General features: G+C 39.1%; 3 protein-coding genes across 7 annotated transcripts; 1 reads left to right on the plus strand and 2 right to left on the minus strand.

Moving 5' to 3' along the window:
• Nucleotides 1-6,121: 6,121 nt before the first annotated feature.
• MAGEB3 (MAGE family member B3) lies at nucleotides 6,122-9,496 on the minus strand. 4 transcript variants are annotated; one of them, XM_082717934.1, is made up of 3 exons: nucleotides 9,427-9,483; nucleotides 8,790-8,871; nucleotides 6,122-7,423 (listed from the first exon to the last, which is right to left on the minus strand). In XM_082717934.1, the coding sequence occupies exon 3, from the start codon at nucleotides 7,368-7,370 to the stop codon at nucleotides 6,330-6,332; it is 1,041 nt and encodes a 346-aa protein (XP_082574060.1). In that variant the 5' UTR covers nucleotides 7,371-7,423; nucleotides 8,790-8,871; nucleotides 9,427-9,483; the 3' UTR covers nucleotides 6,122-6,329. The 4 variants fall into 4 exon arrangements, with proteins under 4 accessions (XP_082574060.1, XP_082574058.1, XP_082574059.1 ...); XM_082717932.1 differs by having other exon boundaries at nucleotides 6,122-7,552; XM_082717933.1 differs by lacking the exon at nucleotides 8,790-8,871 and having other exon boundaries at nucleotides 6,122-7,552; nucleotides 9,427-9,496.
• Nucleotides 9,497-19,576: 10,080 nt separating this feature from the next.
• LOC309856579 (melanoma-associated antigen B4-like) lies at nucleotides 19,577-78,808 on the minus strand. Of its 2 annotated transcripts, XM_082717937.1 has the most exons (3): nucleotides 78,742-78,808; nucleotides 23,765-23,851; nucleotides 19,577-21,106 (listed from the first exon to the last, which is right to left on the minus strand). In XM_082717937.1, exon 3 carries the CDS (start codon nucleotides 21,099-21,101, stop codon nucleotides 20,067-20,069), a length of 1,035 nt encoding a protein of 344 aa, XP_082574063.1. In that variant the 5' UTR covers nucleotides 21,102-21,106; nucleotides 23,765-23,851; nucleotides 78,742-78,808; the 3' UTR covers nucleotides 19,577-20,066. The 2 variants fall into 2 exon arrangements, with proteins under 2 accessions (XP_082574063.1, XP_082574062.1); XM_082717936.1 differs by lacking the exons at nucleotides 23,765-23,851; nucleotides 78,742-78,808 and adding an exon at nucleotides 23,014-23,095.
• A 9,127-nt stretch (nucleotides 78,809-87,935) lies between these two features.
• On the plus strand, nucleotides 87,936-88,496 carry LOC309856092 (eukaryotic translation initiation factor 1-like; the record flags this gene model as incomplete). The annotated part of the gene is made up of 2 exons (XM_082716810.1): nucleotides 87,936-88,060; nucleotides 88,259-88,496. The coding sequence occupies 2 exons, from the start codon at nucleotides 87,936-87,938 to the stop codon at nucleotides 88,485-88,487; spliced, it is 354 nt and encodes a 117-aa protein (XP_082572936.1). The 3' UTR covers nucleotides 88,488-88,496.
• Nucleotides 88,497-144,179: the final 55,683 nt, after the last annotated feature.

Consider the following 144,179-nt stretch of genomic DNA (forward strand, 5'->3'; position numbering starts at 1 on the left):
CCTTAGGCCAAAGGCTAATCCAGAGCAAGGCCCTGACTGTCAATTCTGTGAAGGCTGAGAGAGGTAAGGAAGCTACGTAAGAAAAGTTTGAAGCCAGCAGAAGTTGGTTCATGAAATTTAGGGAAAAAGTTGTTTCTATAACATCGTCATGTGCAGTGAAGCAGCGGGTGCTGATGGAGAAGCTGCAGCAAGTTCTCCAGAAGATCCAGCCAGGATCACTGAGGAAGGGGGCCGTACTCAACTGTATTTTCAGTGTAGACAAAACAGCTTTATACTGGAAGAGGACGCCATCTTGGGCTTTCGTAGATAGAAAGAGAAGTCAATGCCTGGCTTCAGAGCTTCAAAGGATAGTCTGACTCTCTTGTGAGGGGCTAATGCAGCTGGTGCCTGGAAGTTGATGCCAGTGCTCCTTTCCTATCTGCCCAATCCTAAGGCCTTTAAGAATGATGCTAAATCTACTCTGCCTCTGCCTATAGAAAGAACAACATAAGCTTGTATGACAGGATGTCTGTTTACAACATGGTTTTCTGAATATTTTGAGCCTACTCTTGAGACGTGCTCAAAGAAAAGAGTCCTCTCAAAATATGACCACTCACTGACAATGTGCCTGGTCTCCCAAGAGCTCTGCTGGAGACAGACAATGAGATGAGAGTTGTTTTCATGGCTGCTGACACAACATCCACTTGGCAGCCCATAAATCAAGGAGTCATTTTGACTTTCAATTCTTATTGCTTAATAAATATATTTTGAAGGCTATAGCTGCTATAGATAGTGATTTCTTGGATGGAACTGGGCAAAGTCAATTGAAAGTCTCCTCGAAAGGATTCACCATTCTAAATGTCATGAACAACATTTATGATTCGTGGGAGGAGATCAAAATATCAGTATGAATACGAGCTTGAAGGGAGTTGATGCCAACCCTCATTGGTGACCGAGGGATTTAAGCCTTCAGGGAGGAAGCAATGGTAGATGTGGTGGTGGAGAGAGCAAGAGAACTAGAATTTTGAATGGAGCCTGAAGATGGGACTGCATCATTGCAATCTCATGATCAAACTTTAATGGATCAAGAGTTGCTTCCAATGGATAGGCAAAAAAAAAAAAAAAAAAAAAAAAAAAAAATTCTGGGGCGCCTGGGTGGCTCACTCACTTAAGCATCTGCCTTCAGCTCAAGTCATGATCCTGGGGTCCTGGGATCAAGCCCCACATCAGGCTCCTTGCTCAGCAGGGAGCCTGCTCCCTCTCCCTCTGCCTGCTGATCCTCCTGCTTATGTTCCCTATCAAACAAATAAAATCTTAAAAATTTTCCTTAAAAATAAACAGTTTCATATGATAAAAACTGCTCTTGGTGAAAATGCTTTAAAGGTAGTTGGAATGACAACCAAGGGTTTAGAATATTACATAAACCTAGCTGATTCAGCTGCAGCAGAGTTTGAGAGGATTGACCCCAACTTAAAGGAAGCTCTACTATGGGTGAAAACTATCAAACAGCATCGCATGCCACAAATAAATAATTTGTGAGAGGAAGAGTCAATCACTGTGGCAAACTTCAATGTGGCTGTACTTTAAGAAATTGCCACAACCACCCCAACCTTCAGCAACTCCACCCTGATCAGTGGGCAGCCATCACCACCGAGGTAAGACACTCCACCAGCAAAAAGATTATGATTCGCTCAAAGCTCAGAGGATGACTAGCATGTTTTAGCAATAAAGGATTTTTTAATTAAGGTATGCATGGGGCACCTGGGTGGGTCAGTTAACTGTCTGACTCTTGATTTCGGCTCAGGGCATGATCTCAGTGTTGTGAGATTAAGCCTCATGTTGGGCTCTACACTGGGCATGGAGCCTGCTTGTGATTCTCTCTCTCCCTTTGCCCCCGCTCCTCTCTTTGTCTCCTAAATATTTAAAGTACGCACATAGTTTTTTAAGGCACAATACTATAGCACACTTACTAGACCATAGTAGAGTATAAACATAATTTTATATGCACTGGAAAACCAAAAAAATAAAAATTCCTCTGACTTACTATATTGTGATATTCACTTCACTGCTGTGGTCTGGAACCAAACCCACAGTATGTCAGAGGCATGCCTGTATTGTTCAGTGCCAAAAAGAAATGAGCTTATCAGGCCATGGAAAGGCATGGAAGAACCTTAGATATGTATTACTAAGTGAAATAAGCCAATCTGAAAAGGGCTATATGTTGTATGATTCCAACACTCTGACAGTCTGGAAAAGGTAAAAAAACTACAGAAAAAGTACAAAGATCAGTGATTGCCAGGGGTTGTGGGGGAGGGAGGGATGAACAGGCAGACCATAGAGGATTTTATTTTATTTATTTTATTATTATTTATTTATTTGAAAGACAGAGATCACAAGTAGGCAGAGAGAGAGAGGAGGAAGCAGGCTCCCCACTGAGCAGAGAGCCCAATGCGGGACTTGGTCCCAGGACCCTGGGATCACAACCTGAGCCAAAGGCAGAGGCTTTAACCCACTGAGCCACCCAGGCGCCCCAAACCATAGAGGATTTTTTAGAGCAGTGAAATTACTATGTACTCTGTAACATGGGATACATGTCATCAAAGGTTTGCCAAACCGGACAGAATGTAACAACATCAATAATCAACCTAATGTAATTATGAGCTTTATGACCTGTGGCTGGAAGCTGAGAGACTCTAGCCCATGGGCTTCTCTGAGGCAGGATGCGGAGAGTAGGGGCGGCTGTGTGTGCGTGTCAGGGGAGAGGGTACATGGGAACTCTCTGTACTTTCTGCTCAGTTTTGCTGTGAACCTAAAATTGCTGTATAGGATGAAGTCACTTTTTCCAACCAAGTGATGCTGGGGGCACTCAGTCTCATACCCTGCCCCTGGGGCTTTCAGTCTTGAATGCAAGGGCAGAGCCAGACTTTACTTTTCCCATCTATTCAGGGACAGATTGTCCCCTTGGTCCGCACTTAGTTTCCTTGATTTGACTCCTGGCAGGACCTGAGGTTCCCCTCTTTCTTGGTCTGAGAGTATCTCCCCAGAGAAACACTTACACTTCCCTTCCCTGAGATTTAAGAGGAAGAGGCGAGAGCAGCCTTATCTGGCCACACCTGCCAAGATCTCCCACAGGTGACAGCTGTGGCAGGCAGCCTGAGGCCCTATGATGGTGAATCCCACTCGGGGTTTTAATTCAGTACCCTAAATCTGACTTATATGAAGCCCCAAGACTCGTCTCTCTGCTGATCTGGAACCTCCCCACATTTCTATTACCCCCAAGGAGGATATGAGGCCAGCTCTGCCTGACATTTCCGCCAGAAGCTCTCATGGAAGTTGGATGGAGTCTGTGAGTCCCTACCAAGGTAGGTCTGGTGGTTCCTGAACACACTTGAGTACTACCTCTACTGACCTGAGTCAATCAACCTCAGACAAAGACCATCACCCTTTTGACCTGTTAAGTGGAAGTCAGCTTCAGCCACGTCCTTCCAAGGCTGTTTGGGGACTCTGAGGGCTGAGAGCAGGGTCAGGAGCCTATGGGCCACAGTGTTCTGGGTGGCTGCTGTCTTCACTCTTCATTCCAAGTCCTCACATTCGCATGTGTCAGAGACTGTAAGTCCTCCCCCTAGGGACCTAGGCTCCTCCTAAGGCAGGACTCACCTGTTCCCGAGAATCCTGAAGAATAAGAGAGGGGATGCCCAGACTGACAACTTTGTCTGGCATATTGCTCTCCCCAGTCCTACTATAAAGAGATCTTCATTATGGCTCCTCTTCTTGATTGAAGGCTTCCTGGGAAAGGCCACGTCCCTGCAAACTCTTGACCATTATCCCTATTGCAAACCCTTCAGAGACTGGGTCCCTGTCCCAGGAGTGATGTGAGATAGGGGAGCTGTAACACAAGGCAGAGACCCCAGAACACATTCGCTGTCAAAGGACAAAAAATACTTTAATCCATTTCTTCTCTTTAGCTACCAGACTTGGCTTTTAATGTAACTTCTGTTTGAATAGGTGTAACCTTCTTTATGGAAGGGACTATCCAAAATGATTTTGTGAGCCCTGATCGTTTTCTGACTTTGTATATAGATGATTCTATTGTTCACACTTCTCAATTATTTTGATATGGTAATTGCTCTGGTTATGTATTTTAATCCAGTGTCTTGGGCACAGAATCCCTTTTAATACCTGAGACAATTTTGTAGTAGTGAGAAGAAAGGGGAAATAGGAACGTGAAGTCAGCCTCAGGCTGGGAGGAGTAGAAAAGTGAGGGCTTCATACTAATTCAGGCCAGGGGTCTGGTTCCAAACCTGTCACTGAGCAGCTATGAGAAATTGGGCACAACACCAAACTCTGTGAGGCTGTCTTTTCATCTGTGAAGTGGGTTTGATGGACTCTGTCCTGGGGACTGGTAGAGTGTCCAAAATGCACATAAAAGTAAGGGTTGCTGGGGGGAGGGGGGAGGCAGAGGGTGGTTGGGTTATGGACATTGGGGAAGGTAAGTGCAATGGTGAGTGCTGTGAAATGTGTAAACCTGGTGATTCACAGACCTGCACCCCTGGGGCTAATAATACATTATATGTTAATAAAAAATTAAAAAATAGGGGTGCCTGGGTGGCTCAGTGGGTTAGGGCCTCTGCCTTTGGCTCGGGTCATGATCCCAGGGTCCTTGGATCGAGCCCCACATCAAGCTCTCTGCTTGGTGGGGAGCCTGCTTCCTCCTCTCTCTGTCTCTGCCTGCCTCTCTGCCTACTTGTTTGTCAAATCAGTAAATAAAATCTTTAAAAAAAATTAAAAATTAAAAAAAAATTTTTTTTAAGTGCGTGGCACATTGCCTGACCAGGATTACACTTTAAAGGATGCCAGTTCTTACTCTAATTTGTGCCCCGGAGTTTCAACTCACTAGGAAGAGATTTAATTTTTAATCCGGGGATGTCAGGAACTATGCAGTGCTCTAGAACAAAGAAAACTCTATCAGACAAAATAGTGCTTAGCAAGAATGCTAAGTAATAGTTCCCCATTCAAGTATGTCACCCAATGGTCGACATAAGGTCGACTCCCTTAGTGGATGCAACACGAAGCTCCTAAAACACATTTCAAGGCCGCCCAAAGCACCTTCCTCTGAGCTGCCCTTCCTTCCAAACCCCTCTGACTCTCATTCATTCAACCACCAATAGAAAACTAGACCTTGCCTGGAGTTTGCCAAATGGCAAACAAGGTAACCTAATTCGAATGATATGTTAGTGGCGTGGGTCCTGGCTCCCCCAGCCCAGGTCCAAGGGTGCCAGTCCAGTAGATTCTGGGCATCCACTAAAGGAGTACTCCATTATTTCTCAGAAACTCTCCAGAGATGATGTAAATACAACCTTGAATTTGCACACTGCCTTTGCCTGCCCTGGGGCAAGAGCAGAGGACACCTTCCATCCCCTCCCCAGGTGATTTCTCTCTGGCTTTCGCACCATCCCAAAGTAACTGGCAAGGGCAGTTTGCCATTCTGCGCCCTGCTCCAAGCAACCAACTGAGAATTGCCTCCTGCTGAGGGACCTGCAGGCTCCGAAGGCCCAAAGAGGCCCTGCGTCTGGGCACTGACACTCAACTGCTCTTACCTGGAACCACCTCTCCTGTTTTATCTCATCTTTTCGTGAATCCTTTCGGCCTTAGAGTATATATTACCATTTTCCTTTATACGATAGAGGCTTCTCCACTCTGTAACTTTATGCTCAGTGTCTCAGTCTTTCTTTTTCTCAGCTCTCCCAGTGCCAGTATGAATGAAGCCTTCTGAGAGCAGATGCTCAGGCAATGTTTGGGAGATAAATGAGCCTGAAGCATGGCATCGAATTCATGAAGGTTTAATTCTACACTCTTCAGTTAGTCAAGCACATACTGTTATTTAGAACTTTATAAAACACAGAGTAAAGAGGATTAGGAAGTCAAATACCAACCATCTTATGATTTTCCTCTCTATCAATTTCATATATTTTACTACTTTTTTTGTTTCATGTTTTCAAGGGAACGCATGCACCAATGCCATGTTACGTTGTACCAGATTACTAAATAAGATGGAAAATTTCCCAATTTGTTCTATAAAACAGCAATACTCTTAACTCTTAAACCTGATAAACAACAAGTGAGACCAATGTAATTCGTGAATTTAGTTTATAGTGCTATATAAGCCTGCATTTTGAAGTAACATTTGGAAAAAGAGCAAAAAATAAAAATGCTGATGAATCTCCAAATTACCCATACAGAACAGGAGCACGGAGGTATTATACACTGTGTTCCCTCAGTCACACCTTGCCCTCTACTACTTAGAACACTGACTGTTCCCTTCAGCCACAATATGAAGAACCTGCTTCAACTTAATTAGGTGTGGGAGGTGCTGCTAGACATTCCCTGGAACATTCACTGGTCATGGCACCTGTCTCGGCCTGTTGTGTAACCGTGGCTTTGACTCGTGCTTCCTCATCTCGCAGAGCCTCTTCATACCAGAAGTGGAAGGCACTGGGGACGGTATGATTAATCTTGGCCCAAAACTCTAGCACTTTCATCTTGCTGGTCTCAGCATGGGCTCTGGGACCCCATAGGAACTCGTAGCGTGCGGGATCACTGTTGGGCACCTGCCGGTACTCCAGGTACTTAAGCTTCACCAAATCCTGGGTGATGAGCTTCTTGGGTTCCCCAAATATGAAATGTCGCTTCCCTGCGAAGACTCCCATCTTATTCAGGAACTCCCAGATGTTCTCTTCGGTGGCACAGTTGCCCTTCATGAAGATCACACCCAGGAGATTCATCAGAAGGCCGGTCTTGGGAAATCCTCTGCCTGGGCTTATGGTCCCATTGTTAGGGAGGTCCATCTTACTGACCAGGATATAGGAATGCTTGGTAGAATCAACTTCCTTTAAGTCAACACCAAAAACCACTTCTAAGCTGAAAGAGGCTCTTCTGAGGATCTCAAGGAGGCGATTTTTGTACTTTTTATTGACAATCTTCAGCATATTGGCTTTCGTGATGGGCTTTTTCCTTTTGTACATATGCATCAGGAACTGCACCAAAATACTCGTTGCTCTGGTTAAAGGGTCTCCTTGAGAGTGCACAATGGTGAGTGGGGCCTGGGAGGAACTTGGCTTTTTCTCAGTTTTGCGGTTGGCTCCTTTATATGATCTTGTGGGAGAAACGCCTGTAGGCTTGATGGATAGGGCTCTCTGAGACCCCTTGAGAGTGCTACGTGACCTAGCTGCAGGTTTTCTGTGACTAAGAACACCAAAGGGCGGAGGGGCCAAGGAGGGGAAGGCTTTCTCCTTGGCTACAGTGGCCTGAGCACTGCTCTGATGCTGGAGCCCACCTTGGGCTTGGTGGCGTTTCTCATGGGTGTGGAGCTTACTCGTTTGTCCCCGAGGCATGATGACTGTGGCCAGGGACAGCAGGTAGTAGTGTGGGTAGGACAGGAGGTGATCTGGGCATGAGAGAAGAAAAGATGAACGGGAGCACCTTCTACAGGGAGCTGCCTCTGCCGGATTCTGTGAGGGCACGGCTCTGGGAAACCACAGGGCTCCTGTTATGATCAACCCGTACTCTGAGAATCCTGTGGAAATAATTAAAGTGAGCCTCAGGGTGCAGCCTGCCAGCCCTGGTTGGTGCTTACTGGGGCGGAAAGCAGCAGAGGCAGGTCCAGTCCTTGTGAGATCCTCTCTACTCTGGAGTGGGAGGATCCTTTCAGTTCATATTCAGGACCATCACATCAACTTTTGTCAAGGCTCAGGCCCTCTCCTCTGTGCTGCTCTAAATTTACATCTCAAACCCAGGCCCTCAACTTCTTAGGATCCCTCAGGAGGAAAGAAAGGGGCACTTTGGCCCATTACTGTTGCCTCTGGCCACTACTGTCACCAACTGCTGACAGTTCTGTGGGACTCTCTATTTTAGAGTCATTGGGGTTCTTAGTCCTCATTCAATGTCCTCATCTTGGCTCTAGGTAGAGCCTGGGACATCTTCCTCTGCTGGTCTGGTCTCTCCCCTCAAACAAAAGCTCTCACCAACCTGATGCCATCAAAAATAAAGTAGGGCTCACACACCCCTGACTTCCATGCCTGGGCTCCTTAGTGCTGTAGACAAGGGGGGGTGCTCTCTGTTGTCTCTTTTTGGGGGTGAGTACCATCACTCTTCATTCAGGGTCCTCATTCTGATGCCTGTGAAGCCCACAGTCTCTCTCTGCAGAACTGAAGCTGCTCAATTAATCCAACAGCCTTACCTCTCTGGGACTCTCCAGACAGAAATGAGGGGGGTGCCTCAGTCTAAGAAATATCTGTGGTTTTCCCAGGGCTGAGAGAAGGGTCAGAATTTATGAGATATACTTTTTAGAGTTGGTGCTCCCTTTAGTCTTCACTCAGGTCTCTCACCTTAACTATAGGTAGGACTTAGGACTCCTGCCTCCAATACACTGGCAAGACTTGGGCCTCCTGCCTCAGAGCAAATCCCTCAATTCCCAGTCCCTAGAGGGGAAAGTCAGGGTCCTCCACATAGGACTACTCCCACCTAGAGCCTCCAGGAATAAGTACAGGGATGCTGCTTTCCTTAACTGGGGAGAGGCCCCTCGTTAGTATTCAGGGGCCTCACTTTCACTGCAGACAGGTCCTATGTCTCCTCCATCTGCAGGACCCAGCCTACTAGTTTAGACCAAGGCCCTCCCTACCTGAGACTTTCCAGGCAGAAAATCTGATAGCTCTGCTGGGTCCTACCAGAGTCAACAGCAGTACTGATACTTACTGGGGCCCCACGTGTTATGGATCGGGATGCTTCCCCCAGTCCCCACGCAAGGTCCTCACCTTGACTCCAGGCTAGTCCTGAAAATTTACCCTCGGGGGCCAGAGGCCTCACCCACAGACAAATGTCCTCACTTCCTGGAAACTGAATCGGAAGTAAAGATGAGTCATATCCGGCCACAACTGCCCAGGGTCTCTAAGGGCTGAAAGCAGGGGCAGGGCTCTGTGAGACATCACTATTCTGGAGCTGGTGGTCTCGATGTCCTCGCTTAGGGTCTTTATTTTGGTATCTATCAGAGCCTGGGACTCCTCCCTCCACTAAGTTGAGTTTCAAACAAAGCCTTCACTTCCGGGAGCTCTCGGGGAGTGGGGAGTGAGTGGTTGTCAAGGCCTGCCTGGAGCCCCCCAGAACCATATTCAGAACCATAGAGTTTTCTGTTGCCATCTCTACAGGGAAGAGATCCCCTCATTAGCCCTCAGGAACCTCCCCTTGGCTCTCATTAGGGCCTATGTTTCCTTCCTCTGGAGAATCAGGGCTACTCTCTAAGACCAAGGCCTTCTTCCCTAAGACTTCCCAGGCAGAACTCAGCCTAACAGCCGTGTCAGGAGCTTCCATTGCCAACCCAGGGGCAGTATTTTATGGAACCACCTTTGTTATAGGAGGGGAAGTGGTCCCTTCACTTCACATTCAGGTCCTCACCTTGACTTCAGAGAAGTCCTGAGAACCCACCCTCCGCGGAATAAACGCTACGCTCACTGGTCGATGTCCCGATCTCTGAAGCGGAAGTTCAGGTGAATCATATCCGGCTATGGCTGCCTGGGGTTCTGAGGGCTGAAAGCAAGGACGAGGCTCTGTGGGATCACATGATAGATACCAAGGTGAGGATCCTGAGTGAGGACCTAGGGACCACCAACTTCAGAAGACTGCAATCCCACGAACTTGTGACTCCTCCCCCTACTGACCCAAGTCAGCCAGCCCCCAAAGCCAGCCCTCACCTTCCTGAGCCCCTAGTAAGAAGTCAGGATGCACTGCTTCTGCCTACCCTTGCCTCAGGCCCCAGAGACTTGAAAAGAGGGACAGGACTCTGTGAGCCTCCCTCTTTTGGGAAGAGATTATCTCATTAGCACTGTTGGTTCTCACCTTGACTCCAGTTATGGCCAAGACTTCTCTCTATGCAGAAATGGGGCCCATCTTGTTAAGGCACTTCCCTCCCTCAAACTCACCAGGCAGAAACAGAAAGGATTCTCAGGCTTAAAGCTCTGCCTAAAGCCTCCCACTGTTAGGAATGGGGGCGGGGGGGTTGTAAAGCCCCCTCATTTGTGGGTCTAGCAATGTCCTCTTTACTCACTCAGGGACCTGACCTTGCTCCTGGTGGGTTGTGTCACTCCATCCTGACATGAAGTTACTGTACTGAGATCAAGGTCTGCTCCTTCCTGAGACCTCCCAGGTGGAAGAGTGAGCCACATTAGGCCAGGGATGTTTGGGTCCTGAGACGCAGATGGCAGAGTCAAGTCTTTTTGGAACACCACTGTTCTGGAGTTGGTGGTCCCCACATTCATCACCCAGGGACGTCAACTTGTTACCTATCCAACCCAGGATTCTTCCTCTACTGAAGTGTGACCATTCTCCTTAGGCTAAGACTCTGAACTTGCTGAAAACTCGGAGGAGTAGAAGAGGGGATGCCCACTCTGATTGCCCTACCTGAGCCATCTAGGCCTGAGACCAGGCTTAGCAGTTCCTGAATGACCCCCTATAATGTGGGGTGGTTGTCTCTGCAGTCTCTTTCATTGGGGTTCTCTCAGATCAAAGAATTCCTGGGAAATTCCATATCCATGCAAACTGGAGCAGTGTCCCTAATGCAAACCTTGCAGGCTCCTGTCCCTGACTTGATGTGAGATAGAAAAACTGCATCATAAGACAGGGGACCCAAGAGAGAGGTGGACAAAGAAAATGATGCTGATTTATCCTTTTTTATCAGTAGTCAGCCTACCAGGTGATTTCTGGTTCAGTTGATTTACTTCTTAACAGGAAGGAGCTATCCAGGATTGTTTTGTGATTCCCCGATCCTGAAGGTATCTGACACTGCATATGTAGATCATCATCTTGTCACTGAGTATGATCTGTTTCTCCTCTTTGTTCATGCCTTTGGTTTACTGTGGTATTCTTAACTGCTTTGGCTATGCATTCCAATCCAGTTTTCTGCACATAGGATCCTTATTTCCTCCCCTGATGTACATTTTGAAGTATTAAGGAACACAAGGTTGGCTTTAGGCAGAGAAGAGTGGAATGATCATTGTGTGTTCGAGAGATATTCAGGCCAGGAGTCTAGTCCCAGCCCTGTCACTTACTGACCCTGTAAACTCGAGCATATTGCCAAACTCCAAGACAAAGAAATCATAATCAACCACAGTGCTGTTTAGGGATGCCAGTTATGTAATATATCCTCATTGGAGGATATAATATACAGTGTGTTTGTGGGAGAGATTTTCCTAGTTGGATATAACTTAAAGTTCTCAGAATTTTTGTCAATGACCTGTATTTTCCCTAACATCCAGCTGCCCTTCCATCTAAAGCACCATTATTTTCATTCTTTCAATCATCAGGGTAAAGACTGACAGTCCAGTGCATTCTGGAAACCCCACCTCAAAGAAATATCATCCCTATTGCTTAGAAACTCCCTGGTGATGATGTATGTAGAACATCTAGTCCATGCACTGTGTCCTGGGCAAGAGCACAGACACCTACCACTCCTCTACCACGTGGAGATTTTCTCAGTTTAGCCACAGTCCCAAAGAATATGTTAAGGAAAAACTTCTTTTGCAGGCTTAGTTTTTCATCTCTGAGGCCCTCCATGTGAGGGTCTGGCCCCTGCTCACCGCTCCCATAAGCCTCATCTAGCCCACCATGCAATCTTACTTGAAATTCCCCCTTGCTGAAGGGATGCAGTTTCCTAAAGCTGCACACGGCTTTGTCCCTGGACTCTGGTGCCTGACTGCTTTCAATTCAAGTCTCTTCCCCTCTTCAAACCCCTCCCTCTCTTTTACTTGTTCTTTAGGTCACAGAGAGTATATCACCATCTCTATATGATAGCAGCATCCAGATGCTAAATTTCAATGAGCAGGGGCTAGAACTTGTTGCTGTTTTGAGTTGTCTTTGTTTGTTTTTAAGCATGCCCAGTACTAGCCTGAAGCCTTCCAAAGAGCTCATTTTCACTTAAGGATTGGAAATAAATGAGAGTGAGCATGAAGCCTAATTCACCAACATTTCATTTCTCTTATACACCTGAGTAATCTAAGCAAGTCCATGTATGTAACTTCTACTTTTATGGAAGAAACACTAGAAGGAACTAGGCAAACCAAGAATTGACAATCTTTTCCTTATTTATACTTTTTTTTCCTCTTAATGCTTAAATATTTATAAAGTGCCTATAGTGTACTAGGCACTGTGCTGAGGCTACAACCCCAAATAGGACAGAATATCTGCTTCTTTAAAAACTACTTTATTCAGGTATGACTGACATACCAAAAGCTGTACACATCTAATGTCTACAACTTGATGAGCTTGAAGGGAAATATACTCTTGTGAACCACCACCACAACCAATACCATAAACATACCTGTTACTTCCAAAATTTTCTCCTGCCCTTATTATTATTTTTCAGGAGTGTGGTAACAATTAACATAGTATCTGCCCTCTCAGCAAACTTTTAAATAGCCAGTATGACATTGTTATCTGTAGATGCTACACAGTGCATTTCTAGGATTTATTCACCTTATACAACTGAAACTCTGCATTCCTCACCCAGTTCCGCTCCAATACCCCTCCTCTCAGCACCTAGCAGCCACCATATGATTCTGATTCTGTCAGTTTGACTATTTTAGATTCCTTATATAATATGCATTTATCCTTTTGTGTCTGGCTTATTTCACTTAGCATAATGGTTTCCAGGTTAATCTCTGTTGTTGCAAATGGCAAGGTTTCCTTCTTCTTAAGGCTAGATAATACTCCGTTGTATGTATATGCCATGTTTTAAAAATACATTCATCCAACAATGAAAATTTAGGTTGCATCCATGTCTTGGCTATTGTGAAAAATGATGCAATGAACATGAGGTGCAGATATCTCTTCAAGATCCTAATTTCAATTCTTTTCGATATAGACTCAGAAAGAGAATTGCCGGATCATATGATAGCTCTACTTTTAATTTTTTGAGGAACCCCTATACTGCTCCATAGTGGCTCTGCCAATTTACACTCCCATCAACAGTTTAAAAGAGTTGTCTTGCACTAATACTTGCACTTACTCAGCTTACTCTCTACTTGGGAAGAGAGCAAGACAATAAGCTTTTTCACTGTTGTGCTAAGAACACTTAAATGTGAGAACTACACTCTTAACAAATTTTTAAGTGCACAATATTGTTAAATATATGCACATTTTTTTCTAAGCACAGTTTTTTCTTTCTAAAATTTTTTTTAAATTTCATTTAAAATCAATTAATTAACACACAGTGTATTGTTAGTTTCAGAGGTAGGGTTTAGTGATTCGTCACTTAGGCACAATGTTTTACAGCAGATCTCTAGAACCTAGTCACCTTGCATAACTGAAACTATACCAGTTTCACAACGTACCATTTCTCCCTGACCCCCAGCCCCTGGTCACCACTGCTCTACTCTGTGTTTCCATGTGTTTGATTGTTTTGGATACTTTATGTAAGTGGAATCCTGCAGAATTTATCCTTATGTGACTGGCTTATTTCATTTAGAATAATGCCACCCAGAGTCATCCATGTTGTCCTGTGTAAGAGGATTTCCTTTATTTTTGAGGCCAAATGTTTTTAAGGCCACTGTATCTATATACCACATTTTCTTTATCCATTTATCTACCAATGGAGATTTGGCTTGTTTCCATACCTTGGAATTATTTTCAGTAATGGTGTAATGAACACAGGAGTACAAATAACTCTGTAAGATACTGATTTCATTTCCTTCGGGTATACACTCAGAAGTGGGTTCGTTGAATCATGTGGTAGCTCTAATTTTAATTTGCTATGGAACCTCCAAACAGTTTCTCCATAATGGCTAAAAGAATTTACATTCCCACTGGGGCACCTGGGTGGGCTCAGTAGGTTAAAGCCTCTGCCTTTGGCTTGGGTCATGATCCCAGGGTCCTGGGATCGAGCCGCAGTCAGGTTCTCTGCTCGGTGGGGAGCCTGCTTCCTCCTCTCTCTCTCTGCCTGCCTTTCTGCCTACTTGTGATCTCTCTGTTCAAATAAGTAAATAAAATCTTTAAAAAAAAAAGAATTTGCATTCCCACCAATGGTACACCAGTTCCCCTTCTCCACATTCTTACCAACACTTGTTATTTCTTGTCTTTTTGGTAATAGCCATCCTACATAACAAGTTTGAAGTGATATTGTTTGAGGGGTTATGTTTTTTTTTTTCATTGTTTGCTACTGAGCTGTATGAGTTCCTTATATAATTTTGATATTAGTCCCTTAGACATATGATTAGCTAATGATTAGCTAATATTTCCTCCCACTCCACAGATTGCCTTTTTGTTGATTGTTTCCGTTGCTGTACAGATGACTTGGTTTGATGTAGTCCCACTTGTTTGTTTTTGCTTTTCTTGACCATATTTCTGATGTCATATTTAAAAAAATCTCTGCCAAGATCAATGTCAAAGAGATTTTTCCCTGTTTTTTTTTCCCTTCAGAATTTTATGGTTTTGAATGTCATTTTTAAGTCTTTAATCCATTTTTCATTAATCTTTGAGCATGACATAAGTAGCTTCCAATTTAATTCTCTTGCATGTGGACATTCAGTTTCCCAATAGCATTTAACTTGAGACTATCCTTCCAACCACTGCGTATTCCTGGTGGCCTTGTCACTGATTACTTGACCATTTATGCATGGGTTTATTTCTGGACTTTATTCTGTTCTATTGGTCTATGTGTCTGATTTTATACTAGTACAACACTGTTTTGTTATTTGTTTTGTTTTGAGAGAGAGAGAGACTGGGGAGGGGGCGAGCGTGTGCGCTCGGGCCCACGAGCAGGGGGTGGGAGAGGGATAGAGGGAGAAGTAGAGAGAGCATCCTAAGCAGGTTCCACACCCAAGACAGAGCCTGATGTGAGGCTGGATCTCACAATCCTGAGATCATGACCTGAGCCAAAATCAAGAGTTGCTTGCTTAACTGACTGAGCCACCCAGGTGCCCCAATACTGTCTTCATTAATATAGCTTTGTAATAAAGTTTGAACTCAAGAGGTATGATGCCTCCCATCTTTGTTCCTTTTTCTCAACATTACTTTGGTTTCAGGGCCTCTTATGGTTTCATATGAAATTCAGGGTTTTTTTCTATTTCTATGAAAAATTCCATTGGAATTATGATAGTTATTGCACTTAATTTGTAGATCACTTTGAGTAGTATGGTTTTTTAAAAATATTTATTCTTTCCATAAATGAACATGGGATAGCTTTCCTTTTATTTGCGTGTTCTTCAATTTCTTCCATCAAAGTCTTATTGTTTTCGGTGTATAGATCTTTTGCCCCCTTGGTTAAATTGATTCTGATTTTTTGACACTATTTTAAATAGAATTATTTTCCTAATTTCTTTTTCAAATAGTTTGTTGTTAGTATATAGAAACACAACTGATGTTTGCATCCTGCAACTAAATACATTTATTAGCTCTAACAGTATTTTGGGTACATGGCATTACCTCAATCTCTTTCCCCCACACGGAGAGAAGTCACAGTCTTTCTTGGGGCTCAGCTGTGCCAACTTGAGGGAGAGGCTGATGCCAGTGAAGTCTAATTGCGTTCCTACCCATCTCAAGTGTGGCTCATCTCAGTTTTATGCTCACATGTACTATCACATTTTCTTAAATAGATTCTGGACCTTTCATAAAGGAGTTTGTTACTTATATCATAGTTAACTTCTGTGGGCAAATAAGTGCTGGAAATTCTTATTCTACCATCTTGCAGATACCAAAACCTTTTTAAAAACTTCTTGATACCAACAATTCTACCACAAGGTTCATTCCCATTTGCAAGAAAATCCCCATTCATATGACATGTTATTTTGCTCTAGATCACAAAGAGAGATGCAAGGTGGAGTTCTTTCAGTTAAGCATCAGTGGCCCAGTCAGTTAAGCATCTGGCTTTTTATTTCAGCTCAGGTCCAGATCTCAGGGTCCAGAGATTGAGCCCTGCCTTGGGCACTGTGCTGGGTACAGAGCCTGCTTAAAGATTATCGCTCTCCCCTACTCCTCAATCCCAGCTCATGTGCACACTGTCTCTCTCTCTCCGAGAGGGGGAGAGAGAGAGAGAGAGAGAGAGAGAGAGAGAGAGAGAGATGCAAGGATTTTCTATTTGTTGTACAAAATACCAGAACATTTATACTTATACTGATCAATAGCAATATATGGAATACATATTATTCATAAACACAGATACTGAAGTCAAATAAACCGTCTATTTCAAGGAACAGTACTTTAAAAGTACCAAAAAGAAATTCCAAAATAAAAACAGGTAAATCTCCCATTTACTCAAGTAAAGCAAGAACAAAAAGAAGACAATGTGTTCCTTTCAGCTCTACCTAGGTGCTTAACTACTTATGAAAGGATGTTGACCTCTTTTTGCCACAAGATGAAACCCCACCCCCCCCCCCCCCGACTTCACTAGATGTGGGAGTTCCTACTGGTCTTGGCCCTAGCACATTTGCTGGCTATGGCAGCAGAGCCAGGCCTGGCTGCAACTCTGGCTCGGGTTCTCTCACACATCTCAAAGTCTTTTTACACTTCATAATGTGTTGGAATTCAGGACCGCCAAGGGCTGACAGCAGGAACTAGACTCTACGGGCCGCCAGTGTTCTGGCTGGGCGCTTCCTTCATTCTTTTTAAGGGAATTCACATTTACATCTGACAACTTCCTCTTCCGACCTGAGACTGCCTTCCTTAGACCAAAGCTCTCAAGACCCTGACAACTGCTATGAAAAACTGAGGAGATTCTCAGCCTAACAGCTCTGCCTGGAGCCTTCAAGCTTTGAGGAAAGGCAGGGGCTGCTCTGTAACACCCAATATTCTGGGATGTTGCTTTCTCCTTTCTCCAGTTCTGGTTCATGGGTATCCTCTTAAAGGCTCTTGTCACTTCCGTTAAAGGCTTCTTGGGAAATGCCACATCCCTGAAAATTCTTGAGCAGTTTCCCTAACCAGACCTTGCAGAGAATGGGTCCTTGTCCTAGGAGCGGTAAGAGATGCAAAATCAACAACAACACAAATCAGCACAAATCAGGGGGCCCATGTAAGCACGCTGTAAGAAAAATAAAATATGTTGTTCTATTCCTTCTCTTTCCTGGTCAGGCTTTTAAGGTCTCACGTAACCTTGGTTCTAATATGTTTATTTTTTATAAGGAAGTGGTTGAGCCAGATAACTTTTTTGAGTGCCTAATCTTTTAAGGTTATCTGAAATCACATATGTAGATGATTCTATAGCCTGCAAGTATTATCTCTTTTTCCCCCCTTTATTCAAACCTCACATTTATTTTAGTACTATTACTGCTCTGGCAGATCATAATACATCTGCTATAGAGTAGCTGCTTGCCTCATTCCTCATACAGCATTTCTTTTTTAAGATTTATTTACTTATTTTAGAAAGAGTGTGAGCCTGTGAGTACAGGGAGGGAAGAGGGAGAGAATCTTCAAGATGACTCCCTACTGAGTGTTGGAGCCCGACACAGGGCTCGGTCCCACCACCCATGAGATCATGACCTGAGCCAAAACCAAGAGTCAGATGCTTTACCAGTTGAGTCACCCAGGGGTCCCCTCATATAGGACTCTTACCTTGACATCGTCATGGCTGAGATTCCGCTTCTCAACAGCCAGCATGTAAGCCAAAGCCTTCGTTTCCTGAGCCTTTATGCCCAGGTAGAAGTCCTGGGGCACTTCAGACTGCCAGCTCTTGCCTGTGCCTCCCAGGCTAACAGTAGAGAAGGTGTTAGGTGTAGCCCCGTCAGCTGTGGGTTGGGTGATTCCCCAGGTCCACACACAGTGTATTCACTTGGACCCTGCACCCTCCCTGGGACTCTACCCTCTCTGCTTATCTGAAGATAAAGCCTTGGGACAAAGGCCACACCTTCCTGGAACCTGAGTTAAAGTCAGTGTTAGCTACAAGTAGCCAGGACCGTTCTGAACTTACCTAGCTGACAACTGGGTCAGGATTTTTATGGAATCCTACTGTGCTGGCTGGGTCCTTTCATTGCCCTCTTTCAGGTTGATCTCCATGATTTCTGAGACTGATATTCCTTTCTGCCCTTAGAGGAAGGTTTTTATGCCCATGAGAAGCCTTAAGACTAAGTGAGGGTATGTTCAGCTGGACAACTGCATCTGAGACTACCTGTGCTGAAGAACAGATGGGCCTGAAGTTCCTGGTATCGCCTGTATTCTGTGGTGTGGGTCTCCCCAGTCCTTCTACAAGGGGCCCTCACCTTGGTTTCTGTCTCTAGGATTTAAGGCTTCCTGGGAAATTCCAAAGCTCTGCAAACTCTGGAGCAGCTTCTGCCTTGTGAACCTTGCGGAGAATGCGCCACTTTGCTGGGAGGGATGTGAAACAGGGAAGCTGTAGCACAAGGCAGGAATCCCAGGCCCAGTGGTGAGCCGTCAGGGGAAAAAATACACTGATCTCTTCCTTCTGTTCAGCAGCCAGGTGGATTCTCATGTCACGTCTGTTCTGCAAGATTTCCTTTTTACAGGTAACAGACCGTCCAGGCTGATTTGAGAGCCGCTGATCTTTTGAGGTTCTTTAACATTACAAATGTAGATGGTCATATGGTCACCTAATCCTGTCATTTATTTATTTATGCCTCTCAATTATTTTGATATTCTTTTTGCTCCGGCTATATATTCCAATCCAGCAGTTTGGATACAAAGCCATTCTTTTTATCACCTAAGACAGATTTTGAAGTACTGAGGAGAAAACAGAAATAAGAAACCCAGGGTGTGTCTCAGGGTGGGAGGAGTAAAACAGTGTGGGCTCTATAATAATTTAGACCGGGAGGGGTGCCTGGGTGGCTCAGTTGGTTAAGTGACTGCCTTCGGCTCAGGTCATGATCCTGGACGCCCAAGATCAAGTCCCACATTGGGCTCCCTGCTCAGCAGGAAGTCTGCTTCTCCCACTGACCTTTCTTCTCTCATGCGCTGTCTCTCTCTCTCGCTCGCTCGCTCAAATAAATAAATAAAACCTTAAAAAAATAATTTAGACCAGGAGTCCAGTCCCAGCTCTGTCATTTACTAGCCCTATCAATTCTGGTACATTGCCGAACTCTAACTCTAGAAACTTCAGACTCTTCTCTATGAAGTAAGTTTGATAAGCTCTGTCTTGTAGGGCTGATGGAGTGTGTGTAATGTACAGAAAGCATCTGTTGCTGAGCCTGTCTTCTACTGGGACATTAGGGAATGGCAGTTTTTACTATGATTATCTTGACCTCAGACATGACCATCTATGCAGCTGAGTTTTGTTTTGTCTTTTACAACTAAGACATGTCAGAGAATATGCACTGCTCTGGCCAAGAAAAACCTCCCAATCAGCCAAAATTCTGCTTAGGAATGAAAACTAAGTAATACGTTCTCTCCGCCCCCTCTTTACCATGCTTTTCACTTGTTCTTTATGAAGTACTATCTCACCCTCTTCCATAAGGACAGCTGCTCCTAGAATCTATAATTGCATGGGCAGCGGCTGGGTCTTCTTTGACTAAATATCCCCAGTACAAGCATGAAGACTTCCCAAGAACAGATGCTCTATGTCTGTGTAAAATAAGAGACACGAATAAAGAGGTCTGATTCATTATGACTTATATTCTCAAACATTCTTAACAAACATAAACAAACTGAGGTATGCATCTTTCAAATTAGCAAAAAGTAAGACAAACCAAGAATTAACCAATTTTTACTCACTCACTCTATCTATCTACTTATGTACCTTCTGGTGACAACTGTTTTAGTGTGGAACTCTTTTACATTTCCAAGGATATTCCTATCCTAAAGCTATATTAGCTTGTTCTGGATCACAAAAGTGATTTAAGGAGTTGCAATTTGTATTTTAAAAACAAAACAAAACAAAACAAAAACAAAACATAAACTCTTATTCCTAAGCCTGATAGACAGCAATAAATGTGTGATCCATGTTATTCATAAACTTCTATTCTGAATCTAAATAAACATTCTGTTGAAAGGAACACTGCTTGAAAAATGTAAAAAAAAAGTGATAGCTAGTTATTTGTGCATATCAGGAACACTAGTTAACAGGCCTTTCCAATTACAAAGCAAAGAATCTGCCTCAGCCCTCTCTAGGGAGGAGAGGAGAGGCCGGACTTGGCCTGGGAATGTGCACCGGCCCGGGTAGTAGAGGCAGCCACAGCTGTGGCTCTAGCTCGGGCCCGCTCTTCCTCATCTCGCAGAGCCTCTTCGTAATGCGGAGGGAAGGCGCTGGGGACGGTATCATGGATCTTCGCCAAAAACTCCAGGACTCTCATCTTGCTGGTCTCAGCGTGGGCTCTCGGGCCCCACAGGAACTCGTAGCGTGGAGGATCACTGTTGGCCACCTGGCGGTACTCCAGGTACTTTTCCTGCACCAGATCTTGGGTGATGAGCTTCCTGGGCTCCCCGAAGATGAAGTGCCTCCTTCCATCATGGATGCCCAGAATATTCAGGAATTCCCAGATTTCCTCCTCAGAGGTGCGGTTGCCATTCAAGAAGATCACACCCAGGAGAGGCATGAGAAGCCCATTCTTAGGAAAGCCCCAGGCACTGCTCACACGGCCATCGGCGGTGAGGTCTAGGCTGCTGACCAGGGTATAGGAGTGACCGCCGGGCTTGACTTCCTTTAATTCCAGGCCAAAGACCAGCTCCATGCGCTCAGAGGCTTTCCTGAGGATCTCAGGGAAGTGCTCCCTGTACCTTTTGTGGATGATCTTCAGCATGTCTGCCTTTTTAATGGGCTCCTGCAATTTATACTTATACAGCAGGAACTGCACCAGCATCCCCACCTTCTTGGTTAGAGGATCTTTGCGAACACTCTCAATGGAAGTTGAGGCCTGGAAGGAATTTTTCCTCTCCTTAACCTGGCGTTTGGCACCTCCATTAGATCTTGGGCGTGAAACATGTGCAGCAGCACTGGTGGTGGCCAAGCCTTCCTGAGGCTCCTGGGAAGTGCCAGGAACAGGGGAGCCTGAAGAAGCATCCCCAGAAACAGGAGAGGAAGAAGGAGTGGTCTTTTCCCCCTCTCCTGTGGTGGCCTGAGCACTCATAAGACCTTGGGTCTCACCTCTGTTTCGGCGGCGTTTCTCACGAGCACGGAGCTTACTCTTCTGACCACGAGGCATAATGGCTGTAATCAGAGATAGCAGGTAAGGGTGTGAGTCAGTGAACATGTGATTTGAGCCCCTGTAGGAGGGAGAGTAAGATGCTTTTATCACCTTCGACGGGTAGATTTCACTTTGGCTTTATCAAAGGCCACCTGTGCAGGGTCATTCAGGGTACTGCTCTAGGACCCCACAAAGGCTCCTGTTCTTTTGGTCAGCGTGTCCCCTAAGAATCCCAGAGAGGAGCCATGGAATGCTTAGAGTATGTCTTATTGGCATCCTGCTAGCCCTGCCTTGGGTTTACTCAGCTGAGAGCAGGTGTTTGCAGTAAGGTCCCTTGTGTTCTGGCATTCTGGGTCCTCTCAGTTTATCTTAAGTATTATCATGTCAATTCTTGGCAAAGCTAGGGGCACCCTCCCTTCTGCTACTTTGAAGATGATACCTCAAACTCCCTGGGACCCAGGAGAAGGAACTGAAGGGGTGCCTCAGTCTACCTCCCTGCTAGGGAATACCCAGTGCTGGACCTCAGTAAGGTCCTCTCTGTCCTGAGTTCACTGGGCTCCTCAGCTTTCCTTTAAGGTCCTCGTCTTGGCTACTTGAAGGGCTCGGCACCACTTTGCTTTGCTGACTGATGGCTGCACCTTCAGACTAAGACTATCCCAGCCTTGAGACCTGATGTAAAGAAGTGAAGGGGCTGCTCAACCTGACAGCCCTCCCCTGTGATTTCTTGGGCTGAAATCGAAGGGTTAATATGGATGTTTTGACGTCCCCTTTATTCAGGACTGGATGACCCCTTGATTCCTCACTCGGGTTCCTCAAGTTGGCTCCTAGTAGAGAAGCTCCACTTTTTCTCAAATGGATGCCTATGTCCTGGTAAGAGCGAACCTCCTTGAGTCCCAAGAGGAAAAAGTGAACACAACCTTATCTGACCAAACATGGTCCCTCAAGAGTAAAAGCTACTGCAGGCAGGTTTGTGTCCTATGGTAGGTGGTCCCTGACAGGATCCCAATTCAAGCTCTAAATCTGACTCCGATTTCTTCCTCTGCTGACCTAGAACTGCTCCTCTCAGACAAAAGACCCTCACTGTCCTGCTATCGCGGAGTGAGAACTGATAAACACTTCTGCCTGACATCTATCCTTGAGGTCTCCCAGGGCTGGTAACAGGCAGGATTCTTTAGGGCCCCACTGATATGGCATGGGACATGTCCACCGTTCTCAAAGTTTTCACTATGACATGTGGCATAATCTCAAATCCTCCCTCTGCTGGCCTGAGACTGCCACTTTGACCTGGTCCCTCACCTCCCTGAGATGTTCTGGGAAGAAGTAGGTATAAGGCATCATGTCACCATGCCCAAGTTTCCCAGGTGTGAAAACACGGCTTTACATACCCCCTCTTCTTTCTTGGAGGGGTCCTTCCTCCTCCCTGGGTAACAGAACCTCGACTCCTGTTAGGGAATGGGTCTATTTTGCTGAAAGGAGCTTGCTCCATTAGACCAAGGCCCCCCCCTTCAAGACCGCCTCCAGATAAAATGAGGGGGCACCTCAGGCTGCCAGCTCTGCCGGGGGCCTCCTTTGCTGAGTTTGGGAGTTGTCAGGTTGAGCCCCCAATTCCCTTAGTTGCTAGAGGGGAAAGCAGCTCTCTCAACATGTGTCTACCCTTCCTGGAGCCTCCTAGAGCAGAGTACAGGAGGGCTCGCCAGTGTGGCCCCCTCTATTGGGTAAAGGTCTGCTCGAAGCACTCGAGGACCTTATCATGAATCCAGTTAGGATCTAGCTCTCCACCCCGAAAATCGGGCCTACTTCCACAGACCAAGGCCTTCTCTTCGAGACTTTCTAGGCCAAATTTGGCCTGCCAGTCGGCCGGAATCAACTGGGGGGCCAACTTCATTATGTGGGGAGAATAGTCTGTCCAGTTCCCACTCAGGGTCCTCACCTTAACTTTACACCAGTCCGGGAGAACCAAACGCCTAGACGCCGACGAACAAAGGAAAGCCGTGCCAAGTGGTCGAAGTCCCACCCACAACGGAAGTCGGATGATCTGCATCCGGGGGGCTGCGGGGGGGGGGGTCCGGGGGGCGGGATCTCAAGGTTATGAGCAGGGGCGGGGCTCTGTGGGACCCCCAGCGCTTGTGGCTCCTCCCTCTACTGGCCCAGCCTCACTGGCCCCAGGACCTCCTGAGTTCTTAGACGGGAATCTCTGGTCCTGCTGATCCCTCGGGGCTACTCCTTCCTGAGCCGTTTGAGCCTGAAAGTAGGAGCAGGGCTCTGGGAGGCGTTTTGGGTTTGGGGCTTTGTTTGTTTTGTTTTTTTCAGAGGGAGGGGACGGGGTGGGAATGGGGAGAGGGAGAGAGAACATCTTAAACAGGCTTCATTCCCAGGGCAAAGCCCCATGCAGGGCTGGATCTCACTACCCTGAGATCGTGACCGGAGCTGAAGTCAAGAGTCCTAGGCTTAAAGGACTGAGCCACCCACGGGCCCTGGGGAAAGCCTCCTCGCAACTCCTTGCACACTCACTCTGCTTGCTTGAGGCATCTCCCTTCACATCAAGGCCTTCACCTCTCTGAGACCCTTATGAACAAGTCAGGGGACATCTCATATGACAATCCTTGTGTGGGTCCTCCCAGAGTTGACAGCAGGACCCCTCTTTCCTGGGGTGGTTTGCTCACCCCTCACCGATTCCTTACCTGGACTCCTAGCAGAGTATAGAATTCCTCCATCTGCCAAGCTGGGATCACCTCCTTCTGACCAGGGACCTCACTTCCTTGAGTCTCCTGAGGAGAAAACAGCACAAGACAAAGACACACAGGACCTGCTTTGTTTGTCTGCTTTTATATACAGGATGCTTGGCAAACCTACTTGAGGGGAAAGTAAAGGGCCTTGGCTTGATACTCCTCTTGAACCTCCCAGATCTCACAGCAGGGGTGGGGCAGGATTCTGAGGTCCCTCTCCTCTGGAATTATATTATTCTCAGTTCATATGGGAGGTACTCTGCAAAATCATTGTACTCAGATAAAAGCAGGTATGAGGGCCTCCAAGGGACCTCCTGGAAAGGGAATGACAGCAGTGAAGGGTGGAACAGCAGACTGCACCTGCAGGTCTTCCAAGAACTTTGTTACAGGGAATCCAATAGACCCCCCAAATCAAATCCGTGCTGCAATGATATTTGCAACAGCATTCCAAAAATAGGGCCCATGAAATAATATTAGGTGTTATTTAAAAATATATATATTTTAGAGTAAGCTGGCTTAAACAAAGTCGAATAGGTCTTAGTTTCTGGTTTTGTTTTCACCACAGGACTTCCCAGAACTGTTAGTATACCAGTAAGTACTGAGAGACTCCAAGGGGGATAATATAACATAATGAGTTTTCCTAACATATTTGACCATGCTGACCATGGAAAGCATGTCCTCCTGCCATTTTTTCTTTTTCACACTGAATCTCAAGATTTCAACACCGAACATTCTAGAGATTCTGTCTACGGTGTTCTTAGCAGATGCTCGGCTTATTTTCCTGAATGTTTTCGGCAAAAGTACAGTGGTCCTTGGATGGGGGAAGAACACAGTCCAGGAACATTTTCAAAACAAAGTATCTGCTTTAGTGCCTATAAAGATGACATCTAAAGTGCAAGGACATCGCTTTTAGTAAGTGACACAAAATATAAGCTCTTTAGGTATTTTTCCAAAATGTCAACTCAGAATTAACAGGACTCGACCACATTTCACAACTTGCTTGAGATGCCTGATCTCTGGAGATGGTCTAAGGGTTGTGTTAAATATGGGTCACCCTTGAATTTCCCAGGGAATGATACTGTATTAGGGCTACTAAAAGGAAAGCGGATGCGTATTTTCTCAGCCCCCAAACCTTCACAGAGGGAAATGGGCTAGAGCCAGGCAATTGTAGAGAACCTCATCAAAAAAGGTCTAAGTACAGGGCACGTGCTCAGCCTCAGCGGTGAAGGGGAATGTCTGGAAAGCAAAGGTGAAAATCCTCTTATGAAATGGTTTTACACAGTGTGAGTGGAATAGGAATGTGGTAATGTGGAAGCCAAAAATGCATCCAAGTGGTACAGGATTCTGCATCTTTCAAAAGACTTAATTCTGGGCCCCTCTGGATATTGGGACTGAGGTTATTGATATTCTTTCTGCCACTCTGGTAATGATTTGTTCAGAAACCGGAATAAGCCGGGTTCCTGTAGAGGACATACACAGAGGTACCTGGGAAAAACAAAGACAGGGAATGGGTACGGCGGCTCAGAGCAATGACCCAGAGATGCCTGTAGAAGTCTAGATTGCTCCTGCTGAAAACACACATCTACTTTTCTCTTTACAATTCAAATAAATTTTAAAACTAAAGCCATTTCCTGGGCAAGACAGGAAAGCAAACCCAGCCTTTATCTTGTGATTTGGACTTAATACACACAGGTAATTTAGAAGTGTGGTGATTTGATCAAGTTGCTTTCTGAAATGCTGTATTTCGAAGCATTTTCCAGTAAGAGAGACACAAGGTAGTGGCTCAAGATAACTGGCATTTAAAAAACAGCATATGAGTAACAGATTTAGAGCTGTATTCATGGCTTCTCCTGGGTAATTTTAGTATTCATTAGTGCCTTCATCTCCCAGTGGAACAAGTCTCATGAATGCCATTATTATATTGTTTTGGTCATGTACTAGCTAATTAATACAGATATGAAATACAACCGTTTCTGAAACCCATGCCTCCATCTATTTTAGCAATGCGTCTTCAATGGGATTTTAATATTTTAATATTTCCCTTTATGATATTTGGGTAGGTATATGGTTTTAAAATAAAAAATTCTTCATCAGAGAATTGGAGCAGGGCTTTGTGACTTCACAAAAAATCTTTCCAGTTGAAAACACATCCTTCGAGTAGCCACTGATATTGAAAGACTACTTCAAGCTTTATCATTATGTGCTACCACATACCATTCTTACATTGTAGAACAAGAAACCCAGGACAAAATAAAAACATCTTAATATTTAAGCGGGCTATCAGATTTTCAAAGTGCCAGTCTTGTTTTAGAGAATCATTCTTATGTTTCTTCTAACTGGTTTGTACATTTTATCATAAAAGCCTATTCAAAAATATTTGTGTTTAATCTTTAAAATGATCATTGTATAGAGGTAGGAAAATAGGAAAAGCACAGGGAAAACAACAACAATAATATGATCTCCACTACTCAGGGACATCTACTGTTATCAAACTATTTTTTTATTTGTTATTAGGCAATTTTGAAGGACTCTGGAAAAAAAATCTCAACTTGGCAAACACAAACCACCTGGTGAACACTGGCAGAATTCTACCACCTAGTTAGTTCTTTTCAGTTTACAGATGGGTAAAGAAATTCAGCCCCAAGAAAAGAATACTGCTCTTTAAATTATTCCTCCCTACTTTTCTGTATCCAGTGACTATATACTGCTTTGATTACTGCAGGGCTTTGCTTAAGCTGTTGACAATGATTTTCTTTTAAAAAAGAACCCTACGGAGAAAATAGCTTAAAAATTGCATAGGATATTCAGAGAGCAAGAATAAGGGGAGATGAAGAGGCTCTGTCAGTAATTGATGGAGAACACGTAATATAGAAAGTCATTTTCCTCCAAACTTTAGTCCACGAAACACTGAATGACCAAGTGCCCTACATGCCTTATATACTTATTTAATGAGTTGGATTTGATGGGCTATTTGGGACTACAAGCTAGAGGTCTAGATCAAGTATATGTGATCTAGAGAGATAGGGGCTTTAGGTTCCGAATTATATCAACTGTGTTTCCAAGTCCAAATTGGTAGACCTAAAGGCTTCCCTGGCTTTCAGAGACTGAAGATGACCCAGTTCTGCTATCTGGAGAACAAAATGGACTCCCCACTCAGAGCAATCAAGACCATCCTTTAATAACAAAAACCACTAAGTAGTCAAAATCCAGAACAATATCAATGAATCAACAAAAGGTACAAAAGATATTATAATGTAAATTAAGAACTAAATGTAGCTGAACTTAAAAGAGCTCTCTTTAAATCAGAGGAGATCTGAAAAAAAAAAATCAGAGGAGAACTGTATGAAATTCTGAGTGTATTTCCATGTCCGGGGAACATAGCCATGCTGCAGAGAGTCACACAGATGATACAGGGGAAAAGTGGATCTGTGTATGATGGGAGGGAATGCTCTGGGAATTGAAAACCCTGGGAATGGGCAAACATGACTCGGAAGTGGTGGGTTCATTCCAGTCTCACAGTGCTAGGTGAGGGAAAGCAAAGGACAGAAGAACTTGTGCATTCTTAAAAAGCAGTGGGTTCCATTCACCCTGGTACTAAAAATCACCTGGGGACTTTATTTCCAGGCCCACTGCAACCCCTGAATTAAGAGGAGCCTTATAATCTAGACTTTAAAACAAGAAGCCTCAGGTGATTCCGATGAGGAGCTGCATTGGGAACCGCACTGTTACCCACACTAATGTCTGGTTGGCACTTCATTAACAAGTGTTAAACTCTTGGAAAATAAGGCTTTCTGGGAAAACAAAAGAAAGTGTTTTCCATTTAAATTCAAATATACCAATGGAAGTCCATCAATACCCTGGAACTTCCATGAAAATGTGATCTTTTTTTTTTTGGTCCGGTGATCGTTTTATTTTTTGTTTTGGGTTTTTTTTTTTTTTTTCAACTGCTGACTTTTCCTTCAGTAATGAACATTTTTTAGCTGGCTGTGGACATTTATTCAAATATAGGCCTCAAACTGTCCAGATTCTGTCAGGATGGATAAAGTAAGAACAGCTCAAGATATTACTTGAAACCTTACTAAGACACTATTAATATTTCAAAATTTTGGGTAGGTAAGAATAAAAACAGTTTAGGTCACATATAATTTTCTTTCTCCATGCCTTTTAAAGACTTCTCCACATATTTGTTAACTTCTTTTCATTTCTATACGTACAATTTTCTTTATTGCCTTCCACTTGCATTTGAAAGTAACCTTACTTACAGTTCCAAGTCCTGTCTACAGGTTATACGTAGAGGTTACATTTCAGTTGTTAATTAATTGTTCAATAGACATTTTTCTTCTCTCTCAAATGAATTTCCAAGAGGAGGGGCACAGATTCTACTTCTTTAATACCCAGAATATTCAAAGTTATTTCTTAAATGTAGTAGACTCTCAATGTCAACTTACTCAACAGATTTTTTTTTTTTTAAGCACCGAATTTTCTTAATTGAAAAAAAAGTGTACCTACATGTGCTATTCAAAACAGGAGCCACCAGCCACACTTAGTTACTGGAATTTAAATCCAAAGGAATCAGAATTCAACAAAATGAACAACCTAGTTCTTTTGCTGCACCATGCCCTATTTCAAGTGTTCAGCAGTCATATATGGCTCCCACACTGGACTGCACAACACAGATAAAAGACATTTCTGCCAGTATAAAAAAATGCTACTGGACAGTGGTGATCTATACAAATCATTTTACCTTTCTTCCTTCTTTCTTTCCTTCCTCCAATTAATCATCATTTTAAAAAAAGATTTTATTAGAGAGAGAGAGAACGCGCACGTGCACAAGAGAGCACTAGCAGAGGGTGGGACAGAGAGAACAGGGAGGTCGCCAGGGCGCTGGATCCCAGCATCCTGGGATCATGACCTGAGCCCAAGGCACACTCTTAACTGACTGATCCACCCAGGTGCCCCTGACCATTCTTTTAATAAGTATATTTTAGACACCTTCTAATAGGCTAGACCATTTATATTCAAGCTCTACTGGTGGTATCAAGGACAGAATGATCCCTGCTCTCAAGGAGGTGTTGGTCTAGCTAATAAACTACTCAGTGTGCACATAATGCAATGACTGCATAGCTTATTTTTATTAGAAAAACTCGTTCAATAAATGCTTTGAATATATTGACAATTCACATATGTTAACTATTCTAATCTTTTTGATGGGCTATCCAATTACATAAATCCTCAGTTTACAGACAAGAGTATTAAGTTACAGAAAAGTTATACCACACTGACTGGTACATATTTAGGATATCACCCTTAAAAATGTTCTTGTTTATCCATAATATGGAGCACATGAGTTAGGTTTTCTTGTTGTTGTCTTTCTTGTTCATTCAAACATTTATTAAGTTAACATGATATTTTAAAAAACATCTGAGTCCTGTAAGCAAGAAGTTCATAGACTACTGGGGAAATAGAGATACAAATAACAATAACACAACATAATAAATCCTTCATGGCAATTCAGTGGAAGAACGAATGGAAGCATGGAGAGATCTTAGACTGTTCCGAGAAAGTTTCAGTGAGAAGGTGGCACTTAATCTTGGAAACCACTATAATAAGGCCCTTCTGAGAGAAGAGGACAGCGAAGGTAGAAAGAGAGGAAAGACCCTGGTGTATTCTGGAACACGCCACAATATTCTGGAACACACCACAAGTCAAAGACGAATTCTCTCTGCTGGTTACAATGAAGGAGATGAATCAGCTACCAAATCTCTGATCCTGGTTTGCAGCTCCAGTGACTACTCTAGGCATGCACTACCCTCCTCCCCATATGGAAACTATTCTGCATGGATGGATGTATTTACTTTAAATTGAATAGAAAGTACAGAGAGTCTCCATATACCCCATCCCTGCAAGAGTTTACTTTATTATTAACATCTTCCATTGATGTGCCACATTCATTATAATTGATGAATACTAATACATTCTTTTTTATTTAAATTCCATTTAAATTCCATACAGTGTAGTATTAGTTTCAGGGGTAGAATTCAGTGATTCATCCATTGCATATGACACCCAGTGCTCATTACATCACGTGCCTTCCTTACTGCCCACCACCCAGTTATCCCATCTTCCTACTGACCTCCCATCCAGCAACCCTCTGTTTCCTATAGTTACGAGGATCTTATGAATTGTCTCCCTCTCTGTTTTCCTCTTGTTTTCCCTCCCTTTGCCTATGTTCACCTGTTGTTTCTTATAATCCACATATGAGTGAGATCATATGGTATTTGTTTTTCTCTGACTTATTTCATTTAGCATAATACCCTCTAGTTCCATCCACACCATTGCAAACGGCAAGATTTCATTTCTTGATGGCTGAGTAGTATTCCATTGTATATAAATACACATCTTCTTTATCTAGTCGTCTGTTGTTGGACATCTGGGCTCTTTCCATAGTTTGGCTATTGTGGACATTGCTGCTATAAACATTGGTGTGCATGTGCCTCTTCAAATGCCCTGGTTAGTATTTGGATGGGAGATAACTCATTAAGTAAAGTTGATAGTTTACATTAAGGAAAAGTTCTGTGTTGTGTAGTTTCATGGGGCTTGCCAAATGGATAATGTCACAATTACAGTATCAGACAAGAGTTTAACTGCTCCCCAAAATCCTCTATGCTCCACCTATTTGTTGTTTCCCTTTCCCTCAACCCTTGGCAACCACTGATTTTTTTTTACTGTTTCCATGGTTTTTCCTTTTCCAATATATCATACAGAGAATGTAGCCTTTTCCAGATTTACTTCTTTCATGTAGCACTATGCATTTAAATTTCCTCTGTATCTTTTCATGGCTTGGTATCCCATGTCTTGCTATCTCTGAATCATATTCCACTGTATGAGTGTATCACGATTTGTTTACCCACTCACCTATTGAAAGACATATTGATTGCTTCTAGATTTTGACAATTATAAATAAATCTGTTATAAACATCCCTGTGCAGGTTTTTGTATGGACATATGTTTGCAACTCATCTGAAAAAACACTAAAGAGCACAAAAGCTGTATTGTATGATAAGACTATGTTTAGTTTTATAAGAAACTTGCAATTTGTCTTCCAAAGGGGTCACACAATTTTGCATCATCACCAGCAATGAATGAGAGCAGCTATTGCTTCACATCCTCACCAGCATTTGGTGTTGTAAGTCTTTCAGATTTTGGTCAGTCTAATGGCTGGTCAATCTAATAGTATTGGTATCTCCTTGTTTTCATTTGCAATTCCCTAATGACATATGATATGGAGCATCTTTTCCTATGTTTATTTGCCATCTGTATCTTCTTTGGTGAAGTATCTGCTCAGATCTTTTGCCAACATCTTCATTGGGTTGTTCATTTTTTGTTGAGGTCTAAAGGTTCTTTGTATATTTTGGATAACAACACTTTATCAGATGAACAAAGACAGTTTTATTCCCTTCTTCCCAATCTGCATCTAGTGTTCTTGTCTTGTCTCATCTTTAGTGCATTAGATAGGTGTTCCAGTAAAATTTTGTTAGGGAGTGGTGAGAAGGGTCATCCTTGCCTTGTTCCCCAACTTAGGGTGAAAGCATCTAGTTTCCTACCATTAAGAAGGCTGTTAGTTGTAGTATTTTCGTAGATGTTCTTTATCAAGTTGAAGAAACTTCCCCTCTATTTTTAGTTTACCAAGAGTTTATTTTGAGTGAGTGTTGTATCTTGTCAGATGCTTTTTCTATATCTACTGATATGATCATGTGATTATTTTCTTCTTTAGTCTGTTGATATAATGGGTTACGTTAATTGTTTGTCATAGCTTCAACTGCCCTTGCATACCTGAAATAAATTACATTTGGTTGCAGTATATAATCCTTTGCATAGATCATTGGATTTGATTTGCAAATATTTTACTGAGAATTTTCACATCTATGGGTGAGAGGTACTGGATTGTAGTTTTCCTTTCTTATAATGTCTATGTCTTTGTGTACTAGAATAACACTGGCCTCAGAGAATGAATTAATACATATCTACTTAACTTCTACTTTCTGGAACAGACTATAGGAATTGGTGTCCGTTGTTCCTTAGATTCTTGGTAAAAATCACTAATGAAACCATCTGGGCCTAGTGCTTTCTGCTTTAGAAGGTTATGAATTACTGGTTTCAATTTCTTTAATATTATAGGCTTATTCAGATTATTTCTCCCTGTGTGAGTTTTAGTAGATGTGTCTCTCAAAGAATTGGCCCATTTCATCTAAGTTGTCAACTTTGTGGGTATGAAGTTACTCAAAATATCCTTTTATTATTCTTTTAATATCTGTGGCATCAGTAGTGACAGTTCCTCTTTCATGTCTGAAATGATTAATTTGTGTTTTATCTCTTTTTTCTTGGTTAGCCTGACTAGATGTTTTGATATTTTATTTTCATTGACCTTTTGCTTTTGATTTTTTTTTCAATTTGAAGGACTTTTGCTCTTACTTTTATATTGTTTTTGCCTACCTTATATTTAATTTATCCTTATTTTTCTAGTTTTCCTAAGGTGAAAGATACATTATTGATTTTAGATCATCTTTTTTTAATATATGCATTCAATGCTATGAATTTCACTCTAACATTGGGTTTGTCACATCTCACTAATTTTGAGAGTCTTTATTTTCATTTTCATTTAGTTACAATATTTTAATTTTTCTTGAGTTCTTTATCTATTTAGAATTGTATTTCTTACTCTAAATATTTTGTGATTTCCCAGTCATCTATTATTGATTTCTATTTTAATTCCACTGTGGTCTGAGAGCATACTTTCATGGTATCTATTCATGAAATCTATCATCATACTTGTTAAAGTGTGTTTTATGGCCCAGAATGTGGTCTACCTTGGTGAATGTTTCATGTGCACTTGAGAAGAATGTATATTCTACCATTGCTGGACCAAGTGTTTTATAAATGTCAATTAGACCCAGGTGATTGATGGTACTATTCAGTTCAGCTATGTCCTGATTTTCTGCCTGTTGTATCTGTCAACTACTGATAGGTATTGAAGCCTCCAAATATAGTAGTGGATTTATCTATTTTTCCCTGCATTTTATCAGTTTCTGCCTCAGGTATTTTGATGCTCTGTAAGTACAGACACATTAAAGATTGTTATGTTTTATTGGAAAAATATCATTTTATCATTATCATTATGTAACGCACCTCTTTATCAGTGGTAGGTCTCTTTGCTTCAAATGTCTGCTCTACCTAAAATTACTATAGCTACTCCAGCTTTCTTTTGATGGGTGCCGGCCAGGTATGTCTTTCTCCAACCCTTTACACTAAATTCATCTGTCTTTATGTTTAACATGGGTTTCTTGCACACAACATTTAGTTTGGCCTTGTTGTTTGACCATCTAAGCCATTCAGGTGCCCCTTAAAGTCTCTTTTAATTAGTGCATTTAGACCATTCACATTGAAAGTGATTACTGGGGGCACCTGGGTGGCTCAGTGGGTTAAAACCTCTGCCTTCGGCTCAGGTCATGATCCCAGGGTTGTGGGATCAAGCCCCGCATCAGGCTCTCTGCTCAGCGGGGAGCCTGCTTCCCCCCTCTCTCTGTCTCTGCCTGCCTCTCTGCCCACTTGTGATCTCTGTCTGTCAAATAAATAAATTAAAAAAAAAGAAAGTGATTACTGATATATTTGGATTAATATCTACTACATTTGTAATTGTTTTCTATTCATTGCCCTTTTTTGTTTGCTTCTAATTTTGTCTTCCACTCTTTTTCTGCGTTCTCGGGTTTTAACTGAACATTATATATGATTCCATTTTCTCTCCTTAGAGAGAAAATTTAAAACTTTTGAGTAATTGCCCTCCAGTTTGAAATATACATTTACAACTAATCCAAGTCCACATTCAAATAACATAATATGCCCTCACAGGTAGTGCATGTGCCTTAAAACAGAGTATTCTCAATTCCTTCTTCCATCCCTTACTACATAGCTTCATTCATGGTTTCACTATTGAATGGTTTCACATTGAAAACACTGTTGCTAATACTATCTTGAACAAATTATCTGTTAGATCAATTAAAAATAAGAAAAATAAAAGAATTTATTTTACTTTTATTTGTTCCTTCTCTAACAGTCCTTCTTTCTTTGTATAGATCCAAGTTTCTGACCCCCATCATTTTCCTTCTCTCTGAAATTTCTTGCAAGTAGGTCAACTGTTGACAAATTTCCTCAATTTTTGTGTCTGAGAAAATCTTTATTTCTCCTTCACTTTTGAAGGATTTTTTGCTAGATACAGAATTCTAGGTTAGTAGTTTTTTTTTTTTTTCAATACTCTAAATATTTCACTTCATTCTCTTCTTCTTGGCATGGTTTCTGAAAAGAAGTCCCATCTAATTCTGATCCTTGACCTTCTATAGGCAAGCATTTTTCCACTGGCTTATTTTAGGATTTTCTCTTGTTTTTGAGTTTCCTATAGTTTGGATATGCCTAGATGTCGATTTCTCTGGTATTTATCCTACTTCTGGTCTGAGCTTCCTGGACCTGTGGCTTGGTGTCTGTGTTTAATTTTGGAAAATTAGCTACCATTAAAACATATTTCTTCTGTTCCTCTGTCCTCTACTTCTGATACTGATAATATATATATATATATATGTTACACTTTTTGTAATTGTCCTATGGTTCTTGAAAGTGCTATTCAGCCTTTTTCATCCTATTTTTTCTCTTTGTATTTCAGTTTTGGAAGTTTATACTGATATAACTTCAAGCTCACTGATTTTTTCCTTGACCGGTTACAGTCTACACATAAATCCATGAAGGACAGTTTTCATTTCATTTGGTGTTTTTGATTTCTAGAATTTTCTTTTGATTCTTTCTTAGAGTTTCTATTCCTCTGCTTACATTACACATCTTTTCTTGCATTTTGTTCACTTTTCTCATCAGAGACCTTAGCATACTAATCATAATTATTTTAAATTCCCTGTCTGATAATTCCACAATCTCTGCTATATATGAATCTGGTTCTGGTACTTACTTTGCCCATTCAGACTGTGCTTCTTGTCTTTTAGTATGCCTTACAGACTTTTTGTTGAAAGCCAAACATGATATACCAGGTAAAAGGAACTGAGATAGTGAGAGTTTTAGGTTTATCTGCCTAGGAGTTAGACTATGTTTACTGCTTGCTATAATTGTGGTGGCAGAGGCTGTAATTTGCTTCAGTATCCTTCTTGTTTCTTCTCCCTTATTGCCTCTGGGTTTTCCTAGCAACATCTTAAATAGGCATCCAGTTCTTTTAGCTATAATCCTCCTTATTATACATGAGCCCTATTGATATGGTGGTAAGGTGTGGGGAGAGGGGAAGCATTCTATAATCCTGTGGTTAGGTCTTAGCCTTTCAGTGAACCCTTCCACCATATGGAAGGCTAGAGAGAGTTGGCTTGGGTATGTCCCTTTCCCCATGTCAGTTAGGCTTTGGTATAACTCTAGTGATTAAGCTCTAGTAAAATAATTTCCCTTGAGAAAGGGCCTTATTAAGGAGAACAGAGGGCTCTGGGGGTGTTTTAGAAGTGCTACTTTCCTCTCTTTCTCTCCCTAAAGTATGAAGGGATTTTTCTGAGATTTCACTGAGAACCTGGTAGGGCTCCTAGAGGTAAAACTCAGGAAAGGGTGGGAAGGCTCCTAAGAAAAGTCCCCTTTGGAGTTTCTCTCAAACTAGTCTACACTGAGCCTCCAGCAATTCATCAGTTTCTATTATGATGATGATGGTGATGATGATGATGTCACCATACAGTACATCATTAGTTTTTGATGTAGTGTTCCATGACTCATATAACACCCAGTGCTCTATGTAATACGTGCCGTTCTTAATACCCCTCACTGGGCTAACACATCCTTTCCCCTAAAGCCCTCAGTTTGTTTCTTGGAGTCCACAGTCTCTCATGGTTCATTTTCCCCCTCCAATTTCCTAACTCATCAGGTTCAATCTAAAGTTTTCCTACTATTCTGGCTGTAGCTGTGGGCTTCTGCTTACAACCAAGATGTAATGAAGGCCTAAAAGTTCTTGCTTCCATTTGAAATTGCAATGCTCTGACCTTGGCATAAAACAATTATTTTCTAGCCTGGTTTTCTACATCCTATCATGTCTCTAAACAGTTGTGCCACATGTCAAGAGGTCCTAACTATGGACTGATCTGTGCCCTCCAAAAATGCATATGCTGAAGCCCTAATCCCCATGTGACTGTATTGGAGATAAATCCCCTAAGAAGGTAGTTAAGGTCAAATGAGGTCATGAGGGTGGAGCTCTCATCTGACAGATCGGTGTCCTTATAAAAGAGAGAGAAACACCGGGAGGAGGGGCAAGATGACAGAGAAGTAGGGGACATCCTGTTTCAACCAGTCCCCTAAAGTGAGCTAATTATCTACCAGAACACTCTAAACACCCATGAAACCAGCCTGAGATGTGGGATTATACACTTCTGGATCTCTACAGGGGCAGAAGACACCAGTGGAGAGGTAAAGTGGAGTGGGAATGCTCAGACGGATATCGGAGGATAAACAGAACGGGGAGGGAGCCACCAGAACCAACCCATTGGAAAGTAATACCCTAACATGAAAGTACCCTGTGGTTGGGAACCAGCATTAACTTGGAGTCTGGTTAAAAGCACTTAAAAAGAGCTAAAGATCTTAAGGGGCAGCTGGTGGAATTGGGTGGCCACGGGTACAGGCCTAAGCCCACGGACCCACGACAGCCACCACCGGTGACCACCCATGCCAGAGAGAGTGTGACAGAGCTGCCAGTTCCTGGTCCTGGAGTCCCCAGGGTTGCACGGCTTGCACCACCACTCGGCTGGACGCACTCGTGACTCTGCATGAGTGAGTTTGGTGATGGTGCCAGCCCGTGCTCCCTAGAACTTCTGCACTCTGTATACACTGCGCGACTGGGGTCGGACCCACTCCCCACCCATGCCTGAGAAAGCTCCCTGCGGGTGCTAGCTGGCAGTCTCTAGGACCCTCCGAGGGTCTGGACTCTCCCACCCAGGCCTGAAGGGACTCCACCTGATCTCCAGTCAGGATCCCGAGGTGGCAACCTGTGCAACCGTGAGGTCTGGACCCCAGGCAGCAGTCGTGGCAAAGGCAGCCACTGGAAACAGGCTCCCTGGACCAATATCACTTGGGGTTTTAGTGCCATGGGGGTGCAGAGACAAGCGGGCACTTCAGGCAACCCCTGAGACAGTGGTGGGGGATGTGCACCGCCAGTGGGAAGTTGCACAGCTCAGCGGAGTTTGCAGAGGGGGAGTCTGCATGTCTGGACCACCCAGAGGGAAGGCTTCTCTCTGAGATGGAGGTCCTGGAGCCTGCGGGTGCAGTTTGCTTTACACTAAACCTCCGAAAAGCGGCAAAAAGCCCCCAAAGAACAAAACCTCCAAAGAACAAAAGCCTGAAAAACTGGTTTCCACAGAGCCCAGCCCCATGATAGGGTGCAGGAGGACTCAACCCAAGCAAGACTGACTGAAAAACAATGAGGCAGGCCCCTCGCCCAGAAAGCCAGCCAAAAGAAGGAGAAGACAACTACCACAGGGTCCCCATAAAACTGTAAACCCCAACATCAGGAGAAAACAATATATTAAGTTCCCTGTATTGCCCTGTATATATTTCATAGCTACAACTTTTATTTTTAATTTGTTCTCACTATTCTTGTTCTTTTATATATCTTAGCCTACTTACCATTACAACTAGAGGTTTAATCAACATACTCCATAATAACCTTTTAACTTGAAGTTTTTTCATACCTATACCTGTATTTTTCTTCTCTATTTTTAAAAATATACATATAGATATAAGTTTCAAGGTAATCCTCTTTCCTAATCAATACTATCCCTATGTAAAAACCAATTTTAATCTTCCTGTATCTCTGGAAAGTTGAGTCCTTTAACAAAGATATCAAGATACACCCAGGAAGCATGAAAATAACCTTCCTTACCCACATGGAAGATTTATAACCATCCTTCCATCTTTTCCTTCTGTCAGTGTTTCTTTGTATTTGTTTCTGTTCTGGTATTATATAAATCTTATCCTTGGGGTTCATTTTGGCTGGTTATTTTTTTTTTCATCATTTACTTTAGTCGGTCTTTTTATTTGTCTGTTTTTGTATACCTTATAAATCTTACCTTGGGCCCATTCTGGCTGAGTCTTCTCTCTTTTTTTCTCTCTCTTTTTTCTTTTTTCTTTTTGGTGGTGACTTCTGATTGCTCGGAAGCATTCCTGGGTGCACCTTGTCTGGATTGTGGCTGATAAATTCAGCTATACATCCCCTCAATGACCTCTCACCAAAATGACTAGGATGAGGAACACCCAACAGAGGAAAAATTCATAGACTTTGCCCTCTCCATCAGAACTATTGGATATGGACATAAACAGTATGTCAGAAGGGAATTCAGGGTAACAATTATCCAGGCAATGGCTAGGTTGGAGAAAACCATTAGTGACAACATAGAATCTCTAAAGATAGAACTGAAAGCCTCCTGGGAAGAAGTTAAAAATGCTATCAATGAGATCCAATCTATCTAAATACTCTAACAGCTAGGGCAACCAAGGCAGAAGATAGAATTAGTGATTAGAGGACAAACTGATAGAGAAAAAGAATCAGGAGGAGGCATGGAAGAAACAGCTTAGAAACCATGAAAACAGAATTAGGGAAATAAATGATGCCATGAAACATTCCAACGTCAGAATTATTGGGATCCTTGAGGGGGTGGAAACAGAGAGAAGGATAGAAGATATAGTTGAACAAATTCTGGATGAAAATTTCCCAATCTGGGGAATGGAACAAGCGTTCATGCCCTAGAGATAGAAAGTACACCCCCCAAGATGAACGAACCTAAAAAGACCTCAAGACACTTGATTGTGAGACTGATGAATCATAACTGTAGACAAGAGCTTCTGAGGGCAGCTAGGGGGAAGAGATTCCTTATGTATAGAGGAAGGTCCATCAGAATAATGTCAGACCTGTCCACAGAAACCTGGAAAGCCAGAAAGGGCTGGCAAGACATATTCAGGGCAATAAATGAGAAAAATATGCAGCCAAAAACACATTATCCATCAAGGTTGACATTCAAAATGGATGGAGAGATAAAGAGAGTCCAATACCAGCAAGGTTTAAAAGAGTATGTGACCACCAAGCCAGCACTACAAGAAATATTAAGAGGGGGTCTATAAAAGAAGAAAGAACCCAAGAGTGTTATAGAACAGAAATTTACAGAGACAATCTATAGAAACAAGGACATCACAGGCAACATGATGTCAATAAAAACAGATCTTTCAATAATCACTCTCAAGGTGAACAGCCTAAACACTCGTCATAAAATGGCAGGACCAGTCCATATGTTGTCTATAAGAGACCCATTTGGAACCTAAAGATACATCCAGACTGAAAGTGAAAGGATGGAGGAGCATCTTTCATGCCAACGGGCCTCAAAAGAAAGCTGGGATAGTGATTCTCATATCAGATAAATTAGATTTTAAACTATAGACTGTAGTTAAAGAAGGGTACTATATCATTCTTAAAGTGTCTATCCACCAAGATCTAACAATTGTAAATATTTATGCCCCCCATATGGGAGCAGCCAACTACATAAGACAACTGTTAATCAAGATAAAGAGTCATATTGATATGAATACGTTAATAGTAGGGAATCTTAACATGCCACTCAGTAACAGACAGATCATCCAAGCAGAAAATCAATAAAGAAACAAGAGCATTGAATGACACATTGGACCAGATGGACCTCATAGATATATACAGAACATTCCATCCTAAAACAACAGAATACTCACTCTTCTCAAGCATGCACAGAACTTTCTCCAGAATAGACCACATACTGGGTCACAAATTAGGGCTCAACCAATACCAAAAGATTGAGATTATTCCCTACATATTCTCAGACCACAATGCTTTGAAACTGGAACTCAACCACAAGAAAAGGTTTGAAAGGAATTCAAACACTTGGACGCTAAAGACCACCCTGCTTAAGAATGTTTGGATTAACCAGGAAATCAAAGAAGAATGTAAACAATTCATAGAAACCAATGAGAATGAAGACACATTAGTCCAAAACCTATGGGATATGGAAAAGGTGGTCCCAAGGGGGAAATACATAGCCATCCACGCCTCACTCAAAAAAAAAAAAAAAAAAAAAAAAAAAAGAAAAAGAAAGAAAGAAAAAATCCAGAATACAACAGCTCTCTTTACACCTTAAAGAACTGGAAAGTCAACAACAAATTAAGCCAGCCCATCACACAAGAAGGGAAATAATCAAGATTAGAGCAGAGATCAATGAAATAGAAACTAGAGATACAATAGAACACATCAATGAAACCAGAAGCTGTTTTTTTTTTTGAAAGAATCAATAAGATTGATAAACCGTTGGCAAAACTAATCCAAAAGAAAAGAGAAAGGACCCAAATTAATAAAATTATGAATGAAAAGGGAGAGATCATGGGTAACACCAAGGAAATAGAAACAATCATCAGAAACTATTATCAACAGTTACATGCCAATAAATTAAGCAACCTAGAAGAAATGGATGCATTTCTGGAAACCTATAAACTTACAAAACTGAATCAGGAAGAAACTGACAACCTTAATAGACCAACATCTAGTAATGAGATTGACGCAGTAATCAAAAACCTCCCAAAAAACAAGAGCCCAGGACCTGATGGATTCCCCAGAGAATTCTACAAAATGTTCAAAGAAGAAATAATACCTATTCTCCTGAAGCTGTTTGAAAAAAATAAAAACAGAAGGGAAACTTCCAGACTCCTTTTATGAAGACAGCATTACCCTGATCCCCAAACCAAGCAAAGACCCCACCTAAAGAGAATTTCAGATCAATAACCCTGATGAATATGGATGCCAGGATTCTCAACAAGATCCTAGCTAATAGGATCCAACAGTACATTAAAAAGACTACCCACCATGACTAGGTGGGATTTACCCCTGGGATGCAAGGGTGATTCAACATTCACAAATCAATCAATGTGATAGAACAAACTTGTAAGAGAAGAGAGAAGAACCACACAGTCACAGTCCTCTCAATTGATGCAGAAAAAGCATTTGACAAGCTATAACATCCGTTCCTGATTACAATGATTCAAAGTATAGGGATAGAGGAAACATTCCTCAACTTCATAAAATCTATCTATGAAAAACCCACAGCAAATATTATCCTCAACGGGGAAAAGCTGACAGCCTTCCCCTTGAGATCAGGAACACCACAAGGATGTCCACTCTTGCCACTGTTGTTCAACATAGTCCTAGAAGTCCTAGCAACAGCAATCAGACAACAACAACAAAATAAAAGGTTTTCAAATTGGCAAAGTCAAACTCTCTCTCTTCATACATGACATAGTACTATATATGGAAAACCCAAAAGACCCCACCCACAAACTACTAGAACTCATACAGCAATTCAGTAATGTGGCAGCATACAAAGTCAATGTACAGAAATCAGGTGCTTTCTTATACACTATACACTTTCTTATACACTTATACACTACCAATGAAAATACAGAAAGGGAAATTAGAGAATCGACTCCATTTACTATAACACCAAGAACCATAAGATACCTGGTAATAAACCTAACCAAAGAGGTAAAGGATCTGTACTTGAGGAACTACAGAACACTCATGGAAGAAATTGAAGAAGACACAAAAAGATGGAAGAGCTTTCCATGTTCATGGATCAGAAGGATAAACATTGTTAAAATGTCTATATTGCCTAGAGCCATCTATGCTTTCAATGCCATCCTGATCAAAATTCCACCAGCATTTTTCAAAGAGCTAGAACAAACAATCCTAAAATTTGTATGGAACCAGAAGAGCTCCTAAATTCCTAAGGAAATGTTGAAAAAGAAAAACAAAATTGGGGGCATCACGTTGCCTGATTTCAAGCTTTACTACAAAGCTGTGATCACCAAGACAGCATGGTACTGGCACAAAAACAGACACATAGACCCGTGGAACAGATAGAGAGCCCAGATATGGACCTTCAAATCTATGGTCAACTAATCTTTGACAAAGCAGGAAAAAATATCCAGTGGAAAAAAGACCGTCTCTTTAATAAATGATGCTAGGAAAATTGGACAGGTATGTATAGAAGAATGAAACTCAACCAATCTCTTACACCATACACAAAGATAAACTTGAAATGGATAAAAGACCTCAAAGTGAGGCAGGAATTTATCAAAATCCTAGAAGAGAACATAGACAGTAACCCTCTTCAACATCGGCCATAGCAACTTCTTTCAAGACATATCCCCAAAGACAAAGGAAACAAAAGCAAAAATGAACTTTTGGGACTTCATCAAGACTAAAAGTTTCTGCACAGCAAAAGAAACAGTCAACAAAACAAAGAGGCAACCCACGGAATGGGAGAAGATATTTGCAAATGACACTATTCAGACAAAGGGCTGATATCCAAGATCTGTAAAGAACTCCTCAAACTCAACACACAGAAAACAGATAATCATGTCAAAAAATGGGCAGAAGACATGAACTGACACTTCTCCAAAGAAGACATACAGATGGTTAACAGACACATGAAAAAATGTTCATCATCATTAGCCATCAGGGAGATTCAAATCAAAACCACATTGAGATACCACCTTATACCAGTTAGAATGGACAAAATTAACAAGACAGTAAACAACGTGTGTTGGAGAGGATGTGGAGAAAGGGGAACCCTCTTACACTGTTGGTGGGAATGCAAGTTAGTGCAGCCACTTTGGAAAACATTGTGGAGATTCCTTAAGAAATTAAAAAATAGAGCTACCTATGACCCTGCAATTGCACTACTGAGTATTTACCCCATAGATACTGATGTAGTGAAAAGAATGGCCACCTGTACCCCAATGTTCATAGCATCAATGGCCACAGTCGCCAAACTGTGGAAAGAACCAAGATGCCCTTCAACAGACAAATGGGTAAAGAAGATATGGTCCATATATACAAAGGAGTATTATGCCTCCACCAGAAAGTATGAATACCCAACTTTTGTATCAACATAGACAGGACTGGAAGAGATTATGCTGAATAAAATAAGTCAAGCAGACAGAGTCAATTATCACATGGTTTCACTTATTTGTGGAGCATAAGGAATAATATGGAGGACATGGGGAAATGGAGAGGAGAAGGGGGTTGGGGTAAATTGGAGGGAGAGACAAACCATGAGAGACTATGGACTCTGAGAAACAAACTGAGGGTTTTGAAGGAGAGGGGGGTTGGGGAGTTGGGTAAGCCTGGTGGTGGGTATTAAAGAGGGCACATATTACATGGAGCACTGGGTGTGGTGCATAAATAATGAATTTTGGAACACTGAAAAAAAGATAAATTAAGAAAAAAAAAGAGGGAGAAACACCACAGATCCCTTCTCCCCATCCCCGCACCTAACTTTCCCTTTCTCTTCAGTATGTGAAGACTCAGGAATTCCTGATATATCTCAGCATTAACTGAACCCTACTAGAACCTCAATCGAATTTTCCAACATTTAAGACTGTGAGAAAATAAATTTCTGTTATTTAAGTGACCCAATCTTTGGTATTTTTTAATGGCAGCCCTAGCAGAGAATGACAATCCTTTGTTGAATAATGTAACTTGTTTATGGAAAAGTTTGAATTTGTTGGTATCTAAAGTGGCTGCAGTGTTTTCAATTACTGTCTTCTCTTAGGCACCTTCCCTTTCCAGTAGAGCAGTATGATCCCGTAAAGACTCCACAGCTTTATGGACACGTTTAGTTACTAAAATTTAGTTCAAGTTAAAGCATCGATTTCAAAGTTCTTTTAAATCTCATCTTTTTCCCTTATTCTCAGGTGAGGTTTGAGTGGAAGTCCTGACTGTGGGTTTTGAGCTAGGAGGTGTAGGCAGGGTCTGGCTCTGAGATACCTCTGTCCTCAATCTCTTTAAAGCTTAAACCCTGAGGCTAACCTTGCTTCTTTAACGTTGACAGGCTTTAGATGCAATCTGTGTAGCACTGCTCAAATTACTGATCTTTTCATTGGACACACATGTAAATTCTTCATGGGTCTCCAAGAAGCCTCTCTACTATGCTGTTCCCTGACAGGACAGGCCCCCATGTAGCAGAGCATCATAGCCTCTGGTTGATGAGGAGTCCAACCCAGGAGCCAGCCTCCTAGACTGGGATATTAGAAAAATTTCTCTTGCCAGGTAATCTTGGCTGTGATTGCTGAAAATTCATACATATTTTTCACATGCCAAAAGGAGGGAATTCAGACTGTTCTACTGCTTCCCTCTCTCTGCAGTGTCTGTGTGTTTAACCCTGTTCATCCTTCACAGATAAGCACACAGGTGAAATCCTAAACTGTGTTTAAGGACGACAGTTAAGGACAAACTAAGGACCTTGTGAATTTATGTTTGGAAATATTATCTTATCCTCTAATTCTTTAATTGTTATTCAACTTCCCTGGGATGAGTCTTTTGACTTAATTAGTTCGACAACTATTTAGTGTGTACCCAACATATACAAGGCAAAAAAATAAATAAAGTTGTCCATAATTCTCCCTGCCCTCAGATATTTCAGGAGAGCTAAAAGAGATACATAAATACTTTTAATATCAAGGTAAAAGATGACATGTGACATAAGAGAGTGTTCCTAGAATTCAAAAAGGAAGAAATAACTCCATTTTTTATTCACCCCTGAAAGATTTAGAGAACAGGACACTTGGGCTGTGTAGGATTCACATGTCAGAGAAAGAAAAGATACTCTAGATTCTAAAACAACAGCACAGAAATGGAAAAACACTCGAAACTGTTGGGAAAAAGGTATCTTTTTAAGGTATCCCTCCTCTGACGTTAATACTGGAAGGAAAGAGATGTATGGAAAAGAAGAGAGGAATGAGTAGTAAGAACTAATTAAGCAGTCAGGTTTTCTACCTTTAAGCAGATCTGTGCTGCACTTTGCACAATCCTATACTGATAAATCTGTTAAATCCCAATTATGCTTAAACTTCTCATTCTTTTCTACTAAATTAATAGACATTAGAGTAACAAGTCTTGTAAAGCAAATTTCTATCTTTACAATTTTTTTCTTCATTCATCAATCATTCACTATGTATATCTAGCAACCATGAGAAATACTAAAGTTAAAACAATCTCACCCCAACAGGAACCTAAAGTTAATTTTCATTTCCCTGATTTGTTGTTTTTACCCAGATAGGAAAATAACTGATGCCCATGAACCTGATCTGATTATAGTTTATTATTCAACTCCAACCCCCAACACATAGTTCCTGTTCTTTCTACTTCTGTCATTAAGCTAATGTAGGAATAACTTCTGACATAATGTTAACTTAAGCTGTTACTACTTGTTACTACTGGAATAGAATGGTTATATTTTGGCTCTTTGTCATTGAGTGCCGAAAATGAATTTTTTAAATTACTAATTGGCATATTCTTTCTCTGGTATTTCCATGAATTTGAAGTGACTACTTTCATCAAGTACATATGCATTCCTTACACGGATTTTCCAAATGAACTGCCAATCAAACTGCTGTACTCATTTCAAAAATGAATATAACGTAGGTATAAGAAACTAGGTAAAGTAAAGCTCCTTTATTACAGAAATTTTAATTTTAACAAGATCTCTTAAATCAGCTGTTCCACTATGATTCTGCTAATTACCAGAGGCAAATTGTATTTGAATGAATGTAAGGCAGAGAGGCTTTTTAGAAGAAGCCGTTCCTTGAATGATCGTCAGTACATCCTACGTAACAATATACATGCTACCTGTAGATGTCACTATATCCTTATAATTCTTCTCAGTGACCTACACTCTGCACCACACTCCCACAACCATCAGTTACAGGAAGGAGTATTTGAAGGAATGTTGAATTCCTGTTTTCTAAACAGAAAAATGAAAGGCAAGATTTTCTGGAATACAAAATATAAAATTACAAATCAGACAGTAACACACAAACCAGAAGGAGTGCTTTCAAAGGTAGATAATCATATTCACCAACTTTGTTTCATTAGTCAATTTGATCACCTTTCAGGTTAAAAATGAGACCCAAGCAAGAATGTTGCTATTACCTCTCTTTTGTTGTGTATTTATACATGATCTGTAAAATCTTAGGCTAAAATAAATAAAATCACGTTTCAACAACTGTTATCGCATAAGATATTAGAGGAGTTGAATAAAATATATTTCTTTTTTTTAAAAAAAGTGTTAAAATGATGCTTTCTTGTATTAATTAATGGCAGGAGAAATATAAACAAATATGCCTGGTTTTAAGAATAAGTTTTTACTTTGGCAGCCTTTTGCCTGAGAATTGGAATTGGCAAAAGCTCAAAAACTAGGCATGAGTGATTTGTTGTCCTCTCCCCACTCAATTGCGTGACACAGCAGTTAACACATAGGATGGGGTGCTGTATAAAACACTCATGATAGTAGTATAGGAATCTCAGGCAAGCCAAGTGCTCAATGACAATTCGTGAAGTAAACTATGGATGTTGCTAGAGTAAGAAATCACAGGGCATGGGTGCTAAGGTTTCAGTAGTTTTCCTTCTTGCACTGTGCTACAAAACACTGGGCCTAGCTTTTTGTTCATTGCACAGTCATGTCCCTTTCATTAATTGGGACTTAGGGATCACTTTATCACAGCTTGTAACATACCAAAGTGTTCCAGGTGTGAAGCGAAGGACACTCAGAAGTGACTTGGGTGTCTTACAAGGCCTAGAAGGCCATATTTAGTCTAAGTTGCAAAGACAGACCTCCCCCAGGGAGAGAGCAGTAGCAGAAGAGCCAAAGTTGAAGCAGTAAATGATCTCAGCTTTTCAAAGGCAAAGAGAGTTGGAGAAAAGGAGTTCTGGTTAATTAAACACAGCTTTTCAAGTAGGAAAGTGCATGTCTAGGTTATCTTCCAGTTGATGCTGATTCCCAAAGAGCAGGGTTCACCCGAAACTCCACTGGATCAACAGGAGGGTTATGGAATCATCCTTCTACACCATAGGCCCCGAAAAGAGAATAAGAATCAAGTAAGTCATGGAGTTGGAAGGACCATGAGTGAAAAACTAAGAATATGAAGACAAAAATAAAGTAAGGTGTGTAGAATGGAAAAATCTGAAATGAATCCTATATAATAGTATGGATTTGGGCAAGCGTTAATAATGGCAAGGCTCAACTGAGGCATTCTGAAGCCAGGGGTGGCCCCTGCCAATGCGATTAAGGCCTTTTTGTAAATGTTCTTCATAATCCTTCTTAGATAGCAACTTCTTAGGGGGCTAAAACAGAGTCTCATTCATCTTGGTTCCCTCCATAGCATTCAGAAAATCATCTGGCACCTAAAGGATTCTCAAAAACTCATTTTTAAAATAAAATAAACCAATGAAAGTAAAGATACACAGTAGAAAGAAAGGTTCTTGGGGGCTGTCAGTGATAAAGAATGGGAGGTCGAAAAACAGTCTGAACATCTGAATTTGGAGATTGCAAAATCTGGGGCTACTGTTAGACCCATGGAGTATAGAAGCAAGATTCAATTTGTAAACCAGAGATTCAATTCCTCCGAGGATAAATGGAGATGGTCTGTATTTAATGCAAGAGTCTATAATAAATGGGGCTTAAATCTTACTGGTTGGACATATAAGACATTAAGAGGCTAGAAGCGCAGATTGGGGATTCCTTGGTGGAGAGAATACATTTAAATTTTCAGAATTGGGGCACCTGGGTGGCTCAGTAACTAACTCAGTCAGTTAAGCATGACATGACCTTCAGCTCAGGTCATGATCCCAGGGCCAAGGGATCAAGCCCTATATCAGGTTCCCTACTCAGTAGGGAGTCTGCTTCTCCCTCTCCATCTGCCCCGTCCCTCCTTTTCAAGTTCACTCTCTCCCTCAATCTCTCTCTCTCTCTCTAAAAATAAATAAATAAGTTTTAAAAAAATTTCAAAAAGGATGAGCCCCCTGAGAGAATATGTATAACGTATACGAATGTGTGTAACATATATGAAGAAGGTCAGGAACTAAAGATTTGAGGGTATCTGGAATTAACAGGTAGGAGAGGAAGGAGAAGTCAGAGCCTTCTGAAGACAGAACTGTGTTGTAATAGCTGAGAAAAGAAAACTGTGGGAATAACAGGTAACCATGCTACAAAAATGAACAATATATACTAAAGGAACTTAGCTGGATAAATAAAAACAGCAAACAAAAACCCTTTACTATTTTTTTTCCCAGGGGTCTTTAGTTCTCTACAAGAACTGTCTTACTCTGACACAGTACACTTATAAGTTAGACTTCTGTCTGCTCAGGAAGGAGGTGGGGGGGCAGTGAGTGGAATAAGTGGTGAGCACACAGAAACCACATATATGGGCAGAGTATGTAAAAGAAGGTGTATTAACAATCGATTACGTAGGTTCAAGGTGTAGGAAATAATTTTTTTTCACTCCATGGTCCTTTGCCTTCTCCATGGATGGCTGAACTAGAAGTGAAGCTAGACGAACTTCACCTGTGGAGGTATGAGAGAAATAAGGAGGATACAGCATTGAAACATTCATCCATGATTTTTGTATTAAGAGAAAACAAGTATTTATTTTGTTTAAAAGTTATTATACCTTGTTTTTCCGGGTAGAGGGTGTATGGGCTATTATGAGTCTTTTGAAATCTACCCTCCTCACAGAGGAAAATGCACATTCACAGTGAAAGTTACCTGAAATGACAAGAAGTTCTATGAATCTCTTCCAAGGATCCCAGAGTAAGATACCTTAATTTAGCAAAGAGCCTGCAGAATTCATTGACTTGACTCTTTTTTCCCCCCCAAAGATTGATTGATTGATTGATTGATTGATTTGACAGAGATCACAATTAGGCAGAGAGGCAGAGAGAGAGGGGGGAAGCAGGCTCCCCGCCAAGCAGAGAGCCCGAGTCGGGGCTCGATCCCAGGATCCTGGGATCATGACCTGAGCCAAAGGCAGAGGCTTATCCCACGGAGCCACCCAGGCACCCCCATTGACTTGCCTCTTAAAGGGAGAAGAGAGAAGTAGGAGTCAGGAGTCCTAACTCCCAGTTCCACTCCTCCCAGCTCAGCTGGGTCACCATGAAAAGAGAATATTACCTCTTAGAAGACAATTTCCTTCTTTACAAAATGAGGACGTGACTAAATTATCTCATAGGTCCCTTTTAGTGAAACAGATTATGTGTTGTGTTTCTACTCAAAAAGAGAATAGAGCATATCATCACTGAGAAGTTCATCTCCATTTATATGATTATATTTCTTCTTGCAAAAAGCAAAAGGCTGTTTTACGGATTATAAGATACATATTTCAATATATTCCCAGTTGATACTTAAAAGAAAGGCATTAATTATACCTCAGATCCCTGGGTGAACACTAGCTGCTCCTAAATAACTCTTAGTTTCAGCACAACTTTAGGTCTTTCCTTATTGTTATTGTTATTGATACTGTTATTAGTCTTACTAACTTTGACCTCTCTTATAGGAGCTATCCAGCAGCCTGGAATACTGTCACAGCAGGTCACTTCCACCAGGGGAATGATCAAATTCAACTCTTAGAAATGTTAGACCACTGTTACCTTTGAACGATTTGAAGTTCTTCTGCAAAACAAGAACTGAAGAAGTCAAACAAGCTTCTTCACAGAAACCAAGAGCCTGGGAACAGAAAGAGTAGCAGGGTCAAATGGAGGTGCTCAAGATTACAGGGAAAGAGAGAAGAGATGAAGGAACCAGAAGTGAAACGAGATGATGAGCACTGAGTGATGCACAGATTTGTCGAATACTATGTTGTATGCCTAAAACTCATGTAACATTGCCTGTCAACTACAGTAATCAAAGTAAATTTTTTAAAAAAAATTTTAACAAGTGAAAGGAGAATGAGGAGAGGACAGTCTAGCTGAATTTCTACGTCATGTGCTCTATTGTACCATATGAGTTTATCAGGAGTGGTTTCCTACCAAGATGCCCTTCAACAGATGAATGGATAAGGAAGATGTGGTCCATATACACTATGGAGTATTATGCCTCCATCAGAAAGGATGAATACCAACTTTTTGTATCAACATGGACGGGACTGGAAGAGATTATGCTGAGTGAAATAAGTCAAGAGAGAGTCAATTATCATATGGTTTCACTTACTTCTGGAGCATAAGGAATAACACAGAGCACATTGGGAGAAGGAGAAAAGGGAGTTGGGGGAAATTGGAGGGGAAGACAAAGCATGAGAGACTGTGGACTCTGAGAAACAAACTGAAGGATTTGGAAGGGGGGCTGGGGAGTAGGGTGAGCCCGGTGGTGGGTATTATGGAGGGCACATATTGCATGGAGTACTGGGTGTGGTGCATAAACAGTGAATTCTGGAACACTGAAAAGAAATAAAATTTTAAAAAGAGAAATATGTTCAACAACAACAATAACAAAAAGAATCAACTCAAGGCAGGTAGGTCTCCAGCTGAGAGTACTGAACCTCCACACTTTGGGAACCCACATTCTGTCTATATTGGAGGAGAAGGAAAGAAGCATTATCTATTTGGTTGTTCTCAACCTAAGTGACCCCTTTAGAGTCATTAAGCCAAGTTTCAAGAAAGCATCTGTCTTCCAAACTAACACTTTTCTAGAACCCTGTGAAGAGGCATTTGGGGCAAATACAGTTTATGGAACTTAGCGGGATAGTATGATTATCTGTATAGCTAACTTCCGTGATGGGAATACTTAGGTTATTAGAGTTAATTCTAACATGCAGCCAGAATTTTTAGCCTCTATTTCAAAAAAGGGAAAAATATTCGAATACTTAACAGTCAACGAGCAGAACACTCCTAATCTTAAATACTGCTTAGAAAGCCCCTGAGCATCACATAACAATGGATCCAACAATACTAAGGCATGAACTCACACTGTGATAGAGAACCAGGAGAATTGCACCCCTGCACGCACTGCTACTTGATTTCTAAACTTGCTGTAATTGCTTGCAAAGAGCTGAGGCAGCAATCATATAACAGTACTGCAGGGACAGCAAATAATAACCTTCCACATGATTTTTTAAAAACCAAACATTACCAAAATTGGATTCAACTGGTGTTTAAAAGCCCAAGTTGTTGATACAGGAAATATTCCGTTCTTTCCAGTACATCTCACAACGTAAGAGTTGGAAGGTACACTCTGGAAGGTATAACTATTTTCTGACCCCAGGGACCTTTAATTTAACATGGTGAATGTAGACAAGTTTGCCAAATCTGTGGAGTCAGGAACTTAGCACAACACAACTGGGGCCCACAACATGAGGTGATTCTCTCAACTGCACTTAGAGTTTCAGAATTTTAGCTGGACAGTATTTTATATATATATATATATATATATATATATATATATATATATATATATATATTTCAAAGAATTTCAAATTCAAAGAATTTGAAAAATTTGAAAAAATCTTGAAAAAAAAATAATCAACTCAAGGCAGGTAGGTCTCCAGCTGAGAGTACTGAACCTGCACACTTTGGGAACCCACATTCTGTCTATATTGGAGGAGAAGGAAAGAACTGTTATCTATCTGGTTGTTCTCAACCTAAATGACTCAGAAAAATGAATTTGAAATTGAAAAGTTTCAATTTCAAAAATTTCTCTGAAACATATATACATATGTATATTTCAAAGAAATTCTTCCCTCCCTGTTCATTGTTCAGTTTACTCATTAATTTAGTTAATAAACATTTACTGAGGAACCACCATATGTTTACAAAATTAAAATAGACACTTTGGATATAAAGACAATTTGACAATATCACATGTTCCAAAAGCTCACAGTTGAGTCAAGGAGATAGACAAGTAAAGAAATATAGGATTATGTGAGGAATTCTAAGGCAGTCTCAAGCAGCAAGAATCTGACTCAGCCTGGGTGGGGTACGCTCAGTCAAGATCAATCATTAGCTTACTAATTAATCAGAGCATGATGCAAATTCAAGATAAAGTTGGTTACTACAGAAGTTTGGTGTTTTTACTTCTCGCCCTTGCTTTGTTCATGGTAACTTTGGTATTGTATTAGAATTATTCCTTCTATCTGTCTTCCTGGCTGGATTATGGTGCCTTAAAGGCAGTTCTGATTTCTTTATCATCTTATATTTCCAGGGCCCACTCCAGTGGTAAGGGCTCAATAAATACTGTAGAATAAACAACCAACAAAGTAGAAAGAAATTATTGTAACCAATGCTATGAATTATCTACCTACCTACCTACCACCCCTGTCTATCTATGGAAACCTATTTCTGACTAGACAGTCTTGGTTTTTCCTTTGAGTGTTTTTTAAATTATGCAATTAATTTCTATGATGGGACAGTTCTTTTCTTTCTATATACTATCCAGGAAGGTCTCTAATTTTATAAGAGAGAATCATATATAATAGAAAAACTGTCAGTGGATCCTGCATAGTAGTATATGCCAAAACTTTTTTTAAAAATGGACACATTTTATATGAAAATCATGAATTTCAAACACAATTTTTTTCATTTCTGGGATGTTTTCTAACAATAGAAATATTCTATTTATAAGACAGATTCCCACTGTGAAACAGAAGGCATGGGTGACAGATTTTGGGACGCAGAGATACTGATGATGGAACTGCATGCAGAATGGCAGGAACATCAGAAAAGGAGACCAAGCTTTTACAATTTTAATTAGAAAGGACAAAGGCAATTTCTCTTTCCTGAGTGCAGCCACTCGAGTGGAGTGAATATTATGACTTAGGCATGAGTACTAGGCATTTTGAGTCTTCCAATAAAAGATGAGGCAAGTGGCCATCTAAGGGTCTGTGGTTACTAAGGTTGAAGGAAGTCAGAGTTACAACCCAATGTAAGCGACTACGGATCAGAAGAGGCAGTGGTTACCTTCTAATCAGGCACAGAGGTGGGAACGGTGCTGGAGTGGGGCAGGTGAAGTGGCTCCGTGCCGCCCTAAGGACTGGCACGGACTGGCAGTGAGCGTCGGCCATCAGAGCTTCATGCAGGGTGTGGCAACACTGTGCCAGGCTCCAATCAGAAGGCACCCTAGTTACCGCCATACGTTAGAATGCTATTTACGACAGAAAGGGACTTCTGAGGCCAACCTCCCGTGGCCCTGGGCCAGGAACCAAAAGCAAGATGGTGGCAGTATAGGGGGGTGGTGGGGAATTACATCACTAAAATAGTGGGAGTTCGGTAGCCAGTCATGCAGATACTGCGGAATTCCTGGATATCAGTGTCTCTTGTCCACCAGTGATTAGCAAACCATGCCTTGGGGCCATAGGACCGGAGTCGGTTTTTCAAAGGAAAGGCTTATTTGTAAGGGGGGGGCTGCTGTAAATGGGGGCATTCAGCTCATAAAAATGATTGACCCTGATGACAGGATAAAACACAATTGTAGGAGTTCATTAAGGACTGTGGGTCAGACCCTGCTGGTGCTACACCCAGATTCCTCCCCCAGCTCTCGATCTGTGTGCCCTAAGGCCCATCTTCTGTGTGCTTTTGTTTTTTGTTTCTTTTTTTTTTAAGATTTTTTATTTATTAATTTGACAGAGAGAAATCACAAGTAGATAGAGAGGCAGCCAGAGAGAGAGAGAGAGAGAGGGAAGCAGGCTCCCTGCTGAGCAGAGGGCCCGATGCGGGACTCGATCCCAGGACCCTGAGATCATGACCCGAGCTGAAGGCAGTGGCTTAACCCACTGAGCCACCCAGGCGCCCCTGTGTGCTTTTGTTTTTAATGGCTTTCATGGGAGAGCTTCGGAGAACTGCCTGTGGAGAGCTGGGAGTACCTGCATGTTGGCACCTGGGATTGAGCCCCACTTCAGCTCCCTGCTCATCTGGGGGCTTGCTTCTCCTCCTCTCTCTGCCTCTGCCCCCTCCCTGCTTCTGTGCTTGCGTGAGCATTCTCCCTCTCTCAAATAAAGAACAAAAAAATCTTTTAAAAAACTATGTAAAGATAATAAAGTGAACAGATGAGGCATGTATAATCTTGATGCCTTTTCACAAGAGGAATCCCCAAATCTAAAAGGTCTAGTAATTTGCTCAAATCGTACAGCAAGCCACCAGTGGATGAGGGATTTGAACACAGGTACTTTGACTCTAGAACTCCCTTGACTTTCGGTCACTTTGTTATATTGCCTTCTTGGTAAACAACATTAAAATAAGAATTGTCTTCAATCTCATTTCCTCTACAGTGTCAAGGTTGTGTTTTTCTTTTTCCAGCTGATCCCTTTTAAACCCAGTCATGATGAAAATAATGTTTAATTCATGTATGGTTCACTGTGTTAATATTTAGAATGTTATGGAAAGAAAAAAGGAAAATAAAAATGTCTCTGACTTTTTAGGAGTCTCTTGTTTGTAACAGAGGTAGAAAGAAAGTGTCTTTAAATTTTTTAAAGGGAATCATATTTTAGGACAGGATCAATGGGAAAGACAGCTGTAAAGTCGGAAAGTGAGGATCTCTGAACTTGGAAGACCAGAGTTCCTACACTTAAATATGATCTAAGATGATATTGGAGGCAGAATACTGACAGGTCAAGACAGGTCTTGGAAGACATTATTATTATTATTATTATCGCTCTGAAATCTAGCTCTTTTCCTGTCTTTCCCTATGATCATTTCATAGTAACACAAATTAATTCCTGTTTTTAAAGCAGGTCAGCACCGATGAGTGTACTGTTTGGAAGATCATCTTATCTTAGTTCTCTATAACTGAAGAAGCTTGATACTCAACCTGTATTGATATTTATAGGTACCTCCATCATCCCTTCTTAATGATAAAGCCCAATTGGACCGCTAACCTCCATCAAATTTCATCCCTTAATCCCAAGACATTTTTCTTTAGTTTCCTGACACAATATTCTGCTTCTTATTTCTGTGTTTACATCAGTCTTTCTCACTAGAACAGAAGCTCCAATGTGAAGAGGGAGCTTGTCATGTTCATCTTTATGTCTCTGGCATCTTGAGATATGGCTCGTATACATTAGGGACAGAATGAATGAATAATGGCTGTGCCTGAGGATAGCACAAAACACCTGGAAAGGAACTGTTACGCCTCTCTAAAACTTACCCTAAATCCTGAAAGCACTGTACAGTAATGGTGGACTCGGAAGCATCAAGACATAATGTAGTAAAACCTTTGCCATTTTTAACTGGTTAAAATCCTAAATTAAAACTTGGCTTTGAGGGGCACCTGGGTGGCTCAGTGGGTTAAGCCGCTGCCTTCGGCTCGGGTCATGATCTCAGGGTCCTGGGATCGAGTCCCGCATCGGGCTCTCTGCTCAGCAGGGAGCCTGCTTCCCTCTCTCTCTGCCTGCCTCTCCATCTACTTGTGATTTCTCTCTGTCAAATAAATAAATAAAAAATCTTTAAAAAAAAAAACTTGGCTTTGAAACTTACTAACTGTTTATTCTTAAGGAGTTATGTAATATTTCTGACCTAAATTTTCTCATCAGTAAATAGGAATAAGAAAGATTGCTTCATAACCTATATGCGTCACATAGTTGTCACTCGTTAAATTTTAGTTCCTGTTGCAGAGACAAAAGTTTTTTTTTCAGAGACAAAACTTTTAGAAAAGAAGTTTACTTGCAAAGGACTCTTAAAAATCTCCAGGGTTAGGGACGCCTGGGTGGCTCAGTTGGTTAAGCAGCTGCCTTCGGCGCAGGTCATGATCCCAGCGTCCTGGGATCGAGTCCCACATCGGGCTCCTTGCTCCACAGGGAGCCTGCTTCTCCCTCTGACTCTGCCTTCCACTCTGTCTGCCTGTGCTTGCTCTCACTCTCTCTCTCTTACAAATGAATGGATAAAATCTTTAAAAAAAAAATCTCCAGGGTTAGAAGGGGTTATAAGGACTGATCTATCAAAATAAAGATACAACAGGTTTTAAAGAAACAAAAAGAGATGCCATGGTTACCAAGTTTATAGTTAGTTTATTCATAGTAAAATAACATTTTTCTCATATGATTATCATATCTTTTAAAGTTTTCACATACCTTAAGATACTGACCTAAGTCAAGGATCAAGTATTTTGTTATTTTTAATTTTTCTCGTTTTGTCAGTAATCAATAACATATAGCAAAAGCTAAAGTTTACTTCTGGTGACAATTAGTGGGGCATGACATGCATCTTACCCAAAATGGCAGCAAGGCAAGGTGCTGATTCTGCTTCCATAAGGATTAGAATAAGTTTGCTTTGGACACTTACTCTTAAAGCCTCTCTATGAAGGATGCAGTTCTATATAGAGTTGGGGCTGTTTCCTGTTCTGGCTATTAACCATGTGTTTATAGACAGGTATAGGCTATAGATGATGATGTCTTGGTATGGTCATGTACTGATACTCTGGAGCTTAAAACAGTCCAAAACATGGCTGAAAAAGAGAACCTAGCATCGAATTAATGTCAAGAGATGTTGTGAGGAACAGAATTGCAGCCAGAAATAGATTGGCAATATTTATCTTCAGTTAGCTCTGTGCTACTGGATTCTGAAATATGTACAAAAATGAAAATATATAAATAAAACACTGGTATTTAATGAGTAAATCAACATTTTTGTTCTTATGATTAAAGATTATTTTAAGAATTTTTTCTCATGAATATGCAGAAAATTAGTGACTAAGTTATACCTAACTAATTAATAAGTCATCAAATGAAATAACCTCTATAAACAGAGTTTGTAAATTTGAAAGTTCTACATAAATGATAAAATTTTGATAGGCTTAAATATATTCACCTCTTCCTGAAGGGATTAGGCTATATAAGATACATTAAATATTTGCATTTGAAAACAAGAGATTCTTACTACTTTGTTATATGAGCAAATATTTGGTACTTACATTGTACTGTCTTGTGGTGTCAGAGAACTTTTCCTATTTATTCATGTGTTCATTCATTCATTTGATCACCATTCAAGAAAAATCTGTGAGTCCCTATTATGTGTCAGGCATTGCATGAAGCATAAGAGATACACTATAAGTAGTAATATGTGGTCCAGGTCCTCCAGAAGCACAATTCTAGGGGAAGAGGAAAGCACTTCAAGAACTGACCAAAGTGAGATAAGTACTCTTAAAAGCTGTGGTATATTGGTGTTGTATCAACTTAGCCAAGTTAAAAGTCTATTTCCCAGAATTTCTTCCTCTGCATAGGTCCGGGTTAAGGTGGACTGCAAGAGATATATGTGAGATTTAGAAGGCAGAACTAAAGCAGCTGCCATCTTTGTTTTATGCTTTAAAGTTTGGTATAGAGCATGAGACTCTGTTGCAGCCTATGTAAACTTCTGTGAGCTGCCAGGATTGCGGTGGCACACAAGCTGGGACCAGAGCTCTTCTAACTTCTCCTTCAACTTCTCTGGGTTTCAGGCCAAATGAATAGTTAGCTGCACGATGATGAGGACCAGTTTCTCTTGCAAAACACTCCCATTGTCAAAGGTGGAACCCTGAGGTAGTGAGAGATCAACCTAGGTTCTGGTGAGTTCTAATTGGTTCAAGCTAAGTTTCACAGATTCCACTTTGTTCTTAATTCCCAAGTAGCCTTCCTTCTGACTGACATCTCTACAGACTTCTGCTTTAAGCAGACTGTTTAAGCTGCTTCCCCAACAATCATAGAAAGTCCTATTCCTTTATGAAATCCCATGTCAGTCAATCATCAATCTATACCTGAGTGTGGAGAGCTGGGAGGCAGGGGGAGAGATGTTGTATCAGAAAGGGACAGAGGTTGAGCTGGAAAAAGGGGGAAGACAAATTGTGAAGCACTCGACAGCAGAGAAATAGGGGAGAGAGTAACAAAGTTCACTGAGAAAATGATATAATCAGATCACATATGTATAAACTACTTAGTCAAATACAATAAACTTCTTGAGGAACATATAATTCTGTTTGCCTCCCTCATCACTCTTTACATTCAATAAAGTCCCAATAAATATTTTATGATGATGTAACTCCTTGCATTTACTTATTCAAATACCATCATCCAGCATCCTGTTCAATAAAAGCACTCCGAAAGGTGGAAAGTGGTATTTAGATCTACACTGCGATCTGTCCCTAATGAACACATACTTGAAATAACTTCAAATATCTAGCTGTGATTCCCAAACTGGGTGCCGAGCTGTCATGGGAACAGCAAACTTATGGGAACATCACAGCAAAGTTTAAATTTTCAAGGTAAAACACAGTGAAACCTGTGGGGATACTGCGTGGGTTATATTCATTTTGATGATGTCATGTCTTTGGAAAGTTGGCATTCTAGTAGTTGTGATGAAAACTAGATGCTGTGCAAAAATCAATGTGGAACAGGAAATGAGAGCAGCAGCGTCCAATGTGATTCCAAGGATTAAGATGTACAGCGCCCAACAGGTACATATATCCCATTGGTAAATAACTATGATTATTTAAAGTTATTATATGTTTAAGTATTACAAAGTATAAATATAGATATCATTTCAGGCAGCTACTACACTATTAGTATATAAATACTTATTAAGTTGTTTAGACCTAACTACTTAAAAAACAGAACTATTAAGTATTTGCTTTTGCCTAGGGAACCATGAAAAAATTACTGAGAAACTAAGGGTTCCATGAACCAAGAAAATTTGAGCCTCTGTTAGAAAAGCTACAAAACTGCAAAATGTCTATGGTATAAGACAAAGTTGGGGCAAACATTTCAAACTGATCTTTGTAGGATTCAACATTTGGTCTAAAGTTGCTATTGTATTCCATAATTGCAGCATCCTATAGAAGCATGAATATTTCTCTGCTTGCCTAGCTTTTGATAGTAACTCTAGCTGTGAGCCCCTTATGCCACATTTTCCTTGGAGCAGAAGCCATGTGGAGAAAGAATATAGAGGATTTCAACAATTCAATGCACCAAATTTTTACACTGGCAAAGTGAAGTGTTTTACTGAAAAACTGCAAGGAACTAAAAGCAGCTGCTCCATTTCCACCTGATGCAAGAGGAAATGATTCAGGCAGCTTTGACTCTTCTACATGGCCATTTCCTACATTAACATCATTTTTACCGTTATAATCTTTTGCCCTCTTATGAGTATGAACCTTTTGTCCATTGTGCTTGGAACTGCAGATGTCTGTTCTTTTCTGTAATGCTATTGACTCCTAGATGAATAATGACTCTCATTTGCATTAGTTTTGCTTCTGCTTGCATTTCTTGATTATGTCCACTTGAAGAGGGTGGAGGGAAGCTGTTAATTTTTAATGATATTTACCTACTATGAACCAGACACTTTTTTATAAAGATTATTTATTTATTTATTTGACAGAGAGAGAGAGAGAGAGAGATCACAAGTAGGCAGAGAGGCAGGCAGAGAGAGAGAGAGAGAGATGAGGAAGCAGGCTCCCTGCTGAGCAGAGAGCTGGATGTGGGACTCGATCCCCGGACCCTGAGATCATGACCTAAACCAAAGCAGAGGCTTAACCCACTGAGCCACCCAGGTGCCCCTACCAGGCACTTTTTAAAGCATTTTATAAACATAGGTATTTGATCCCTATTGCAACACTACAGCGGGAGTATTATTTTTAATCCCTTTTTCGTGGGTGAGGAAACTGAGGCAAAGAAAGTTTAGGGAATTTTACCAAGTTAACTTATCGAGTAAACGACAGAATCAGAGTTTGATCCAACAGTTGGCTGCTGCCCAGGCCACGTTCTTAAGCATTGTGCTCAAGTGATTTCCTGTCATCCAGGATCATCTGGTAATCATCTTAGGAAAGTCACGTTATTTAAATCTCACAATATTCCAGAAATTCAGAGGTGCAAAGTAGTATCTCAAAAGTTCCAAGGATAGGTAAATTGTGGAATCAAAGTTCTGTCTCCCAACTGTTATGCTCTTTTGGCTCTATCAACAGCAGGTTAAATGGGATGAATTAAGTCAAAACATATGACATTGCCAATATTTGATCATGTTTACACCCAAATTACAAACTCATGTGGTTCAACTTTTAACAACATAATCCACTGAAATCAGTAGAAAATATAATAAATCCTATTAATGCTTGCTTTCAACTTAAAATGAATAAGTTAAGCTTTACAAAGTTTTTATTTATTTTCTGATTTATGACTATGCTGTCCCCACATGTCAGACCATTCTGCCCAAGCGAAGTTGGAGAGGTCCTTGAGGAAAGAGCTGTAGTTCCAAATTTCAGAAGAATAGAGGGGCAATTACATTAGTTTGTTTACTTCCCACATACTGTCACTTTTAATGATGTATCCAACTTCCCATGGTACTGGATATTAACAGTATGATTAATTATTCAAACTATGACCTTTAAACATAAACTGTATTTTCTCATGAAATGAAGAATGACCACGAAAATTACTAATTCCTCTTCCATAAATGTGGAGAGGTGGGGTTATTCAGATCATCCTCTCACTAAAAACAAACTTAAAGGCATCAAAGTACTGTTAAGAGGATACAAAATTACCACACAAAAATCTTAGAGGATCTTTTTGACATCACCTTACCAATATTTTTCTAGATGTCTCCTCAGGCAAGGGAAAAAAAGCTATAATAAATATTGAAACTACATCAAAATAAAGTTTTTCCACTTTGACGGAAACCAGCCATAAAGGAAAATGTAACTGACTAAATGGGAGAAGCTATTTACAAATCTGATAAGGAATTAATAGTCAAAACATGTAAAGAACTTACACAACTCAACACCAAAAAAACAAACAATGCCATTAAAAAATGGGCAAAGGACCTGACTAGACATTTTTCTAAAGAAGACATACAGATGGCCAATAGATAAATTAAAAAAATTGCTCAACATCGGTAAGCATCAGGCCAGTGTAAATCAAAACCACAATAAGATAGCACCTCATGCCTGTCAGGAAGGCTACTATCAGAAAGATAAGAAATAAAGTGTTAGTGAGGATGTGGAGAAAAGGGCACTTTCATGCACTATTGGTAGGAATATAAATGGGTGCAGCCACTGTGGAAAATAATATGGAAGTTCCTTAAAAAATTCAAAATGGAGGGCGCCTGGGTGGCTCAGTGGGTTAAAGCCTCTCTGCCTTCGGCTCAGGTCATGGTCTCAGGGTCCTGAGATCCAGCCCCACATCGGGCTCTCTGCTCGGCAGGGAGCCTGCTTCCCCCACCCTCTCTGTCTGCCTCTCTGACTACTTGCGATCTCTGTCTGTCGAATAAATAAATAAAATCTTTAAAAAAAATTCAAAATGCAAAGACCATACAAGCCAGTAATTCCATTACTGGGTAATTATCCATAGAATACAAAAACACTAATTCAATAAAATATATGCATGCCTATGTTTATTGCAACATTATTTACAATAGTCAAGATATGGAAGCAGCCCAAGTGTCTATTGATTGATGAATGGATAAAGAAGATGGGGTGTGTGAGTGTGTGTATGTGCATGTGCACACACATGTGCACGCAATGGAATATTATGCAGCCATAAAAAAGAATGGGGTTTGTGACAACATGAATGAGCTAGAGAGTATAATGCTAAGTGAAATAAATCATTGAAAGAGAAATACTGCTTGGTTTCTTTTATATGTGGAATTTTAAGAACAAAACATATGAACAAACAAACAAAAGAGTAGAAACAAATCCTTAAATGCAGAGAACAAACTGATAGTTGTCAGAGGGGAAGGGGGAGGAAAGTTGAACAAAATGGGTGAAGGGGATTGGGAGGTGCCAACAACAACAACAACAAAAATCTAAGGGAACACGGAAATCCAGAGAGACAAGCACAGCATTAAATTTTCTTTTGTTCTAGACACTTATCAGTATAGGCTAACTTGAGCTTTTCTTTTAATGACTAAACAGGGAAAAGAGGATAAAAACCACAAAATTTAGTCCCCGCATTAGTTGGGAATTATAATAGACATTTTCTCTATCCTGAAATGGGACCATTTTACTCAAGGAAAGAGTCAGCCTGTTCCCATCATACCCACAATGGTTGACTTTTTAAAGTTTTTTTTTTTCTTCTGCAATATTTTAAGGACATAGATACACTATATTCTGGCCTACAGTTCTTTTTATACTTTATTATTGTTATTAACATATAATGTATTATTTGCCCCAGGGGTACAGGTCTATGAATCTTCAACCTTACACATTTCACAGCACTCACCATAGCACATACCCTCCCAATGTCCATAACCCAAACCCCCTATCCTTACCCTCCACCCCTCAGCAACCCTCAGTTTGTTTTATGAGATTAAGAGTCTCTTATGGTTTTTCTCCCTCCATCTTGTTTCATTTTTTCCCCCTCCCTACTCCCCAGGACACCCCACCCTGCCCCTCAAATTCCTCATATCAGAGAGATCATGATCATTGTCTTTCTCTGATTGACTTATTTCACTCAGCATAATACCCTCTAGTTCCATCGACATCATTGCAAATGGCAAGATTTTGTTTCTTTTGATAGCTGCATAGCATTCCCTTGTATGTATGTATATGTATACATATACATAAATATATATATACACACATACCACATCTTCTTTATCCATTCCTCTGTTGATGGACATCTAGGTTCTTTCCATAGTTTGGCTATTGTGGACATTCCTGCTATAAATATTCAGGTGCATGTGCCCTTTCAGATGACTACATTTGTATGTTTATGGTAAATACCCATTAGTACAATTGCTGGGTCATGGGGTAGCTCTACTTTCAACTTTTTGAGGAATTTCCATGCTGTTTTCCAAAGTAGCGGCACCAGCTTGCATTCCTACCAACAGTGTAGGAGGGTTCCCCTTTCTCCACATCCTCGCCAACATCTGTCGTTTCCTAACTTGTTAATTTCAGCCATTCTGGCTGGTGTGAGGTGGTATCTCAGTGAGGTTTTGATTTGTATTTCCCTGATGCCGAGTGATGTGGAGCACTTTTTCACGTGTCTGTTAGCCATCTGGATGTTTTCTTTGCAGAAATGTCTGTTCATGTCCTCTGCCCATTTCTTGATTGGATTATTTGTTCTTTGGGTGTTGAGTTTGATAAGTTTTTTATAGATTTTGGATACTAGCCCTTTATGTGATATGTTATTTGTGAATATCTTCTCCCATTCGGTCAGTTGTCTTTTCGCTTTGTTGGCTGTTTCCTTTGCTGTGCAATGGCCTACACTGTTTTAGGAACAATCAGTTATCATTATCTTTGTTCATCTGTACTTTTTCCTGTGGTTGCCTTAAGATTTTATCATTTCTAGTTTTGAATAATGTAATTGTGATATGCCTTGATGTTTCAATAATTCTTATCTCTATGGTTCGCTGAGAATTTTGGATCTGTGGTGTTTAAGTTATTCTTTATTTTAATCAAATTTAGAAAAAATTTGGTCATGTTTCTAAAATATTTCTCCCACCCATTTTACTTTTCTGTGGGGAATCCAATTACACATATATCTGGCCACTTGAAGTTGTCTATACCTCACTGATACTATTTTTGTTTTTCAGTCTTTTTTCTCTGTGTTTAGTTTTGAATAATTTCTATTGCTATGTCGTCAAGATTACTAACCTTTACTTCTGCATTGAGTGTCTAATATGCTATTCATTCCATTTAATGTATTTTTCACCTCAAAAACTGGTTTTTTAAAAAAATCTAGAGATGTTTGATTTTGGCCTTTTAAAATTAAATTCATTGTAGTTTTGATTTGCATTTCCTTGATGGTAAGTGATGGTGGACATCATTTCATGTGTCTGTTTGCCATCTGTATGTCTTCTTTGGGGAAATTGTCTTTTCATGTATTCTGCCCATTTTTAAATTGGATTATTTATCTTTTTAGGTATTGAGTTTTATAAGTTCTTTATATATCTTGGATAATAACCCTTTAACAGATAACCCCTCATACCTGTCAGACTAGCTAAAATCAGTAACACAAGGAACAACAGGTGTTGGTGAGGATTTGGAGAAAAGGGGAACACTCGGGCACTGTTAGTGGGCATGTGAACTGGTGTAGCTACTATGGAAGACAGTATACAGGTTCCTCAAAAACTTAAAAATAGAAACACCCTATGATTCTGTAACTCCACCACTGGGTATTAGCCGTGGGTATTTTCCACTGGGAAATAGCCCAAGCGTCTAACAATTGCTGAATGGATAAATTAGTTATGGTATAGAATATTATTCAGCTATAAAAATGAAAGATATTTTGTCATTTACAATGATATGGATGGAGCTAGAGAGTGTAATGTTACATGAAGTAAGTCAGTAAGATAAAGGCACATACCATATGAATTCACTCATCTGTGGAATTAAGAAACAACAAATGGGCAAAGTGAAAAAGAGACAGACAGACCAAGAAACAGACTCTTAATTATAGAGAACTGAGGGTTACCACAGGGGACGGGAGGTAGGGAGATGAGTGAACTAGGTGAAGAGATTAAGAAATGCACTTGTAATTAACACCAGTGTTGTATGGAACTGTTGAATCACTTATTGTATACCTGAAACTAATATAAAGGTATAGGTTAACTAATTGGAATTAAAATAAAAACTTTTTAAAATAAAAAATATGTATTTTATTTCTCTCCTTAACAGGCTAATGCTTTGCTCAACCTTCTAAAATATACAAGATACAATTATCCTAACCATTTTACTGTCCTTGTCTGCTGATTCTAACATTGGTGTCATTTCTTCTTCTGTTTCTATTAGATGATTTTTCTCCTCATCATGAGTCATATTTTTCTGATTCTTCGCATGCCTAATAATTTTTTACTGGATACATACTGTATGATTTTATTTTCATGCAAGCTGGAGATCTACAATATACATATTATAGATCCCAAGGAGGTAACTATATCTATATATTTCTATTTCTATCTCTCTATATATACATACACAGACACACATATATATGCAATATATAATTTGTGTGTGTGTATACATACATATATATATATTTATTTATTTAAAATAGGTAATATTCTTTTAAGTATTCTTCAGGTTTGCTTTTTCTGGGGCACAGTTAAATTATTTGAAAAGAGTTTGATTCTCTTAAGGTTTGTTTTAAAGCTTTGCTAGGTAGAACCAGACAAATACCTATTCTAGGCTAATTTCTTTCCCACTAATAAGGTAGTAAGTTACCTTGACTACTCTACCTAATACCCTGGGAATAATGACATTTTCTACTCTTTTGGTCACACATGAACTATTCCCAGCCCTGATGGTTCTTTCCCTGGCCTTTAGTAGTTCTTTATACCAGTGTTCAGACGATAAAGAGAGGGGAAGACTTGTAGACCTCTGGACCTCTCCATTTAGCAGTTATCTCCTCTCTCTCTCTCTTTGCCCTGCAAATTCTAGCCATCTTCATCTCCCCCTGATTTTTAACACTGTCTCCTCAGAAGAGAACAGAGGCATTGCTTGGATTTTCCTGCACTATGGCCTTGAGATTCTCACCAGGCTATCTCATTAACCTCTCTTCTCTCAGACATCACTGCTGTGCTGACTGTTGGACAATATCTGAACAACTGTTGTTCATATATTTTGTTCAGTAATTTAGTTGTTTAAGTTGGGAGGATAAATTTGCCATAAACATAAGCTTGACTATGCTTATTGTATTTTTTAAAACCCCCATAATGTGGAAAATATATATAACAGACTTACAAAAGAGCTAGCAGATTTTTTTAAATAATCAAATATAACTTCTAGAGAAGAAAAATAATATAACCAAGTTTAGGAGCTTTATGAATTTGTTCATCAAGTAGATGAACATATACTTGTTCATCTACTTCTCATCATCAGTAGACACAAATGAAGAGAAAATTAGTAAACTGTAGAGAATTCAGAAGAAATTATATAGATACAGGATTCATTTGCAGGACAGATCTTTCTGTTTAGGTATAAAATATGAAAGAGACGTTGAAGGGCATGCGAAGTTGTATATGAAGGTTTAACATACATTTGATCACATTATCAAGAAGAGAGAAGGAAAAGAATGTGGCAGGGGCAATACGTGAAATATTTTTTTTTAAAGACAAAAAAAATTCCAGGACAGAATAAAGACATCATTCCACAAACTTAGGAAGACTGATGAATGCCTCAGAGGATAAATATTAGAATCCATCAATGGACACATTAGAGTAGGAATGCAGAACACTAAAAACAAAGGGAAAATAATACTAAGAGCAACATATAAAAAAGACCATCAAAGACACAACAGTCAGAATGACTTCTATAAGAAAACAGAAGACACAGAAAGTGGTATGCTATTTTCAATGTGTTAAAAGAAATTACTGCTAAGCTTGCAACCAGGGAAAACAACTTTAAGAATGAGATTAAAGTTGCTGGGGCGGCTCAGTTGGTTGGGCATTCAACTTGATTTCAGCTCAGGTCATAATTTCAGGGTGATGAGATTAAGCCCTAAATCAGGCTCTGTGCTGAGCGCATATTTGCTTGGGATTCTCTCTCTCTCCCTCTCCCCATTCCCGCCCCCCCACACTTTCCCTTGCTGTCTCTCTCAATAAATAAATAAATAGATTTTTTAAAGAGAATGAGAGAAAATAAAATAAAGGCATTTTCAAACTGAAACAATGAAACAAATAAATAAGCATGGAACGTTTATGAACACCAGATCATAATTTTCTAGTTAAATTTTTAGAAAGTTACATCAGGGAGAAGGAATGTATCTCAGAACAGAAGTTCCAGGATACAAAATAATGAAAACTACAATAAAAAACTGGTAAATGTGAGGATAAATCTAAATGAATGGTGACTAAATGAAGTCATAATAATTATGTCTCATGTAATTAGAAATGAGAATAAAAATAAAGGTCAATAATAATGTATTATAAAGGGTGTTAATGGAATTAAGGTGTTTAGATTACTCAAATTTTCCAGGAACAAGATAGAAATATTGATCAGTTTTATAATTTGATGCATTTGATATGTCATTATCATTTGCAGGGCAACAAATAACAGACCAGAAATACACTGGTAATTTTTAAGCAAGTCAATGTAAAAACAAGGAAAAGTAAGGATATTAATACATACCATCCCCAAAAAGAAGATAAGAAAAGAGAGAAACAAATGGGAAGTGGGGCAAAAGTTATAAGGTACAAAAAGCACAGGTATTTCCAATCCCATCTATCAAAATTCACATTAATTACCTATCTTAACTGTGCCATTAAAGAGGCAACGATTGTTAGACTGGAAAAATAATAAAACCCAACTAAATGTTATTTTTAATAAATTAATTTAAAATATAAAGATACTGAAAGGTTAAAAATAAAATAAAAAGAGCAATGTAAACACCACATTTAAGAAAGTCTATTGCCTACATTAATAATGCATGAAACAGACTTTTAATGAAAAGGTTTTTTCACTAAGGGTGATATCATTACAATAAATAATGTAGTCATGACAAAGATAAAAATTATTTTGCATTCATTTAGTAACATAGGTTCAAAAATAGCAATAATTAGCAGGAGGGAAAAATAAGCAAATACACAATCATGGCAAAAAAAAAAATGCCAAATACAATTGTCAAAAATTGGCAAAACAAGAAGCACCAGCAACGCAGAAGACTAAACTATGATAAACAAATTTTGCCTAATGGAAATGTACAGCACTGATACTCAACACCTGCAGAGCACTCATTCTTTTCAAACACAAGGAAAACATTTTTAAAAAACTGACCACTTGTGCCATAATTTTTTTCAAGTGATTTCAAAGATCTGACACCCTACATGACATGCAGTTAAACATAAGCTCTTTAACAACAGTGACAACAACCACAATGAAACAAAAATGCTTTCATGTTTGGCAGTTGACAAAAGGATTTCTAAATCCACTAGCCCAAGAAAATAAAACATAATAGAATTTAGAAAATATTTTGAGGGAACAGTAATAAGCAGTTTAAGCCAAAACACATAAGATGGAGTTAAAGAACACTTATCTGGAAAGGTATAGTTTCAAATGTGTATATTATAAAAGAAGATAATTAATGAATGTATCCCCAAAGTTTAAAAAAACAGTAAAACAAACTCAAAGAAAGCATAAAAAAGGAAAAATAGAAGAAAATGATAGAACAGAAAACACACATACAACAATGGTATCAATGAAAGTGAAGGTTGGTTTGACCAAGGAAATAAGAGATGAGATTAAAGTAAAAATAACCGGTGCCTATCTAAATCACACTTTATCCCTTCAAGATAAAAGCAAAATATTAACAAGAGGTGAAAAAGTAACTGGTTTTTGAGGGGGGAAAAGGTGCTAGGGAGAGATTATTTTGATAATGAATATTTTGGAAAGTATTCCAATATTCCTGTGACAATGTGGGTTTTTTTGCTCAAAATTATGTTACCTATAAAAACCTATTTTTATGCTTTAAAATTTTTCAAAAGAAGGACTACTAAAAACACAGCAGAGTAGAAAGATCCTAAGTTCATCTTGTCTAACAGACACATGTAGATAATAGCCCCATCAGTGCAACTAACCCAGAAAACTACCCATATGGCAGGCAGAACAGAATTTCCAAAGTTAATTGTAGAGAGGAGGACTCTTCAGAAAGGTAGGAGGAACAGATATATGGTGAAAACTCCCTGTAAGACTAATCTTAAACAGGAGGGACATGGACATGGGACTGTAAGCATGGAGAAGGGAGGGGAGTGGACACCAAATCAGGTACCCCAGACACAGAGAACCTGAACTGGGAAGACTAGTCCCATGTCATTGTGCTGTGAAAAACAATGAGGCTTAACTTCTCAAGTTTTTATCACTGAGATACAGCACAGAAGCACCAGTTTGAAATATACCTGGGATATATGTGAAGGAGATTTATTTACTAATCCCAAATCATGCAGTAGGGAGCAGAAATCTTTAGGAGACGTCTCCAAGAACAAAAGAGCTGACAGATACCATTTCTCCCCAACCTCCCACCCTAAGCCTAGATGACTGGGCACTTGTAGAAACCAGCTCCAACACCCTCCATCTACCTTGCTAATACCATGCACCCAGCTCAAGTTCTCCTCTAGATCCTCCCCATACAACAAGGCCAACTTAGGAGTATTCCATCTAAAGTTACTCCTGACATACTGCATCTTGCAGGCATCCCTGAAGGGACCAGAACCATTCCAAAGTGACTCCTTCCCTAAGGTGAAGGGAAGATAACCACTCACACCATTTGACTGTAGACCAAACTTACAGACAGGGGCACACATCTGATCTGACTGTCAGTCCTACCTACCAACAAAAACCTCTCAAGGAATAGTAACTGGGAGGGAGCCCCACAATTCCAGGTCACTGCAGCCTGTGCAAACTGGGGGCAAGCATCTGGTTTGAATGCAGACCCCACCTACCAATGATAGCATCCACGGACAATGCAGTGAGAGTGCCCTATAATTCAATGCCATCATGGCATGAGCAAACAGGCATCTGAGTTTTGACAATGCTCAACTACAAACCCATGACAGCCCCCAAATGTCCCCCTAAGAGCCTAGGGACAAAACCATGTCCATAAGAGGCAAAGATTAGGCCATTGTAACTAACTGGGCTAATAGCAATGATGCTCAGCCAATACAGTAGGGTGCACGCAACCCCCAGAAGAGACAATCCTGAAGTGGGTGGCTCTGGTAAATAGAGGATATTGTGCTACAGGTCATCACAGGACCTCTTTTTTTAAAAGGCCACAACTTTAAAGAGGAGGAGATATAGCTCATTTTCCTAATACATAGAAACAAACACGGAGTGTTGGACAGAATGAGGAGACAGAGGAATATGTCACAAAAGAAAGAATTGGACCACAGCAAAAGAGCTAAAAGAAACAGAGATAAACAACATGTTTGACAAAGAATTCAAAGTAATGGTCATTAACATACTCACTGGGCTTGAAAAAAGAATGGAAGATCTCACTGAGACCTTCAACAACGAGAGAAAATATAAAAAAGAACCAATCAGAGATGAAAAACTCAATAATGAAAAACTAAAAATACACCAGAGGGAATCAATAGCAGACTAGAAGAAGCAAAACAGACCAATGAGCTCAAAGACAGAGTAATGGAAAGCAACCAAGCCAAATAGCAAAAAGAGAAAATAATAATAATAAATGAGAATTGGTTAAGGGAGCTAAGTGATACCATCAAGTGTAATAACATTCACATTATAGGTTTCCTAGGGAAGAGAGAAAAAGGCAGAAAATTTATTTGAAATACATTACGTGAAAACTTCCCTAATCTGGAGAATAAAACAGATATGTAGATCAAGGAGACAGAGAATACCAAACAAAATCAATACAAGAAGGTCCACACCAAGACTCATAATAATTGAAATGGCATAAAGTAGTGATAAAGAGAGAATTTTAAAATCACCAAGAGGGGGCGCCTGGGTGGCTTAGTGGGTTAAAGCCTCTGCCTTCGGCTCAGGTCATGGTCCCAGGGTCCTGGGATTGAGCCCCGCATCAGGCTCTCTGCTCAGCGGGGAGCCTGCTTCCCTTCCTCTCTGCCTGCCTCTCTACCTACTTGTGATCTCTGTCAAGTAAATAAATAAAATCTTTTAAAAAAAAATCGCCAAGAGAAAAGAAAACAGTTACATACATGGGAAACTCAATAGAGCTTTAAGGATTTTTCAGCAGAAACTTTGCAGGCCAGAAGAAAGTGGCATGATATACTCTAAGTGCTGAAAGGAAAAAATCTGCAACCAAGAACACTCTATCCAGTAAGACTATTATCAGAATAGAAGCAGCAATAATGAGTTTCATAGGAAAATAAATAAATTCATCACAACTAAACAAGCCTTATGAGAAACCTTAAAAATTCTTTGACTAGAAAGACAAGGCCATAATGAAAAATAGGAAACTAAGGGAAGTAAAATTTCACAATACAAACATAGAAAAAATTTACTCTATAAATACAAAGAGTAGATTAATCACTTATAAAGCCAGTATAGAAGTTAAAATATGAAAGTAGTAAAATCAATTATATTTATAAAAGTCAGTCAAGAGATTCACAAATATAAGAGTAAGGACACCTGGGTGGCTCAGTTCATTGAGGGTCTGCCTTCGGCTTGGGTCATGATCCCAGGGTTCTGGGATTGAGTCTCACATCAGGCTCATTGCCTGGCAGGGAGTCTGCTTCTCCCTCTGCCTGCCACTCCTCCTGCTTGTGCTCTCTCCCTGTCTCTGTCTCTGACAAATAAATAAATCTTTAAAAAAATAAAAGAAAAGGATTCTACTAGTCTTTAAAAAAAACAAATATAAGAACATAGGAGAAGGAGAACGAGAGTCAAAATTTAGTGCTTTTAGAAAGGGTTCAAACGTAAGTGACCATCAATTTAATTTAGACTATATGCAGATGTTATATATGACACTAATGGTAACCACAAATCAAAAACCTGTAATATCTATGCAAAAAATAAAGAGAAAAAATCCAAACATATTACTAAAGAAAGATATCAAACTACAAGGAAGAGAAAAAGAAAGGAACAGATAAGAACTACAAAGATAGCTGTAAAATAAGAAACATGACATAAGTACATAACGATCAATAATTTCTTTGAATGTAAGCAGACTAAATGTTCCAATCAAAATACATAGGGTGAATGAGTAAATAAAAAATCAAGATGCATCTATATGCTATCCTAAAAGAGAGTCATTTCAGACCTGAACAGACATGCAGACTGAAAGTAAAGGGATGGAAAAGTATTTACTATACAAAGAGAAGCAACAAGAAAGCTGGGGCAGCAATTAATACTTACATTAGACAAAACAGACTTTAAAACAAAGACTATAACAAGAGACAGAGACACTCTAGACTCAAAAAGGGAACAAACCAACAAGAAGGTATAATAATTGTAAATATTTATGCATTCAATAAGGGAGCACCTAAAATACATAAGGCAGCTATTAACAGACACAAAGGAAGAAATTGACAACAATACAATAATAGCATGGGACTTTAATGCCCCACTTGCATCATTGAATAGATCATCCCAACAGAAAAATCAACAAAGAAATGGTGGCTTTGAATGACAGTGAACCAGATGGATGTAAAAGATATATTCACAACATTCCATCCAAAAACAACAGAATACACATTCTTTTCAAGTGCACATGGAACATTCTCCAGAGTAGATCACATATTAGGCCACAAAATAAGTCTCAATAAATTCAGAAAGACTGAAATTATATCATGCAACTATTCCAACCACAATAGTATGAAAATAGAATTCAATCACAAGAAAAAAAATCTGGAAAGAATACAAATACACAGGGACTAGATAACATGTTACTAAACAATGAATTGGTCAAATAAGAAATCGAAGAGAAAATTTAAAAAATACATGGAAACATATAAAAATGAAACAAAACAAAATGGTCCAAAATCTTTGGGACTCAGCAAAACCTGTTCTAAGAGGGAAAATTATAGCAGTACAGCCATACCTCAAGAAATGAGGAAAAGCTCAAATAAACAACCTAGCCTTATATCTAAAGGAGCTAGAAAAAAAAAGAGAACAAAGCCTATAGAAGAAAGGAAATCATTGAGATTAGAGCAAAAATGGATGAAAGTGGAGCTGGTTTTTTGAAAAGAGCAACAAAATGGATAAACCCTTAGTCAGATTAATCAGTAAAAAGAGACATGACTCAAATAATTCAAATCAGAATGGGAAAGGGAGAGATAACAACCAACAACACAGAAACACATAGTATTACAATATTATGAAATAATACATGTCAATAAATTGGACAACCTAGAAGAAATGAATAAATACCTAGAAACCTAAAACTCTCCAAAACTGAATCAGGAAGAAGTAGAAAATTTGTATAGACAGATTACTGACAATGAGACTAAATCAGTAATTTAAAAACTCACAACAAAAATCCAGGACCAGACAGCTTCACAGGTGAATTCTACCAAATATTTAAAAAAGAGTTAATACATATCCTCCTCAAACTATTACAAAAAATAGAAGAAAAAGGAAAACTTCCAAATTCATTGTATGAAGCCAGTAGTAACCTAATACCAGAACAAGATAAAGACACTACAATAAAAAAAAGAACCACAAGTCATTATCTCTGATTAACACAGATGCAAAAATTCTCAACAAAATACTAGGAAATGAAATCCAACAATATATTAAAAAGATCATTCACTGTGATCAAGTGTGATTTACTCTGGGGATGCAAGGATGTTTCAGTATTCACAAATCAATCAACATGATTCACCATATTAACAAGAAAAAAGGATAATAACTCTATGATCATTTTCCAATAGAAGCAGGAAAAGCATTTGACAAAGTACAACATTTCACGTTAAAACTCTTAACAAAGCATGGTTAAAGGGAACATATCAATATAATAAAGGTCATATATGAAAAACTCACAGTGAACATCATGCTTAATGGTGAAAAACATGAGAATTTTTCCTCTAAGATCAGCATATATCAAAACCATAGCAATCAGAGAAGAAAAAAAGAAGAAAGGCATCCAAAGTGATAAGGAAGAAGTAAAACTTCCACTATTTGAAGATGATGTGATATGATATATTAAAAACCCTAAAGACTCAACCTAATAACTATTAGAATAACGAAACTTAGTAAAGTCACAGGATACAAAATTAATACCCAGAAATGTGTTGCCTTTCTATGTATTGATAATTAAGTAGCAGAAAGAGAAATTAAGAAAAAAATCCTATTTATAATTACACCAAAAAAAAAATACCTAGGAATAAACTTGATCCCAGGACCCCAGGATCATGACCTGAGCTGCTTAACCTACTGAGCCACCCAGGAACCCCTATAAGTAGCATTTTTTTTAAGTAGTAATTTTTTTTATAACAGCCATAGAAACATTTTTCTCCATAGAAACATTTTTCTATATATGTATCCTCCAGTAAGGGAAAAAATCAAATTTAATTACTGGGACTACTGCAAAATTTTAAAAAAGCTTTGAACACTGAAGGAAACCATCAACAAAACAAAAAGACAACCTACCGAATGAGAAAAGATATTTGAAAATGATATACCTGGTAAAGGATTAATATCCAAAACAGATAAAGAACACATACAACTCAACACCAAAAACATCAAAAAACCCAAACAATTCAACTAAAAAATGGGCAAAGAACCCGAATAGACATTTTTCCAAAGAAGACATACAGATGGCCAACAGACTCATGAAAAGTTTCTCAACATCATGAATCATTAGGGAAATGTAAATCAAATCCACAATGAGATAGCTCCTTAAACCTGTCAGAATGGCTAAGATTAAAACACAAAAAATAACAAATATTGGCAAGGATGTAGAGAAAAAGGAACCCTCTTGCCCTGCTGGTAAGAATGCAAATTGGTACAGCCATTGTCTCAAACAGTATGGAAGGTCCTCAAAAAATTAAAAATAGAATTACCATAAGATCCAGTAATGGCATTACTACCCAAAGAAAACAAAAACACTAATTTGAAATAATACCACATCTATGTTTACTGTAGCATTGTATGTAGTAGTCATGATATGGTAGCAGCTCAAGTGTCCTTACATAGATGAATGGAAAAAGAATATTTGGCTATAAATGTAATGGAATATTACTCAGCCACAAAAAAGAATGAAATATTGCTATTTAGAACAACATGGATGGACTTAGAGGGTATAATGCTGAATAAAATAAGTCAGAGAAAGAAAAATACTGTATAATTTCATTCATATGTAGAATTCATGAAACAACACAAATGAACAAAGAAAAGAAAGACAAACAAAAACCCAGACTCTTAAATACAGAAAACTGGTGGTTGCCAGAGAGTAGGTGTAGGGATGGATGAAACTTTGAACTTTTGGTAGATCAAATTAAAAGTATTACCACTAATAAGTGGAAATTAATATCTTAATTTTATAAGCACACCTAGGGACTTCATTCAGATTTCAGTAATTTTGTGAAATGTATTTTTCTACTTAATACATGGCAATGACATCTCCCTCCTTCCTCTCCATTAAGACAACCAAAAATATCTACAGATATTGCCAGATGTCCACGTAGGGGCAAAAGCACCTCTGTCTGAAAATCACTGAGCAACAATGTTGATGTCAGTACTTTTTTAAAACTAAAAAATTATAAATAATATAAACATTCCCAGATGGGTGCTGATTAACAAATTATTACAAATTTACAAGGCAGAATACTACTTAATCTTAAAAAAAATTAAGTTACAGAAGAATATACAGTATTCAGAAAGATCCTTCCCATATATTGTTAAGGGAAACTCTTATATTACAAAACCTTATTTTTTATAATTCAAGTGTATGTACTGAAAAAAACAATGGACAAATGCAAACAATAGTTCTCTCCTTAGGTGATGAAATCAGAATTATTTGTTCTGCCTTATCTATATTATAATACATACTGGAAAAACAAGAATACAAACAAATATGCTTTGTTGTTGCCTTTTAAAACAATAACCTGGGGACGCCTGGGTGGCTCAGTTGGTTAAGCAGCTGCCTTTGGCTCAGGTCATGATCCCAGCGTCCTGGGATCGAGTCCCACATTGGGCTCCTTGCTCCGCAGGGAGCCTGCTTCTCCCTCTGACTCTGCCTTCCACTCTGTCTGCCTGTGCTCGCTCTCACTCTCTCTCTCTTACAAATAAATAAATAAAATCTTTAAAAAAAATAAAAAATAAAAAATAAAACAATAACCTGAAAAATAATTTCCCAAAGATTTGAGAGAGAAAGAGGTACTTCAAACTGGAAGAAAATGAAAACACAAACTCAGAAAGATATATGGACCCCTATATATATTGCAACACTATTTACAATAGCCAAGATATGGAAGCAACTCAAGTGTCCATTGACAGATAAATGAATAAAGATGATGTGGGCTGTGTATCTCTGTGCGTGTACACCCATACACAAACATATACATACAATGCAGTATTGTACGTGTACACCCATACACAAACATATACATACAATGCAGTATTAGTCACGAGAAAGGATGAGCTCTTGCTATTTGCAACAATGTAGACAGACTTAGAGAGTATTATGGTAAATGAAGTAAGTCAGACAGAGTAAGACAAACACCACATGATTCCATTCATATGTGGAATCTAAAAAATAAATGAATAAAGAAAGAAAAAGGACAATGAGACCTATAAATACAGAGAACAAACTGGTGGATGCCAAAAGGGCGAGGGGTGGGGAAGTGGGCAAAACAGGTGAAGAGGAGTGGGAGATACAGGCTTCCAGTTATGGAAGGACTAAATTAAGGGATGAAATGTACAGCACAGAGAATATAGTCAATGGTACTATAATAGTGCTGTATGGTGACAGATGGTAGTATATTTGTGAGAATAGCATGATGTACAGATTTACTCAATCACTATGTGGCATACCTAAACCTAATGTAATACTGTATGTCAACTATACTCAAATACAAACAAAACAAAACAAAACAAAACCGAAGTTACTTTAAGGTAGGATTTTAATTTGCAGATCCAATCAAAACATGTTACACCAAGATAGCTGCCCACATTGTTTAACCATAAACTGATCTTAATTGGAAGGTATAAGCTGAATTTTTAATGAACCACATCAGGTTATACAAGTTGTCTGCCTTGCTGCTTTCTTGCCTGTCTGCCTGCCTGCGTGCCTGCCTTCCTTCCTTCCTTCCTCCCTCATTTTCTTCCCTTTAACAACGAAGTGTTTAATATCTTCTTGTTTCTTTTTACTTTCTTCTTGTTTCTGAATGGTGTAAAGCACAAAAGAATCTTAGCCATTGCGATTTTGTTCTCCCAAAAGCCAGAAGTGAAAGGGTTAACAAAATGAGAACTTAAAAAATTATTAACAGGTCTATTTTAACCTTGAACCTGAATACATACTTATAACATAGAACAAGACCATATCCAACATGAGATGTGAATCATATAATATCTAAGCTAATGTTATTTACAGCAAACTTGCTTGTTTGAAATTCTACTTTTGCCCTGGCTTTCAGACATTTTGCAAAGATTCATTTGTACAGTTCCTTTTCTAAATTTTGCAGTGAGATCATAAGAGCAGAATCCATTATTCAATCTTGATTTTATTTAGCAGTGACTGGATCTGTGTTTGTTTCAAATGCTCACAATCACTGCTAACTGCATTCTGAGAGCCCTGGTGGGTCTGACTATTTAATCATCTTGATTTCTCAGGCGGTCATCTTCTCACCCTTTATTCGCCATAACTTCCTCAAAGTTTGCTTGAGTAGCACCAATTCTAGCAGCCCCTCAAGATGACTATGGGCTATTTAATTACGAATTGAAAAATTGAGCCTGTTAGCATGAAATAAAGAGCAATATTTCCCTCACCTAAACCTCCAAGGGACGCACAAATCTTTAAACATTGTGAGGGAGGCCTCCAAATAAATGCAACATATACTGCTTCTAAAACTCATAGCAACCCCTAAAGTCATTTAAATCAAGTTGCAGTAACATCTGGTTTACCATAAATCAAAATTTAGATGCTATGATTAAATGGTCATTTGATGTTCAAATGAAGAATTTTAAGGATGGAAATAGAGTAATTTTAAAAAGTGTGGGCATCAACTAGATATTCGCCTGATAACCTCACCATACATTTATTCTCATGACATATCTTTTTTTTTTAAGATTTTATTTGTCCACTTGACAGAGAGAGATCACAAGTAGGCAGAGAGGCAGGCAGAGAGAGAGGGGAAGCAGGCTCCCTGCTGAGCAGAGAGCCCGATGTGGGGCTTGATCCCAGGCCCCAGGATCACAACCTGAGCCGAAAGCAGAGGCTTTAACCCACTGAACCACCCAGGTGCCCCACATGACATATCTTTTCATCCCAGGTGATACTAACCTATTTTGGATATCTTGTAAATCTCTTTCCTCTGGAGCACTGACAAGATGACTGTCTTGATATTTAGCAAAACGCTTTATATCTGCGACTGAACTAAAGTACACTTACTTTACCTTCATCAGCAACATGCAAACTTACTATGTTGCTGAAATACCATCAGTGTCAACAGTAACAAGTTTTGCAGTATTCCAATGGGTCATTTTGCAAAGTAAAATAAATTTTAAAAAATGTAATTTTTACCCATGATAGACTTGGATTATGTAGTTTGATTGTTATTGAAATTTAATGCAACAGACTCAACTTTATTTTCTGCCTTTTTGAAAAATGACATATCTCTAAATGCCTATTCCAAAGTCATAAACTCAGTACTTAAGTATTTTTCTACATTTCACCTTCACCTATGAGAAATAAACAGAAGAATCTGTAGAACTAAAGTTACCTTGGTTGTTAATAAGTAATAACTTGGACACTCCTTAGCACAGAGCATTTTGATAGTACCTTGGACAGTGGTGGCAAGCTGAAGAACAGATGGGCAGGGAGGACAAAAAGAGCACCACTTTGACAGTGTTATTCCAGGCAGAGACACCTAATGAGCAACTAATAGAAAGTCATAGGACAGCTCCGAAGCTAATTCTTGCCCTAGTGTAAAACCACTTCACAAATGTATTTGAAGGTTCTTCAACTTCTTGCTCTTTTTTTTTTCATCTTTGTTTCATTTTATTTTCATAGTAAAACAGAGTCGGGGAACTGAAGACAAAGATAACGAAGGGGAAGAAATGGCATCATAGGTTATAGTATGTACACTGTGCTCTTTGAACCCACTTCTCACAACCAGATGGCTTGTTAAACAGTGTCATCCAAAATTAATTGTGTACACATCATCTGGGATCTTGTTAAAATGTATATTCTCATTATGTCTGAAGTGGGGCCTGAGATTCTGCATTCCTAATAAGCTCCCCATTGCTGCTGCTGCTGCTGCTGGCCTGGGGACCACCCCTCAAATAGAAAAGGTGTAAAAGACTTTAACCCATTAAACCCTAAATCCTATCAAATCTCAAACCATTCAAGTAGAGTCATCTCCCTATACACTGAAAATAAAAGAAGAACATCAAGGCCAAATAAACCTCATATCAAGGCACATTTAACAGGCATGCTCTCTCATTTCATTCACAACTTATTTAATCTTAATAAAAATTTCCAGAACTAGGGAATATTACCTCCACTTCCTGGGTGAGGGGACTGATAAATAAAAATGTTCAGGAGCCTGTCCAAAGTCACATGCCTGGAAAGGAATGAAACAACATTGTGCACTGAGGTTTTGTGTTTTTTCATACAGCTCCTATGGATAGTATTTTATATGGAAAAAAAAAGGTTTTCATACACATGAACACATTGGATCTTCATAATATACGCCTTGTGAGAAAAGTATGAAAGACCTTATTATGTGCATTTTGTAGATGGGGAAAGTAATGCAGGAAAGATTAAAGAGGATGGCAATGTCCCAGAACTAATTAGCAAAAGAGCTAGAGCTGTCATTGACTGCTTCTGAGCCCCAGTCCTCGTCTCTTTTGTATTATTATCATGCTACTTGACAGTAATCAATTTGTAAACTAGAATAAAACAACAACAATTAGGAATGTGCTTCAGAAATTTCCAACAGAATTAACATTATTTATAAACTAAGCGTATTATAATAACTTCGAAAAAGGAAATAACTCGTATATAGGTTTCATTTCATTTTCAAAGGTCTCAAAATGTAAATTCCCAATGATTGCTCAGTCACTTGTCATTCCAGGTGGGAGCATGGCAAGGGGTACAGATCACACTCTGTAAGCCATAATAGTCTTTGTAACTACCTTATTTCATTTTCATACTTTATACTAAAATTTGAATGCTTTTTTGGATTTTAAAGGTCTATCTTGGGTGGCTGGGAGTAAAACCCATTTCAAGGGAATCTCCATTTTATTTAACAAAAAATAGTATTCATTTTGTTCTATAGATACTTAAATCCTGTATCTTTACTCTTTCTCTTAGCTAGCTCTTTTCTGTCAGTATTTATTTATTTTTTTAAGATTTTATTTATTTATTTGACAGAGAGAGATCACAAGTAGGCAGAGAGGCAAGCAGAGAGAGAGAGAGAAAGGGGAGGAAGCAGGCTCCCTGACGAGCAGAGAGCCCCATGCGGGACACAATCCCAGGACCCTGAGACCATGACCTGAGCTGAAGGCAGAGGCTTAACCCACTAGAGACACCCAGGCACCCCTTCTGTCAGTTTTTAAATGTAAGCAACTTCCTCCCATCATAAAATAAAAATCTCTCTTTTTAACTCATGTACTGTAACATATACCACTCTATTTCCCTCCTTTTCTCCAAAGACAAATATGTTTAAAGATCGGTTAATATATATCATCTCCCCTTTTCTATATTACTCCTCAAACTGCTATAGTTCAGATTCTGCCCTCATCACGCTACTGAAACCACTATCCTAAAGTCATCAACTTACCCACATATTGGTTATTTCCATGGGCCCAAATGACTTTCCAGCAACATTTTGTGCTTTTACTACCACTTTACTTTGTGAAATGCAGTCCTCTACTCTCAACTTCTGAAGCGAAAGGCTCTAGTGAGTTTCTCTAACTTCTATGCTTATTTTTTTCTCAGCTTCCACTGTATATAAATTTCTTTTACAGCATTTAGTCCTCATTAATTTATTCAGTCCTCAGATATTTATTGAGGCATACTCTGTTCTTTGAGTTATGCTAGGTGCTAGGAATAAAACTGATTAAAAAACAACTGACATTGGGATTTCCAGTTCAAGATGGCAACATAGGAAGACTCTGAACTCACCTCCTCCATGGAACATAACAAATTACACCTATTAATGGAACAATTGCTCCAAAGAAGAACTGAGGGTTGAGTGAACAAGTACTAAACAACCAAAGATAGAACAGCAAGAGAAAAGGAGATACAGTAACAAAGGGAACCTCCACCCCCCCCACGCTGCTAAAAGCAATGAGGAGGGATATTGCTGGGGGTCCAGGAACAGATTCCTTTAACCAAGGGCACAGAAAAAAAAAATGATGTGGTTTAAAAGAGAAACTAGCATGTAAAAGAAAAACACTAGAACTCTGCCAGGCAGCAAAGGAGCTGTGGGCATGTTCTCCCAGGTCAGAGGGGCCGGAGAATGACATGATTTACATTTCTATCCCACCTTAAAAGCCTAAACGTAAGCAGGGTCCAGACACCATAATTGGTGTCTCAGTGAGCCTGCAGCCTCAGCCAGCACAGAAGCCATTTGGACACAGAGAAAAAGCCACAGTCTAAAATGGTTGATGGGTTACAGGAACTTTTTTCCCCCAACACCTTAAAAAAGTAACTAGCATATACAGCCACAGCTCTAGCCAGCCAGCCAAAACCAGGAATCACACATCGTCTACATGGGGAACACCATATACACAAGCCCATTACTTCAAGTTTAGGAAAGAGGCCATTTCACCTAATTCACAGAAACAAACACAGAAAGACAAGCAAAATGGGGAGACAGAGAAATATGCTGCAAAAGAAAGAATAAGAAAAAAACTCGGGAAAAAAAAGAATTAGATGAAACAAAAATAAGCAATATGCCTGATAATTTAAAGTAATGATCATTAAGATACTCACTGTGCTAGAGGAAAGAGTGGAAGAACCCAGTGAGACATTTAATAAAAAGATAGAAAATATTTAAAGGACCAATCAGGGTTCAAGAATACAAAAACTGAAATAAAAAATACACTAGAGGGAACCAGCAGATTAGAGGATGCAGAAGAATGTATCAATCATCTGGAAGACAAAGTATTATGGAAAGCACCCAAGCTGAACCACTAAAAGAGAAAAAAAAAAGTGTTAAAAAATGAGATTAGATTAAGAGATCTCCTGGACAACATCAAGGAAGTATTTGCATCAAAGTGGCCTCAGAAGAGAGAGAAAGGTACAGATAATTTATTCGAAGAAATAATAACTGAAAAATTCTCTAACAAAGGGAAGGAAACAGACATTCAAGCCCAAGACATACAGACACTCCTAGAAGAAGAACCCAAAGAGGTCCACATCATGGCACATAATAATTAAAATGTCAGAGGTTAAAGAGAGAAGAGAGAATCTTATAAACAGCAAGACAGAAAGAAATACCTATAAAGGAAACCTACTAGGCTATCAGCTGATTTTTCAGCAGAAATTTTGTAGGCCAGAAGAGAGTGGAATGATATATTCAAAGTGCTGAAAGGAAAAAAAACCTACAACGCAGAACACTCTACTGGCAAGGTTGTCATTCAGATTTGAAAAAGAGATAAGGGGATTCTCAGACAAACAGAAGATAAAGGAGTTTATCACCACTAAGCAAGCCTTACAAGAAATGTTAAAGGGATTTCTTTAAGTGGAAAAAATGGTCATAATCAGACATAAGAAAATAATGAATAAAAAGATGTAAAATATGACAACATATATATAAAATGTGGAAAAGGGAGTAAAAACAGAAGAGAAGGGGAAAAACAAGATTTCTTTTTTAGAATGTGTTTGAACTGAAATGACTATCAAATTAATACAGATTGCTGTTTACTTAGGATGTTAAATATAAACCTCATGGTAATCACAAACACAAAACCCATGACAAATACACAAAAAATAAATTGAAAGAAAGCCAAACATAATACAATAGACACGCATCTATCACAAAGAATGAGATGAAGAGAATGGAACAAAGAAGAACTACAAAAACAACTAGAAAACAAATTTTAAAAATAGAAATAAGTTCATACCTATCAATAATTACTTTAAATGTAAATGGCATAAATGATCCAATCAAAAGATACAGTGTGGTGGAATGGATAAAAAAACAAAATTCATCTATATGCTGCTTACAGGAGACTCACTTCAGAACTAAAGACACGTACAGTGTCTGAAAGTGAAGGGACAGAAAAACATACACTGTGATTCCATGAAGCAAAACAAATACAAAAACAAAACAAAAACAAACCAGCTAGGGTAGCAATACTTATATCAAACAACAAAGACTTTAAAACAAAGACTGTAACAAGAGACAAAGAAAGGTACTGCATAATGATAAAGGAATCAATCCAACAAGAAGATATAACAATTGTAAATATCTATGCATCCAACCCTGGAGCACCTAAATACATAAAGTTAATATTAATGGACAGAAGGAGAAATTGGCAATATATAAATAGTAAGGAACTTTAACACTCAACTTAGAGGAAAGACCATCTGGACAGATAATCAACAAGGATGCAATGTCTTTGAATGACACACTGAACCAGAAGGACATAACAAATATATACAGAATATCCAATCAAAAACCAAATACACATTATTTTCAAGTGCACATGGAACACTCCCCAAAATATATAACATATTATGTCATAAAACAAGTGTCAATAAATGTAAGATGACCTAAATACTGCCATGCATCATTTCTGATCACAATGGTATAAAACAAATCACAAGAAAAACACTGGAAAAAAATGTAGGAACTGAACAATTTGACACTAAACAATGGGTCAAGAAAACAATCAAAGAAGACAACAGTGGGACCTGGGTAGCTCAGTCGGTTAAGTATTCAACTCTTGATTTCAGCTTGGGTCATGATCTCAGGGTCATGAGATCAAGCCCCTCAGAGTCAGGCTCAGCACTCAATAAGGAGTCTGCCTGAGATTCTCTCTCTTCCTCCCCATCTGCAAACCACTCCCGCATCTCACGCCTGAACTTGTTCTCAAATAAATAAAACATTTAAAAAAGAAGAAATTTAAAAATACATGGAGAAAAATGAAAATGAAAACGCAATGGTCCAAGCACTTTGGAACAGGGTGAAAGCAGTTCTAAGAGGGAAGTATATAATGATACAGGCCTACTTCAAGAAACAAGTAACAGACACATAGACCAGTGAAACAGAGTAGAGAGCCCAGATATGGACCCTCAACTCTATGGGCAAATAATCTTCAACAAAACAGGAAAAAATATACAATGGGAAAAAGACAGTCTCTTCAATAAATGGTGCTGGGAAAACTGGGCAGCTATATGTAGAAGAATGAAACTTGATCATTCCCTTACACCGTACACAAAGATAAACTCAAAATGGATAAAAGACCTCAACGTGAGACAGGAATCCATCAGAATCCTAGAGGAGAACATAGGCAGTAATCTCTTAGATATCAGCCACAGCAACTTCTTTCAAGATATGTCTCCAAAGGCAAAGGAAACAAAAGCGATGATGAACTTTTGGGACTTCATCAAAATCAAAAGCTTCTGCACAGCAAAGGAAACAGTCAAAAAAACAAAGAGGCAACCCATGGAATGGGAGAAGATATTTGCAAATGACAGTAAAGACAAAAGGTTGATATCCAGGATCTATCAAGAACTCCTCAAACTCAACACACACAAAACAGACAATCATATCAAAAAATGGGCAGAAGATATGAACAGACACTTCTCCAATGAAGACAGACAAATGGCTATCAGACACATGAAAAAATGTTCATCATCACTAGCCCTCAGGGAGATTCAAATTAAAGCCACATTGAGATATCACCTTACACCAGTTAGAATGGCCAAAATTAACAAAACAGGAAAGAGCATGTGTTGGAGAGGATGTGGAGAAAGGGGAACCCTCTTACACTGTTGGTGGGAATGCAAGTTGGTGCAGCCTCTTTGGAGAACAGTGTGGAGATTCCTCAAGAAATTAAAAATAGAGCTTCCCTATGACCCTGCAATTGCATTCCTGGGTATTTACCCCAAGGATACAGATGTCGTGAAAAGAAGGGCCATCTGTACCCCAATGTTTAGAGCAGCAATGGCCATGGTCGCCAAACTATGGAAAGAACCAAGATGCCCTTCAACGGACGAATGGATAAGGAAGATGTGGTCCATATACACTATGGAGTATTATGCCTCCATCAGAAAGGATGAATACCCAATTTTTGTAGCAACATGGATGGGACTGGAAGAGATTATGCTGAGTGAAATAAGTCAAGCAAAGAGAGTCAATTATCATAGGGTTTCACTTATTTGTGGAGCATAACAAATATCATGGAGGACAAGGGATGTTAGAGAGGAGAAGGGAGTTGGGGTAAATTGGAAGGGGAGGTGAATCACAAGAGACTATGGACTCTGAAAAACAATCTGAGGGGTTTGAAGTGGCGGGGGAGTGGGAGGTCGGGGTACCAGGTGGTGGGTATTATAGAGGGCACGGATTGCATGGAGCACTGGTGTGGTGAAAAAAAAAATGAATACTGTTATGCTGAAAATAAATAAAAAATAAATTAAAAAAAAAGAAGAGGAACAAGTAAAAAGTTCAAATAAACAATCTAACCTTACATATAAAGGAACAAGAAAAAGAAGAATGAAGCCCAAGGGGAGGAGAACAAAGGAAATAATAAAGATCAGAGAAGGGGAAAAAATGGCATAGAGACTTTATTTTTTTTAAAGATTTTATTTATTTATTTGACAGACAGAGATCACAAGTAGCAGAGAGGCAGGCAGAGAGAGAGGAGGAAGCAGGCTCCCTGCTGAGCAGAGATTCCCGATGCGGAGACCCTGAGATCATGACCTAAGCCGAAGGCAGAGGCTTAACCCTCTGAGCTACCCAGGCGCCCCGCCATAGAGACTTTAAAAAAAGAAAAAAAAATCAATGAACTCAAGAGATGGTTCTTTGAAAAGATGAACAAAATTGACAAAACTTTAGTCAGACTAACACTGAAAAAAAAAAAAAAGAAAGGACCCAAATAAATAAAAACAAAAATGACAGAGGAGAAATAATAACTGATACCACAGAAATACAAAGGATTATAAGAGAATACTAAGAAAAATTACACACCAACCAACTGGATAACCTAGAAGAGATGATTACATTCCTAGAAATATATAATATCTCAAAACTGAATCCAGAAGAAAGAGAAAATCTGAACAAACTTAAAATTGAATCAATAATCAAAACACTACCAAAATAATAAAAATCCAAGACACATTGATTCACAGGTGAATTTTACCAAACATCCTCAAAATATTCCAAAAAGCAGAAGAGGAAGGAAAGCTTCCAATTTCCAAGCTAACATTACCCTGATACTAAAAGTAGACAAAGACACCACAAATAAAGAAAACTACAAGCCAATATCTCTGATGAACAGAGATGTAAAAATCCTCAGGGAAATACTAGTACAACAAATCTAATAATACATTAAAAAGATCATTCACCACAATCAGGTGAGATTTAGTCCTGGGAGGAGAACAAAGGAAATAATAAAGATCAGAGAAGGGGAAAAATGGCATAGAGACTTTATTTTTTTTAAAGATTTTATTTATACAGTATTTGCAAAACAATCATCATAATATACCACATCAACAAAACAAAGGGTAAAAACCATATAATCATCTCAATAGACGGAGAAAAAGCATCTGACAAAATTCAACATGACTTCATGATAAAAACTCTCAATAGAGTAGGTTTAGAGGTTACATACTTCAACATAGTAAAGATCATATAAGAAAAACCCATACCTAACATATTCAATGGTGAAAAACTAAGAGCTTTTCTTCTAAGATCAGGAACAAAACAAGAATGTCCATTCTCATCACTTTTACTCAACATAGTACTGGAAGTCTTAGCAACAGAAATCAGACAAGAGAAAGAAATCATAGGTATCCATATGGGTAAAGAGGAATTTACTGGCACTATTTCCAGATGATATAATACTATATATTGAAAATCCCAAAGATTCCAACAAAAAAACTATTAGCAGTAATAAATAAATTTTAGTTCCAGTATATAAAATTAATACCCAGAAATCAGTAACATTTCTATACCCTAACAGTGAAGTCACAGAAATAAAAATTTTTAAAAAATTTACAATTGCACCAAAAAAGAATAAAACAACTAGGAATAAAATTAACCAAAGAGGTGAAAGACCTGTCCTCCAAAAACTATAAAACAACTGATGAAAGAAATTAAACATGACACAAATGGAAAGATATTCCATGCTCATGAACTGGAAGAACCAATATTGTTTAAATGTCTATACTACCCTAAGCAATAGAGATTTAATGCAATCCCTATCAAAATATCAATAGCATTTTTCACAAAACTAGAATAATATTAAAATTTGTATCAAACCACAAAAGACCCCAAATAGCCAAAGCATTCCTGAGAAAGGACAAAGCTCGAAGTATCAAAGTCCCCAATTTCAAGATATAATACAAAGCCTTAGCAATCAAAACAGTATGGTACTGGCACAAAAATCAGACATATAGATGAATGGAACAGAATAGAGACCTCAGAGATAAACCCACACCTTTAGGGCCAATTAACCTATGAGAAAAAAAGGTAAGAAATAGAAGGGGGAGCAGTCTTTTCAGTAAATGGTGTTGGGAAAACTGGACAGCTACATGTAAAAAAAAAATCATACTATTCCCTAACACCATATACAAAAATAAACTCAAGTTGGATTAAAGTCCTAAATTTGAGACCTGAAACCATAAAAAACCTAGAAGAGAACACAATAAAGTCTCTGACATCAGCCATAGAAACATTTTTCCAGATATGTCTCTTACAGCAAGGGAAACATAATTAAGAAGAAACTATCAGGACTACACCAAAATAAAAAAATTTTGCAGAACAAAGGAAACCATCAACAAAACAAAAAACCTACTGAAAGGGAGAAGATATTTTCAATTGAGACATTCAATAAGGATACTTGGGGTTAATAGCCAAAATATAAAAAAAAAAATTATGTAAGTCAACACCAAAAAAAAAAAAATCCCATTAAAAAATGAGCCAAGGGGTGCCTGGGTGGCTCAATTGTTTAAGTGACTGCCTTCGGCTCAGGTCATGATCCTGGAGTCTCAGGATCAAGTCCCACATCAGTTCCCTGCTTGGCAGAGAATCTGCTTCTCTAGCTGACCTGTCTCCTCTCATGCTCTCTATCTCTCTCAAATAAATAAATTTAAGAAATCAAATCTTTAAAAAAAAAAATGGGCAGAAGACCTGAATATATATTTGCCCAAAGAAGACATACAGATGGCTACAGACACATGAAAAGTTGTTCAACATCGCTAATCAGGGAAGTGCAAATCAAAACCACAATGAGATATCACCTCATACCTATTGGAATGGCTAAAATCAAAAGAATAAGAAATAAAGTGTTGATGAAGATGTGGAGAAAGAAGAACTGTGCATGGTTGGTGGGGATATAAATTAGTAATGCCACTATGGAAAATAGTATGGATGTTCTGTAAAAAAATTCAAATTAGAGGCCAAGTCACTGAGCCACCGCCTTCCTCTTGAGTCCCCTTGCTTCCTAATGCTTGGTTCTCCACACCCCAAACCCCCACCTTCTTCCACCACTGCCTTCCGCAGGAATTGTATTGTATGTCTGCTATCCAGAGCCTCCACTCTTTCGACCCCTTTGCTGATGCAAATAAAGGTGATTATCTGCTTCCTCCTGGCACGGGGGCTTATTTCCATATAAGAATTCGACAGAGAGGGACGCCAGGGTGGCTCAGTTGGCTGGACGACTGCCTTCGGCTCAGGTCATGATCCTGGAGTCCCGGGATCGAGTCCCGCATCGGACTTCCAGCTCCATGGGGAGTCTGCTTCTCTCTCTGACCTTCTCCTCGTTCATGCTCTCTCTCACTGTCTCTCTCTCAAGTAAATAAATAAAATCTTAAAAAAAAAAAAAGAATTCGACAGAGAAATGGCAGGAAGACCCTTACTACTATCCAAGAGATGGCTGGTGATTATGATAAAAAGAAACCAACGAAGCTGTATAAGAAGAAATTTGCCTGCAATGGTACTATAGTAGAGCATCCAGAATATGGAGAAGTAATTCAGATACAGGGTGAGCAGCACAAGAACATAACCCAGTTCCTGGTAGAGACTGGACTGGCTAAGGATGACAAGCTGAAGGTTCATGGGTTTTAAGTGCTTTTGGCTCACCAAAGCTTAAGAGAGGATTTCCTTACAATGATTAAAATTTCCCTTCTGTCCCTTGTCACAAGTTTAAAAAACTTCACAGCTTGTATGATGTAACCTTTTGGGGTCTGCTTTTAACTTGGACTAGTGTAACTTTTTCATGCAATAAACTTCAAAGAGAAATATTGTATGATCCCATAATTCCACTATTGGCTATTTACACAAAGAAACTGAAAACACTAACTGAAAAAGATATATGCACCCCTATGCATACTGCAGCATTATTTACAATAGCCAAAACATAAAAACAGCCTAAGTGTCCATGCAGAGATAAATGGATAAGGAAAATGTGATATATAATGGAATATTATATAATCATAACAAGGATGGCTTCATGTCAGTTGCAACAACATTAATGGACCTAGAGGATATTCTGTTAGGTGAAATAAGTAAGGCTGAGAAAGACAAACACCATATGATGCCATTTATGAAGCATAAGCAAAACAAAAAACAGAATCAGACCTATAAATGCATAAGACAAGCTGATGGTGGCCAGAGGACAAGAGGGTAGATGGTTGGACAAAATGGATGCAGGGAGAAGGTAATACAGGCCTCCAGTTATAGAATGAGCAAGTCATGGGAATAAAAGGCAGAGCATAAGGGACAGTCAGTGATATTGTAATAGTGATGTAACAGAACAGATGGTAACTACATATGTGGTGAACATAGCATAATGAATAAACCTGTAAAATCACTAACTTGCAAACCTGAAATTAATGTGACATTGTATTTCAACTCTATTCAAAATAAAAATTTTAAGTGTAAAAAAAACCACCAGCTGACATCACAGAAATACAAAGGATCACAAGAGATTACTATAAAAAAATTATATACCAACAAGCTGGACAACCTAAAAGAAATTAATAAATTCCTAGTAGTATACAGCCTTCCAAAAAAATCAGGAGGAAATAGAAAATGTGTACAGACCAATTACTAATATGAATTGCATTGGTGATTTATAAACTACCAAGAAATAAAAGTTTATGACCATAATGATTTACATATGAACTGTACCAAACATTTATTTATTTTTAAAGATTTTATTTATTTGACAGAGAGAGAAAGAGAGGACAAGCAGGGGGACCAACAGTCAGAGGGAGAGGGAGAAACAATCTCCCTGCCTAGCAGAGAGCCCAACATGGGGCTTGATCCTAGGACCCTGGGATCATGACCTGAGCCAAAGGTAGGTGCTTAACTGGCTGAGCCACCCAGATGCCCCACTCTACCAAACATTTAAAGAAGACTTAATACACCTATTCTCCTCAAACTACTTCAAAAAATAAAAGAGGAAGGAAAACTTACATTTTATGAGGCTAGCATTACACTGATACTAAAAGTAGACAAAGCCACCAGACACATATAAAAACCACAGGACAATATCCCTGATGAACACAGATACAAAAATCCTTAACAAAATATTAGCAAACAAAATTCAACAGTACATTAAAAGGATCATCCACCACAATCAAATGGGATTTATTCTGGGGATGCAAGCATGGTTCAACATTTGCAAATCAATCAATATCATATATACATCAACAAAATCAAGGATAAAAATCATATAACTGGGCACCTGGGTGGCTCAGTGGGTTAAGCCTCTGCCTTCGGCTCAGGTCATAATCTCAGTGTCCTGGATCGAGTCCCGCATTGGGCTCTCTGCTTAGCAGGGAGCCTGCTTCTTCCTCTCTCTCTCTCTCTCTGCCTGCCTTTCTGCCTACTTGTGATCTCTCTCTGTCAAATAAATAAAAATCTTTTTTAAAAATACTAAAAAAAATCATATAACCATCTCAATAGATGCAGAAAAAGAATCTGATAAAATTCAATAACAATTCATGATAAAAAGTCTCAACAAAGTGGATTTAGAGGGAACATACCTCAACATAGTAAAGGCCATATATAAAAAACCCACAGCTAACAACATACTCAATTTCTTCTAAGATCAGGAACAGACAAGGATGTTCACTCTTACCAGTTTTATTTAATATAGTACTGGAAGTGCTAGCCACAGCAATCAGATAAGCCAAAGAAAAAAGAGCTATCTGTGTTGGTAAAGAGGAAGTTAACTATCAGAATTTGCAGATGACATGATACTGTACAAAGAAAACCTTAATAACCCGATAAAAAAGCTTCTAGAGGCACCTGGGTAGCTCAATGGGTTAAGCCTCTGCTTTCATAATACTGAGTTCAGTAATTACAAAATGCAAAATTAATACCCAGAAATCAATAACATTTCTATACACTGGTTGGTAATGAAATAGCAGAAAGAAAAATTAAGAAAACAATTCCATTTAAAATTTCACCAAAAATGAATAAACTTAACCAAAAAGTTGAAATACCTGTCTGTTAAAAACTATTAAACACTGATAAAAGGAATAAAAGATGACACAAAGAAATGGAAAGATAGTCCATGCTCATGGATTATAAGAAACAATATTGTTTAAATGTCCATAATACCAAAAGCAATACAGATATTTAATGCAATCCTTATCAAAACACCAACAGGATTTTTCACAAAATTAAATAATGTTAAAGGCTGTATGGAAGCACAAAGTACCCAAAACAGCCAAAGCAATTTTGAGGGGGGAAAAAAAAAATCATGCTGGAAGTATCACAATCCCAGATTTCACAATATACTACAAAGCTACAATAATCAAAACACTACAGTATTGGCAGAAGAACAGACACACAGATCAAGAGAGAAGAATTAGAACTCAGAAACAAACCCATATGTTTACAGTCAAGTAATCTACAACAATGGAGAGAAGAATATACAATGGGGAAAAGGCAGTCTCTTCAACTAATGGTGTTGGGAAAACTGGACAAAGACTGCAAAAAAATGTTCACCATCACTAGTCATCAGGGAGATTCAAATCAAAACCCATTGAGATACCACCTTACACCAGTTAGAATAGCCAAAAATAATAAGACAGTAAATAACATGTATTGGAGAGGATGTGGAGAAAGGGGAACCCTCTTACACTGTTGGTGGGAATGCAAGTTGGTGCAGCCTCTTTGGAGAACAGTGTGGAGATTCCTGGGGTAAATGGAAATAGGATAACATTTCTCTTTCTCTGCTATACTGAGTCTGGCACCTAGGGAAGAATGGCATACACATGCCAAACATTAAAATATTTATGCTGATTCAGTGCCATGGGGCCACATAAAAGGAAGTTACAAAACATTAGCTTAAAATGAATTTTCCTAGGAGAGCATGAATACTGACAGAAGTAAGTAGATGAGACCCAGCAGAAACTCACAGATAACTCCTGAATACTGAAGGGTAAGGTTTGGAGGTGAGGGTGAACTGGGGGAATGACTTTTGTTACCGAATTCAATAGTAATAAAAAACATTCATAGTCAAATCTTAGTAGTCACCCAGTGAAAGCATCAAGGAGGGGACTACAGGTGACCACATCAGTTATTTGGTACAAGTGCAGGGATATTTGTTAAAGCTTGAGGATCTCAGAAATCATCCCATACAGAGAAGAAGAATCTCAGCATTCCTCACAACTCTCCATTTTTCCATCTCTCTGGTTGCCAAGTGCAGGGATATTTGTTAAAGCTTGAGGATCTCAGAAATCATCCCATACAGAGAAGAAGAATCTCAGCATTCCTCACAACTCTCCATTTTTCCATCTCTCTGGTTGCCAAAGCTTTAAAATGTCTATCATCTCATCTTCTAATGTGCTACCTGTGTTCCACCTGCATGTAAGGCCATGTACTGTCCTCTCACGGTCAAAGAGGTGATACAGGAGGAATCCTCCTAGCAGCTCAGGTAAAGCCACTTAGAAATGCACAGAGCAATCAACAAAAGTCCAAAATTGAGTTAGTGGAGAGAACACATTAAAAGATGCAATGGAACAGCACAATTTTAAAAGTATTAGTTACAAACCACATAAGTAAAAATTAGAAAGCATATGATATTTGGTCACAGTATGGTATAAGGAAATATGATTATAAGAAAAAAGAAATGAGTGACACCTGGGTGGCTCAGTCAGGTGAGCATCCAAGTCTTGGTTTCAGCCCAGGTCATGATCTCAGGGTCCTGGGATTGAGCCCTGCATCAGGCTCCATGCTCAGCAGGGAGTCTGCCTGGAGATTCTTTCTCCCGTTGCCCCTCTCCCACCTCACATACATGTATGCTCACTCACTCTCTCTCTCTCTCTCCTCTTGCTCTCTCTCAAATAAAAAAATAAATAAATACAAAAAAGAAATATGAGATGGGATATAAAATAAGGTAAGAAAGAAGGAAGTAGAAATTAAAGGAATGTTAAATATAAAGCTTAATAAGGAAACAAAATTTATTTGGCATGTTAAATGCCTTTATTGGAAACAGTAATGAGGAAACTTGATGCTACAAAATTATTAAAATGGAGGAAAACTTAAGGAATACTGTCTACTAGTTAGAAAGGAAATATGAAGAGATTAAAATTAGGAGAAATCAAGGGTGAGGAGTCAAGACGGCGGAGAAGTAGCAGGCTGAGACTACTTCAGCTAGCAGGAGATCAGCTAAATAGCTTATCTAGATTGCAAACACCTGCAAATCCATCAGCAGATCGAAGAGAAGAAGAACAGCAATTCTGGAAACAGAAAAACAACCACTATCTAAAAGGTAGGACTGGCGGAGACGTGAATCCAAAGATAGACCCCGGGGAGAGGGGCCAACTCCCGGCAAGCGACGGCGCAACGGAGCACAAAATCAGGACTTTTAAAATTCTGTTCCGCTGAGGGACATCGCTCCAGAGGCTAAACCGGGGCGAAGCCCATGCGGGGTCAGCATGGCCTCAGGTCCCACAGGGTCACAGAAGGATCGGGGGTCTCTGAGTGTCACAGAGCTTGCGGGTATTGGAACCGGAAAGCCGGCTACAGAGACAGAGCTGAGTAGTAAGCTCACAGCTCGGTGTTACCTTGAAACGGTCGCAGGCTTGGTGAGCTCGAGCGTGGCCGGAGGTCAGGCAGACAGGAGTAACTGGGCACTGTTCTCTGAGGGTGCACTGAGGAGTGGGGCCCCGGGCTCTCGGCTCCTCCGAGCCGGAGACCAGGAGGCCGCCATTTGTATTCCCGTCCTCCAGAACTCTACGGAAGGTGCTCAGGGAACAAAAGCTCCTGAAAGCAAACCTGAGCGGATTACTCAGCCCGGCCCCTGGTAAGGGCGGTTCAATTGCCCCTGGGGCAAAGACACTTGAGAATCACTACACCAGGCCCCTCCCCAAGAAGATCCACAAGAAATCCAGCCAAGAACAAGTTCACCTACCAAGGAGTGCGGTTTCAATACCAAGGAGAGCAGCAGAATTCCAGAGGAGGAGAAAGCAAAGCACGGAACTCATGGCTTTCTCCCTGTGATTTTTTTTAGTCTTGCAGTCAATTTTTTTTCTTTTTCATTTTTTGTTTTTTTTCTCGCCTTCTGGTAAAATTTTTTTTTAACTTTTACCCTTTTCTAACGTTTTTTAACTAGTTTATCTAATATATATATTTTTTTCTTTTATATTTTTCTTCATTCATTTTCTTTTTTAAAAAATTTTTTTCTTTTCTTGTTTTGTTCTTTTTTTTTTTCTTTCTTCCATTTTGAACCTTTTTTTTATCCCCTTTCTCCCCCCTCACGATTTGGGATCACTTCTGATTTGGTTAAAGCATATTTTCCTGGGGTTGTTGCCACCCTTTTAGTATTTTACTTGCTCCTTCATATACTCTTATCTGGACAAAATGACAAGACGGAAAAATTCACCACAAAAAAAAGAACAAGAGGCAGTACCAAAGGCTAGGGACCTAATCAATACAGACATTGGTAATATTTCAGATCTAGAGTTCAGAATGACAATTCTCAAGGTTCTAGCTGGGCTCGAAAAAGGCATGGAAGATATTAGAGAAACCCTCTCGAGAGATATAAAAGCCCTTTCTGGAGAAATAAAAGAACTAAAATCTAACCAAGTTGAAATCAAAAAAGCTATTAATGAGGTGCAATCAAAATTGGAGGCTCTCACTGCTAGGATAAATGAGGCAGAAGAAAGAATTAGTGATAAAGACCAAATGACAGAGAATAAAGAAGCTGAGCAAAAGAGGGACAAACAGGTACTGGACCACGAGGGGAGAATTCGAGAGATAAGTGACACCATAAGACGAAACAACATTAGAATAATTGGGATTCCAGAAGAAGAAGAAAGAGAGAGGGGAGCAGAAGGTATACTGGAGAGAATTATTGGGGAGGATTTCCCCAATATGGCAAAGGCAACGAGGATCAAAATTCAGGAGGTTCAGAGAACGCCTCTCAAAATCAATAATAGGCCCACACCCGTCACCTAATAGTAAAATTTACAAGTCTCAGTGACAAAGAGAAAATCCTGAAAGCAGCCCGGGAAAAGAAGCCTGTAACATACAATGGTAAAAATATTAGATTGGCAGCTGACTTATCCACAGAGACCTGGCAGGCCAGAAAGAGCTGGCATGATATTTTCAGAGCACTAAACGAGAAAAACATGCAGCCAGAATACTATATCCAGCAAGGCTATCATTGAAAATAGAAGGAGAGATTAAAAGCTTCCAGGACAAACAAAAACTGAAAGAATTTACAAACACCAAACCAGCTCTACAGGAAATATTGAAAGGGGTCCTCTAAGCAAAGAGAGAGCCTACAAGTGGTAGATCAGAAAGGAACAGAGACCATATACAGTAACAGTCACCTTACAGGCAATACAATGGCCCTAAATTCATATCTCTCAATAGTTACCCTGAATGTTAATGGGCTAAATGCCCCTGTCAAAAGACACAGGGTATCAGAATGGATAAAAAAACAAAACCCATCTATATGTTGCCTCCAAGAAACTCATTTTAAGCCCGAAGACACCTCCAGATTTAAAGTGAGGGGGTGGAAAAGAATTTACCATGCTAATGGAAATCAGAAGAAAGCAGGAGTGGCAATCCTTATACCATATCAATTAGATTTTAAGCCAAAGACTATAATAGGAGATGAGGAAGGACACTATATCATACTCAAAGGGTCTGTCCAACAAGAAGATCTAACAATTTTAAATATCTATGCCCCCAACGTGGGAGCAGCCAACTATATAAACCAATTAATAACAAAATCAAAGAAACACATCAACAATAATACAATAAAAGTAGGGGACTTTAACACTCCCCTCACTGAAATGGACAGATCATCCAAGCAAAAGATCAGCAAGGAAATAAAGGCCTTAATCGACAAACTGGACCAAATGGACATCACAGATATATTCAGAACATTTCATCCCAAAGCAACAGAATACACATTCTTCTCTAGTGCACATGGAACATTCTCCAGAATAGATCACATCCTCAGTCCTAAATCAGGACTCAACCAGTATCAAAAGATTGGGATCATTCCCTGCATATTTTCAGACAATGCTCTAAAGCTAGAACTCAACCACAAAAGGAAGTTTGAAAAGAACCCAAATACATGGAGACTAAACAGCATCCTTCTAAAGAATGAATGGGTCAACCGGGAAATTAAAGAAGAATTGAAAAAAATCATGGAAACAAATGATAATGAAAATACAACGGTTCAAAATCTGTGGGACACAACAAAGGCAGTCCTGAGAGGAAAATATATAGCGGTACAAGCCTTCCTCAAGAAACAAGAAAGGCCTCAGGTACACAACCTAACCCTACACCTAAAGGAGCTGGAGAAAGAACAAGAAAGAAACCCTAAGCCCAGCAGGAGAAGAGAAATCATAAAGATCAGAGCAGAAATCAATGAAATAGAAACCAAAAAAACAATAGAATAAATCAATGAAACTAGGAGCTGGTTCTTTGAAAGAATTAATAAAATTGATAAATCCCTGGCCAGACTTATCAAAAAGAAAAAAGACCCAAATAAATAAAATCATGAATGAAAGAGGAGAGATCACAACTAACACCAAAGAAATACAAACTATTATAAGAACATACTATGAGCAACTCTACGCCAACAAATTTGACAATCTGGAAGAAATGGATGCATTCCTAGAAACATATAAACTACTACAACTGAACCAGGAAGAAATAGAAAGCTTGAACAGACCCATAACCAGTAAGGAGATTGAAACAGTCATTAAAAATCTCCAAACAAACAAAAGCCCAGGGCCAGACGGCTTCCCGGGGGAATTCTACCAAACATTTAAAGAAGAACTAATTCCTATTCTCTTGAAACTGTTCCAAAAAATAGAAATGGAAGAAAAACTTCCAAACTCATTTTGAGGCCAGCATCACCTTGATCCCAAAACCAGACAAGGATACCATCAAAAAAGAGAGCTATAGACCAATATCCTTGATGAACACAGATGCGAAAATTCTCAACAAAATACTAGCCAATAGGATTCAACAGTACATTAAAAGGATTATTCACCACGACCAAGTGGGATTTATTCCAGGGCTGCAAGGTTGGTTCAACATCCACAAATCAGTCAATGTGATACAACACATCAATAAAAGAAAGAACAAGAACCATATGATACTCTCAATAGATGCTGAAAAAGCATTTGACAAAGTACAGTATCCCTTCCTGATCAAAACTCTTCAAAGTGTAGGGATTATCACTCTTCGCAGATGATATGATACTATATGTGGAAAACCCAAAAGACTCCACTCCAAAACTGCTAGAACTTATACAGGAATTCAGTAAAGTGTCAGGATATAAAATCAATGCACAGAAATCAGTTGCATTTCTCTACACCAACAACAAGACAGAAGAAAGAGAAATTAAGGAGTCAATCCCATTTACAATTGCACCCCAAACCATAAGATACCTAGGAATAAACCAAACCAAAGAGGCACAGAATCTATACTCAGAAAACTATAAAGTACTCATGAAAGAAATTGAGGAAGACACAAAGAAATGGAAAAATGTTCCATGCTCCTGGATTGGAAGAATAAATATTGTGAAAATGTCTATGCTACCTAAAGCAATCTACACATTTAATGCAATTCCTATCAAAGTACCATCCACCTTTTTCAAAGAAATGGAACAAATAATTCTAAAATTTATATGGAACCAGAAAAGACCTCGAATAGCCAAAGGGATATTGAAAAAGAAAGCCAAAGTTGGTGGCATCACAATTCTGGACTTCAAGCTCTTTTACAAAGCTGTCATCATCAAGACAGCATGGTACTGGCACAAAAACAGACACATAGATCAATGGAACAGAATAGAGAGCCCAGAAATAGACCTCAACTCTATGGTCAACTGATCTTCAACAAAGCAGGAAAGAATGTCCAATGGAAAAAAGACAGCCTCTTCAATAAATGTTGCTGGGAAAATTGGGCAGCCACATGCAGAAAAATGAAATTGGACCATTTCCTTACACCACACACAAAAATAGACTCAAAATGGATGAAGGACCTCAATGTGCGAAAGGAATCCATCAAAATCCTTGAGCAGAACACAGGCCGCAACCTCTTCAACCTCAGCCGCAGCAACATCTTCCTAGGAACATCGCCAAAGGCAAGGGAAGCAAGGGCAAAAATGAACTATTGGGATTTCATCAAGATCAAAAGCTTTTGCACAGCAAAGGAAACAGTTAACAAAATCAAAAGACAACTGACAGAATGGGAGAAGATATTTGCAAACGACATATCAGATAAAGGACTAGTGTCCAGAATCTATAAAGAACTTAGCAAACTCAACACCCAAAGAACAAATAATCCAATCAAGAAATGGGCAGAGGACATGAGCAGACATTTCTGCAAAGAAGACATCCAGATGGCCAACAGACACATGAAAAAGTGCTCCATATCACTCGGCATCAGGGAAATACAAACCAAAACCACAATGAGATATCACACCAGTCAGAATGGCTAAAATCAACAAGTCAGGAAATGACAGATGCTGGTGAGGATGTGGAGAAAGGGGAACCCTCCTACACTGTTGGTGGGAATGCAAGCTGGTGCAGCCACTCTGGAAAACAGCATGGAGGTTCCTCAAAATGTTGAAAATAGAACTGCCCTATGACCCAGTAATTGCACTACTGGGTATTTACCCTAAAGATACAAACGTAGTGATCCAAAGGGGCACGTGCACCCGAACGTTTATAGCAGCAATGTCCACAATAGCCAAACTATGGAAAGAACCTAGATGTCCATCAACAGATGAATGGATCAAGAAGACGTGGTATATATACACAATGGAATACTATGCAGCCATCAAAAGAAATGAAATCTTGCCATTTGCGACATCATGGATGGAACTAGAGCGTATCATGCTTAGTGAAATAAGTCAAGCAGAGAAAGACAACTATCATATGATCTCCCTGATATGAGGAAGTGGTGATGCAACATGGGGGCTTAAGTGGGTAGAAGAAGAATCAATGAAACAAGATGGGATTGGGAGGGAGACAAACCATAAGTGACTCTTAATCTCACAAAACAAACTGAGGGTTGCTGGGGGGAGGTGGGTTGGGAGAAGGGGGTGGGATTATGGACATTGGGGAGGGTATGTGCTTTGGTGAGTGCTGTGAATTGTGTAAACCTGGTGATTCACAGACCTGTACCCCTGGGGATAAAAAGATATGTTTATAAAAAATAAAAATTTTTTTAAAAAAAGAAAGAAAATTAGGAGAAATCATAAATCTGAAGGACATATCCAGCAGTGCAGATAATTAAATATCTGAATATCACATGAAAAGAAATGGAACAGAAACAGTAACAGAAGATGTCATAAGAGAAAACTTTTCCTACAAAAACAAATACGTGGTTTTTAAATAAAAATGAGAACAAATTGTTTGGAAATTTCCCTAAAATGTATGTTTCACACCTTGGAAAAAAGATCAAGATTACTGACTGTGTTTCATTTTAGGTATTATATTTGATCTAGAATGTACTGTTATATATGAACTGGCATCAAGGCAAACTTTTATTGGTTGGTGATACCTGTTGATAAAAATGCTTTCATCTTTAAGTATAAACTTCAATTTACCATGTATACAAAAACAATAGGAGCAATAACAATTAGGATCCTGCTGCAGGATTTATGAATAAATAACATAATAAGAAAAAATCCTCCTTTGTAAAATTCTTTATACTGCTATAGTTCAGTTCATATATTTTTGGCTGATGCTTTAATTCAGAACTTGACATCTATCTCACTCTTGTTATTTAACAAGCAACTGAGAAACTGGCAGCAACAAATAAATCATGGTGTGAGATGCAAAACTAACCTAATATACATCCTTTTTATATTATATGTATCTAGAGAGGAACATCCCAATGTTAAAAATATTCTGCTCAGCAAAAAGATTAGTGGAAATTTGCCATTTGGGTTACTTTCGTCCTTGCCTCTACTGGTAAAAAAGAGGCACTGGGATCATTGTTTAAGTGTCTCTGCTCCATAAAGCTGGTCTGTGAATGGGTCAGAAAATAATACAATAAATACTAGTTTAATTTGTTTGGTTAAATTAGGAGCTGTCTGGATAAACTAATTAACCATACAGATTTTTTTTCTCTTTGAGAGAGAGGGAGGGAGGGGACAGGGGCACAGGGAGAGAGAAAATCTTAAGCAGGTTCCATGCCCACTGTGGAGCCCAATATAGGGCTCCATCTCATGACCTTGAGATCATGGCCTGAGGTGAAACCAAGAGTTGGACACCTAACTGAGCCACCCAAGCACCCCCAGATTAAAAAGAAAAAAAAAAAAGACAGGTTCTTGGGATGCCTGGGTAGTTCAGTCAGTTAAGCCTCTGCCTTTGGCTCAAGTTATCATCTCAGGGTCCTGGGATCAAGCCCTGATTTGGGCTCGCTGCTCAGTGGTGAGTCTGCTTCTCCCTCTCTCTCTGCCCCTCACCCTGCTCATGCTCTCTCTTGCTCTCGCTCTCTAATAAATAAATAAAATATTTTTAAAAAATAAAAAAAGATTTTAAAAAGACAGATTTTTTGTTTTCAGTGCTGTGGTAAAAATTAACCCCTAATTCTTACTTCTTACTGTCTTGAAACAACAAATGTTTACTTTTCATTGATGCATTGATGCTATGCTTTTTATTTTTTAATTTTTTAAGTTTTTACTTAAATACCAGTTAGTGAACATACAGTGTAATATCAGCTTCAGGTGTCCAATATAGTTATTCAGCACTTCCATCAGCTGGTGCTCATCAGGATGCGTGCCCTCCTTCATCCCCACCACCTGTCCATCCACCCGCCCCCCCCACCTCCCTTCTGGTAACCTGCAGTGTGTTCTTTAGAATTAAGTGTCTGTTGGTTTTCCTCTCTTTTTTTTCCCCTATGTTTGTCTGTTCTGTTTCTTAAATTCCACATGATTTAGATCATATGGTATATGTCTTTTCTTGACTGACTTTTTTCACTTAATGTAATACTCTCTAGCTCTATCCATGTTGTTGAAAATGGCAAGATTTCATTCTTTTTTATGCTGAGTAATATCCCATTGTGTATATGTGTGTGTGTGTGTGTGTGTGTGTGTGTGTGTGTGTATGTATATGTGTGATACACACACATACACATACACTACTTTTTTATCCATTCATCAGTCAATGGACAATTGGGCTCTTTCCATAATTTGGCTATTGTTGATAATACTACTATAAACCTTGGAATGCATGTACCTCTTTGAATTAATATCATTGAATTATTATTTTTGTATCCTTTGGGTAAATACGTGGTAAAGCAATTGTTGAATAATAGGGTAGTTTTAGCTGAGGTGGCTCGGGCTGTTCTCCATATACCTTCATTCCAGGATCTCTTCCCAAGGATCAATCCCTATATTGTACATCTATTTCTCGGGGACCCCCGGGGGGCTCAGTCAACTAAGCATCTGTGTTTGGCTCTGGTCATGATTCCAGGGTCCTGGGATTGAGCCCTGCATTGAGTTCCCTGCTCTTCGGGGAGTCTGCTTCTCCCTCTCCCTCTGCCTTTCTCTCCCCCTGTTTGTGTTCTCTGTCTGTCAAATAAATAAATAAAATCTTGAAAAAAAGAACATGTATTTCTCATCTCACGGGGAAAAAGAAAGAATGAAACACACAAAATCTTTCTCTCTGCTTCTTCTCAGTTGTAATGTGTAAATAGCCCACTGACATTATATTGGACAAAACAAGACATTCCATCACTGGGGAAGAGACACACACTCTTCTTATGGGGCATTTCTGAAAATCTCAAGACAAGGAGCAGGGATGTAAAATTCTCTTATAAAAAGGAGTAACTGTGAAATTTACCACACATGGCAAAATTAAGTGCTAGAAAGCATGAAAATCATAATGTAGGAAACGAGAAGAGAAAGATCAAACTCTCCTGAAAAATAATACACCGGATAAGAAAACTATCCATTTTCTACAGAATGGTAGGGAAAACAGTAAAGTCAGAAATATTAAAGGAATTGGTAAATCTCTGCCATAAAAATGTTAGCCAAAATAAAACAGAGAGTCATACTGATTAGTCACTAGACAGAAAAACCAGACTCCTGAGATGTTCAAAAGACAGGCAATTAAGTCTAATATCTATTTTTAATAATAATTACTTATAAACTAGGAATAGAAGATACTACTACAGCATGATAAAGTGTATTTGTCCCTAACAAGGAGCTAACACCATATAAAACACTGAATAGAGAGGCAATCCCACAAAGGTCAGGAATGAGATAAGAATGCCTTCTATCCCTATTTTACTGCAATTTTTTTCTGGAGTATTTATCCAGTGTTATACTGAAGGGGGAAAAATGAAGTATAAATACTAGAAAAGAAGAGGAAAATCACTATTTGAATAAAATATCTCCACAGAAATTTAAGGAAAAAAACTTGAAAAACCCTTAGAGTAAAAATAAATCTTGGGGCACCTGGGTGTCTGAACTTCAGCTCAGGTCACGACCCCAGGGTCCTGAGATCAAATCTTGCATTAGGCTCCCCACTCAACAGGGAGTCTGCTTCTCCCTCTGCCCCTCCTCCCCCTCTTTCTTTCAATCTCTCTCTCTCTTTTAAATAAAGAAAATTTAAAAAATAAATCTAAATAAAACATCTGGTTACAAAATAATAGTATAAAATGAATACTACTGGGGCACCTGGGTGGCTCAGTGGGTTAAAGCCTCTGCCTTTGGCTCAGGTCATGATCCCAGGGTCCTGGAATCGAGCCCTGCATTGGGCTCTCTGCTGAGCAGGGAGCCTGCTTCCCTTCCTCTCTCTCTGCCTGCCTCTCTGCCTACTTGTGATCTCTGTCAAATAAATAAATAAAATCTTTTAAAAAAATGAATACTACTTCTATAAAACAATAATAATTAGTCAACATATAATAGTAAAACAAGATCCTTTACTAACAACATTGTCTGAGTACCTCCTGTGTCCACAGCCACCCTCCTAAGCAAGCATCCAAAGCATAATTTGTCATGTCAATGCATGTCGAAATTTACATGCATTCATTTCCCAGCCATAGAAAATTGATCACAGTTTAGCTTCTGACCCAGAAGTAGCTATGCATAGGGCAACCAGGAGCCCGTGGCCTGCCTAAATGAGGTGATCTTTATTTCTTATCTCTGATCCAATCAAATCTTCTTCATTGATAAGAACACACTTTGGGACATAATCACTAGACCATCTCAGAGGCTGAGACACAAAACAGGGAGAAGGGAATTAGTATAAGCCAAAAGACAGGAATGGGTTTGATCAGGAGAGGAAAAGCAGAGAAGACAATGATAGGGGGAGAGTAAGATTTAGGCAGAGAAGGCAAGAGGAAGGAGTTGAGTCACAGAAAAGGTGCACCAGGAAAGTTGTTCTGTCATTCTCCCTGGTCACTATTCTTGTTATATTATGGCCTAACTGGAAAAACTGTGGAAATGTAAAAATGGAAGTACAAACAAAAGGCATTTTGAATGTAGAATTTCAACCTAATCTCATCAAACACAGATGCCATTTGCAATAGCAAAAAAATATTAAAAACCAAGTACAATATCTATCAATGAAAGACAAACAAAAATAAAAATATTTTAAAGCAAGAAAAATTACACAAATGGAGAATCACATATCAAGGCAAAAAAATTTAATAGTTAATGATGTCAACTGGACAAAAACCAATTTATGAATTTAAAATGCAATTTTTAAAAATCTGAATATAGTTGACACACAATGTTACATTAATTTCAGGTATACAACTTACTGATTTGACAAGTTTACATATTATGCCATGCTCACTAAGAGTGCCCAAGAGTGTCACTATGATCTGTCCTCTTACAACACTATTACAGTATCAATGATTATATCCTTTATGTTCTGCTTTTTATTCCCATCAGTTACTCATTCCATAACTGGATACCTGTATCTCCTATTCCTTTGCTCAACCACCCATTCTTCTCTCTGGCAACCATCAGTTTGCTCTCTATATTTATACTTCTGGTTTTGTTTTTTGTTTATTTATTATTTTAGGTTACACTTAGATGTGGAATCATATGGTATTTGTCTTTCTCAACCTGACTTATTTCAGTTAGCATAATACCTTCTAGGTCCACCTAGGTTTTTTCAAATGGCACAATATCATCCTTCTATGACTGTGTAATATTCCATTGTGTATCTATAACACATTTTCTTTATCCATTTGTCTATCAATGAGACACATTGCCTCCATGTCTTGGTCAATGCTGCAATAAACACAGGGTTGCATTTATCATTTTGAGTTAGTGTTTTCATTTTCCCCGGGCAAATATCCAATAAGGGAATTGTTGGATAATACAGTATTTCTATTTTTTTTTTAAAGATTTTATTTATTTATTTATTTATTTAAGAAAGAGAGAGAGGAGGAGAGAGAGTATGAACACAGTGGGGAGGGACAGGGAGAAGGAATGAGCAGACTCTATGCTCAGTGAGGAGCATGACGTGGGGCTTGATCTTATGACCTGAGATCATAACATGAGCTGAAACCAAATTTGGCCACCCAAAAACTAAGCAACCCCTTCGCCCCTCTATTTTTAATTTTTTGAGGAACTTAAATTGAAATACCAATGAGGTATTTAGAAACTTGACAAAACCCTTTTAAATTTCCTCTTTAAAATTCAAATAGATGAGCTCCTTCCAGGAATTTTTATTAAAGAAATACTCAGATGCAAGACATATGTATGAGGAGATTAATCATGGTATACACTATAATAGTGCAATCTGAAAACATCTAGTGCATATAAATAGATTATGGTAGATTCATATTAGGGAAAAGAGCTAAATCATTAAAATGCTACCAAAAAATACTGTTACATGTGAATATGTTCATGATGTCTTTTTTTCAAGATTTTATTTATTTATTTGACAGAGATTACAATTAGGCAGAGAGAGGAGGAAGCAGGCTCTCCACTGAGCAGAGAGCCCAACTCGGGGCTCGATCCCAGGACTCCAGGACCCCAGGACCACGACCCGAGCTGAAGGCAGAGGCTTCAACCCACTGAGCCACCCAGGAGTCCCATATTTTATTTTTATTTTTTTTTAAGATTTTTATTTATTTATTTGAGAGAGAGACAGTGAGAGAGAGCATGAGAAGCGAGAAGGTCAGCTCCCATGGAGCTGGGAGCCTGATGCGGGACTCGATCCCCGGACTCCAGCACCGTGACCTGAGCCGAAGGCAGTTGCTTAACCAACTGAGCCACCCAGGCGCCCCCCATATTTTAAATGAAAATTAAAGAGGTCTATATATTAAGCACACATTTAAAAAGAACTATCTACCTTAGTGAATAGATATCACACTTAAATTGGTAGTCTAAAGCATTAAAACTAGTAATGAGATTGTAGGTATTTTTAATTTTATAATTTGCATATTTTGAATTTTCTAAAATGTCTCCAGTGAAAATGTATTTTTATAATAAAACAATAAATGCTATTATGCTATAAAAAAAGATAAATCAGCCGCAAGGACCTGAAACAGAGCAAGGCAAATAGTACATCCAAATATTGTAGAATGAATGAATAAGTGGCCAAATAAGAAAAAAAAAAAGACATTTGTGTTGATACACAGTGAAGTTTATTCTACCAATAAAATAACATCTAAAATAACAATAATTTACCAGTAACATGAATGCAAGACAGTCAGTTAAGTGAAATAAAATAAAAATCTCAGCAATAAATTCAAGTACATAAAATAATTTACTATGTGTTACATGTGAAATTAGCAGTGACAATAGTCATTGAAGAAGGAGGCCACTACTCCATAAGTTGTTTTCAGACAACTAGTTAAAATTGGGGGTGAGAGGATTAAAAAAAAGAACTCTACATCCCATGTCATAAAGCGTCTGAAATAAATTTAGCAGGAAAAGACAGATAAAGAATATTTTTAACAGTTTTAACCACCTTAATGTATAACTGTTTAATTTTTTTGGAAAAAAATACTATTTATAAAAATTGGTTATTGGTTTTAGGACATGAATAAACAACACACTGGAGAAATACAGGTAGATAATAATATTATTAAATGTAACTAAACCAAAAGAATATAAATTGTAACAATGATACTTAATTTGTGCCTCTGAAAGATTTTTAAAAAATAGTAATGCTATTATTTGGGTGAATCATTTGTGGGATTAAAACAGCTATATTTTTCTGAGCGGTGATTGGTCTGTGTGTACCAGAGCTTTAAGTGTGACCTAATGATTCAAGTTCTAGGACTTTGAAAGAATCAAAGATTTAAACCAAGATTTATGTAGAAGTATGTTCATTATGGTGCTACTTGTAATACCAAAATACTGAAAACAGCATAATGAACATATAAATTCATCTAATAAATTATTTATATCATATGCACTACTTTAAGATCACATTTTTGAAGAGAATTAAATAGAGTAAAATGTTCAGAATGGCTAAAGTCAAAAACAGAAGAAATAACAAATGTTGGCAAGAAGAGGTGTAGAAAAAAGAACCCTAATGCACGGTTGGTGGGAATTCAATTTCATGAAGCCATGGTGGAAAATAGTATGGAGGTTCCTTGAAAATTTAAAAACAGAGTTACCATAAGATCTGGTAATACCACTACTGGGTGTTAATCCAAAGAAAATGAAAACATTAATTCAAAAAAGATATGGAAGTGGCCCAAGTATCCAACAGCAGATGAATGGATAAAAAAGAGACAGTATATGATCTCACTCATATGTGGCGTTTAAGAAAGAAAATAAATGAACACATGGAAGGGGGAAAAGAAGAAAAGAGAGAGGGAAAGAAACCATAAGAGGCTCTTAATGACAAAGAACAAGCTGAGGGTTGATGGAGAGAGTTGGGTGGGGGATGGGCTAGATGGGTGATGGAGATTAAAGAAGACAGTTGTGGTGAGCCCTGGGTGTTGTATGTAAGTGATGAATCACTAAATTCTACTCCAGAAGCCAATATTGTATGTTAACAAACTAAAATTTAAGTTTAAAAAAATGGTAAGATGGGGTGCCTTGGTGGCTCAATCTGTTAAGCTTCCAACTCTTTGTTTTGGCATAGGTCATGATCTCAAGGTCATGAGATTAAGCCCCATATCAAACTCCATGCTCAGTGAATGAGTCTGCTTGAGACTCTCTCTGCCTCTGGGGTACCTGGGTGGCTCAGTCAGTTAAGCACATGGCTCTTGATTTAGGCTCTGGTCATGATCTCAGGATCCTGGGATTGAGCCCCAAGTTGGGTTCTTCAGTGGGCAGGGAGTCTGCTTAGGGATTTCTCTCCCTCTCCCTCTGTCTCTCTCTCCATTTGTTTGTTCTCTCTCTCCCCCGCTCCTTTCCTCAAAAAATAAATATTTAAAAAAAGACTCTCTCTCCCTCTGCCCTACTCCCTGTGCACTCTCTCTTTAAAATAAATAAATAAATCTCTATAAAGAAGATACATGGTATTTATTTATAATGGGATATTACTCAGGGATAAAAAAAATGAAATCTTGTCATTTGCAGTATCATGGATGGGCCTAAAAGGTATTGTTCTAAGTGAAACAAGTCAGAGAAGACAAACGTCATATGATTTCACTCATAAGCAGAATTTAAAAAAAAAAATGAGCAAAGAAAAAAGAGATAAACAAAAGACCAGGCTCTTAAATACAGAGAACAAATAGGTGGTTGCTAGAAGGGAAGTGGGTGGGGAGACAGGTGAAACAGATAAAGTGCATTGAGTACACTTAACGGGAATTAAGACTACAATTAAAAGCACCAAGAAATATATAGAATTGTTTAATCATTATATTGTACACCTAAAACTAATATAACACTGTGTTAATTGTATTCAAATTTTTAAAAGTTAAAAAATAAATGGAGTGTAAGGACCTATTTAGCCAGAGCACTTCCATCCGTTAAACAATAACCTTGTTGTTTAACCCTTAAGCTGTCCCTGCTCCCCTTCCCCCAGGGGACTTACTTAAAAACAAGTCCCAGAAACCAGCCCCAGGTAACAAAGACCAAATACAAGGGTGGGTCAGGCCAGGTGGAGACATCCGATCAGTGGGGGCGCTGTCTCCCTAGCTACCAAGGAGTATGGGTCCTGCCCTCTGGGCACCTTTTGGGTGCCAATTCTGACCAAGGTGATAGGCTAATTCAAATATCTACTAGGTAAACTGTAATTCAATTGGTCACTTATGTATGACCTAGTGACTGTGCAGCTTTCTCTGTGTGTTACAATCTCATTGGCCACCTGTGCGTGGCCAGGCCCAACCACATGATTGTTGCCCTTAAAAGCTAGTCTGTGAAGCAGAGAAAGGTCAACCTCTCTGTAAGTGGCACGGCCCCTAACGTTCGGTCTGATTCTTGTTGCTTGGCGCAGAATAAAGCTTTGTTTGACCTTCACTTTATATCAGTCTCGCTCCTTTAATCACGGACCCATTATTGGGGGACCTACGAGGAGTAAAATGTGTCAACACTATACTATCAGATATGATCTTTAGATTACAATATAGTATCTATAATATGAACCCAATTTCTGTAAGAAAAATACTTTGTGGGGCACCTGGGTGGCTCAGTGGGTTAAAGCCTCTGCCTTCGGCTCAGGTCATGATCCCAGGGTTCTGAAATTGAGCCCCGCATAGAGCTCTCTGCTCAGCAGGGAGCCTGCCTCCCCGCTCTCTCTGCCTGCCTCTCTGCCTACTTGTGATCTCTGCCAAATAAATAAATAAAATCTTAAGAAAAAAAGAAAAATATTTTGTTTGTACCTAAGAAAAATCTGTGAAAGAAACTAGATATCAAAATGTTAATGATTAACTCTAACTGGTGGGGCTACAGGAGTTTTTATTCTCTCTTTCATTCAATTGTACCTATCCCAAATTTTCTTCAAATAATATATTTACATTTATAAAATGAACAATATTTCTTCAATTCAGAGAATTTCTACTGTGTTCACTTTTCCCAGAAACATTCTTATTTCAACACTTTTCTTACTTCCAACCCACCTTTTCCTTCATGCCCTACTTTATTTGGCTGTGTTTCTTACAGATTATATTAAGGTACACTGGAGTCTACCTTCTTTTCAGTTGTGAGCTGCTTATGTGTAAAGACTGCAAATTCCATGTCTTATATTCTATCACTTCAAGTATAAACTGTATATACTTAGTAAATACAGCATGAATGTATGACGAAAAGTATAGGAACTACAGGAGATCATTCAGATACCAAATGGATTTGTTCTTTATGGGTAAAATGAGTCACCCTGAGGAAAACTGTATCACCCGTGAATCCAGGAAGAATAGGTTATCCCTTCATTTACATTTCCATAACACCTAGCATATTCTGTTTTCTCAAGATTCACACATTAGTTTTGTGACTGTCTTTCTCAAGATTGATTTCTCATCTATCTTATATATCCTCATATATGCAGCATCTAGGGATGTTTGCCCCTCATAGGTTCTTGGTAAATGTTTTTGTTTTGGGGGCACCCACATGGCTGAGTGAAGGTTAAGCATCTGCCTTTGGCTCAGGTCATGATCCCGGGGTCCTGGGATTGAGCCCCACACCAGGCTCCTGGTTCAGCAGGGAGTCTGCTTTTTCTTCTTCTTCTGTCTCTCACCCTGCCTACACACACTCTCTCTCTCTCAAATGAATAAATAAAATGTTTTTTAAAAATGGCTTTTTTTAAAGCTACTTTACTGAGGTTGATAAAAAGCTGTATACATTTAATGTATACAACTTGATGAGTTTGGACATACTATATACCCTTAAAACCATTGCCATAATCTATTCCATAAACATATCTATCACCTGCAAAACTTTCTTCCTGCCTTATTATTATTGATAAGAACACTTCCCACAAAATCTACTCCCTCAGTAAATGTTTAAGTATATAACACGGTACTGTTTGCTATAGGCTCTATGCTGTACTGTAGCTCTAGAACGTATTCATCTTGTTGAACTGAAACTCTATACCCTTTGACTAATATATCCCCTTTATCACCTTCTCCCAGCACCTGGTAACCACCGTTCCACTGTCTGATACCAGAGTTTGACTATTTTAGATTCCTTGTTTAAGTGGAATCAAATACTGTCTGGCTCATTTCACTTAGCATAATGTCCTCTGAGTTGATCCATGTTGTTACAAAGGACAGAATTTCCTTCTTTTTAAGGCTGAATGATATCCTATTGTATGTATATACCACATTTTCTGTATTTATTCAGCTGTTGATAGACATTTAGGTTGCTTCCTTGTTTTGGATGTTGTGAAGAGTGCTGCAGTGATTATAGGGATGCAAGTATCTCTTTGAGATCCTAATTTCAATTTCTTTGGATATATACCCAAAACTAGGATTGCTTGATCATTTAATTTTTTAAAAAGATTTTATTTATTTATTTGTCAGAGAGAAAGAACAAGCAGGGGGAGCAGCAGGCAGAGGAGCAGCAGGCTCCTTGCCAAGCAAGGAGCCCCATGTGGGACTTGATCCCAAAACCCTGGGATCATGACCTGAGCCAAAGGCAGATACCTAACTGACTGAGCCACCCCAGTGTCCCTATTTTCATTTTTTTTTGAGGAAACTTTGTACTGTTTTCCATAGTGGCTACACCAGTTTACATTCCCACCAATGTGCACAAGTTCATATTTTCATCCTTGCCAACACTTTTTTTTTAATATAATATTGATCCTAGCATGTACAGTGATGTCTCACTGCAGTAAATGCTTTTTAAAGGAATGAACAGATTTAACCATGGAAAGAACAATGTGGAAAATGGGAATAGTGTTACAGCATGGTGGAAATGATGGGCCTTTAAGATTTGAATCTGTTCCCTTTTGGCAAATGAGTCGTGGGACCTTGTAGAAGTCACTCCTCTTCTTCCATGTTAAAAGTAGAATTCAGATTAGACAAACTAGAATCCTAACAATACACTTAATATCACTGACTATTAAGATGGGCTCAGGATTTAGGGTTAGAATTTTCAATTTAATTTTTAAGTTTTTCTTACTGATGGTAGATTTTTTTCCCTAGTCTTGGAAACCATACATTTCATCTACCCAACCTGTAGCAAACAAAACTGGTATTTGACAAAGGGAATAGCAAAGTGATCAGATATGTAGTTCTTAAATACTGAAGGAGTGAGGCTGGAGGGGATGCAAATATATACAGACTTAGTAAAGATACTCTGCAAGCTCATCAGCTCTTTAGGGAAGTACTGCAGAAAGACAGTACGTTCTTTCCAAAAATACAGAAAAACATGTTTATCCATTAATGCCTAACTGAAAATAAAAGTTTTATTGTCAAATGTAACTTTCAGGACTATCCCCATATCAGAAAGAATCAACATAGTCTCAAGGTAAAGTGCATTGCATAACAAGCTCTCATATTATTGAGTATTTTTCCCTCCCCACCAACCCAGTGAAATGTCAAGGATACATTGGCTGAAGTTTTCCACAGTCCAGATGTCCTTGAAAATCTCATCTGTGCCTGACTGCAGAGAGCCAACCAATGCAAAGCAAACAATGACTGAAGTTCATGACATTATTGAAAGCGTCCGAAACTCGAATGATCTCTGTTTCAGTAAGATTTTCCTCTATCAAGACACGTGTTTTTCCAAAAATTATCTCTCTGATTCAAGAGAGGAAAGAGCATCATCCTATATGTCTAGATGGTTGGTGAAGATGTTCTAATTCTTTGGCTCAATCTAGTCTTCTGCTTAGTCAGACCAAGTCCCTAACATAACCTCTATTAAAATTACATGTTGGGGTACCTGGGTGGCTCAGTGGGTTAAAGCCTCTGCTTTTGGTTCAGGTCATGGACTCCGGGTCCTGGGATGGAGCCCCACATCGGGATCTCTGCTCAACAGAGACCCTGCTTACCCCTCTCTCTCAGCCTACCTCTCTGCCTACTTGTGATCTTTCTCTGTCAAATAAATAAATAAAATCTTTAAAAAAAAAAAAATTACATGTTAAAACTTAAAAATGACATTACAAGTTTTTGTTGGCAGAAGTCTTATAGGTGATAAGAAATGGATACTATTTGAAAATAATATTACTTTCTATAAAATAAAATGCAACTTCCCCTTTTTTAGGAAAGGAAATTGAATTTTTTAAAGTTAAAATGAGGCAAAGAGAGGATTTCCATATATTTGTATTTAAAAATATGTAAATACACTAAAGAATAGGATCTGCCCTTGACCTTTGTTAACCTCTATCATCTTTCCCACTGCTGCTCTCCGTGTATACTCATGTAACTGTATACCTACAGTCATTCCTTGACTACAAAGTTTCATGACACTATTTTGCCCCTTTTTAAAAATATATTTCTGAAACTAATAATACACTGTATGTTAATTAATTGAATTTAAGTAAAAAGTAGAGTTTTAATAGTTATTTCCCCCTTTGAGTATTTATATATGTCTCTGTCTCCTAGAGTTTTCTTTTCCTACCTCCCATTTCTATCTTTCTCCTTTATTCGATCATAATATAAATCAGACAAATGATGGCCGATGGGCCAAATGCAGCCCACTGCTTGCTTTTTGTAAATACACTTTTATTGGAACAGCACTATTCCAAGTTTGTTTATACACTGTCTAGGTTTGTATGTGTACAACAAAGAGAGTTGAGGATTTGTGACAGATACTATACAATACAGCCTGTAAAACCTGAAATATTTACTCTTTACTCCTTTACAGAATAAGTTTAACAACCTGTTATGTAGGTGATAAGTCTAACTTTCAAGTATCTTTGTTGTTGGATGTAATGCAGGGCTGTGGGCATCAGAGAAGTTTCCAAAGAGAAGCTTCCTCCCAGTATTTCCTAAAAGGAACAACTATTTCCATATGGTGGAAGAAGTTGCCCTAAGCCAATTTCTTGGAAGTCCCTGGTGAGATATCTGAGAGTTGTGTTCATTCTTATAAGAGGCTTATTCCATCAACTAAATTGCAAGTGGCGTGAGAGCTGGATCTCTGCTGTTGTTTACCTTCCATTATCACTGTACCCAGCAGCCTAGCAATAGTACCCTTGTTAGAATGAGGCAGGAAGAGACCCTGACTTATTTCCTGTACTACAGTCCTCTACCAACTCTGCCCCTACCTAAGGCTGAGAGGGTTACTCGGAACTCAGGTCTCTTTCAACTCATTCTAGCACATACTTCAGCTTCCAAGGTTTGTGCAAGTCTTTTTCTTGGTTCTATGCTTTTGAGGGTGGACACTCTACTGGTGGGTATAGCCCTGGGTCTGAGAATTGGTTAAGGAGCAGCTGTTTGCAGAGGAGACAGGTGGATGAAGGGTGGACATGTGGGTTGAGTGTGCAAGTGTCTAGTATGTGACCCCTTTTAGAACACAATCAAGGTGAGGGGAAGTAAAGGGAGGTCATACTGGAGACCAGCTCTCTTTTTTTTTTTTTATTGTTGCAACTATAATATTTATTCTTTTCAATTCAAGTATAATTAACATACAGCGTTATATTAGTTTCAAGTGGGGCACCTGGGTGGCTCAGTGGGTTAAGCCGCTGCCTTCGGCTCAGGTCATGATCTCAGGGTCCTGGGATCGAGTCCCGCATCGGGCTCTCTGCTCAGCAGGGAGCCTGCTTCCTCCTCTCTCTCTGCCTGCCTCTCTGCCTACTTGTGATCTCTGTCTGTCAAATAAATAAAAAATCTTTTAAAAAAATATTAGTTTCAAGTGTACAATATGATTCAACAATTCTATACATTTCTTAGTGCTCATCTAGATAAGTGTACTCTTTATCTCTTTATTTTGCCCTTCCTCCCACCCACCTCTGCTCTGTCAAACACGAGTTTGGTTTCTGTATTTAAGAGTCTGGTTTTTGTCTCTTTTTTTCTTTGTTGCTCATTTGTTTTGTTTCTTAAATTCCACATATGAGTGAAATCATATGAGACCAGCCCTTTCTTTATTGCTCAAGAAAGGAGGACAGAACATACACTATTTCTCTGCTGACCTGATATACAACCTTATCTGGGACCCACAAATTTTACATTCCGCTTGGCCTAGCAGACTGCTTTATTTAATCAAGGCAATAAAAATAAATTTGTCAATTGTTTTATAATTTGAAAACAATAGAATGTTCTAAAGCTATTATAATCCTATTTATTGTATGATTTTACATAATAACTAAGGATTTTTTTAACTGCTGCAAAAATATTTGTTACTATATTTATCTAATTCATTTATTACTTAAGTGTGTTTATATAATAAATACATAATATGTTATAAATCTAAAAAACTGAGTGCAACAATTACCAGACTTTTGTTTCCATCAGAATTAATGAAAGTGCTAATTTAGAATGCTATTGAAAATAAGTTAAGAGTCTAGGCACCTACATCAGATGCCTAAATACCAAAAAATTATTTTTTCTGTTGCATGGCACCTGGCATTAGCTGAACTATTCTCCTATTTAGGTATTATATCTGTTGACACTGGAACCGCCCAGAGGCTTACACTTACATTCAGTTGCTTCTCTGACTAAGCAGTGGCTCTAGTTGGATTCTTTTTTCTCTTTTTTTCCCCCAAACGAGAGATAAAGGTCTTTGGAGGCATTTCCAGGGAAAACATGAATCTAACATAGCTTCGGGTAGAAACCCCATCCCCAAAGGCCAACCAATACTCCCCCAGGATGCACATCCATACCTGGGCTTCTTCCAGATTAAAGTCTGAGGGAAGTCTGAGGGCTTTCCCACATGTCTACCATGGCTGAGTGGCAATCAAGATCATTTTGCACTTTAAGTTTTTTTTTTTAATAGTCTCCAACATAGGCATGTGATCACTTGTGATCATAAGTAGTCTATCCATATGCTACTTTTGACAACATTTCATCTTTGGTAAATTAACTTTTCCAGAGCACATGGGGCTTTTCTCTTCAAGTCTGACATGTGGCCACTGGGGTACTGTCTACACAGTACTCCAAAGTTTCATGAACAAGTTATCTGATTCTGTTTCAAAGCATAACTTTGGCACTTCAGCAAGCTTGCAAAAAAAGAACATTTATAGAGAAAGCAATCTTATTTATACTAATTTTCTGTGTGGTAATGTTACCCAGGTGGCTCAAAAGAATTAAGGCACCTCCCTAAGTGTCCAACTTACTAGTAGCAAGTACCTGAGAAACTGGAGAGTAAAGAGTCCAACATCAGTTAAGTCAGAAAAATTTGCAGCAAATCATACATCCTTGCTTATGTAAGTCTTACGAGTCCGATAAATCTTTATGTTCAGAGAACTTATAGCTTAGAGCATGAAGAGAATGACTTACAACTTAGATATTTGGTTTTTAAGCATTAGGTTTAATAGACTGAATTGTTTAGTCCTGACAAAACAAAAGCATTAGATGACAGGTTCATATCCTGTCCTTCAGATCTGGAATGATTCCCCAATTATGCCTTTTGCCCTACGGTTGTAAATAACAGCTATCATCTCAACTGTTGCTAATGTGGCATTGGCACTGCAAAAAAATAAAATAAAAAACCCACCTCCTGGGGGTGCCTGGGTGGCTCAGTCGGTTAAGCGTCTGACTCAATTTTGTCTCAGGTCATTATCTCAGGGTCATATAATCAAACCCTGTGTTGGGCCCCAGCACAGCGAGGAATCTGCTTGGGATTCTCTCTCCTTCTCCTTCTGTCCCTCCCCTCTCCATGCTCTCTCTATCTCTCTAAAATAAATGGATAAATCTTAAAAAAAAAAAACCCACCTCCTATGTTATTCAAAGTGGGGCCATTATACTGAAGCTTTGCTAATTCTATGAAAAACTTGCCTCACATTTAAATAGGACTACCTTCATAAAAGAAGCGTGAAACCACAGGAAAATAATAAAATTGTAAAACTGATAAACTAATAAAAACTAATAAAAAGTAGTTCCTCATAGCAAAGGGAAAAGTGGAACCTGGCTGAACTGGGGACAACATGGGGGGAACACATTTTGCTATATCTTTCAAAAATATTTTTTTGTTTTATTTATTTATTTATTTTTTTAAAGATTTTTATTTATTTATTTGACAGACAGAGATCACAAGTAGGCAGAGAGGCAGGCAGAGAGAGAGAGGGAAGCAGGCTCCCTGCTGAGCAGAGAGCCCGATGTGGGACTCGATCCCAGGACCCTGAGATCATGACCTGAGCCGAAGGCAGCGGCTTAACCCACTGAGCCACCCAGGCGCCCAAATATTTTTTTGTTTTAGACTTGATTATATTTTATATTCAAAAACAAAATTCAAAAATTAAATAAGGAAAAGTAGCTGATCCAAAAGAAAACTGAGCTAAAGTCTTGGACAGATATTTAAAAAAAAAAAAAGATATTCAAATGGCTGATAAAGATTTTAAAAAGGTACAGAACTCAATCCATCATTAGGGAAACACAAATTAAAATCAAAATAAGGTGCCACATATTGAGTAGAGTAGTAAAAAAAAAAAAAAAAGAAAGACAGAAAAGAACATGTTGGTGAGGATGTAGAGCAACTAGAATTCTCATACACGGTCAAAGGGAATGTGAAATTGTTTAACCATTTTATAAAAGTGGCAGGATCTCCTAAAGTGAATATATGCATACCCAGTGATCCAGAAATTCTCTGTGTGTGCCAAAGGCATGTACTAGAATGATCACAGAAGCACTGTATATAACTGCTACAAACCTTAGAAACCACACAAATACTAATCTACAGTTAAGCTGATAAATATCCACATAATGGAATGCCTTAGGTTAATGAGAATGCACTCTACAACTACGTACAGCAAAAGAGATTGAATCTCAAACAAAATAATGAAATATAAACAAAATAATCTAGATACAGAGTATACTTGATAGATTTGATTTATGTAAACCGAAAAAGCAACCCCCCCCCAAAACAACCTTTATACAGCTAAAAGCAAGGATGGCGCTTCCCACTTTGGTGGGAATGATGTGCAGAATGGTTCCACAGCTGTGCCGCGCCGGTGAATATGCATCAAGTTTTGATGTGGCTGCTTTCTTATCCCTAAATTATTTGTAAAAATATGCAGAGGCACGTTAGAACTGTGTGATCCGGGATGTAAAGAGTTACTTCAGCTTTAGCGGAGTCAATTTGTCAAAGCAATGCACAGTATTCCAAAGCCGTAGAACATACAGTTACAGAATGTGACAAATATTACTTTCTGTTTGAAGCATCGACTATAATTCAAGATCCAGTCAGAGCTCAACGAACTGTGAGTGAGATTTCACAGGATTGTGGCAAAGCTGCCTCTGGAAGCCCATAAGCATAAATCCACAGGTTTATTGCTCAATAAGTGCCTCCTTCATCACACACTGAAATGATCCCTGTTAGGCTGCTTTTGAAAAGCAAACTTTAAAAAGGAGAAGGGGGGGGGGTGCCAAAATTGAGTCATCAACTGCTAAAAGGTCAGAACTTTGAAGCTGACGGTGCTGCTAAGAGGAAGAGCCTCCTGAGAAAGAGAACCTAAGCCCTAACCTTGATGAGTCTTGGACTAGCATCCAAGACCACCTGAAGATGTCTGAATTACTGGGAGAGACACTGTGGCTCATGAACTAGATGCCTGAGAGCTTTACTCGTGCCTTAGCGTGCCCAGGAAGAAATAATGGCTTGTCTCCTCCGTATGTGTCATGGTCAGCCAACCACACCAAAAGCAAGAGGGAAGCTGGCAGGTTCACTGGGAAGACAGAGCATATGCTGTTCTCACTTTCATTGTTCTGATCATTGTGTTTCCCAAAGAAGCAGCAGTTGGGGCAGAAATGTTGATAGAAATAGGATTAAGTGGTCTGGGCTTTGCCAGGATTGGAAAACAATACCATGCAGTGCCAATATGTTAGTCACTGGTTACATGTGCCTATTTTCATGTAAATAAAATAAATAAATTCATATTCTCAGTAGCGCTAGCCACACATTGGTTACCAAACTGGTTATCTCTGACTACAGAATATTTTCATCTTGCAGAAAGTTCTACTTGACAGCACAGCCTTAGGCCAGAGGTCAGAAAACCAAGTCCCATGGGCTAAATCCAGCCAAGAGTGTTTATAAATAATATTTTATTGGAACATTCATTAATGTGTTGTTTCTGGTCATTTCTGCACTAGAAAGGCAAAAACTGGTTAGCTGCAATGGAGGCTTCTTGTCACAAAGCCTAAAATGTTCAGCATCTGGTCCCACAGAAAATGCTTGCTGATCCCTGCTTCGAGCAACTTTTGATCAAACCAGTTTACACATTTTGCATAGAAATGCCCGAAGACCTCATAAAAATACTGGAGGCATTCAATCCTTCCCCTCAAGAGACTACATAGACCATACCTTCAGGCTCTAAATAAGCACAAGAAATGTGAATCAAGAGACTTATCTGGCTGTTTAGTTAAAAGTAGGGACAAACTCCCTGGGGAAGATATTCGGGTCCATCACTGAGCACCCATTTGATGTCTTACATTATACTTAGTGCTGATGGAAGAAGAAATACCACAAATCTGCCCTTAGTGGGCTTCTTGTTCATTAGGAAGAAAAGCAAATTAGTTGCTTCTTATTTTGAGCCACATGTCGAAGTGCTAGAGATCTGCTACTCTATAAAGCACACGCATTTCTCAATAAGGACCCAGAGGTGGGGGCTTTCCTGCATACGTGGTGCCGAGGGGCATGTGGTAGTGACCACGTTGCCCCTTCCCCCAAGGCTGAAGCAAGTCCGAAGGTGGTGGGAATTTCAGTTCTGTTCCCCGGGAAACAGATGCCCAGATGAGGATTTAAGTAGTTTATCTGCAAGGTGACTCTGGAAATCACTGGAACAGGAGTGGGAAAATGAGGCAGGGAAAGGAAGTAAGCCAAGACAGACTGCAATCATGAGCATATTATTGGTGCGGGTGACTGCGGCTGAATCCTACTGGGGATCTCTGGGAGTCAGTGTAGAGCATGTCTCAGAGTTTTCCTACCTCAGGGGCGACCAAGCAGTGTTGTTTATTCACCAACTCCCATCTCCAATGGTTGAGGGCTTCTTCCCAATACATCAACGCCACACCATACCCACAACATATCACACACACACAGACCCCTCAGGCCTGTCCTACATGCATGCTGAGCACTTAATGCAGCTAGAGGAAGCCCCCAAGTACAGAATCCAGGTGCTGGCAGCAAGAGAAGCCTTTGAGGTGTTCTGTCTGCACTGAAGTGAACTGGAGTCTCTCAGGAAGTGACAGGAGGCCAAACTGACACTTTCCATCTTTGAAGACCCTGTCAGATTCCTGTGATGCCGGCTGTCCAGCCCTGAGACACTGCTGGCAGCAGCAGAGGAAAGAGTGGCTCCAAGCTTCCTGCTGACCATATCTACCTTATTCATCACTATGCGGTTGGGAGAATGCCCAGGAGGTAGCAGATGCTTAATACATGTTTGTGAAATCAGTCAGTGATTAGACCTTCATTGTGGATTTTCTCAAAACTCACTGACTTTACTTGTCAGAAAATATTTTCAAAGGGATGCAAACAGAGTAGATTGGATTTTACTCCATAACTGGGGTATGCAAGATAAGTCACATTACTGTATTTTTCAAAGCTGAAATTCAATGTGATTCTCAACTCCCATCCTATTCATGATCCAAGCCTACATACATGTTCCCCTGAAGAGGTCCCATGGGCCAAGAAATTTTGTTCACATCAGTACCCCAATTTGTGAGTTCTAAACTCACTGAGTGACATAATTCTGCCTGTCCTGAGGTCTTCTTGGGATTTTATGAACACACAGTTGGCAGCTCTTGATTCTTATAGAACACAGACCCAAAATCATTGATTCCTTCATAGCCCAGAGTAATTCCATTCCCTATGGGTTGGCCACTTACCTCTCAAGCCATCTCCCCATCTACGCCTTTAAAACGTAAGCATATTTCTATCACAGATTCTGGCCAGAAAGTGGAACCATCCTCAAAGAATATAAATAGCTTCAAGGCAAGGCCTGGTTATGTTCTTGAAATGGACAAAGGACACACACACACACACACACACACACGTACATCACATACGTGTGTGCACGCGCGAGCTCAGTAATATCTCAGGAAATTATCCTTGTCACAGGTTGTGTTCTCCAAAATCACACCCCAAGATGGACATGAGAGTACCAGATATTTACTTAGGATCAACTCATGAAGGGAAGGGAGAGGAAGTGTGATTGAGAAGAGGAAGTTGAACATGCAGGTCCTTCAGAGCCTTGGCCGATCTGGCACAGAGCTCTACAATGAATAGTACTTATCAGGTTGAGGCTAAAATGCCTGAACCTGTCTACTTCTGCTGTGCTCAGTCACCATAATGTCTGCCTTGGACAAGGCAGCTCTCAACAGCTGAAGCTGACCAGGAAGGAGTGGACAGCTGGAGGCTGCCTGCTAAGCACACACCCCGGAGCTAGGCAGCAAGTCTTCCCTGGAAGGGAGATCCATTTGGCACCTTTCCATGCCTATCACGATCTTGCTGCGGAAAGATAAACAGTTCTGGTCTCTAAACGTCTGACAAACTAATAATATATTTTAAGTAGACAGAACTTCATAGTTGAAAAGTTTTTCCATATAATAAGATCCTGTTTTAACACTTACATATAAGGCAAATGCTATTATCACCGGTTTACAGAAGAGAATTGCAAAACCAGAGATTGGCTTGCGATCAAATGGTGAGGGTGGGCCTCAAAGTTAGCACTAGTCCTCTGGACTAAATCCTGTCTACCACCTGTTTTTGTAAATGAAAATTTATTGCGTTTGTTCCTGGGCTCTCTATCCTCTCCAGTGACCTAGAAGTCTATTTTCGTGCCAGTACCATACTGTTTTGAGTACTATAGCTTTGTAGTATATCTTGAAATCTGGGGCCGTGATATATTCAGCTTTATTTTTCTTTCTCAAGATTGCCTTGGCAATTCAGAGTCTTGCATGGTTTAATACAAACTTAGAATTATTTGCCCTAGTTCTGTTAAAAAATATATTGATATTTTGATAGGGACCACACTGAATTACACTGCCGATTAATCTATGACAAAAGAGACAAGATACAACAGGGGAAAACACAGTTTCTTCAACTAATGGTGTTAGGAAAAGTGGACAGCTACATACATGAGAGTGAAACTGGAATCACTTTCTTCCACTATATACAAAAATAAACGTAAAATTGGTTAAAGACCTAAATATAAGACGTGAAACCATAAAACTCCTAAAAGATAACATAGGCAGTAATTTTTTTGACACTGGCCTTAGCTACAGTTTTTGATTGTGTCTCCCCAGGCAGAGAAACTAAGGCAAAAATGAACTATTAGGACTATACCAAAAGCAAAAGCTTTTGCATAGTGAAAGAAACCATCAACAAAATGAAAAAGCAACCTACTGAAGGGGAGAAGATACTTGCAAATGATATCCAATGGGAGATGAATATCCAACATACATAAAGAACTTGTATAACTCAACACCAAAAAAACACCAACAATCCAATTAACAAATGGGCAGAGGACCTGAATATTTTTCCAAAAAAGAAATACAGATGGCCAACCAATACATGAAAATATGCTTAATATCAGTAATCACTGTAGAAATGCAAATCAAGATCACAATGAGAAGTCACTTCCTACCACCCAGAATGGCTATGATCAAAAAGACAAGAAATAACAAGTGTTCGCAAGGATGTGGAGAAAAAGGAACCCTAATGCACTACTGGTGAGAATGCAAATTGGTACTACTGTGGAAAAGAGTATGGAATTTCCTCAAAAAATTAAAAATAGAAATAGTGTATGATCTAGTAATGCCACTAGTAGGTACTTACCAAAAGAAAACAAAAACACTAATTCAAAAGGATATACTCAACCCTAGGCTAATTGCAGCACTATTTGCAAGCAACCTGAGTGTCCACTGATGAATTAATAAAGCAGATGTAGTATGCACAAACACACACACACACACACACACACACACACACACAAATATTACTCAGCCATGAAAAAGAACAAAATCTTGTTATTTGTGACAGCATGGATGGACCTGCTAAATGAAATAAGTCAGAAAAAGACAAATACTCTATCATTTCATTTATATATATAATCTAAAAAACAAAGCAAATGAACCATAGTAACAGGTTCATAAATACAGAGAACAAACTTGCAGGGTGAGGGAATGCATGAAATGGGTGAAAGGAATTAAGAGGTACAAACATCCAGTTATACATAAGACACAGACATGAAAAATACAGCACAGGGAATATGGTCAATAATACGGTGAAAGATAATACCTACACATATCATGGTAAACACTATATAATATGTAAATTGTCAAACTGCTAAGTCATACTCCTACAACTAATATAACATTGTATGTCAACTATACTTCAGTAGTAAAAAAAGATTTATTGGGGACCCCTGGGTGGCTCAGTTGATTAAGCAGCTGCCTTCGGCTCAGGTCATGATCCCAGGGTCCTGGGATCGAGTCCCACATCAGGCTCCTTGCTCAGCAGGGAGCCTGCTTCTCCCTCTGCCTCTGCCTGCCTCTCTGTCTGCCTCTCTGTCTGCCTGTGCTCACTCTCTCTGACAAATAAATAAATAAAATCTTTTTGAAAAAAGATTTATTGGAACTCAGACCATTCATTTAGATGTTGTCTCTGACTACCTTCTTGCTATGCCAGAGTTGCGAAGCTGTGGATGGAGACAGTCTGATCTACAAGGCCTAATATCTAGTAACTGGTTGCTTACAGGTCACTATTTCACCTTCCTACAGTGTTCTACACAATCCCTAATTTAACTCTGAAACACAGTAAACAGAGATCACTGTCCCAGAGATCCCTAGTGGCTAGCAGGTAAGGAATAGGAGTCCAGTGTAAACGGACAAGACTAAATTGTATGAGTGTTCAAGACTGTGGTCAGCTGGAGAAAGCATTGCTTTAATGATGCTGCCTCTTAACAAAAGTTCCCAAGATATCCAGTCACCAAGTGGCTCTTGCTTTCAGACAGCATCCAAACCAGAAATGACCCTCGCTTCCTCAAACCCTCCTCAGAATCCCTCAGCAAAAGTTAAAAGTTTCGGTACTCGTGGTTTCCTGATATATGTTCTTCCAAGCTACAGCAAGTTAAATAAACCTTAACTATACTTGCATTTCAGGTGGTCTGTGGCTGGTACATTTCAGCATAAAAAATAAGGAAAGGCTTCATGAATTATCATTTGAGGCTGGTATTAAAAATGGATTATTTAGGGCACCGGGGTGGCTCAGTTGGTTAAGTGACTGCCTTTGGTTCAGGTCCCAGGGTCCTGGTATTGAGTCCCACATCAGGATCCCTGCTCAGCAGGGAGTCTCCTTCTCTCTCTGATCTTCCCTCCTCATGCTCTCTCTTCTCTCTCTCTCTCAAATAAATAAATAAAATCTTAAAAAAAAAAAGAAAATGGATTATTTACCCATACGCAAGAGGTGAGTATGGGTGGGGATGGATGGTGGGCATAAGCACAGACAAGAAGACAGAGGGCAGGATTAATTAGGACAGTTTGTTAAGAGTCCAGGCTACAAGTAGGTAGAGTAGCATGGATAGCTAGAAAGGTGTTGTATGTGTGTGTGGAGGGGTGTCTTATTGCAAGACACTCCTTAAAGAGGAGTGAGGAGCTTAGAGTTATGCATTAGGCCATTAGGATTTCTTTGAATATCCCTTTGGGCAAATCTACAATGAAGTACTTTTCTGGAGATTGAAAATTTGGTTGGTCTTCTGGGAAGCAGTAGCAAGAGGGGAGACTTGGCTTAACTAAAAAAACTTTCACAAAAATCCAGCTGCTCCTAATAATTGAATATTTCCTCTTTTGATTTGTGTTGTTTTGGTGAGCCCCTGAATAGCAGTTTAAAGTGTTTAATTGGTTTTCCTCTGTTCAGTTTTATTAAGCTGTCCTGGGCTCTTGAGTCGGCAAACTTAGCATTTTTTTTTTTAAAGCTGAGCTTGCTTTCTCTAGAAGGTTTTTCCTCCAGTTTATTCAGCTTAACTTCTCATATCTGATGCTGAACACTAACCAGCTGCTGGGCATGCAGGAAAAAAGAAAAAATGTTTCAGTAATGGTATCTGAAGTTTTCCATTTTGCCTCAGAATATGTGCAGCTCAAAGAAAACCAGTGTGAACAAGTTTCCCTCTGCTGTTGGACAATATGCCCAATAATTAACTTGTTGTGAATGCCTGAGGGTATCACCTTCTCCCACAGCATGCAATGAGAGGAAAAAAACACAGGCAGGCGCTCAGGAGAGCTAGTCAATATCATCTCTTTGCCATTCACCAGCTATGTGATCATGTGTGTAATGACTTTGATGATTGACACCCCAACATCCATTCGTTCTCAATGATTACTCCAAATCAAATGATTACTCCCAACTCTGGATGCATACAAGAATCACCTCTGCCACCTGCTAACACTTCACACACATTTCATGAGACATAGCCAGGGTGAAAGCCTCTAGTTTAAATGAACCATTGTTACAGATCATTTGAATAATCATCTCATTCTTGGTGACTGACTCATGAGACTTAAAGGCAAAGGATAGCTAATTCTTATTGAGTGCTTACTGTATCAGCTAGCCTTTGTGACATAAGAAACCATCCTAAAACTTAGTGGCTTTAATCTACGTTTTATCTCATGAGTCTATGCATTGATTGTCAGGTTCTGCAGGTCTGGGCTGACATTGTTGATCCATGCTGAGCTTACATAGGAGTATGGAGTCAGCTGGGGAGGGATGAATGGTGACTGGTTGATCTAGATTATTCAGAGGCCCAGCTGTTGCCCAGGGCAACCAAAGCAATGTGTTTCCCCTACCCTGGGCTGCTATTCATGATAGCAGTGTTAAAGAGCGACAAGGAAGGTGCCTGGGTGGCTCAGTCAGTTAAGCGTCTAAGACTTGATTTCGGCTCAGATCATGATTTCGGGGTTGTAAAACTGAGCCCCACGTCAGGCTCCACACTCAGCACAGGGTCTGCTTGCCCCTCTCCCTCTGCTCCTCCCCATCCTCCCTTCCTCTCCCCCCCCCCAAATAATTAATTAATTAATTAATTAATAATAAAAATCAGTCTTAAAAAAGAAAAAGAGCAACAAGGAAAGGCAAGTCCTAATATGCAAGTACATTTCAAGTCTCTGCTTGGTCATTCCCAGTATCAGTCTCTTGACCAAAGTAAGTTACACGGCTGAGTCCAGAGTCAGTATAGAATGGGACTACCCTAGGGATGTGGCTACAAGGAGGCGTGAACAAACCGGTAGCTACTGTACTCACCACGTGCCAGATAATGTTCTAAGCTCTCTGCAGTAATACACTTGATCCTCTGCAAACTCAATGAGGCAGACAAACTGTACTAATTCCATTTTGCAGTTGAGGGAAATGAGACACGGAAAGGTTAAATAACACGCCCAAAGAAGGTTACACAGTGACTAAGTGGCAACATTATTATTTGAACCCAGTCAATCTGGTTCTAGATTTCATGTTCAGAATCATGATATCATATATAGCTGAAGTGTATAAGGGAAACTATTCCTCACTGTTAAGGAGGAGATACAGGAAGAAACACTCCTACTCTCTCCCTGGACATTGTCCCATGCGGATGTGTGGCTTGGGTGCAGGGACAGTCATCTTGCCAATACCCACCAAGGGCCAAGAGCACTGCCAACAGCCAGAGTTCTGATAACCTATGGAGAAGACCACCTTGTTTTTTGTTATGCGAAATAATAACACTCTTCATTGAAAAATCAGAGTGAATTAAATTTCCCTGAGACTTGCAATTTAAAGGATTTTAATTTTCAACGGCTAAGTCACAGAACCTCTCCAGGACTTGATTTCTTCACATTTAAAATATAAGTCTTGAATTAGATGATTGCTGAAGTTGTTTCCACTATTAACATTTATAATTTTCATGATACCATAGATAAGGAAACAAATTTGGTTGTTGATTATGGCAGAGGGTCTATACACTGGCAAAAAGCTTAAACACTGGCAAATATTTAGCTTTGTTTTTGTCTTAGTTTTCTGTAGTTGCTGTGACAAATAACTACAAACAGTGGCTTAAAACAACACAAAATTTGCTGTCGTTCAGTTCTTTAGTTCAGAAGCTCACCCCAGATGTCACTGGGCTAAGACAGAGGTGAGGCAGGAACCACACTCCTCTCTCTGAGCCTCTAAGGGAAAATCTTTTTCAAGACCATCAGCATTCTGTGTCTTGTGGCTCATTCTTCCATCTTCAGAATCAGCAAAGACTGAGTTCTCACATCACATTTCTCTCTCATCACAGCCCACAAAGTCTCTCTGCTCTTATGAACCCATTCGATTAGACTAGGTCCACTGGAGAATCCAGAATAATCTCTCCATACCAAGTCTCTAATGAAGCCCTAATGGCATATTCAAAGTCCCTTCTGCCATGCAGGATAACATATTCCGTTTCTGAGGATTAGAGTGTGGACATCTTGCGGGGGGCGGCGGCTATTCGCCCTACCACTGTTTTCTTGGCAAATGTGCTTAACCATTAGAGTACATATATACTGACTTTCTCAACTCTAAGAATATCCAATTTAAAAAATTCCTAACCATGGAAAGCACACAGAACACTATAAAATTATCTATTACTATTATCCAGAATTAAGAAGAGTAGCATTTTAGCCAATATCCTTTAGCCTCTATGAATGTAAGATTTTTGACAAAAATGGGTTCAAAGCGTACATATCTTCACTTTCTTTTCACTTACCACTAAGCTATGAACTTGCAAAAACTTGGCTTAATTTTGGTGGCTACATAGCATTCTATCAAGTAGACAGAACTGATGTGATCTGTTTAATGAAGCCCTTCTTTTTGGACATTTCCACTGCTGCTAAACTCTCACTCTTAAGAGCAAACATTCTTGCACATACATTTGTACATAAATCGTTGGGCACATTCTTTAAGACCAGAATAACATAGTGACTGAAATCTTGGGGTTTAGAATCAGATTTTCTAGAAATGGAATTTTACCCTGCTTAGGGGCTCTTCCTCTCACTCCCAAGGTGAGGTAACAGAATCACCTGGAATAGTAGTGGAAATGCCAGGCCTTGGGCACTACCTAGATTTAATCAAACACTCCGTGAGGAAGGTAGAGGCTTTGCGTTTGTAAGCAAGCTTTCATGGTTGTGACACATACTCAGGATCTCTGGTGCCTCTCCCCAGTTTTCCTTTTCCTGAAATTTGTTGACATTGAAATGTTATAACTCCTCCTTAAATACTGTATCCCCTATAATAACCTTCCGGTAGGAGAAAAAGGAAAAAGCAAGGTGGAAAAGATGTGCATGAAAGATACAGGAGCCGATCTTTATGCTCTAGCCCCCAAATTTGTCCAGCATGTTGCTTAATAGAAAATTCTTCATATCCTCTCACCCTAAATCAGAGTGGATAGCCTTCAACTTTTTCTAACAAATATTAAAAATGCATGAACTAAAACTATGTGTGTATGTTGCTCATTCTGAAGGCTGATTAGATAGGAGCTAAATTTTATTGTGCAATACTAGCCAATAGGATTCAACAGTACATTAAAAAGATTATTCACCACGACCAAGTGGGATTTATTCCAGGGCTGCAAGGTTGGTTCAACATCCGCAAATCAGTCAATGTGATACAACACATCAATAAAAGAAAGAACAAGAACCATATGATACTTTCAATAGATGCTGAAAAAGCATTTGACAAAGTACAGCATCCCTTTCTGATCAAAACTCTTCAAAGTGTAGGGATAGAGGGCACATACCTCAATATCATCAAAGCCATCTATGAAAAACCCACCGCAAATATCATTCTCAATGGAGAAAAACTGAAAGCTTTTCCACTAAGGTCAGGAACACGGCAGGGATGTCCATTATCACCATTGCTATTCAACATAGTACTAGAGGTCCTAGCCTCAGCAATCAGACAACAAAAGGAAATTAAAGGCATCCAAATCGGCAAAGAAGAAGTCAAATTATCACTCTTCGCAGATGATATGATACTATATGTGGAAAACCCAAAAGACTCCACTCCAAAACTGCTAGAACTTATACAGGAATTCAGTAAAGTGTCAGGATATAAAATCAATGCACAGAAATCAGTTGCATTTCTCTACACCAACAGCGAGACAGAAGAAAGAGATATTAAGGAGTCAATCCCATTTACAATTGCATCCAAAACCATAAGATACCTAGGAATAAACCTAACCAAAGAGACACAGAATCTATACTCCGAAAACTATAAAGTACTCATGAAAGAAATTGAGGAAGACACAAAGAAATGGAAAAATGTTCCATGCTCCTGGATTGGAAGAATAAATATTGTGAAAATGTCTATGCTACCTAAAGCAATCTACACATTTAATGCAATTCCTATCAAAGTACCATCCATCTTTTTCAAAGAAATGGAACAAATAATGCTAAAATTTATATGGAACCAGAAAAGACCTCGAATAGCCAAAGGGATATTGAAAAAGAAAGCCAACGTTGGTGGCATCACAATTCCGGACTTCAAGCTCTATTACAAAGCTGTCATCATCAAGACAGCATGGTACTGGCACAAAAACAGACACATAGATCAATGGAACAGAATAGAGAGCCCAGAAATAGACCCTCAAATCTATGGTCAACTCATCTTCGACAAAGCAGGAAAGAATGTCCAATGGAAAAAAGACAGCCTCTTCAATAAATGGTGCTGGGAAAATTGGACAGCCACATGCAGAAAAATGAAATTGGACCATTTCCTTACACCACACACGAAAATAGACTCAAAATGGATGAAGGACCTCAATGTGCGAAAGGAATCCATCAAAATCCTTGAGGAGAACACAGGCAGCAACCTCTTCGACCTCTGCCGCAGCAACATCTTCCTAGGAACAACGCAAAAGGCAAGGGAAGCAAGGGAAAAAATGAACTATTGGGATTTCATCAAGATCAAAAGCTTTTGCACAGCAAAGGAAACAGTTAACAAAATCAAAAGACAACTGACAGAATGGGAGAAGATATTTGCAAACGACATATCAGATAAAGGACTAGTGTCCAGAATCTATAAAGAACTTATCAAACAAACTCAACACCCAAAGAACAAATAATCCAATCAAGAAATGGGCAGAGGACATGAACAGACATTTCTGCAAAGAAGACATCCAGATGGCCAACAGACACATGAAAAAGTGCTCCATATCACTCGGCATCAGGGAAATACAAATCAAAACCACAATGAGATATCACCTCACACCAGTCAGAATGGCTAAAATCAACAAGTCAGGAAATGACAGATGCTGGCGAGGATGTGGAGAAAGGGGAACCCTCCTACACTGTTGGTGGGAATGCAAGCTGGTGCAGCCACTCTGGAAAACAGCATGGAGGTTCCTCAGAATGTTGAAAATAGAACTGCCCTATGACCCAGCAATTGCACTATTGGGTATTTACCCTAAAGATACAAATGTAGTGATCCAAAGGGGCACATGCACCCGAATGTTTATAGCAGCAATGTCCACAATAGCCAAACTATGGAAAGAACCTAGATGTCCATCCACAGATGAATGGATCAAGAAGATGTGGTATATATACACAATGGAATACTATGCAGCCATCAAAAGAAATGAAATCTTGCCATTTGCGACAACATGGATGGAACTAGAGCGTATCATGCTTAGCGAAATAAGTCAAGCAGAGAAAGACAACTATCATATGATCTCCTTGATATGAGGAAGTGGTGATGCAACATGGAGGCTTAAGTGGGTAGGAGAAGAATAAATGAAACAAGATGGGATTGGGAGGGAGACAAACCATAAGTGACTCTTAATCTCACAAAACAAACTGAGGGTTGCTGGGGGGAGGGGATTTGAGAGAAGGGGGTGGGATTATGGACATTGGGGAGGGTATGTGCTTTGGTGAGTGCTGTGAAGGTAAACCTGGTGATTCACAGACCTGTACCCCTGGGGATAAAAATATATGTTTATAAAAAATAAAAAGTTAAAAAAAAATTTTATTGTGCATTTATGATGCACTAGGCCCTCCCTAAGTGAAATATCTATATATTTATTTCTCACCATGGCTCAAATACGTGTGTGTGCGTGTGTGTGTATGTACATACACACATTTATTTCTCACAATGGCCCTAAGAAGTAGCTATTCTCCCCTCTCTGCAGATGAGAAGACAAAGGCATAGGGGGTTAAGGGTTAAAAAAATGGTTCAAGGTTTCACCATTTGTAAGCCATGATGCCAGATAAAAACACGAGATGTGAGTCAAGACTCCATGCTTTCAGTCCATTCCTATCAGGTACCATTATAACTTTACTTCTGTATATATATTAATAAAATAATAAAATAACTAATAAGATAATAAGTAATGAAAACAGTAAGACCTACCACTTACAGCATGTTCTCTTGGTGCTCAGCACTATATCCACTCACATTTCATTTGATCTTCATACTGCATCTCTGAGGTATAGTTTATATTGTATCATTTAGGAAGCCAAGCTCAGAGACATGAACTAGTTTTTCCTGGGCTGTCCTGCCAGTAAGTGTCTTAGCTAAAGCTTGGCCTACACCTCCCTGACTGTGAAACCCCAAAGTCTTACACACAGCTTTATTCCAACATTAAAGAACATCCTACTAGATGAAAATGTCTTTGGGGAATCTGGTCTGTTAGACTACCATCAGTAAATATACTTGTTTCACTTAATAACATAGAGGGAATTAGCAAGAATGGCAGGCAGAGGTAATCCCAGAAGGAAACAGAAGGAAGGAATGAACAAACAAACAAACAAACAACAGCTACAGCTGAGGAGGTAAACTGAGATTTGCATAAACATTCCTGACATTGGCCTCCAGACCCCAGTTCCTCACTTTGAAGACACTGCTGAACTCTGGCTCTCCAATTCAACAAAGCTGCCGCCCTCAAACTCTGAAGACAGCTTCCATCCTTAAAATGTAGTTGCTGACATCTCGGTCAAGTCCTTGAAAATCCAGTTGTTTCCCCGAGGTGAACAGACCCTGTGAGTCAGTCCGGCCTGTGCCCTGGCGAGCAGGGAGCCTGGTGTGCATAATCAAAGCCCTTTAAGTGAAAGTTCAGCCACAGAGATGAAGGAACCAGATTCCAGGAATCTGCCGTTTATCATTGGGAAAAAAAAATGGTCCCAGGCACACTCTACTCTTCTCCTCAAAGCAAATGACAACTAAAAAATCAGGATTATTTAAAAATGCCTTATACAGTATAGATACTACAGAGTAGTAGTATCTACTGATTCAGGTTTTTGAGCTAAAACATCTACAAGAAAGGCAAAATGAGAACTGTGGCAAGAACTGAAGACGTTTTCAAAACAGAGCACTTATTATGATTAGGGGCACCTGGGTGGCTCAGTGGGTTAAGCCTCTGCCTTTGGCTCAGGTCATGATCCCAGGGTCCAAGGATGGAGCCCCTGCACAGGGCTCCCTGCTCAGTAGAGAGTCTGATTCTCTCTCTGCCCTAACCCCTGCTTGCGCGCACGCTCTCGCTCGCTCTCTCTCTCTCTCTCTGAAATATATAGAAGTCATGATTAAGGTAAAATGGAATTGAAAGGGGAAGGGGATATAGTGTATCATAAAGTCATAAAATTAATAACTATCACAAAGTGTGCTACCTTTTATGAGAGTAGAGGTCTTAAATAAGAACCCAAGGATGTCAGAGCAGAAACAGAGCTCTGGGGCCACCTAGAGGAGGTTCTTCGAACGTCATACCTTTCAGTTATGTGTTCTGTTCAGTCTATTTTTCACATAGTTTTCTGAGCAACATGCAATTAGTTGGATGAAGCTGCTTAAACCAAAGTGCTCAGAGAAATCCCAATTCTCCTACAGGTAAAATTTTCCTTGCTACGGAGTTTAGAGTTTAGAATGTTGGAAGAGTTTTCACAAAATCACACAAACAATGGCCATGTGGCTACTTGTGGTTTCGTGGTCTTCAATTTGGCCATCTCTGGGAAACCAAAAACCTCTGTGGCGTTTGGTTTGTATGATTTTGACCAAAACTGAATGATTCAAAATTTCCTCACAAACATCAGAGTTTTGCAAACCACCTTCTCCATTTTGCCAAGAAACGGAATAGTCTATAGATTAGTGTTAAGCAAATTTTTTCCAACATGGATGTCATATTGAATAAGAAAGTTGGGCCTAAATGATCTCATAGACCATTTGCTACCACAAAGCAAAATTTCATGAGAATTACTGAAAAGTATGGCATGGCTTGTGATAGAAATCCAGTGATTTGAAGTCTATTTTCAAAAATGGAATAATTAATCTTTCCAAAGTAAAATATAGATTCTTCACCTTGCAATTGATATTATTACAGAGGGAAGAATAAGCTAATGAAAAGAACAGGGGGTCCTGGGACCAGTTCTACAATCACATATTTGAAGAGTAGGTCCTTGATGGGGCAGCTTTAAGCTGTGCCAATTTATTGGACCTGGAACTGTACTTCCAATAATTCATTCCTCCAGGTTAGGGCTGGCCACAGGAGAAACTTCCCTGAGAGTTAGAAGGTGAAAGGGAAGCAATAGCCTCTGTGCTCTGAAGGGCACCACAGGTGCCATGCACGGCTGGCACACATATACGTTACTGTCTATCTGCTGCCTCGCCTTATGGGCACCAGGAATCACCAGACCTCAACTCCTCTAGCTCCTGCCATGCCTTACTCTTTAGTTTCTCCAAGCCTTGGACTAGGCACGTGTGTGGCTTAGGACACTGTCTCTTTCTCCACATTGCCTGTATCATCAAAGTTGGAGGCAGTGGGAAATAAACAGGAGTTCCAGTTTGCCAAGGCAGGTTCCAGCTGTTTATGAGAGTTCCAGTTTGTCCTCATGCCCCTCTACCTCAGGCCCAGCTTTACTTCCAGACTGCTGGTTCGGCTGATCTGCGGCGACTTCAGAGTCACCATCAGACATGGAAACAGTGGCTTTACATAGACTTCCCCACTAGCTTTCACGGTTGTCCAGGGGTCTAATCCATAACATAAATCCCTCATTCCATATTGCTCAAAAGCCTTCTGCCTCTTTGCGCAAACCCTAAATGATACAGTTAATGTTACAGAGCCTCAATCACTTCAGCTGCAAAGCAGAGCAAAGATGCTAGAAGTTATCTTAGTTTCCTTTCTCTATGAGATAACACAAATTTTACCTCCTGTTAAGAGTTCCTCTGATAGGTGTAAAAAAGGTAGAAGGCCTTCAAAACTTTATTAATTGAAGACAACACAAACAAATGGAAAGATATATCATGCCCATGGAATGGAAAAATTAACATTGCAAAAATACCCAACTACCTAAAACAATCTGCAGATTCAATGCAATCCCTATCAAAATACCTATAGTATTTTTTTCACAGAGCTAGAATAAGTAATCTTAAAATTTGTATACAACCACAAAAGACCCTGAATAGCCAAAACAATCTTGAGAAAGAAAAACGAACTCACATTTCAAGTTATATCATATCATATCATGTCATAAAGCTATACTAATCAAACCAGTACAGAACTGGCACAAAAACAGATAGATTAATGGAAAAGACTTGAAGGTACAGATATAAACCCACAAGTATACAATCAATCTATGACAAAGGAGGCAAAATATTCAATGGGAAAAAGATTATCTCTTCAATCAGTGGTGCTGGGAAAACTGTATGGCTACATGCCAAGGAAGGAGGGAAGAAGGAAGGAAGGAAGGAACTGTACTACTTGCTTACACTATCCACAAAAATAAACTCAAAATGGATTAAAGACCTAAATGTGAGACCTGAAACCATAAAAATTCTAAAAGAAACAGGCAGTAATCTCTTGGACATTAGACTCAGCAACATTTTTCTGGATATGCCTCATCAGGCAAGGGAAACAAAAGCAAAATAAGGGCGCCTGGGTAGGTCAGTCCTTGAGTGGCTGCCTTTGGCTCAGGTCGTGATCAGGTTGGTCCTGGGACTGAGCCCTGCATTGGGCTCCCTGCTCAGTGGGAAGCCTGCTTCTCTCTCTCCCACTCCCCCGGCCTGTGCTCCCTCTCTCGCTGTGTCTCTCTCTGTCAAATCAATCAATGAATAAAATCTTTTAAAAAAGCAAAATAAACTATTGGGACTACACCAAAATAAAAAGCTCTTGTACAATGAAGGAAACCAACAACAAAATGAAAGGCAACCTACTGAATGGGAGAGGATATCTGCGAATGATATCTCTGATAAGTTGCTAATAATCCAAAATATATAATTATATATATAAAATATATAAAGAATTCAACACACACACACACAAAAACAAATAATCCCATTTTTAAATGGGCAGATAAACTGAATAGGCATTTTTTTTCCAAAGACAACATACATATGGCAAACAGACACATGAAAAGATGCTCAACATCACTCATCATCAGGAAAAGGCAAAACAAAACTACCATAAGATATCACTTCACACTTGTTAGGATGACTATTATCAAAAAGACAACAAATATTGAGTGTAGATGAGGATGTAGAAAAAAAGGAACCCTTGTGCCCTGTTGGTGGAAATGTAAATTGGTGTAACCACAAGGGAAAATAGTATGGCAGTTTCTCAAAAAATTTAAAAAAGGAAATACCGTATGATCCAGTAATTCCACTATTGAGTATTTATCCCAAGAAAATGAAAACACTAAATTGAAAAGATATATGAACCCTTATGTCTATTGCAGCATTATTATAATAGCCAAGATATGGAAGCAATTTATGTCTGTTGATAGATGAATGGATAAAGATGTATATTCATTGTGTGTATATACAATGGAATATTACCCATAACAAAGAATGAGATCTTGCCATTTGCAAGAACATGAATGGACCTGGAGGATATTATATAAAGTGAAATAAATCAGACAGCGAAAGACAAATACTACTTTACTTCACTTGTATGTAGAATACAAAGCAAACGAACAAAGAGAAACAGACTCATAAACACAGAGAGCAAACTGGTAGTAGGCAGAGGTGAGGTGGGTGGGTGGGGGATGGGCAAAATAGGTGAAGGGGATTAAAAGGTGCAATTTTCCAGTCATAAAATAACTAAGTCACAGAGATAAAAAGTAGAGCATAAGGAATATAGTCATAATATCGTTAATAGAGATTATAGGGTGCATTTGTCATGATGAGCACGCCATGATATATGAAGGTGTTGAGTCACAATATTGTACACTTGAAACTAACACTAAGCTAACGACACTGGAATTTAAAATTAATTTTAAAATATTATACTGTAATAACACTGTATGGTGACAGATGATGACTACATTTATTGTGATGAACATTGAGGGGTGTAGAGAATTGTCAAATTGCTATATTGTACACCTGAAAGTAATATAGCACTGTACATCAACTATAATTCAATAACAACAAAAAAAGAACTTGGAGAGCAGGTTTTGTTTGCCAAAAAGTCTATCAAATTGTTATGGAATTCCTAATTATTATACACTGAGAATGAGTATTCATTAGATATTAATCTTCTTCTCATCACAGTAATAACTAACATTATTGAGTATTGAACATATGGCAGACACTGTGCTTTCAGACACAGATTAACCTCACTTAATCCTAACAAGATGGGTGATGCTCCATTTCAGAGATGAGAAAATTGAGAAGGGAGAAGTGAGTCAGTCAGTAAGTGGCAGAGCTCAGATCCGAATTCAAGAAGCATGATACAGAGCCCATGCTCTCATGCTATGTACAGAGAAAAACATGCCTGAAACTGTAGTCTCTGTCCTCAAGCAGCTTAGCTTGGGAAATAGAGTCAAATTATTGTAATTCAGTAATGTCACTGTAGTATAATGGAATACATAGCAGTCCATAAAAATCAGACACTGGAGCCTGATGGTTGGAGCCGAACCATGAAAGACAAAGTTGGATTTACTCTGGAGAAAAAGGAAGGAAGGATATTCCTGGCAGATAAAACTAGATGAACAAAGCTTGTAGATAGGAAGCAGCCTGTCACGTTACTTGAGGACGATCAGAGAGAGAGAGATATGAGGGTGTACAGGGAGAATGGGAGAGGCAAGGCCGGTGAAGGAAGAAGGAGCCCAATTCCTCTATGCTCATCTAAGAAGTTGAAACGTTGTCATCAATCTATGGGGATTCAAGCATTTTTCAAAGGTGGATGATATGGCCAGATATGCATTTTGTGAACCTTAAGATTTCTGGCAGCAGCTTAGAGGATAGTTTGGAGTTGGAGGCGACTGGATAGAGGAAAAACAGCAAACTAATAGCAAAGAATAAGGAAACATGATTGTGGACTCTTCTAAATTGATGGCCAGTGTCAGCCTGGAGATGATGAACTGTAGCAGTCTTGTCTCTTCTTAGTAGTTTGACCTTGGCTGCCATGCAGCCTATAGCTGCTGGCTGAGCCTTCCTTGTCCTGGGACCAAAAACTGCAAGGAGGTAGGCATCTTTTGACATTTCTTGAAAAAGACTGCCAATATCTAAACTGGTATGAGACATAATGACCTTGAATGTGGAGAAATGCTTGGTACACTGGCAGATTAGCCATGAGTATTTTCATTTCAAGCTTTCCCATGGAACATTAAGGATCTTAACTACGGAGAATCAGTCCTTAATATGAAAAGAGTAGTTTAGTGGAAAAGTACCACAGGAAAGTAGGCATGGCTCTGATTCCGAAGTCCACCATTCACTAGAGAGTAACACTGGTCAAGATACTTAACCTTGCTGAGTCTCAACGTTCTAATCCACAGAAAGCTTAATAAATCATATCCTATACCATTAGTGAAAGGATTAAATCAGCAACCACATACCACACACCGTGCTTGTTATCTCACACATTAGAAGCCATCAAAAAGTATTAGTCCTCCCCTGCCTTTCCTTCCTTTTCCTCCCATTCCTATGGCTCCCCACTCATATGTGGTGAATGATGCTTTATGTCAATATCATACAAACATAATGCGAGAAGGAACCTAAACTAATTAAATGCCGTGACTAAAATGGCACTAAGTATTTCACATTTATTATATCGATTTTTAGAAGGATTTGTGGCTGTTCTGATTTTCAAGAGAAATGAGAATACAGATGCAGTACCACCTGAATAAATGCCCCCATGCTTAGCCACAAAAACACTGAAATTGTAGCAAGACAAAAATCAGGACTTTTGGTCTAAGCTAAGAATGGCTTTGGATTTGAAAGTTAAAATTTCAGGATAATATACTGACATATGGAATCTATATTTTAGCTATAGGAATCATACTTAATCTTCTTTCTCTTTAAATATTCCTATAATGTTAAAATTAAGAGCTAGTTTTATAAAGTTATATTAAAAATATTTAGCTCACTCTGCCCTTCATGTAACAAATCCAAAGCCCTTTGGCCATGTTGGTCAGGACTAAAATTGACAGCTGAAGTCTGCTCAAGAGAGCAGTGGGGAGATTAATGTTACTTTGCATTTTGTCTAATCACAGCGTTTCTATTAGACTCATAATAATTGACCCTTGTGTGTGTATCCTCCACTTGGGAATCACTAAAGAATTAGTAGCTCATAAAATGGCACCTGCTCAATTGTCCCTTAACAACAAGTGTGATAAAAATTGCCCAAATTCATAAATGTGACTGGAAATGCTGCCATAATGATGATAATGGATCTCCTTAGGTCTATGGTATTTTATGTTTCCCTATGAGGGTTTTTTTTTTTTCCATCTTCCTTTCATTTCCTTAACTGAAAATATTTCAAAAGTCTGATGTAAAGCCATAAAATGAAGCCATTTGGTACTAAGTCAATCTTCCCTCTTAACCCACTCTACAGTGACTAGGCATTTTAATTAGTGCAAATCTCTTTTGTCCATGAGTAATTTTAATGAGTGTTTTTGGCTGTGCTGTTCTATATGGCTTTAAGCTTGCATATTTTTATCCTAAACTCTGCTTTCATCCCTAACTAAAATCCGGTTGATTTTTAAATGAGAACAGGAGTATCTTGGGGTCATTTTGCTAAGTGACTCCATGAGTTCGGGTTCCTGAGGGAAAGCACTGTGGTGGAGGGAGTTGTTTATGTTCAAAATACAATTAGTCCCATAGCAAGTTCCAAATAAGAAAAGCACCACGTTGGGGCACCTGGGTGGCTCAGTGGGTTAAAGCCTCTGCCTTCGACTCAGGTCATGATCTCAGAATCCTGGGATCAAGTCCCACATTAGGCTTTCTGCTCAGCAGGGAGCCTGCTTCCTCCTCTCTCTCTCTTCCTACTTGCGATTTCTGTCTGTCAAATAAATAAATAAAATCTTAAAAAAAAAAAAAAGCACCACGAGGTTATCTCTAAGGTGGGTAATTCTGCCTTAGTTCATAATTTTTCTTCTAATTACAGCAAGGAGGAGATAGGTCAAAAAGCAAGTGCACCCAAAGACACACACAAAAATGTACACGGTAGCACTATCTGTAACAACCCCCAAGTGGAGACTGCTCAATTACCATCAGTGGTAAAATGGGTAAATATTTCACAGTATTTTCGTGCAATGGAATACTAGAGAGTGGTGAGGATGAACCAACTGTAAATACTCACAAGCTCAAGGATAAATATTGCTAACAAAGTTGGGAGCAAAGGAAGCCTGACATGAAAGAATACATACTGAACTTTTTTTTTTTTCATTTCTACAAAGTTCAAATTGAGAGAAATTAATTGATGGTGTTAGAAGTCATGACACTGATCATACCAGGAAAGAAGATCGGAGCTACGTGGACATAAGTGAGACTTCTAGGTAATATTCTATATCTTGCTATGGGATGCTGGTTACACAGATACATTCACTTTTTGGACATTCCCTCTGATATATACTTAGATTTGTCTGCTTCTTTAAACATAATTTTCATCAACAAAAGTTTAGAACTGACAGTGCAGGAGCCGCTCATCCATTGGTTCAGATGTTTCTTGTTCATGTCACGTATGAGAAAGCCCAAGAAATTCCCAGCTAAGAATAATGACTAATGACTAATGAATATGGAAGCTGTTTGGGTTTACACTCAGGTACCAGAAAATGCATCAGCGAGAGTATAGAAGTGAGTTTAGTCATAAAAGTGAAAATACCCCTGGCTCAATGAACCAACAATTATACATGAATTGCCAAGTTTTTACTGCCCAGATCTGGTACCACCCAGTGCTCTATGGCAGCAAATAAGCATGTTAGAAAGGAATAAACTGCTGTCTGTTGGGCAGGGATCTTTACACACATTCCTTCAAAGAGGGTTCTGCCATCTGGTTAGAAGGTTTACAGCCTCTTCACTGTGTGAATGTCTATTAAAAGGACACATGAACAGGAGACAATGAGGAAGAATAAATACAAGAATCCTGTACTCACCTCACCAGAGTGTGAATCTCCTCAGCAAGTCCAGACCCTGCAGCCTGCCTCAGCCCATCACGCAGAAGTCCTAATGAAGATGAGTCCTAAGCAGAATGCACACAGCAAGGGGTAGAGTAAGGTTTGCTGCTCAAAGCATGTTTAGTCTCATATAAACTAGGCTAATAATCAGCCTGTTCTTAGATTATCTGTTGGAGGATTTTTTAAATGTGGATTTAAAATTAAACACTTTCAATAGCGATTCTTAATTTAAAAATTAAATTTGAATCAGTTGATTGTCTCGAAAGCTACAACTACACCTGTGGCTCCCAGGATGAGAAAAAAAACCCAACAACCAAGAAAACAATTCAAGACCTTGATTTTACCAAAGTGTCCTCTAATTATTTATACACATTCCCCCACTCCCATAGATTTCATGGGTGAAGTGAGGCTCTGCATAAAATACCGTGCCCTGCCAGTAAGACACTTAATCAGCATCTACACCTGTTACCTTCAGTGAGCTGGCTTGCGTATTACACTTTCTGGTACAGGAAAGGCTTTCGTAATACATGATACTATCCAAGCTTATCACAGCCCCTTAATACTGCTGCCACCAACTCCTAAGTGGTCATTCCCTGACTGATATTTCTCAAGAAATTCTTCTGTTGCTTCTAGAATTCTTGCTGCTTCAAGGAGAACTTCTATGCTCTCATCACAGGTGTGCTATCATACTTTAAATTTCTTTTAATCATGTGGTCAACAGTGAAGGATATTGTGCAAAACATTATGGCAAGTTATACAATGTATCCTGTAAGTACATCATTTATGTAAGTGTTTAAAGAGAAATGTAAAATGAAAAACCCCACTGCCATCTTCTTAAATGAAACTACTGATGCCATTGGTAACCACTCCAAAATAAGGTGCAAGCAATCTTAGACTGCACCTACTCAGCAAAGCATGTGGAAGGTGGCTGAAGACACTTAGCTTGATGAAAAGTTCCAAGTTCTTCATTTTCCTATAGCTTTCAAATATTTAGGATTTCTCGATTGGTATCACATTTTTTTTCTTCCCCAAAACACAACTTCTTAAAAACTACTTAAATGCACAGTGCTTCACATATGGTAGAATCTAATTTGAAGAATGACTGAACTCTTAAATGGATAAACAGGGTAAAAAGATGTATGTATGTATGTATGGATGGATGGATGGATGGATGGGTGGATGGATGGATGGATCAATGGATGAACTACCTACGCCTTGATAACTGAGTTCTTTCTGCAGGATTAAATTCATTTTGTACTATATCTTCACAAGCATGCTTTTGTAATTTATAGGAACAGAAAAAGTCTGGAAGTTTATACCCTCTGACCAACATCACCCCACTTTTCCTTCCTCCAAATCCCTAGCAACCACCACTCTATTCTCTGCTTTTGTAAATTCGCCTATTTTAGATTCCATATATAATTGAGGTCATGCAGTATTTGTGTCAAACTTACTTCAATTAGTATAGTGTTTGTCACTTTCATCCACATTGCTGTAAATGGCAGTATTTCCGTTTTCTTAAAGGTTGAATAATATTCATGTGCATGTATTTCAAAATGTTTTAGTTTTTCTAAATTCTAATAAAATGAAAATACAGTGTTATGTGTGGATGTTTTCCTTATCCATTCATCCACTGATACATATTTAGAATGTGTTGATGTCTTGACTATTATGGATAATGCAGTAATGAACTTGGGAGTGCATATTTGAGATACCAATTTCAATTCTTTTGGATATATACCTAGAAGAGGGATGACTGGATCATACGTTAGTTCTATTTTTAATTTTTTTTTATAAACCTCCATATTGTCTTCTGTAGCGGCTGCCCCATTTTACATTCCTATCAATAGTCTAAAAGGATTCCAATTTCTCTTTATCTTGGCCAAAACTTGTTATCTCTCTCTTTTTTTTTTCAATAATAGCCACCCTTAAATGTATGAGACAATATTTCATTGCACTCTTGATTTGCACTTCCCTTAAGATTAGTGATGCTGAACATTCATTCATACATTTGTTTGACCCTTTGTGCTCTTCTTGAAAAAAATAATTATTTCTGAGGTCTAAACCTCTTGAAACTACACGACTTCAGTTATGTTACCTATTAACACTTACACTTTTAGGAAAAGGAATCTGCCTAGTATTCATTAGAACAATCTTGAATAAGTAGGTCAACCACATCATCACTCATCTTAAAAATATTAGTTTTGAAAAGGAACACATGGCTGCTGTTTTTTACCTTTTTTGGCTGTTAACACTTCTACGTATTAAACCAGCCATGGATAATGGGTACATCATATAAGTACAAGTTAGCAAAGCTAGCATGTGAGGATCGTGGAAACCAGTACCAATACATCACAGTCCCATTTAGTTTGCCACAATAAGCATTTCTTTCTCATGCCTGTGTTTAACTCAATAGAATTCTTTTATTTTTATAAATGTGGGGGGTTGTACCATTGATTTTGACGAAGTGCTGTCATAAAGTTAGTTAAGAAGGATTTTGTGATTGGTGTTTCATCTCCAGATAAACAAGTCTATCTTCTGAAATGTCATATTTAATTGCTTTAGATTTTCCCCTTTGTTTTTCTTGCTGCTTCACAAATATTTCTGCAGTTCTAAGAAAAATCAATTACAATAGCCTCTAAGGTTTTCTCTTTTTGCTTTCACTAGGGAAAAGTTGATTGTTTACGATTTCAAAAAGTAGGTTCAACATTGATCTTCAAACCTTAATATAGTTATTTGTATTGATAAAAAAGTAAATGTAAAGCAATTCCAGGAGCCATAGAATACTTTTGCCACAAGGAATTCTTTTAACGAGAGATGGAGACCCAAGTGTAGAATGCATATGCATGATAATAATTACTAGGGATGCTTAGTTCCAGTGTATAATGCTTTCTTTGAAAAACCCGACCTCTCAATGGCCATCTTTGAACTTCAATGTGCTAAGCAGGTTGGGCAATGTATAATATGTAATAAGCTAAGAAAGATGTTGGCTACCATTAATGAGCAAACCAGAGTAAATGACTGACTACAATTAGACAAAAACCTGGCAAATAAAAGTAGTCATGTTTAATTCTGCTCCTTAAAAATTTTCCAGTCTTTAGTTTTAGGCAATTTGCAGGAAATTCAAATTCAGAGAACATAGGAATTATATTAGTTCTCCACACTTTCACTTCAAGAGCTAGAAAGAACTCAGCACAGTGTTTATATCCATAGGACCTTGATCAGTAAATTGATGACACAGGAAGTCATTTCATATTATTTTCTTTGAGATGGCCTGCCAAATCACAATTTCAAGTGATACTTTCTCTGCCAGTTGAAAATACAGAAGGGTTTTTTGCTCTGATTGTAGTTTGTTTTTTTATTATGAGCTCCATTCTGCCGTTCACCCATTATTAGTGCATGATGGATACTATTACATCGTTGATATGTGTGCACACATTTTCAGCAAGGACCAGCTCATAGACAGCAACCTGACACACCAATTCTATTAGGGTATTAATTTGTTGTTGGTTGGTATCTGCAAGATAGGAGAATAAAGAGCAGATACGTCTGGAGAGATATTAGTGCACTGCCTCCTTATATCATATATTCCTTTTTTTAAGATTTTATTTATTTATTTGACAGAGAGAAATCACAAGTAGATGGAGAGGCAGGCAGAGAGAGAGAGAGGGAAGCAGGCTCCCTGCTGAGCAGAGAGCCCGATGCGGGACTCGATCCCAGGACCCTGAGATCATGACCTGAGCCGAAGGCAGCAGCTTAACCCACTGAGCCACCCAGGTGCCCCATTATATCATATATTAAAAGAGATATATTATATATTATGCAAAGACCTTATCTATAAGATATTTGCGGGGTACAAGTATTAAACATATTAGGAGAGAATGTTTACTGGTTGTTTGTTGAATGCAGTGTCTGCTGAGTACTTTCATAAATGCCAAGCAACTCAGGCCTCGTGTTAAACCTAACAGATAGTTAATAACCGAATGTTTAAATATTCTATCAAAATAAAATTAAATGCAGGTAAACAAATATATTTTAATCACACATCACGAGGATTTTTCACGAAGTAAACACAACTGTGAATATAGCAGCCAGATCCAGAAAGAGAATGTGTGCAGCACTATAGAGACAAGCCTCCAGCTTCCTTTCCATCACAAACCCTCCCTCTTGAGAGTAACTGATACCCTTCCTTCCAACAGTGCACATTAGTTTGGCCAGTTTTAGTATTTTACATAAATAGAATCATAGGATATGTGCCCTCTGTTTGTCCTCTTTACTCGACTCCATGCCTGCGAGATTCATCCATGGTACTGAGTGCAGCTGTAAAGAGTTTGCTCTCATTGCTATACAGTTTTCCATTTTATGAACATGCCATGAGGCAGAGATAAGATTTCAGTATAAATCTAATTATGAAATCCATTCTCTACGTAATTTAGACTCTGACAATAGAAGAAATGTAACAGGCATTAAGCATTTGCCAGTTGGAGGAGAATGCTCCCCACATGGCATTTTCTAAAGCCTCAGCCGTTTTTGCCTTCTCTTTTAAATGTAGCAAGTAATAAATCAATACGACAATTAATCAATAAAAGAGACACAGAAAAATGGGGGGGGTAGTGTTTAATTTTTAGGACAAATACTTTATATAACCTAGTTTACACTAAAAATGAGGAACTGTTATACAAAGATAGAGCTCTGGTACAAACTTTGAACTCTGTGCCAATGGCAATGTGTTTATGTATATATACCTATATTTTTCAGGTAATATATCTCAATTACCACAATCCACTTCCGAGTCATATCTACCTACAGTAGATAAATTAACAGTTTCCTCATTACTTGCATATGCAAAGCTCTTTATTGGCTGACTGATTAAACTGATAATAAAGCAATAGAAAGTGGCCAATGAGTCCATTTAACAGTTAGCTGGATTTTTATCAAAATATTGCAGTATGCCTACTATATGCCAGGCACTTTAGCAGACGCAAACATGCCATAGCCAGTCATTTTCTTCCTTCAATCAACAGCTTCAATTGGGTGGGTGATTTGTGGAGAACTGTACACACACAC

This window comes from Mustela nivalis (genome assembly GCF_964662115.1).
Source record: "Mustela nivalis genome assembly, chromosome: X".
In the NCBI taxonomy this organism is placed as follows: Eukaryota; Metazoa; Chordata; class Mammalia; order Carnivora; family Mustelidae; genus Mustela; species Mustela nivalis.

What these genes read in the sequence shown, in the direction of transcription:
- LOC309856579 (XM_082717937.1), bottom strand. Translation starts at nt 21,101, where the DNA reads ATGCCTCGTGGTCAGAAGAGTAAGCTCCGTGCTCGTGAGAAACGCCGC.
- MAGEB3 (XM_082717933.1), bottom strand. Translation starts at nt 7,370, where the DNA reads ATGCCTCGGGGACAAACGAGTAAGCTCCACACCCATGAGAAACGCCAC.